Source organism: Anser cygnoides, chromosome 3 (assembly GCF_040182565.1).
Source record: "Anser cygnoides isolate HZ-2024a breed goose chromosome 3, Taihu_goose_T2T_genome, whole genome shotgun sequence".
NCBI lineage: Eukaryota > Metazoa > Chordata > Aves > Anseriformes > Anatidae > Anser > Anser cygnoides.
Genome location: NC_089875.1, coordinates 90,060,336 through 90,182,231, shown reverse-complemented (window position 1 = coordinate 90,182,231; position 121,896 = coordinate 90,060,336). Strand labels below are relative to the sequence as shown.

Below are 121,896 nucleotides of genomic sequence, written 5' to 3'. Positions count from 1 at the left end.
TCCTAATATGCAGAAGTCTGGTCCAAAACAGATTTTCCTCACATGGTGCTCTCAATAAGTTGCTGTGCAGTTCCTTGCTTCCAGTTCTGTGCACAAATTAGTCTCCCAGGTGTTTGTCAGAGCCAGGCATTTAAAACCTCATTTAGCCCCGAGACATTGCCAAATGGTTGCTTCCATAGTCTTGAAAATGATGTGTATTTGGGCTAAGGTATTTTGTTTAGCTGAAGACAGATATCCGAGCAATTTAATAAGAGTAAAGTAATCATTTTTGTCTGCCTGTTCTGAGCAGACTGATTTTTTTTTCAGCTGAGGATGTTTTGTACAGTACCACAGAAGCTGGTGGGGATGCAAAAGCTTTTCAAATCTAGGCATCCCTATGTTTAAATTTGACCAATTTATTGCAAACTCAAGTGCCGCCTGTTTTTGTTTGAGTTACCAGTCTGAGCTAGATCAAACTAAGTAGTGGCATGTAACTGCATAACGAGAGCCTAGTGTACACAGCCGTAAATGGAAACGAGCAGATTAACAGAGTGCAGGGGGATGGGACAGTCCTGTAATCAGTAAGGCTGTGTGATAAATTACGTTTACCTGAAGCACAAGTCAAGACCAGCTGAACACAGAGTTTAATACTTACTGAGCATGAACAGGATACCAGCTCAGCCCAGTGCTCTATAAGTATACTTATTTTCCAATTACTCCGGAGTCATTGTTATTTTTTCTGCTGTTGTCAGTGAGAGAGTGTGTGCAGAGGAAGCCTGAGATACATGTTGTAATTATAGCGTACACTCTCTATAGGGCTGAACGTGGCTTAAAATTTCCTTATTTTATCTTGTATCTGCTCACACTCCACAGTTTCCTATTTACCCATCTACATACTGTGCTGATAGCTATCGGTGGGGTTGCGTGGCATGACTCCACCACAGGGAACTCCAGGTAGGATTAGGATGGGAATTAAGGGGTATGTCCAGGTAAATCAGACCTTCAGAAATCTCCAAGTAGTGGGATGGTCCAGCATTTACTTAACCTCTCTGAGTGCCTGGAAATACCTTTAAGAAATGGAGCTTGACTGTTGTTGCAGGATGGCATCAAACACTTAATTTCTGTTTATCCATATCTTATCGGAGTTAAATTTATTCAGCACAGATGAAGTTGTAAGATTAATAATCCTTTTCTTCTCTTACTTCCTGCTGTAGGATTTCTTTATTAATATTTTAGTAGAATAAGACATCAAATACATTTGCAAAGAGTATATTTAAATAACTAGCCCTTGGGGAAAAAAAATGTGGCTCCACAATACTGTTGCACAACTGGGCAAAATCTGTGTCATTTGCAAGAGTTTTCATTAATGGACTTTCAGGCCACATCCATACTAATGAATCAAACAGTGCCAGCAAATGTTCTTGGGACTGGAAGTTCATTGTCTCAGCCTCAAGCTGTCCTTGGCACGTCTGTGCTCTGGCCAGCCAGTGCTCTCTTGCAAAATTCCTCGTACTGCTGTGGAGTAGCACGGTCCACGGGCCGTCCTTGGAAGGAAGTTTCCATGTGGCCACCCTCTTTTGGAGACTGAGAGAACTACCCAGCATTGGCAGGTGTGGTGGAGTGACGGCTGGTCTTGGTGTCAGAGACTGGCAACGTGCGTGCTGTCAGTGGCTTGACCACCCCAGGCTGCGGTGTTCGGGATGCAGAGCTACTTGTAAGCACTTTTTCCCCTATCTCCACGAAAGGCAGAGTTGGGGACCGTTCCTCTTCCCTGCCTGTTTCTCAGGAGCAGTGAGTTACGGACTGACAAACAACAAGAGCAAACATCTCCCAAACTCTGCCTCGGCATGCACCTTTCCCAGGCGTGGAGCTGCCAAGGCCGACCTCCCCGGCACCAGCCATGCTTGCGGTGCCGCCACCCCTCCGGGGCCTACAGAGGCGGCACCCGTGGAAGCGAACAAAACCAAATGTGAGCGATGAGGGAAGACTGCATGGCTGCCCGAGAGATTGTTTGAGGATGGTGTTTACGTGTGTTCATGGTGTTTGCTGTTCACGTGTCATTTTCGTAAGAACAAAACATCAAGAGAGGTTTCTATCTGGGACTACAGGTGCGGTGCGTGTGACACGGGGAGTGCCAGGCGGCGCTTCTGACGGCTTCTTCTGAATTTCTAAACGCGAAAGGCTCCAGATGAATCATTAGACGTGTCTAGCCCACACAGCTACCGTAACATCCCACGGCAGCTGAGGCTCACCCGAGCTTCTTCTGCGCCCGACAGCGGGTTAAGACCCGACTTTACTTTGCAGCCACCGGGCACAGCACCCCACCGCCCGCCCAGCCCGGGCTCCCCCTTGCCCTGCGCCCCCCGAGCCCCGGTCCCGGCCCCGGGGAGCCGCCGCCGCTCGGGCGGGGGCTGCAGGCGGGGCCGAGCCCTCCGGTGCCGGCCTCGGGACCGCCCCTGCGGCCACTCCTGCGGCTGCCGCCGCCGCCGCCGGGCCGTGCGTCAGGCCGGGGCCGGGCGGCCTCTCCCCGCCCTCCGCGCCCGGCCAGGCGCCTCCCGGGCAGCGCGGACGGAGCGACATGGCGCGGAGCCGCCTCGTCCTCCTCATCTTCCTCCTCTGCAGCTATGCCGAGGCCGGGTACGTGGGGCCGGGGGGGCAGGCAGGGAGCTGGCCGGCGGTGGGGCGCTGCCCCGCGGGCTGCCTGAGCGCGGAGCCCCCGGGGGTGCCCGGGGGGCATCGCTCCCGTCCGCGGCTCGGGAGGGAGGAGGGCTGGAGCGCGAACCGCGCCTCGTTCCTTGCGCTCGGGGTTTTGTTGGGGGTTGCACCGCGCTCCCTGCCCTTTCTCCCTCTGCCCGTTTGGTTTGTCCAAACCAAATGCATTGGGACGGGTTGTCCGGGGAGGTGGTGGAGTCTCCGTCCCTGGGGGTGTTCAAGGAAAGGTTGGACGCGGTGCTTAGGGACATGGTTCAGTGGGTGACATCGGTGGTAGGGGGATGTCTGGACCAGATGATCTTGGAGGTCCTTTCCAACCTTAATGATTCTGTGATTCCAGACCCACGTTCCTGGTGATGGTCCCCTGGAACATCAGGCCCGGAGCAAGCGTGACCATCGGGGTGGCTCTGCTGCCGGGCAGCCCGCCGCAGGTCACCGTGAGGGGAGAGGTGACCAGAGACAACAAGACCATCCTGAGCAGGGAAATGGTCTTTGAGAAAGGTAGGGTAACGGCGTGGATTTAGAGCTGTCCTCTTCCACTTCTTCCACAAAGTATCGCGGCTCCTAAATGGTACTAAAATGCAAACTTTTATGTTACCGAGTGGGGTGCAGTAATGGGAAAGCAGTCGTGTGCGCTGCTGGCTGTGTGTGCAGGTGGATAATGAGAGGTTTGTGTGGGTGTCCTAACTCACTGTAAACCTTAAAAATAGTCAGATGTTGGTGAAGTGTTGTGGGATTTCTGAGGTGCCCGAAGGCACTCTGGTCAGTTTCATCAGACCACCGAAGAAGATGGTGAAGAAGCCGCCTGTCTCACCGAAAGGCTTATTGTTAAGGTGCAAGCTGGGAGCACGTGAGAGGATGGTAAGTGTGGAACAAACAACTTGATAGAGCATCTGGGCACAGCTGCTGCTGGTGCCCTAAGCAAAGGAGAACCCGAATTCAAGAAGAAAGTGGGAGTCACCTTCAAATACTGTCACTTGGAAGCTTCTTGTGTTTGTGGAAGGCTCAAGAGCTGAATTGTGGGTCAGCTTGGGGGACTAAAGCTAAGTAAACCCTAGAGCAACCTGATTTAGTTTATGCCCCCGTGGCGGTGTTAGAGGACATTGTGGCAGGTCTGAGTAGTTGGAGAACTGAGATATCCTGGTCACTGCTGCTTTTTGTAAACTCCTGCTGTGAACAGAAGCATAAAAATGTACCCCCTGAGAACATCCCTCACGGGAAATAAAATCTTTTGTCTGGATAAGCCAGCTTTCAAAGTGCTCTTAGTATGAAGCAATATAAATGACACCCATTTTATTTGCCAAAAGTGGAGTTGGGACAGTATGAGGTCCTAGAAAAATCTACACTGCTATAATGAACTTTCTCCTTGCTGCTGCCAACTAATATTTCAATTAAGAAATTATAGTTAATATAGATGCCTTAATTGTAAGCATCACACATCCATTTCAAAGGCTTCAAAGAGAGCCTACCTCTCTTTACAATCTGTATAGAAGGCTGAAGCTTTCTATATACCTGCTTAGCTTATGGAATGATGCTTGACAACTAAGAGTTGCTGATGTTAGAGGAAATGGTAGATGAACAGTAAGAGGCATGGCACTGTATCAGACAGAGGAAAGAATATATAGAATCATAGAATCATTTAGGTTGGAAAAGACCTCTAAGATCATCAAGTCCAACCGTTAATGTTGCATTGCCAAGTCTACCACGAAGCCTTGTCCCTAAGCACCACAGCTACACGACTTTTGAATACCTCCAGGGAGGGTGACTCACCCACTTCCCTGGGCAGCCTGTTCCAATGCTTCACAACCCTTTCAGTGAAGAAATTTTTCCTAACATCCAACCTAAACCTCCCCTGGAGCAACTTAAGGCCATTTCCTCTTGTCATAACACTTGGTGCTTGGGAGAAGAGGCTGATCCCCACCTCACTACAGCCTCCTTTAAGGTAAATGTAGAGCGCGATAAGGTCTTCCCTGAGCTTCCTTTTCTCCAGGCTAAACAACCCCAGCTCCCTCAGCTGCTCTTTGTAAGACTTGTTCTCTAGACCTTTTACCAGCTTTGTTCGCTTGTTTGGAAACACTCCAGCACCTCAATGTCCTTCTGGTTGACAGGGGCCCAAAACTGAACATTGTATTCAAGGTGTGGCAAGTGTGTTACTTAAAATGTGTATACTGTTTACACTTAATGTTAATCCTCAACATTCTATGTAATTTTTAAATATATATATTTGATTTTTTTTTAATTTGATGAATGGAACAGCAAAAAAAATGGTACTGAGCATACAGTGTATTTCTGCTTGTGAAAAAAAAAATTAATATGTGAACATCCATTCTTTAGAAATCAAGTGATATAATTTGTTAGTCATTTTTTCTCTGTGAACAAGTATGTAAGCAGAAGTGTTAGGGGTCAGGAGTAAGGGAACTGCCCTGTAACAGAGGATGTGGTGTTGAGGGTGTGTATCCTCAGATGCTACAGGATCAATTGTGAATAGAGTTACTCAGAGGGAAGGCATTTTGTCAGAATAAGACTTTAAATGTTTAGCTTGTTTTCTGAAGAATAAAATGGTCTTAAGGTAAAATGTGTAGCAATAGTGCTGTAGTTATGCTAGTCTAAGAATTTAACTGAAGCAAGGCCCGGGGAGGTTTTATTAGGCCAGCTGCTGCAGTTGAAGGCAAAAATCCAAATATCTCCAGGCACACAGAATCTTCTTTAAATGACATCACTGCTGCATATATTAGTGCCCAGAAAATGTTGCTTTATCTGTCATTTGGGCCTGTTAGGTTACACAGAGTGGCTGATACAGAGGTATTAGTATTCCTGTGGTGCACATGAGCTTGGGAAGTGTTTCTACCACGTGTCTGTGCAAAATAAGGATTAAAGGAGGCAGGGTGTACCTGCAGTTCTTGACTGTGGTAAATATCCAGGCAGCTGAGACTGATTGCCTGCCTTGGTTAGAGCACAGCATTCAGTGGCAGTGTTGCCAAAGCTGGCTGAATTGTGCTCTGTATTTTTCCTTGCGGGGCGGCAGCAAAAGCAGGTGGCTTACTGCTTTGAAAAACCTATCTGAAATAGTTTTATTTTGTTGAACACTTTTTTAGGCAGACAGCTTCCCTGGTTTGGCGTGCAAACATTTGTGCTGGTGGAACTGGGATGGTTCAGAGTTGGGAATTAAAGGCCGAGGCTGGAGGACAGGCTGAGGACAACTTTTTTTATTTGTTTAGTCTTGCAGGCTGAGTTCAGCCAAGTACCTAAGCATGAGAGCTTTTAAGTACCTGTCTGACAAAGTGCATCTGTGGTTGCTTAAAAGATGTGCTCTGGTACTCTAGCAGCAGCTCAGCGTGGTGCATGTGATTGTGTTTAAATTTCTGAGTTAGTTCCATAAAACAATCTTGTTGAATGAGAGGCACAGCTATTTTCTTCTTTATATAACGTAACTCTTGCTTTATATTAAAAATAGAGTGCTTACACTGTAATGGTTGATCAAACATTCACTGGTTTAACATTACAAGAAGGGGACTTTTGATTCTGAGCAATTTTTGGAAAACTGACCTTTAGAGAAAGACTGCAGGAATGGAACTTGGTTCATATCCTCTTCCCTGCTTTGCAACTAACTAAGGGAATAGAATTAGTAATTATTACACAACACATAAGTAATTATTAACATATATAGAAAAAATATAATTATTAATTATATTTATTAATAAGTGGCAAGTTTATATTCTTTGGCCTAAGTGAGAATGTGTGTGTGCATGTGCATTTAAACAAGTGCAGATACTTAAAGCTTGGCTCAGCATAGCAGAATCCAAGTATAGCAAGGGAGGTAGCTTGAAGACCAATGTTTTGGTACAGAAATTAAGTTGATTAATTGTAATGAAGAGAGACCCACTGAATGTCTGCAAGCAGTGTGTTACTGCTACAGATAAACTCTGTGTAAACAAATGCAGCAAAAGTTGTCAGTGTGTAACCAGGAGAGAATAGGCTTCCATTATCTACAGTGGACTCAAGGAAAACACAAAAGCAGTAATTAAAGCTGCTTCTGTGTGCCATATCAAGCCTTGACACATTTTCTGTGGGGATGCAATATCAGAAAGATCCTCACGCTGATAGAAAATGACTGCAGAAGAAAACAATGGCTTTCATGCAATCCGAGCTGTTGGGTTTTCTGGGTCAACAAATAAAAATGATGGGAATAACAGACAGGCAAGTTAAATTCTATGCATGAATGGCTTGATTTTCAGTGATTACAGTGAAGGGTGGTTCTTACCAGAACCAGCCTATACCAATACCAGTAATTGATCAGTAAAGATGTAATTTGAATTGGCAAGAAGTGTTGACTTGCCAGATTTGCTACCTAGGCATTGCAGTATGTGTTAGTGTGTGAGAAAACCTTATACCTTAACTGAGAGAGCCTCTGAACAGTCTGCTTTCTTTATGGGTGCTGGAATGATTTGGAAAAATTAAGAAACATACAAGTTGAAAAAACTAATTAAAGAAAGGCTTTCAAGTATAATGAGGTGTCATCATTTACCTAACTTCTTGAACAATTTTAATTCTTAAGAGTAAGGTTTGATTAAAGCTGGTACGTAATGCACTATGCAATGTATTTAAGGCATGGTGAGTGAGAAGTATTCTGAGAACTCTATAATCGGGTTTAAAATAATTTGGGTTCCCTGTAAATTGCTTGTAAATGTTAATTAGTTTGCTCTGTTTTTCTATATTTCTTCTACAGTGCAGTAAACTTGCTTGTTAACAGAGGGAACTCTGAAGTAGAGCGTGGTAAACACTCAGCCAGGATTTACGAAACATGACAGACTTTGGGAGAATGTTTGTCAAGTACGGACATGTAGTGATCATCCATATAGACAATGGAAATTCTGCTTTTACCAGCAGGCATGTTTTGCATGCTTAATAATATGGTTCCGACCATGTTAGTATGTGAAACAGTGAAAAACACAAGGGATAGTAAGTTGTAAAGTAACAGCTAAACGAGAATGAACGGCCTAGGCATGCCAGTCCCTTTTGTTAAGTTGCCTCTGTGCCTTATTTCAGGATGAAATGACTGGCTCATTGGTGACTACAGAATCTGTCCTGAAAATATAGGACTGTGGGGTAAAGGATTTTGCTGAAAGTTCAGTGGGACAACTCCTTTCTTTGTAATTCTGCCTGAAAGCATGAAAAGTGAAACAGCAAGCGAGCAGGAGCACCATGTTTTCACATGCATGCTCTCCACCTCTAAACATTTGTGAAATACTCCACATGAAAAGTAAGTTGTCAAATATTCATCACACACAGGTAACTGATGCAAAATCGGAACAAGGGGGAAGGAGGTGTTGACTGGATGCAGAGGCAAGGGAGCTAGTAGAGAAGAGGGCGCTCTCTTATGGGCTTTCATCTCTCTGGAATACATGCAAGAAAAAACACAGGTTTCCATGGCTGTTGTTGAATCCATCCTAGTTTACTAATAACAAACCCATTAAGTAGATCGCAGAGAAATGGAAGTACCAATCCCATCCAATTCTTGAGCTTTATGTTATTGGTTGTGTGGTGTTTGAGGCTTGAGGGAGAGAGTCCTTCTGTGGCTTTATGTGTTTGCCTGAAGTCATTCTGGTCACCACATCCTTCACTGATACCCAGCCAAGGACAGTGAGGCAGACCAAGTGCTGCAGACTGTTTCATGGGAACTTGGGAACGAAACGGGATGGAATAACTTGGCCATAGCAGGAATGATGGCAGTGGGGCATTTCTTTACAGAGAAGTGAACAGTAACGTGTTAGTGTGGGATTGACCATTGCTTGTGTGAGCTGAAAGGGCTTTACAGCTTTTAGGAAAGGGAGCAAAACAAAACAAAACAAAACAACCAAACAAAACCCACAAAGTAAAGGCTGTGAATTTGGAAAGAAAGGAAAGTGATGCCAGTAAACAATGGAATTTGGGAGGAGAGGTACTACCAGAAACAAGAAGAAATAGGAGAAATCTCTTGAGGGGTTCATATTAAAGGGATGTGTGCACATTACCCTAACACAGCATAAGAATTAGAAATAGAGTAACTAAACACAATCTTCCTACTGACCAAAAAATAGCAGAAAAAAAGGGAAAAAAGTGTGTATAAACTGAAAATGAGATCAGATTACAAAGGCGGAGCATAAATGAGTAGCATGGGTAAGAAGGGACAAAATGGGAAAGGTCAAACCATGAGTAGGAAAGAAAGTGAAGGGTAATAAGGCAGGATTTTTAAATACTGTGTTAGGAAGATTGGCAAAGAGCGTGGCTTGTTCCTGGCTGAGATGAGCAGGGCACTGTTCGGTGATGCTGAGAGGCAGATACACGTTCAGTCTTCGCTAAGAGGATCAGCTGTGAGCCAGCCCATAACACAACGAGCTGCAGTGCACAAGGGCGAGGAAGTAAGGCAGCAAAAGGGACAAACAGGTCAAAGAGCACTTTGGTGAAGTAGGCATTTAGGTCCAATACAACTGTCTGCAGGATGGGGCCATATCTTGACTTTAGAAAGGTTTTTGACACTGTGTGGTGTGACATTTTGGTAAAACGGCTGGGCGGGGCAGGGACAGCATAGAGCTCTGAAAACATGCATTTGTGTCTGATTGAAAAATAGTACTGACAAAGTAGGTCTAAGTGGTTCGCTCTCAAAGTGGAATTAGGTTGGCTTGGAACTGCACTGTTCAATAGTAGTGATACAGGTGACAAAAGGAGGAATGCTTCTTAAGCTGGTGAGGGGGTGGCAGGGGTGCTGGGAAGCAGGATTATACGTCAAACTCATTTTGACAATTTGGGAAATGATTAGTGGAAGAACTAGAATGTGGTTCAGTAGGGCAACTATAGTGTTCTGTCCTTGCTGAGGAGTAAAAGAGTGAGAGTTTACTGATAGGGCAGCAGCAGTCCTGCAGAAGGGGAGTGTGTGTGGGGGGTGGTTTGAAGGGACACTTAGGTGAAAGCTTTCAAGTAATACTGTGGTGCTCAAAAAAAGAAGGCAAGAACTGTACTAAAATGTATAACAGAAATGTTTTCTGTAAGCTATGAGAAAGTATTTTAGTAATCTTCACAGCTCTAATTAGTCACCCTGGGGAATGCTGTGTGGTTTTGGGTGCTCTTAAAGGAGGTACATGAAACAACTGGAGAAATGTTAGGGGAGAGCTGAGAAGATCAGAGATCTCTCAAGGAGACGAGCTCAAAGCATACTGAAGAAGGTGGGCCTTCACACGAGGTGGAAGTAAATTGTGGAGCTCCATGTCCCAGGTGTTGTGGATGGAAAATGTGATTGCACAGATTCATGAGACAAAAGTCGATCAAGGGCTGGTCTGGTATAAAGATATTCATTTTGGCTTTTCAGGTCCTGAGCCTCAAATTACATAGGCTGGCAGAGTACCCAAGGAAGGGTCATCATGTGCTTGTGGTTTTTATTCTTTTCAGATGTCTGTCCTTGTTCATTGATGGAGAATGGACTTTGAGCTAAATAAACTTCTGATTTGACCCTTGGGAGTCTCTTTCATGTTCTGGAAAATGTTTGAGGAGAGATTGGAGTGTCCTACGCATCTGGTTATTAGCCTTCAGGTAGATAGAAGGTAGTCTTAAAGAGAAAGGGGTGGGAGCTGAGAGTAGGTCTTAAAATGGGTCTAGGGTGATGTCCTTAGTGTCTAAGCAGAAAAAAAAAACCAAGCTGAAGTGCTGAGGAGTATAGAAACACCTGCAGAAGTAGGAAACAGTTGGGAAATTCATGGGTTGTACACAGGTGACTTCTCTTTTCAAATGACTCTTGACTGCACTGGCAGTGGTGCTGGTTCCCATGCTGTCCTTGGCTACTTGCTCGTGAAGGCAGAGGTGAGATCCTGCCTGCAGAGTTTGAATAGCTCCTGGGAAGAGATGACACTGGTTCATCCAGATTTACTGCAGTCCAAATAAGTATTTGCACAGAAAATGTGGCCAGAGTGACTGACCCCTTATCCCCAACTTCTCCAGTTTCCTGGAGGTGCAGCTGTGAGGCCCAGCTGTTTGTTTTAAAGGGTAAGGGAATTGTATTGCCTTCATTTATTGATGAAAGAAGTCTCTGGTAATATTTTTATATATCTAAATAATTTCGTGGTCTCAGAAAAATGATGTGGGTTTGTCCTCACAGACTCTGAATGCCTTCCAGAAAATGGAAGAAAACCAATGTAAAAAGAAACCCTCTTCTTTTCACTGCCTCTTAGAGGAAGCTTAAATAGTACTTGAGTGTTTTCTTTTTCACTGAATGAGTTTGAAAGGTGACCTGACTTTGAAATTTTACTCCAGTTGCAGCAATTAATGGCACGAGGGTGGTAGTAATACCACCAAGCCTCTGGCGTAGACAGGCTTGGCCACAGTTTGTCCTGTTATGATTTCCCTCTGTTTTAAATCAGAGTAAGGACTGCAGCTGTTCTAAATTGCAGCAATAGTGGCTTTGTGTTTATTATCCATTGTGGTGTCCATGAAATAATGATGTCCAACAGTGCCTTGAAAGCTGGGCATGCAGACGCCCTTGTGTTTGCATATTTGTGTATAATTGCCAAGGGAAGAGTAAATGAATGAGATTAATTTCCCATTTAGTTGCGTAAAGGCTTGGGTCTGAGATTAATCTGAACTGGCTGCGTGGTTTCATAGACTGGATCTGACATCAACAAAGCTTCCTCTGTAATATTCAAAACTTGTCTTCCTGACTAACAGCTGTAAATAGATAATACCTGGGAATAAAGTTGTTTGGACGTGGTCGGCAGCGACAGGCTCAGATATGGAGCGTGCGTGACAAAAAGTCTGTGGATGGCTCTTACAGGCTCGTCTCGGGAAGGAGTTGGAAGGAGCCTGTACTTGTGTTTCAGTGCCTGGGATGGTAGCTGCTGGGTAGCTGTAAGAAGCCCTTTCACTAAAGAGATGATTTAGTTTTAGAAATATGAAGCTGTTCCCTTTTCCTACCCAGCATGCAGCGTTTCAGATAAACCGCAGAGGGTTTTAAATATTGTGTTCTTGCAACTGGCCTCTCTCTGACCACTCGGCTGAAAGTGATAATAATAGTAGCATCTACAGAGTTGGCTGTTTTACTTCAGAAAACTGAGCAGAGAGTTAAATATCTGAATTAGGCCCTAAGTCTAGAAAGAAATGAGGAGGACCTCTCCGTCTGTCCTGAATGTCTGTCCTGATGTCCACCAGCAATCCATAATGCATCTGTATGAGTGCGGTGTTGTACCTCCATCTAATGTCTGGCCCAAATTTAGCCATAATTTAACAGCAGTGGCTCAGTCTGTGTGTTTTGGGCTGCTTGCGTAACTAACCAGTGATAATTTTGGTGCTAATTTAGGGTAATAGATGAGGTGTGTAACACGTTTAAGGAAACCTGCAAACTCAACAGGTTTGTAGGCCGTCTTTTATGAACTAAAAATATTTTTCACTCCCTGGACAGTTTAGCCCTCGGTATTTATACTTCCTTCTTTTTTCCTTTTTGGAAACCTCAAAAATAGTATATATTTCAGATCGGAAGAAAAATTTGGAAGGACATCGAAGAACATTATTTTTTATTTCTCTGATGTTAAAATGATTTTTTTTTTTAAATAAACTCCTTGGGAGAAAAAAATTCCATTTACCACTGTAAAGAAACTGCTTTTCTGTAAATGTTTCCTAAGCTTGGGTATGTGAACACAGCTGCCAGAAGAAAGCCATGACATCATTTCAGTAAATCAGTGCGGAGTGGTTCCAGTTATATTCCTGCATTCCCTGGCAGGACTAAGAAGAAACGAGGACGTAGGTAGAAAAGGTTAAGTGAAAAGTCTGTTTGCAGCAATAGATACCTGCTAAATAAGCTAGGATGTAGAGTAAAGACCGGAATTTGTGTAAACGAGTTGCTGGCTTAACTGCTGTTGTGCTCATTTATATTGGCACGAGTTGTAGTTGATTATGCCAAGTCATAAAGTCACTTTTCTGGAACCTCGATCCTTTTTTGGGAGTGGAAGCTGAAACAGGAGTGTTTATGTCCGTATAGATATAACTGGGGCCAGGCTGTGTGGCGGAGAGCAGATCGGGAGATCTGTAGGGCACATAGACTCAGACCGCAACCTCTGGCAGGTGATTCAGGGGAAACGCCACGTAGTGCTGAGATTATTTGGAACAAATCACTGAGAACATACATCTGTTATCTTTTGAAAAACCTCTCTGAAGGAACACTTACATCTAGGCCCAGTGCTGGTACGGCCAGCTCAAGAACAGGTAGCATAAGTTTTTTGGGTTTTGATCGGGCCAATCAGATGGGAAGGATGTAAGATGCTGTTGTTTGTGGGGATCAAAGATGATCTAGTCCAAACCGCCTGACCACTTCAGAGCTAACCAGAAGTTAAAGCATATTACTGAGGGTATTGTGAAATGTCTCCTGAAAACTGACAGGCACGGGGCATCAACCACCTCATTAGGAAGCCTGTTCCAGTTTCTGACCCATCCTCATGGTAAAGAAACTTTTCCTAATGTCCAGTCTGAAAATCCCCTGGTGTGACTTTGTGCCATTTCCTCGTGTTCTACCTATCTGCTTTGCTAAAAGGACTATTAGACCTCTAAAAATGTTATGTTGCCTACATATGTTAAAAAGATGATTTCATTTCCCACTGCCATCCATGCTGGTGACATCTCACTACATCTCACTACCCTGCAGCCTTTAGTTCTTCTTCTGCTGGATTGTCCTAAATGCCAAGGGCTTTGAGGAAAAGGAGGCTGGACAATGTGGGTGTTGTTTCCGTAGTATTTGCATATAAATACTTCAGTGCAGTATTTATTGAATGAATATACCACAAGTTTCAGGAATTCTATGTGTCAAGTGATTTTATAGAATCACAGAATCATTAAGGTAGGAAAAGACCTCCAAGATCATCTGATCCAGTTGTCCCCGTACCACCAATGTCACCCACTAAACCATGTCCCTAAGCACCATGTCCAACCTTTCCTTGAACACCCCCAGGGACGGTGACTCCACCACCTCCCTGGGCAACCCGTCCCAATGCCTGAATGCTCCTTCTGAGAAGAAATGTCTCCTCATTTCCAGCCTGAACCTCCCCTGGCATAACTGGCATTCCCTCTAGTCCTGTCACTGGTTATCTGCAAGAAGAGGCCGACCCCCAGCTCCCCACACCTTCCTTTCAGGTAGCTGCAGAGAGCAATAAGGTCTCCCCTGAGCCTCCTCTTCTCCAGACTAAACAACCCCAGTTCCCTCAGCCGCTCCTCACAGGACTTGTGCTCCAGGCCCTTCACCAGCTCCGTAGCCATTTTGTGAGTGATGAGGAAGGACACCTTTTCTTGAAATGTCATATGACCCCCCTCCCCCTCCTTTCCTCAAGATTAGTCTGGAATGGACCACTGAATTTTTCCTGCCTCCCTCTTCATCTAGGGCATGGCTCCCACCTGGGAGTTGTCTTCAGCAAAGCCCACGCAGCAGCAGGGACCTGTGCTTGCTTCAAGTCTTTCTTTCCATGGCATGTGGCAGCAATGCCAGTTAGGGCTCTGCTACAGAGAGCAGAGGTGGGGAGCCAGGAGGAGGTGTCCTCTTCTCTGTGGTGCTTGGTGCAGGTGGAGTAATCGTTGTGGGCTCCTTGCTAAGCCTACTGCACCTGGAGTTAGCCACCTGCAATTGCTGGGAGCTGCATTTAATGCCTGAAGTCAGCCCTCACAGGGATGTGCTGAAGGAGGGAGATAACTGTCCCTGTTTGAGGTACGGTGGACCCGACTGCTGCTGTGTGTAACTCACATGGAGGCACTACATGTTGCATGTGGGTTCAAGTGTCCAGCTGCATGGTGGCAGGGGTTCCAGCAGGGCAAAGCTGCCTGCTGGCGGTTGGGCCGTGGTTAGCTCCTAAAGGGATGGGAATGCTGTACCATTAAATATAACTGTAATTCATCAAGCGGATGGAAAAATGTGGTGCGTTTCAGCAATTCAGCAGTGACATAAAGGAAATGTTTTGCCTGCTGCTCTCGTTTGAGGATGTCTGTAGCCACCTCTGGGCGCAGCTGAGTGGAGCTGCAGGAGGTGGCTCAGAAGCTCTGAGAACATGGGAAAATCTTGCAGGACGGGGAGACTCGCTACAACACCAAAGAGTTCCCGATCTGCCAAGGCTGCTTAGTTCCTAACAAAATAATTACGTAGTGGCATGAACTGGGAGATTACCTAATGCCCCAGAGCCTGTTTTATGATTTTTCACTGGCTGGGAATGAGACAATGCTCTGGGCTTTATCATGGGAGCCAGGCAGCTCCCTAACGCTGCTTTCTACAGGAGGTAAATGCTTTCTGAGTTGCACAGAGGGGAAGGGGCTGTGATTTAACTCTCCCTCCTCCCCGGCTGCTTCCCCATCTACATCATGGCTGTACCTTAGTTGTTATCACGAGATGGATGCCATCTGGTTAGAAAGTTGCCAAGTGCCTTCTCTGTTCAAGGTCAGGTTGCTTTGCACGCTGCGCGATGCTGCGCGGAGCAATGAGCACAGCGCTCTGCCCTTGCAGCACGTGTGTGCTAGTGTGTGCACATTGGTGCAGGTGGCAGTGGAAACAGAAGCCCAGAGGTGTGCACTGTGGCATGAATATCAGATCTGTATTCGGTGCCTCACAACGTACTGAAGCCACTGCTATAGCCACGGCTATAGTTGTGTTGGATAGATTAAAGCTTGTGTAGCAGTACCTGACCATGTGCATACCTGCTCAGACATGTTGTAAGTAAAGCTAAGTTCCTCTCTTGTTGATAACTGATTATCAGTAGCATCAAAGATTATGTTGTTGTCTTCTTTCTTTTTTTTTCTGGTATCACAATGTCCCGGGTTGTGGTTGTACAAAACTCAGCTTTATCACAGCATTATTCATGTAGAGGGATGGGAAATTGAGAAGTGTTAGTCACGCTCTTGTTATACAACTGAGAAAAAGTTCAGGAGGTAGCTTTATACCATCTCTATTATTTCTAGTTATCCTGCATCCAGCCTCCTTTACCAGTGAAATACCATACTCCCTTCAGAAAGGTCACCAACTGCTGACCAATGCCCAGACTGTCCCCAAGCAGCGGTCCCCCCAACCCGGCCAGACCCCCCATATTAATTGTTCAGCGTGATGCCATATCGTATGGGACAACCCTTTGGCCAGTTTGGGTCAACTGTCCTGGGTCTGTCCCCTCCCAGCTCCTGCTGCACCCCCAGCCTGCTCGCTGGCAGGACAGAGCGAGAAGCTGAAAAGTCCTTGGCTTAGTGTAAGCACTGCTCTGCAACAATTAAAACATCAGTGTGTTATCGACACCATTCTCACCCTAAATCCAAAACGCAGCACCACACCAGCCACTAGGAGGAAAATTAACTCTATCCTAGCTGAAACCAGGACACTGGTTAACTAATTCTCATGAGTTAGGATGACACAAGCTTCCTTTAGGTGAAATGTTGTGCCTTCTTAATAGGCACAGAGTTCTTTGGGTAGGTGTTGGGAATAAATGTGTTATTAGGTGAGTGGGATTTACATTACCTGCACATTGGGTATTCTGCAGCACTGTGCAATTCCTCTTCTGCAGCTAGTGGCTCTCCAGCAGCCCCATGTGCCAAGCAAGCTTAGCTGTGTCTGGGGTTCCTTGCCTTTGTGCGGTGGGCCAGAGTGCCCGCTCTGCTTGCTGGTGGGAAAAAACGTGTGTATTTTGCCTGAGACTCCCGGCTGGAAAACCTGGAAGGCCAGTGGGGTTGCTGAGAGTCAACAACTGCATGGGCTGCTTCTCGAGTGAAGAGGACAGAGGGATGGTAGGAAAAAACTGTGGCTTCAACAGTAACATGCTGTGGAAAGAGCCGTGTCGCTTAGGGCCAGATGCCATCCATCCTTGTTAAACCGTTGGATACCAGAATAAAGTACTAAAGTGCGCTACCCACAAACATCATTTGCAGGATGTGAGTCATTTGGTTTAACCCAGGATGTAATTTGGCTAGATGGTACATGCTGAGTGGGACTTTTCCTTTAGCACTCTGACAGCAGCAGGAACATACTGCTTTCAGACCATCTAGACTTCATTCTACTTGCCACTGTCAGAGGAATGGCTTTTTTTTTTAATTAACATTTATTGGAGTTAAAATGTCAAATAATTGCTTCATCTTTGAATGCTTTTATGTTCACGATAAAAATAGGTGTCAGTCTCTCTCTTCATAGGAGTTATAAAAAGGTGTAACTGAGTGGAAATTCCGAAGCAGTTCTGGTGGATACCCATGAAAAGCAAATCCTGCAGGGGCTGCAGTACCCATTTAAATTTTATGGCACTAGTTAGAAAATTGTTAAAGTATGTCTGTGCCTTTAAAACGGTCAAATATGGCTGAATAATAGTGGCTGTAGATTTTATCAGCCACGAGGTGCCACTCTTTTCCAACCTCAGCCAAAAAAGCCTGTAAAGCGCTGGTAATGTTGAGATATGAGAGGTAGTGATACTGAGAGGCAACACCATTAAAATCAGCAAAAGAAAGCACATTACACAATTGAAATAAAAGCTGTGGCACTTAACGGCTCCAGGATGTTATGTTATCTAGGATCTTAACAGCACATTTATTTGGATTGTGAGAAAATTTGAGGCCACATTATCTGAAGTAGTTAAATTTTTAAGTTATATTAACTCATGCACGTTAATATGCTAGTTACTTGTTCCCAAGGTGCTGTAATGGAGCGAGGATGGTTAATTCTTTGTGCTCTGTTGCTTAAGGGTGGTAAATACCGTGCAGGGTTTTGTAAATTTTGACCTTGATCTGATCTGCAGAATCAACAGAAAATAATAACTCGGGTGGAATAGAAGCCTGAATAGATAGCAAAGGTGTTTCAGTGTATGTGAATGTAAAGGGAAAAGTTCAAGTGGAGAGCACGGACGTCTGCTCCCACCAAACAGGGAAGTGCTATTGCTGTAGGACTGCTCTGGAGTTGATCCTTTTGCAAGGCTAAATTGCACATCTTCTGTCAACCATGCAGAGAGGAAAGGGGCAGAAGGGATGTATCTGGCGAAGAGGAGGCTGAGGGCCAGAGCCCAGTGAAGAAGCAGCTTTAGTTGCTGTAGAGGTAGTGGCTCAGCACGGACAAACTGTCACATTGGCTTTCTTTTGTTTTGGCCTCCCCTCCCCTCCCCTCCCCTCCCCTCTCCTCCCCTCCTTTCCCCATAGCACTGAAAACACCAGGGAGGTCATTACCTCTAGAGGGAATGCCCAGGATTAAGGAATTTTTCACTCTTTGCCTTTCATTAATAGCATGCAGTTTAAAGTATTTTTAAAATTAATTTTATTTTTATTTTTCCTTCTGGAAAAGTTGTCTTGATAAAAATGACTATGAAAAGTAGTCAGCTACTTAACTGAAGAAGAGATTAATACAAAATACCCCAGGTTTCTCTTACATGTGAAGGAGCTGCAGAGTCAGCTTCTTTGCAGGAGCAGAGGTATGCTTTGGTCCTGGACCAGCCGTACCCGAGAGGGGATTTGTTTTCAAGGAGAGCGATGCCAAACCATATCCTCTTTGTTCAGGTAGCTCTCAGCTGGGACTCTGTTGGCACCTGCAGACCATTATTTAAGCGGAGCATTGCATTTCAGTTTTTCTGGGCTGTGCTGTTCTGTCTGGTCCTTTTAGCAGTTTTGGGACAGTAGTGATTGTTAGGGAGCTGCTAAATCCAGCAGGCTGGCAGGGGCTCCGTGCCCCAGGTCCAGCCAGTAGTGGGGCTGAGCACATGTTCCCAGTAGGCACACAGACACAGGGGTACGCGTATGTGGTGTGTACATCCAGCAGGTGGTCGCACAGACCAACACAGGCACGCTCAGCATTCACGCAAACAGCCCCAGTCACCTTACCTCTGGCTGATCAGGCTGAAGGATTCTGGTTAGTGGGAATATATATACCCGACCACAGTATGGATCTCTGCAGTAGCAGGGCATAAAGAGTCTGTCCAGTAGCTGGCACTGGATCGTGGTCTCCCCAGTTCCTGGTATCTGGGCGTGTGAAACCCCCTGGCCACAGCCTCGCTCCAGTCGCTGGTGCTTGGACCCCTTTGCACACATCAGCACACACGTGTGCGCTCACTGTGAATCCCACCAGCAAACTGGTCTTCGAAGCCCAGTCTATCCCAGTAGCTGATCCCGGATCCTCGCTTCCCCCAGTTGCTTCCCGCACAGAGAATGAGAAATGTACACCCACATGTACAATGCTGACCAGCGCAGCAGTTGCTCCAGGGTATTTATTTTACAGTTTTCTTTCCAGGTGTTGTTTGGCAGCAGTCAACTGTGTGCTGGCAAGCCCATTGCACCAGTTCATGTTGGTTTACTGGGCTGTCTGCGTGTACCAGGCCCTGGAGGAACCGCATCAAGGGGGTTCTGTTGTCCAATGGGTATTACGGGCAGTGGGGGAACAGGGGAGGAACACTGCTCTGCTAATTAACCTGATAACATGGACATTTTGTTCGTTTTTATAAGCTTTGTGACACTGTCGTATTTCTTTTTCTTTTCATTTAGATTCCTTTGGGACTCTTGTTCTTCCAGTAGTAAGTATTTCTTTCCTTCCCTCCTAAGAAAAATGTTGACTGCCTGTGACTTTTCAGCAGCTAATGTTGATGAGATGATGTATTTTGTATGTGATCTTGGCCATTTTCACTTTCTCAGATGAATGTATTTGCTGACCAATAAGCCAAGGAGTTTTCAAATTAAGTGCTCTGCAGCTTGTTACAAGTAATTACAGGATATGTGAGCTGACTTCCAGCATCAGCACAAACTGTCATAAAACTTGAGCCCAGAACTTGGCTTTGTATGTTTTCTTTTCTTCCTACTGGCTGATACCTACATCCCTACTTCAGACACACTGTGAAGGCTAATTAGAGCTGAATAATTGTGCAAAGTAATAACTGAGAAATAGTAAATTTTATGTAAAAACATCACCTGTATTCATACACTCTCATCTTAAGGATTTGTAAATGCACCTCCAGTGAAAGTACATAATTAATTAGTCAAGAGGAATGTATAATACAGTTGTTTATTGAGCAGGAATTGTCAATTTATAGTCGTGGATGCTTATCTTGAAAATCTGATCTAAAGAATTCCGTACTTCTGTCAGGATTTTTTTTTTAATCAAATTCTTAATTTTTTTAACACCTTTAAGAATCCCTAAATCCAGTGGTTTTAGATTCTGATCTCAAATAAATTTTATATCTGATGAAATAATCTTGAAGTATTTGATAGATGTGTAATCAGTGATGACGAGCATGTCAACATTATGAAGACTACTGGATTGAAACCTATCTGTGCAAACCATAAATTAGGTGGCATAGATAATTCAGTTAAAAACAAAACAAAACAGGTTAAATTAGCAAATTCCTTAATATAATTTGCTCAGTCTTAATGCATCCTTATGTTTCAACAGTCTTCTACAAAATTGAATTCTGTAATCACCTTAACGGTAGTAAGAGACAGATGCTGTGATTACCAAACTGAAAAATTTTTAGAACACTTCAAGCGTGCAATAAATAAAATAGGGAACCATGTACTGAGCTCAATCTAAATTTGCCAACTTGCCTTACCACAGCCCTAAGGAAACAATACATTCCTTGAGGCCCCTTTCTATGTTTCTTGAATGCTTGGGATGTGTCATAGGGGTGGGAGAGGAGTGGTCAGGCACAGTTTGGACCTAACCTGTGGTGTTTTTTTTTGTTCATGTAGTTAGGGTAGACTTATGTACTGCCCGGTGCGTACTTGGCTGGTAGCACAAGGTGGGTAATGAGTAGCTGGTTTCAGCTGTCGTATTTTCCAGAGGAGACAGTAGCTTCCTTGTCTAGGTGCTCGTGAGGGTGGCTGGTGTGGTCAGGAGAAGTGCTTGAGATGGCCTTTTTCTCTCTCATGTTAGGAGTGCCAAAACAAGGATAGTAATACCATTCAGTTGAGGGGTGTATCAGCGAAGATAAAATGTTTTCACGGTAAGTTCCTAATAGGTGCTGTTAAAAGCTGCCTTGCTCATATTTGTATTGAGAAGTGCCCTTTTAGAGAAGGAATTGATGGAACTGAAGTAAATTGTTAGCATTATTTTAGCACTGACCTTCCAGAAACTTTGTGTCAATTCAGTTTTCATTAACATGGATATGTGCACCGGAATTTGGGTTTCGTTACTGCTCAGACATCCTGATGCACTGCCATGGCAGTGTAAACTTTTATTGTCTCTGTCTTTTACATCAAGAAAGATAAAACGGGCAATTTTGTCACCAAGTTACAGAGAGGAAAGATCTTTTGCAATATAAAAACTAGTATATATAAAATAAGATACTATACAAAGTATCAAGGAATTAAAAATCAGGGGAACAGCCCATGTTGCTTTGTTCACGATAGGAAAAAGCTACAGAAAAATAAATGAGATCTGTAAATGGTGATTGCAGACTTGTAAAGAAGAAAACAAAGACAGTCCTCGCAAGTATATTAAAATAATGCTGTAAGAGCACTATTCACTGCTACAATGAGACAAAACAAGCTTATTTTCTCAGCGTCTTGACTTTGAAGATTTATAATGTTTCTGGGAGTTCTTGTAGGGAATCCTGTCTGCTTCTTAGGGAATAAAACTTATTTAATAAGCGGTAATATTCTTAAATGAATTAATTCTGAGGTAATATTTGACAGATGTAGTAACTAAGGCTGTTGCTCCTATTTAATATATTCCAGAATACTTGGCGAGGAAGTCTGAGAGTGTTGAAATATGTGAATCATATGTTCTTGGCAATGTGTATACAAAGACCTGCAGTTGAAGCAAATGCAGAATCGATTTCAATCTAGTGTTTTGTACCTAAAGTTTGGTTATATAAGTCCAGATTTTAATGGGTACCTTTTCTCCCTGTGTCATCACATGCCTGCTCATGGCTGGAAAAAAAAAAAGAGCCTGTTTATTTCCCCTCTCCCTGACTTTTCCTTCTGACTTGTTTTTCAAAAGAGAAAGTCAACAGAGAAGGATGAAATTGTAGTCAGTTCCTGTTTATAGGTAAACACACAGAGAAAGAAATGTATTTGGTACAGACTTTTGCATTTACCTTATTTCTTACTATGTGGTATTTTTCCCCATTTGGGAAAAATTCCATTATCTCACTGTACAGTCTTAAAATGAGTTTTGACAGCAAGACAGTGTTTCATTATAGAGCTTGGTAGGATACTTTTGAAGTGCTGTGCCTGGTGAGTTAACAGATGTAATTTTCATTACCAGTGCAAGAGGAGAGCTTTATTTCCATATGTTATGCTGAAAAATATAAGCCTGTCTGTTTTAGTTGTCTTGACTTCAGAGGCTTTACTCCAGATTTACTGTTCTAACTACAAACAGAAGCATACAACTCTTAAGCTTTTTAGCAGTGCTACTTGTTGGAACCAGCTGTACGTTTTGTTAAACCCTTTCCATCTTCAAAGAGATGCTCCCAAGCAGATGGCAGTACAGAAGCAGGCATCTGGGCTGGGATGCTCCTGGGGTCATTCCTTGCCTGTGCAGGCTCTGCTCAAGGTGAAGTCTCGGTGTCCTGCTGCAGTTCTGCTTTAGATGCTTTAGACCCGCTGTGGGTGGGATTCCTCCCATCTAACTGCAGGAAATGAACTGGTCCATCTAACTTGTGAGCTCCAGATTTCTTCTGGTCACTAGAGAGACACCTGTGCATGGTTACTCTGGTCCCATGTGGTCTAACTTTCCTTGCCAGTGATGTCTGTCTGCGTTCACTGCCAGCACAGAAGGAACTTTCAGTGTCTGTCCTGAATAAAGCATCTCAGCTAACCATATAAAATGTCTCTTCTTTTATTCTTCAATATTTTGTGACGAATAATTATCTTACTAGTTGAGCTGCAATATGTGCTGGAATTATGAATCATTAAATTACTGAGGTGAGACAAAATCAGTCAGTTTCTATTGAAAAACAGTACCTGTCTCCTCAGGAGATTTTTCATTCTGAATTTAATTTTTCTGCCCTAAAAGATGTGAAGGTAAAGCTTGTAAAAAGAAGTGCAGGGTTTTCTTTCTGTCCTGTTCATCTTGCCCACATGTATCTTCTTCAGCTCTTTTATTTCTGGAATATTTATTACGAGAAAATGACAAAGTCTGAAAAAAAAAATTAGCCCCCATAATCAAATGCAGGAAATTTCCCAAAAACTGTAGAAAGAAAAGAGAGCTTAATGCATGCATGTCTATGAATGGTATGTGAGTACATAGATACTTACATTATTGAAAATCTGATTACTAGTAAAAATCATGTAGAAATATTTTGGAAAGATGCTTCTGAGAACACACTTTCATGTAATTATTGTAGTGACAGAGTCCTGAGATCCTCTTCTTCTTTTTGAGTACTTACATAAGCTGACATGCTCAGGAGTATGTCAGAGAACTTAATGGCAAATGTTTTTGGAATAATGATCTCTTCAATTATATCTTGGATAATTAACAATGAGTCACTATTTTCTTTTTAGCTGCCTTTGAACAGTGCTTCTGGTAATTATGAATTACTGGTGGAAGGCCATGCTGATGGCCAGCGCATCTTCTCTAACCGTACCAGCTTGATATACACGGCAAAGAGTATCTCTGTATTCATCCAGACTGATAAATCTACATATAAACCAGGACAGGATGTGATGTTTCGGATTGTCACAGTCTATCCTGATCTCAAACCTTACAAAGCGTCTCTCAATATATATATCCGAGTAAGTATCCACAGGAACCTCAGCATATGTTGAAATTTCTCATGTCTTCCAACACCACATTTCAAATACAGTTCATATGTATTGCTACCTAAATCTTGCTAGCAAGGCCTCGTGCATTTAACATGTAGCCTGACTTTTTTTTTCTAGGACCCTCGGAAGAAGCTGATTCAGCAGTGGTTGCTAGAGGAGGGTGATTTGGGTGTAGTTTCCAAAAAATTTCAGTTATCGACGAACCCTCCACTAGGAGACTGGTCCATAGATGTGGAAGTGAATGTGAGTATTAACATTGCCAACTTACAGAGAGATTTCATTTATCCTGATACGTGTGAATAAAACTGTGTTTACTTTGCTGAAGCAAAACCATAAATAAGCATGGACCGTGAGGAGAAATCCTTCCTTCGTGCCAAACCTGAAGAAACTATGCAAACCTCACAAGTTTTTCAGTACTATATGGTTTTGTAAGGAAATATATTAAAAAGAAAAAATAGATACGTAAAAATACATATTTTATCTTGTGGTCTGGATTGTGATTCTAAAATGTGTTATTTTAAAAGGCAAGGATTTTTAGTGTTAATATCAAAGAAAGAGCTTGTGGAGTACTATTTTTTTTAAAGTGAAACACCCTTATGTTTATTTTGTAAGCGAATATACAGAAATTCATTGTGCCCTGGTGTTCAGCCAGTCAGTGTCTCAAGGGGTGTCGAATCAAAGACTGTCATTTACAAATGTCTGTCTAGTTTTACTGTTTTTTTTTTTTACCAATTCATGGTGACTCAAGAGTTGCTGAGGAAAAAATAACCATGCAAAATAGAAACGGTGAATAATATAGCAAAACTGTTGCATAACAAACCTGGTATAATTTATTTTGTGTGTGTTGCTATTGGTAACAGTCCTATCAGTCCAAATCCTTGAAGATCCTCATACACTGGAAAATACACTGTAGAAATAGCTGGAGGTTTCAAGATTATGTGTGTCAAGTTTATTCCGACTGCTCTAAATGCCTGTAATTTGGGAACTACATTTCCGAACTGGCTTGCAATGACTGTTCAGAGACATTTAGCAAGCACAAACAGGACTGTGCAATGATTCCTAATAAGATGGGGCAGAAGCATTTGACTGTGTATAACTTCAGAATGATATTTGGCAGTAACAGTTATACGCTTTATAGATTTCTGTAGGCAGAGGTACATGAGGTGTTCAAATGAGTATCAGGACTGGATTCTTCAAACACTTTCTCATGCGGGTGTGGATTCGGTACTATTGTCTTTGCTGGGAAAAATGTTTTGAGTTGTTCCTGGGCTTGGCCACTCCTTCCCATCCCTGTGCTGCTGTTCAACAGCTTCTCAGTAGTGCTGATGCATGTGTAATAAGGCTGAGATCTAAAGTACGTCAGGGAAATGACCCAGATTGAAAAGCTTGAAGATTAAAGTTTTGTTTTCCTTTGTTTAACCTAGACCAGCTCCCTGATCTGGTTTGCAACACAGCCCCTCTCACAAATGCGCAGGCACTTTTCAGGAGGAGGAGAAGTGTGGCTCAGACATGGGAACAAAGGCTTGTAATGGTGATGGGCTTCTTCAACAGCTGTTTTGCCAGAGGGAAAAAACATGTTTGTGAAATTTTGTTTGGATTTTCTGCTATGTGATAAATCATCCTGAAGTCAGGAAGACACTGTTAAAGGAATGGCAGCAGCTGGTCTCAGTGAAAGAGTGTCATGCCCTCCTGAAAAACCCCTCCCCATCCTCCAAAAAAGGAAGAAAAAAAAAGTTAAATTGAAAGATTTATCTGGACTGATAAGGCAGCTGAGAAAACAGTCAAGTGAAGTTAGATCTTAGCAGATGATAGGAAATGATGGTACTCTAAATTGTAGCCATCCAGTTTGTACTACAGGTTAATGAATGTCAGTAAGCCAGGAAAACAAGTCTCTCAAGTCATGAGTAATAATGAGGAAAAGATAAATAGGGAACATTTTGTTCACTGTCTCTTCCAATAGATAGCTAGAGGACACCAGGTGAAGGAGATAGAGGACAATTTCAAACCAATTAAGATGGCACAAGTGAACTGTAGAGCTCATCATGAGTGTGTGTTGTGAATGCTGACAATTCACATGGGATCAAAAAAAGTGGCAGGACAAATTCACTGAAGCAAGCCTGTTAAGAACTGTGAACTGAAAAGCTCTGATCCCTGGTTCAGGAGGTCTCCTAGTCTCAGGCTGGCACTGCATTGCTGACTGCTAGCCCTGGTTGGTGTGATGCTCTGGGTGTTGAATCTTGGCTGCTGCCAGACAGGGCTTTGGCCTAGGTTTGTGTTAGATCTGCCAGGTTGTACCCAGGTTGACCTAGACAACCCTAGGTTGTCTTTATCACATTTTAGTAAGAACATCTAATTTTCCCTACTGTTATTTTTTAAGGCTTAGTGTTCTAGCATTGAGTGTGACCTTGAATGCCATGTTTGGGGTCCTTAATAGAGCTCCAAATACTTCAGTGGCATGAAGAATATCCAAGAGCAGGGATAATACCTGTCAAACTAGGGTATCTTTCTCTATTTGACAATTTGAGGTGAAAAATACTGCAAAATGCTTTTGGTACAATTAACAAAATACTCTATTGGGAAAAGATAAACTTGGTCAGGACAGAAACGGGATCCTCCATCAATGAAAATGAAGAAAACAGTACATATTTTAAGAAACATCGCATTTAATAATAAGTGGGAGAAAGAGGGAACTAATAGATAGGTATAAATCTAAATGAGAAAGTCCAAACTCTTGCATATTTGTAGGAAATACAAAGACCCCAGGGGTGGGGTCTTTTGGTGGTTAGTAACAGTATGAAGAAGTTTTTAAAGTTTGCTGGAAACAAATGAAATTCCAGAGGTGGCAGAGTCCAGTAACATGGGGAAACAATGATTATGTGGCAGAGATGGAAGCGTTTAATGTGTGTTGTTACAGTTCTGTGTGGTTTACTGAATATCGCTGTGGGAAACTTTGAGAAGACGAGCAGGAGATGAATATATCCTTAACAGTAAAGAGTAATTGAGGTATTATGGGAAACAATAAACATGTCATCTGTCAAGGTGATTTGGGATTCCACTGACAAAGAATTGAATTCTTTCAGGCTATTATGGATCAGGCTTTTAAGCACCGGAACAGAAAAAAAAAAAAAAAGAAAAAAGAAAAAAAGAGTGAGGGAATCTCTGCTGCTTGATGTTTTAGCATCAAGAGTGATTGCCTCTTTGGAAGATGCATTATGATCGAGCAGACTGCTGGAGTAGCTGAATTCTAGAGTAACCAGACTGTGATAAAAGGAGGCCAGGATAAATGGCTTCTGTCATTAAACTCTATGAAATGAAAATTAAAATAGAGGAAAGAACAGTGTATCCTTATATGGACATAAAAATGTGGTAGGCTTTGGAAGTCCAGAAAAAACTGTCCCTTCTTATGATGCTTAACCCATAGAGAAGAAAAACACACAGGTAGAAGCTTATGTTGTTTCCTTTCAGACTTTTTCCTCCAGCGTTGGCGCCTGCTTTAATCTTCAAATTCTGTGTTAAAAGAATATAATGACAAAGCAATATACATTATTTCCATGTGAGACAATATCTTACGTTGCATGATCCTCTGATGCACAGAGTATATTAAATAACAATTTAGTATTAGTATATTAAATAACAAATAACAATTAAATAATAATTGTAATATTCACATTATTTTACTAAGTCTGTCTGATGAGTTGTTTCACATTTATTTTTCTGACAGCATGTTATGCCATTGGATTGATGAAAACTGCAAGAAACCTTGCAGAATAAAGGAAGAGAAGAATTTAGGTGATGGGAAATTCATTTTGGTTTTAGTTAGAAATGAGCTTATGACCTGAAGTTCAAGGTCACATGGGGTGGGATTCAGTTTGAGGTTTACAGTGTGTAGATGTCTATAGGTAGGTTATTCTGGGCATTGAAGTTCCTTTTGTAGTCAGTGGAAATGGAGTCATTGTTCAGTGAAAGGAGTGAGTGACTCGGATCGCTCCAAGTGGCTGTTTCTGGATAGTCCTTGCTGGGCTGCAGCTGCCATCGAGGGAGGTACAGGTTTTTCTGTGTCATGCATGAAGTTGCACATTCACCAATCCCTTCCTGATAACAGAGGTCACTAAGAACTTGGCTCTACTGCTAAGGAGTACTTAGTATATGTCTGTGCTGCAGGTTGGTGGGGACTGACATTTTTGTAGCTATACTTTACCTGTCCTAACTGGTACTACTAGCCCTGGATTGATAGTATCCATGAGATCCTTCACAGCCTTTGGATCTTCTCATGGCTTTAGGAACATCTTCAGCTGGCAAGCACAGGGTGATCTCTGCATGACTTAGCTTTCCTGATGCCAGGGCCTGAGCTTTCTAGTTAAAAGTGTCAGCTGTCCAACCTTTTTATCTCTGCTTTTCCTCTCATCTTTAAAGTGACGTTAAATCTGTAAGTAGAACTTCCCTTCCAGTGGTTACAGGTCAGTTCCCAAGTGTGCAGAATTTGGGTTCCTGGAAGTATCCTGCCTCTGAATCCTGTTTTAAATCAGGTTCTGGCTGCTTGCTGCTATTAAACATCTTAGTAACAGTTCAGGTGTTCATACAGCTGTTCCAAGAAAACTCAAGACAGAGTAATTACAGTCTGGTTGCCAAGTCTCCACCTTGTATTTTCATTGGATATCTTATATTTCCTGTTATGGAGCCTGTTTTTGAAAGTCTTTTAGTTGCTGAGTTTTTGTAGCAGGCCTTTCCATCTAAAAGTCTTTTTTTATTAGGCCTTTTTGTAATCGATTACAGTTGTTATCTGGAAATTTATGCTACAAAAGAATAGTAATTGGTCAGGAGAAATGAAGACTTTCTAAAATATTTTTGAAGTTTTCTTGTTAAAGCTTCAGATGTAAATCAACTTTCAAATTCATCTGGGGTTGATTATCATAAAATCATGTCCTTTATGGTTTGAATTATTTAACTTCTGAGGTTTTATGAATTTTATAATGTATCCACTGTGAATTCTGTGGTGTTCTACTTCTAGATCACTCATTTATTTCTCATTAGAGCTGATGAGTTTGAGGTTAGATCATTACTTATGACATTACATGCCACTATCTTGCAGAATCAGACTACACATACAGTCTTTGTGATTTGCTGTTTATTCAGTATCTTGTAAATGAGCACTAATACTCAATCAGGATCTTTCGTTGTGAATATTGGTGACACTAGTGGGACTGCCTTGTTTCTGGAGACCATGCTGAGGCATTTGAACAGAATTTTGCGAATTCATACAAAATTTGGGGACATAAAATGTGAAAATCAAGTGGTCGTGAAAAGCCTAGGCTAAGTTAGTTCCTTCTAGGTAATGGCCTGTTCCACTTAGTGGACTATGCAGTGAAAGCTGAGGTGTTCCTGGCCTGGGCAGCCTGGAGCCTGGCCTGACACCGTAGCTGGGGGCCGCATGTCAATGCCACAGCCAGTCATGGTGGACCTAGGTTACGTTCACTTCAGGAACTTCTGGGTGCCAAAGAAGTTAAAATCTGGGGGTGCCAAAGAAGTTAAAACCTGCCTGTGATCTCACTTGCTGGATTAGACCCAAATCACTTCAGACAAGACAATTACTTCAGAGCAAAATCTGGACCTTAGTTGTTCAGTGATTCTGAGATGTCAGGGTCTGCAGCATCTAAGACTCAAATGCAGAAAGGCTTCATTATCTGTATAGTCTCAGAATACTTGCATGGGTCTCTTTTTGGCACGGCTTTTTTAATCTGTAGATATACTTTGGGCAATGTGCACAGAATATTACGGGTCTCTTGTGGTTTAAGAAATGCTGATTTACAGCAAAATGGGAGACCCCCCCAAAAAAAAACCAACTGACCAGAGTAAAGCAGCACATGCGGAATAAGCATCGTGATTGTTTTCCTACCTGAATCAAAAAAAAAAAAAATCTCTTGCTTGGATTGTGTATATAACTAAGCACTTGAAAGCCACCACTCCTGGAAACTAGTTTAACAAAGTACACTTCAAAATATTTGAACGATATTTACCAGAGAGATAGCCCTGCCCTGAAGAACTAAAATGTTTCAAAGTGGTTGAAGTGATGTTACTTGGCCTATTTCAAACCAGTTTGGCTGAAAAGTGTGTGTTAGTGAGACATGTGGCTTGGTGGTCAGATCTAGATGACCTATGAGGGTCTTTTCCTTTCCCTGCAGTATCGATCCGTGTCTTGCTTTCTTAATACCTCTTAGTAGAGGTACTAAGGTACTATAGCAGATTTGGTACTTGTAGGAGTGACATTGTTCTTGGAAATAAGCAATGAAGACTTTGTACGACTTCATAAAACTTCATACTAAGTCTTCGTCTTCAATGAAGACATAATCAGACTTCTGGGCTCCACATCAACGTAATCTCATCAAGTAGTTGAACAGCAGCCAGTGATATTAACCTTGGAAAATAGACAGTCTGTCAGTAGGAGATGGCTGTCTTGATCTTTCCCTATGTCTCAGAAGGGTCTTCAGCGAAGAGGCAAACAAGCTTTCGAAAGGAGCCTCTCCCTTCCTGTCCTTCGGGAAGTGGAGATTCCTTCAGTTTCTCAGCCTGTTCTTCCAGCCCAGCTGAGCTCAGATTTTCCTCTTGGAGGTTTTTATTTTTATGTTTTAGAGAGAAAAAAAAAAAGAAAGGGGATTGAACCCTTTCCTTCTTCTGCTGCTCCTGTGTTGCTTAAGGCTTGGGATTATTTTTGGCTGTTTTTCCACTGTGGCCTGCAGTCCTGCCAGCAGGGAGGAAGCCTTTGTGTTGAAACACCCTGTCCAAGCACAGGAGCTGCTCCAAATGCCCTGTCCGAGCACGGGAGCTCCTCCAAACGCCCCATCCCAACACAGGAGCTCCTCTGGTCATGGGGACAGTTGCTGCCTGCCCTTCCATGCAGGCACCCGAGGGGGCTGCTGGGGAGACCATTCAAGTCGGCTCCTTCCGAACCAGGCAAAAAAATGTTGTCAGCTAACTTGTGAGATTTGTGGACACGGCAAAACAGTGTTCTTGGATTATTATTTTTTAATTACTGTTATTTTAAAGCCAAACTTTTAAAAATATACAAGTATACCAAATCCTTGTATCATTTTACATTTTCAGATGAAGGTTGGCGTGAACGTTTCATAAGTAACATATCAGTGTTTTTTTTTTCCCTCAAATAAAACTCTTGAGAAGTATTTCTGTTCTTATATAATATTTTTTCTGTTGACAACATCATGTGTTTATTGGAACTGAGAATATCAAAAGGTTAGCAAGATATGGGCACAAGATGTATTATGCTAGCAACTCTTTTAGTCTTTGTTTATGTCATTGATACATTGTTTATCACAAAAGAATGTGTTAACGTTTCCCATATGGTGAAGTGAGGCACAGTCTGGTTTATTAGTGATTAAAAAAAGCCTTGTGAGAGTATTTGGTCATTGCTCCAGTGTAATCCTGGTGTCAAGCGGAGCAGCTGAGATTCAGAGCTGCAGTTCCAGGCACTTCATGCCATTCCCTTACTGATGGCAGCTTCTGACATGATGCTGTAAAAAAATTGTGGAATAAGGGTTGTATGTCTGCAGACAAAGGACTTGCGTGCTTGGTCAGAATTACTCACACCCTAGCAGGGAAGAGCAATTGAGTAAGAAAGCAGAAAGCAAAATTAATGTGGCTCAGTACCATGACTTTTTGGGTCAACTGTTGTTGTACCAAAGAACAAAAAAGCTGCTCATATTTTATTTTATTTTATTTTATTTTATTTTATTTTATTTTATTTTATTTTATTTTATTTTATTTTATTTTATTTTATTTTATTTTATTTTATTTTAATGTTAAGAGAGTAGGGGGAGGAAAAAAAACTAAAATTAATTTTCCAAAAATGTGCAATATATGGCCTAAGGTACCAAATCTGAAAAATATGCTGGAGTAGGCTTTCAGGTATTCTGAGGAAAATCAGGAAATAAATAAATAAACAGGAAAATAGAAGAGAACACAAGAAACTTGATATTCTGTACGATTGCTTATTTCTTCCATTGATTTTTAACCAACAAATAAAAGACAGGAAGATAAAACCCAAGGTAATCTCTGCTGAAGTAAGTATACACCGTAGACTATAAACGTTACTAATTCTTGAGTAAATGAAGACCCTTAAGATTATACATGATTTTGAAATGGTGTGGTCCTCTGGATAGACTGCAAGGGCTTCCCTTTTGCACAGACATACCTGAGTTAATTTTGAATGAGCTTGTAGAGATACTGCTGATGCGTTTGTTGTGGTTCATCTTGATTACTGTAAGTACTTACGCTAGGTTGTTCTAAGCTATCTGGCTCAGATATTTGTTTTTTATACAGAAACCAGCCATATGTAGATGTCTACAGACTGGAAGCTCTCTGAGGTCTTCATTATATATACACTTAGAATCTGCTGTATGTGAGCTTCCTGCATCCTTCCGTGGTGCAAATACCTACAACTGGTACTTACAGGAACTCTGTAACAGGAGGTGATGATGGTTGAGCTATAATTTGAAGTTACATCGTTTCAGCAATTGTAATTTAACTTGAATGTGGGGGGGTTGGGACTAAAAGATACATTACATTTGCTAATCTAACCACAATTGTATATATGTTCTTACATTTTTTTTCAATAGGGTCAAGTTCATTATCAGAAATTTAAAGTGATGGAATATGGTAAGTGTTACATAAGGGCGTTAAGTAGTGACCAGAATGGGTAATGGAGTCCCCATTAATTTAGAGTTTGGAGTCTAGCTTCCCTTGGCTAACACAAATCTTTTGAATACTCCTAGAAATTTTACTTTTCAAATCTGCTTCTCTGAGACTGACTGTCTGTCCTGAGAAAAAACATCATCTTATCAGTTGCCCTGTTTATCTCTGCTAGCTATTATGACCTACTGCTGTGGTGTCTGGATGTTATGCAATCTTGAAAATACTTATCTTAAGCCTCTGAGATGCAGTTGTCCTTGTTTTACCAGGATCTTGCAAGCAATGTGTTCATCCCAAAACATCTGTATAATATCTGGTCACAAAGCTTGCTGATTATTCTGTTAAGGCTGAATAGGATGAACGTGTACAGTTTCCCCTACAAGCTTGCTGTGATGAAGGAGAAATGAACATTTTATACTTCAGCCACACAAGTTTGTGCACAGGCTGCTCTTGTGATGCTTGGTGTCCTCCTTTTGACAGAAAGTCTTAGAATGAGGCATGCATCAGTTTGGGATAAAAGTGTATCTTACCTTATATTCCACATGTTCTACCCTTTTTACTTTAAGAAAAAAATAAATATTATTTTTATGTGAATTTAACACTTCTTGTAATTTTCTTTTTAGTTTTACCAAAATTTGATGTTATGATAACAACACCATTATACTACTCTTTGAGAGAAGAAGATATAAGTGGTATTGTCACTGCAAAGTAAGTAAAACATTGTTACCATTGTCACCCACACTGTTGAGATAATTATTGTGTATCTGTAAATTTGAAAGCAAAAACTTATATTTAGAATGCTAACAAATCACCTTCTAATCTAAAGTAGCTGTCTACCTTACATTTTTAGTCACTGTATTTTTGTGTAGCAGTGTTGGATAGATCTTCAGACTCTTAGTTGCACCTTTTTGGTTGGGTGTAGTTATTTCTAGACTACAGCCAAAATATTTTCATCTGCCTTATTCATAAAGTTTCATGAGTCTTCTGCTTATAATGTATGTTCTGAGACTTTTTTGTTGTTAATATGGCTCTTTTATGGTGCTCTCCAACTTAGCACATCAAGGTCTGTACGTAGAGTAACTATGTTTTATTAGACCAATTGGAAAATTATTCAAGCTTCTATTTGAATCTTTCTTGTTCCAGTTTGTCAACATTGTTGATTTGAAGTACAGGCTTCTACCAGCTAACAAAAGACCTATACCTATAAATAGCTGAAGAATTAAAAACTCTTGAGCAGTTCAGAAGAGACTTCACTGTAGACTACTAGACTTCATTGTAAACTGCTGTAAAAATTGTATTTTATTTTTTAATCTTAAAGGGAAATTAGTTTTATTTTGGGAAGATGAGAGCCAAGTAAAGCTATTTGATAAACCCATTCAAGAAGACCTGAAACAAAAGGTCTTTCTGGAGCTATTTAATTCCATAAAAATGCATGCTTTCTAAACAGGTACTTTTAAGTGAAATACAGATATGATTGATTAACAAGCTATTTAGCTGGAACAGTTAAACATTTGGGAAAAAGCTTCCTTTCTGAGAGGCAATGTAACCTGATACTATAAACCATATAGGTTTCTCATAAGGTGATAAGGTGCAATTGAAAAAAAAAAAAAGCGGATCCCCCCATTCTGTGCTACTTTTGGAGTGTAGCATATGCCAATGTGAATTCTGTTTCCTAAGTTGCTTTGGTTTGCCAGAGGATACTTATCTCCTTTGTTAAGCTCTCATAAGATATTTGAAAGTGTACCTATCTGCTGCAATAAGTCCAGACTTGGACACCAGTGAATTGTCTGAGACTGAATCCCAGCAGTGCCAAAGTTTTACTGATATGTCATAATTAATTATAAGGAATGAGTTCATTCCTACTGACTTTTTATAGGCATACTGTCTCTGTATACAAGGACTTTTCATGTCCTTTAAGCTTGTAGATGTCGTAAAATCTTTTTCCCTTCTCGTCTCTGGACTGCTATTAGATTAACTACAGGATGCTACCAAATGACAGTATCATTTCAGGCTTAATGGCAGCTTCTTACTGTAATTAGGTCAGCTCGAAAAGACTGCAGCTCAAGTACAAGACGGTGTGGTCAGCATTTTGCATTTTTCCTGTAACTATACTGTTTGATTATTCTTTTCCTCTGCTTTTCAGCTTTGACATTGCTTAAGTGGCTGCCAATCAAATCCATACTGATTTAAAGTACTTAGTTATCATATCTGAATGTAATAGTTCTGTTGGATTAGAATGATTTTTTTTTCTCCCCTTTGTCTGTTCTGTAAGGTCTGAATGTAATGATTTCTCTTACATATAGCTTAGAAACATTTGAGCAAAATTTTTAGTTTATTACTACTCACAGATTACAGTTTGGTAATGGCATTCTAAGAAGTATGTTACAATTTACAAGTTAGCTACAGCTGCTGATTGTGTTTGCTGACCAGTAATGCCATGATTTTTTTTGCACTGTGATTATTAAATAATTTGAATATAAATATCTTGAAAGCTCTCACTTTGTACAAGCAGCATTTGGGAAACATAACACTTGCACTTCCCACCTCCCATTTTCACTCTACTGCGTGTTATGATGCTACATTGGCATTCTGTTCAGTAACTTGCTTCCAGCTTAGCATAACATGGTTAATTTGCCTGTATTCTAAAGCCCCTAATAATAGTAATAAACTCCTAGAGTTCATGTGCAGGAAAGGGCAGTACTTCTGACTTTTATATATGTTCTCTAGGTTTTGGGCTTCTGACTTTAGTGCCAATAAACTGGTCTCAGTGCTGAAGACTTCATGGTTCAAAGTACGAATACATTCTGGTCATATTCAAAACTGAGGAAAAAATGTTTTAGCTGAACCTTTTGCCTTAAAAGCTCTTCGAGAGCCCAAGCTCTTGAGATGGTGCACTGTTTGACTTTGATTGGTGTGTTTCAGGTATACATATGGAAAGCCAGTGAAGGGAACTGTAACAGTCACCTGCCTGCCTGTCTCTTACTGGAAAAACAAGAGGAACATAACAAAAACATTGGAGGTGAGTTTTTTCTTAGTAGTGTTGCAGACTCTAAGGCTGTGTCTGCTTTTGTAGGTTAAGTATGCTTGGGACCATTCTCAAGTGCTGAGTTCTGCTGGCATAGTCTCTGGAGTGACTTGCATGAGTGGTGTTATACTCTCTTTATTTTCTAGTACAAAGTGGCTACATTCAGACTGCCTGTAGGGAATGATAGTTGGTCACTGTAGTCCCTTGAACTGTGCCTGGAAGTTGTTTTGGAGAGCACTCGCTGGCCCAAGTAGAAGAACATTCCTGAAGCCCTTGTAGCAGTGTAGGTGACAGAAGGCCAGTGCCCAGGAATGTTTTCTGGTGCCACGTGTGCCGTTGCACACTCAACCGTGCATTATAGGGCCAGAAGAGACCACTGCAATTGTCCAGGTGGGACTCTAGTATGGCAGAGACTAAAGCATTTTGCTTACTAATTACCTAGTAATTGTATTGGAGTTGCTGTGCTAGAGATGAGCTGGAGCACGACGTGTAAGGAGATGTACAGTTTTGATATGAAGACTTACAAGTTCTGAGAGATTCACGGCATCCTTCTGCAAAATTTAATTTTAAGCTGTGGAGTATGTTAAAAACAGCTTCAGCTAAATAGTGTCTGTCGTTTCCGGCTCACTTCAGGCCTTCAGCAGCACTTAGCCTACAGAAACTGAGCTCTGGGAATTTGGGTAGAGTATATCCTCCCTCAGGCACCGTCCTGTTCATTGTCTTTTTCTGTAAAGCATAGACACTAGTGCTTTGGCAATGTAGAAGTGTATAATTTTATTTATATGTACACATTTTTTTTCCACACTGTAGATAAATGGATCTGTGAATGTTACTTGTAACAAACTTTTGTTGAAAGACTTGAATGACGATCAGTTGTGGCACCGTGGTGATGACGATTACACAGAGCCAATAGAAATTATCGCTGTGGTCACTGAGACACTCACAGGTATGTTGTTGCATGAGGTCTTCCAAGAGAAATCCAAAGAGCAGATCATGCTGGAAGGGCTTAGTGGTATGCAGAGGGGCTTAGAAGTACTAGCGAAGTATCATGTGCTGAAGGAAATATGAACCTGTCACATCCAAATATATTACTGTTAAAACTGTATAAACTGTTATAAACTGTATAAACTGCTATAAATACTGTATAAACTGTTTCTTGCCTAGATATTAAATAGTTTAACCAGCTGTTAATTCAGTATATAGTTCTGTGCTATATGATTTATTAAGTAACCAAAGGATTTGTTCAAATGGGGGCTTAAAGCCAATGACTGATCACTTTTGATGAGAAGAGCAGGCATTATGGATTACTAGCATTAGGTTGTCTTACAAACTTGAGTTTAGACATAAACTTATGTTACTTGTTTGCTTGTAAACCACATCAGAAGAAAGAGTTCTCTGGCCATGTGTTGCCCACTGTATTTCTAACCCTCTTCTAGAAAGCCTGATTTGCAAACTGAGCTATCTTGTGAGCTCCTGTTATGTTGCACCTTGCATATTAGAAGAAAAAAATTGTAAAAAACTTCCACCTGTTCCAGAAACTCAGTTTTGTTACAGACTTCCAGTAGAAAGCTCAGTAAGGTGATGTTGGCTGATTTGGGATTCTTAAGATCCTTCCTTTTGTCATTCTGAAATAGTATGGATGAATTATGGCATGGCGTGGTATGGCTTATTTATTATCATGGGTGATAGTACCAGTATGTATATCACCTTTGCACTGGTTCTTAGCTGGAAGGATAGAGAGCAGTAAGAGAGGAAACAGTGAAAAAAATGATAGAATTATCTAAATATCATTGACAATAAATGATATTGCTGCTAAAGGAACATGTATGTTATAAACTTGTCTAAATGCATACAATTATTCAACAGGAATCTCCCAAAATTCAAGTACCGTCATATTTCCAAAACAAAGTGACTATTTTATTGAATTTGTGGACTATTCTAGAGTTATTAAACCTTCTCTGAATTTCATCGCTACTGTAAGTTCTTTTGATTCTTTATGATTTGTACATAAACAAGTGTGACTCTTTCTTCTGTATTTTTGCTTAGATACCAAAATTTGCCTCAGACTTTTAAATGTAATTTGCAAATTTGTTCTCAAATTACCTCCTTTTCATGATACATATCAGGAAATACTAAGCTGAGAGGTATTTGCTCTAGCAAAGGATAAAAGAACAGGGAATGAGGTAGTGTTTAGCAGGATATATTTAAATGCAGCTTGTTGGAATTCACAAGAGAAATCTTTTCAGTTTCTAGCTGGTGTTTTCCATTAGTTGACTGTGTTTTAGTAGTTATTCAGTCCCAACTCTCCTAATATTTGTATATAAAATGTATATATATATTTGTAAATGTGAATTATATATACATATATATATTAAAAACCTAACCAGTTGTTACAAAATTAAGTAAAACTTGTAAAACCACATTGCTTTGAAATGAAAGTGCCTCTTCTTTGCATTCTGTTCTGTTTTTTTCACACCATCTACAGTTCTTTCAGAAGCATTTCATATTCTTCATGCTCTCCTGGTCTGCGTTCAGCATTTCTCCATTTAACAGAGGTTGCATATTGCATCACTGTGTTTTGCTTGAAGAGGGGAATAGACTTCATAGTTCTTGAAGACAACCAGAGCCTTTGCTATGTAGAAATCAACCCTAAATACCAATAAAATAGGCTGAATATGCACTTTTTGAAGAGATTGACTCAAGCTGTAACTTTCTGCTGGCTTGGGCCTTTGGTTTTAGTGCTTTTCATTTTCCTTGCCAGCAACCTAATTTGACTTCAGCTCTGACCTGCTTCCTCCTCCTCTGAAGATGAGCTGAGTGAGAGGGAGCTGAGGCATTTAGCAATGCTGCAGCTAGCAGAGGAGATATCAACTATGCTCCCAAAGGAGCATGGAGGAACAGCTGCTGCTGTTACTAAGAGGTGAAGGTCTATGTGCTGTACAGAGTATAGGAAAATACTTGCAGAGGAGGAGAGGTAATGGGGTGACAGACCTTTGAAATGAAAAAGAAAAGGGAAATATTAGTTCAATGTTTTTAAATGTAGAGGTTGAATTTTTGGAGTATAAAATACAGAGAGAGAATGGTTTTACTATGGGTGAGAATCTGCTTGCTCATGGGAATAAGGGTTGATACAAGCTGTAGTGCTGACTGATGGAAGTTGGAGTGAAGAATTTATGGTTTGTGTCAATTTGGGGCCTGTTTTCAGTCTTTTCTTTAATTCTTTTGGCGAATCCATAAAGGCATCTGACTCAGTATCATCTCTGTGTGTCTGATGTGTTCTCCTGCACATGATGTAATATTAGGTTATCCTTTGATAAAATTAAGTATTCAGGTAGTAGGTTAGATATAGATATTTTTCTCTATAGACAAGGACTTTAAGAAGAAGAGTTGTAATTCAGAGAGCTGAAAGGCAAAGCAGGTCACCTTTTCTGTTTCACCTGTGGGTTTGTTTTTTTTTAAAACTCTGTGGAATTATGAATACTTTTGGTTTTGGCTGACTTGCCTACCTGCAGTGTACTCTCAAGGGAGTAAAATAAAGTTGCTGATGTGTGACAAATATGAGAATGCCCTTGGTGGTTTTTTTTTGGATGATGATGTAAGTGCAAATTCATTGTTAGATGTTGCATGTTGTGGATTTTAGTCTTACCCTGTTTGATGGACATTTTTTCTTTTTGTTTTTAGCTAAAGGTGACACGTTCTGATAGCAACCAGCTGACAAGTGAAGAGAGACAAAATCTTGTCACAATCACTGCACAACAGTCAGACTTGTTTTCTCACCATTCTTCACTTTCTCACCTTGAGAACGAGGCAACAGAGGAGAGAAATAAGACAGTCCATGTCCTGAACTACACAGTCCCAGAAAATGGAATTGTTGATATTGAGTTTCCAATCTTATCTAATACAAAAACTCTGAGAGTTCAGGTATTGCTTTGTAATACGATGTTTTGAAATAGCAACACACAGAACTGAGCAGGCTGTGATTACTGGTATGCTGTTCCTGCCATGTGCACCAGCCTGTAAGCCATCTGTTATCATATTCCTTACTTATTCTTGTTAGAGATGGACTCTGTCTAAACGTGATCTAAATAAGTACACCAAGGTAGCAAGGGAAAAAAGAAACGGATACCCAAAGCAAGAAGTGGTCCTGTATTGCCATTACGGGTACCATGCTGTTATAAACAGCAACATATATATGAACATAGAGATTTTGCTGTTATTAAGAGCTTTGTTTTACATTGTTTCACAGGCAGAGTTCCTCAACAGTAGAACTGACATAGGAGTTTATGATGTTTTCAGCTCCCCCACAGAAACTTATCTCCAGGTTAAAACAAAGAGCCAGGATATAAAGGTACAGTCGGAGACAAAACTTTCTAAGATAAAAACAATTCAAGTTACTCATCCTGTTTCCATACTCATCTGTATCAATCACATTCTCTTCCTAGGCTGGGAGACCTTTTGAGCTAAATATTGCAAGCAACAAACCAATAAGAGAATTCCATTATATGGTAAGTTGCTGGTTTTACCTATGTGGACAATCCAAGATGACTTTTACCAGCTTGAGAAACATTTAAGTGGAATGTGATTGAACACTAGAAAGACTCAGCCTTTTTTTTTTTTTTTCAATTGCGCTTTGTGAAAGAGTTGGCCTAAACTTTCCTTGTGCACTGGTATGGCCCTTTTTCAAACGAGAGCCCCATTTTGCTACCTGGCAGAAACGCCTGTGGCTCTCTCTGAGGAGATGCTCTCTGGGAGAAGTGCATCTTTAGCTTGGGTGTTGGGTTATATCTACCTGTGCGTATGTGGGGCAAGGTGGAGCTGTGCAAGTTGTGCTGTCTCTTCCTGTACAGAGAACCTGCGGTGGGAGGAGTAGGGGTGCCTGGGAGAAGCCCAAGCTAGGGCTTGGCAGCACATCCTGTGGATGTAGGGAGAAGCAGGGAGCTTGTTTGCAGGTGTGGAGCTGACAGGGCTCAGCCTGCAGGCACAGGGCCAAGAGAAGACCTGCCTGCTGAGAAATGAGTGGTCCAGTGGGAAGGGTGCAGTGTTAACAAGGGAACTTCACGGAGATGCATAAAAGTAAATGGCTTGGTTAAATGGCTCACCTGCTGTACTATATCTTACAGTATCCAGATGGAAAGGTTAATTACACCATCAGCAGTCTCCCATCCCATCCTTAACACATGCGTGACTTGTGCACAGTTTATGCCTTCATTATTACGATAACTGCAGTTCTTTATTTTTCAGAGACCTTAGTAGCAAGCTGAATAAGGAAAACCTTAAGATAATATGAAATGCAGGCATTCTTTTTTATTTTCTAAAGTAGGAAAGCTCTCTAGAAGATTTTAAAGCATGAAGTTTGGAGGCATACCTTTTGTTTTAGAAATAATATTAATGTCTGATCTGTTACTTGGTTGTCTGAGGCAAGAGATTTGCAAACTTTTTTTAGCTTTTAAATGAAGGTGGTTTTGAGGCATCCCCAGGATAGTTTTCCCAACCAAGTTAAATAGTTAAATAGTGTAAATTAAATAGTTTTTTGAAAACACTAGTCAAAAAGGTAGAAAATTACAACCCTCACCCACATATCAGTGTTTGTGTTCATATATCTGTCTGTAAAATCTATGAATTTATAATTTCTACCACATTTCTGTATACACTTCTATTGTTTGGTTCAAATAATGCCTTTCTTAGTTACATTTTAGTTATTTGTTGTCTCACTATAAAGTTATTTGTTGTCTCACTAGGTAGAACTAGATATGGAGGTGAAAAAGAGCTATTTAAGCTGAAGAAATTTTGTCAGACCAAATAGGCATAAGCTGGCCTTATTAGTTTTTAGCCATTGGAGGGAAGAGGTTACAGTCAATGTGGTTGGGGGGGAAAAATCAATTTGATAAGCCAGGGAAGCAAGGAGGTCCATACAGTCAAAGGCAGGGAACTGCCCTTCATGGCTCTGTCTTCATTGCGAAGTGTTATGGTCTAGTAGGAGCAGGTTTAGAGTGAAAAGCTGAAGCTATGGGCCTGATGTCTGCACTGCAGATGTTCTGAGGTAGGCTGTAAGGTAAACTGAATGCCTGTTCTTGTTTGCAGTATGGTAGTGGGCCTAAATTCACACTCTCCAAGTTAAAATCAAAATGTAGCAAGTAGGGGTTCTTGGGAGATTTGCATCAAAACTATATTCCTGATCCAAACTCAAATGTTGCTGTAGATGACCTACATGATCCAGTTGTATTACTGTTGCAATTTTATTTTCTTGTAGCACATAATATGCTGTGCAGTCACTGTTAGAGTTCACTGTTGTCTGTAGTGATAGGGGAATTAAGGAATGGAAAAAGTTATTTCTAATATTTAAATATTACGTTACCCCCTTATTCCATACCAAGTCTTGTAGAACTAGTCAATCAAGTGTTAGTAAAAATCACAGCTATATACCTCTTCTTTTAACAGCTATTTGTAGAAGGAATTGCAGAGCTTGTGACATACTGAGATGCCAACAGATGAAGTGTTTAATTTTTCACTTTCAGGTGTTATCCAAGGAACAAATTATGGCTTCTGGCACAATGGCTGCAAAAACATTCAGTTTAACAGCAGAAAATTCCTGGGCTCCTTTGGCATGCATACTTGTATTCTATGTTGATGAGCTTGGAGCGGTTGTGAATGATGCTCTTACTATCCCTGTTCAGCCTGTTTTGGACAACAAGGTAAGCTATCCTGAACCTGAGCCTGAGACCATGTTTCTGTCTTTGTTGCATGGTAACCAGTAGTTCAGATCGCAAGATTGTAAATGTGTATCCTCTTTGTGGATCTAATCTGAGGTTTGTGCAAGTGTTTGGAAAGACTTTTAATCATGTCAGTACAGTTAGGGCCCAGCTATAAATGTAGGGCTATTTCGTATCTGTGTAAATTTCTGGTAGCCCTACATGTTCCCCGTAAACAGACAGACATCTCCTCTTGCTTTTAATAGTTTGGCCAATCACTGAGCCAAAGACTGCTCTGGACAATACAGTGGAAAGATACTAACTAAGTCCTTGAAGTGTGGAATTGCAAACATTTACAAAGACCTTCCTCTAGCCAAGTGGTGGTCCCATTGTACATGGTGCAACCACAGGGAGCCATGCACACAGCAGCGTCTTTGAGGAGACCTTGCAGAAGGATCTTCCTTCTGCAAGCTGAGAGTCCTCCTAGTTTTCCTTGTGGAAGCACAGAGGCAGCTTTTTTGGCAGTATCATTAGTGAATGTGGCCAGTGTTTACTGGGACTGTGCATACTTCAACTCAAAAAAGCTTGAAGATTGAGAAAACAATTATAGGCAGAAATGAACTGATTTTCCAGCTTACTTACCAGGATGAGATTTGGTCCTTTGGGCTAATAAAAGCCTCACTGTGACTTTTTACAGGTGAGACCAACCAAGGACTCGCAATGGGTAGAAATTCTTCCTACCCATGGAAATTTAACACTTATAATCATAGATCAGTGGCAACACTGTTCGTCTTATTCTTGTGTGCAAAATGGTTGCCTGTTATATACTCTTCGTAGCTCATCCATGTTTAGGCTCTGACTGTTGTTATCACACAGAATAAGGAGGTGGAGAGGCAAGATAGCAAAGGATCTGCAGACACACACTTGTACATTAAGCTTATTATGCACCAGTGTCCAAAAATGTAAATAAACAGAAAACAGGTAAGATAATTTAGTTGAAACCTGGGAGTTTTAGGGTAGAGACAGGAAGATATTTCTAGTGGGAAAGCATAACTGTTTGGTTCAGCCTTCTGGAAGCAAATAGAAAGCTTCCCACTGATTGCAGCATTCACAAATGATTGCAGTATATTTTGCAGCAATGATGTAAAGCCTGACCTTGAAAATGCCAGTTCAATTAAATGTAGTTTATAGATGAAAAATACTGTCATAGTGTACGTAGAGAGGATGAAAAACTGAGAAGATAAATTACAAGAATTTAGTATTTGCTATGAAGACTAGCTAGTGAAAAATGTCAGACAAGGAAAGAACTGATCTCAAAGGGTTCAAAATTTCAAGTTCTTTCCATTCCTTCGCTGGAGCACTAGCCACTGAAATTAATTTCATATTGTGGAAACTTACTTTCGTTGTAATCTTTGTAGCTATGCCTGGCATCTTGTTTCTGTAAATGAACTGGTAAAGTAAAACACACAGAGCTGCAGTGCCTCAGTGTGCTTTAAGCAGAAGCAAACCATTTTTCTGCATGAATCAGTCGGATGTCCATTTACAGTGCATCACATGCTGCTAATTGCATTTATGTTGCTAGCATTGGCGTGTTTGCTGTTCCTCTGTAATTTTTGTACTGAATGTACACGGAAGATATCTTTGCACAGATTATCAGAGAAAAGATATGACTGGGCTGTAGATTCAGACATCCAAATACGTGTATTTATATGTCGGATCAGGATTCAGTTGCTGAAGTGTAGGCATTTAGTATCCTCCTAAAGGCCACATGGGGTTCAAGATACTCAAATACCTACTGGTCCCAGGCTAATATCCTTGAATACCCAATACCTTGAACACACAGTGTCTTGAACACAGGTCCTGTGGAGACCTATCCCCTTCTGGGGAGGGAGTGAAGGGCCGGACTGTGCTGTGGGACATCTCAAATGGTCATATGAATGACACTTCCTCTCTTCACTACCCCGTAGGAAGGCATACAGATGCTGTGTTAGCCTCTTCATGTCCTCATTCCTTGCACATGCGTCCACTATATAAATCCCTTTTTCCATGTTGATGTCACTGTGGAACACTTCATTGGAATCTTTCAGGGATGGAATTTTTCCCAAAAATACCTTTCCTGAAATGCATTACATGCTGTGTTGTATGTACATTGATAGAAATAGAGAAGTAATTTCATTTACTGCCCTTAGCTGTAGAGACCAGTGTATTGTTGTGGCTCAAGAGATGGCTACTTACGTTCTAAGAGTTGTTTGAAATAACTGTGGATCCTGTCCTGCCCAGGGAAGTGATCAGCTGCAAGATCAAGAGAGCAGAAGGAATGCCGTGGTAGTTTTTCAAAGGTCCTAGGAAATGCAAATCAGCTGTAACTATTAATGATAGACAACTAAGAAAATGCTTCCTTAGAGTTGTTAGCTGACTGTAAATATCAGTTATAATTTAAGCCAGTGTCACTTTATTTTTTTTACTTTTTTTTTTAGATTAAAATTTCGTGGAGCAAAGATAAGGTCAAGCCATCTGAGAAAGTCTCTCTCAAAATCAGTACAACAGACCCAGGATCAGTAATTGGACTTGCAGTTGTTGATAAAAGTACAAAGCTCCTAGGAGAAAGTAGTGACATAACAGAAGATTCCGTGAGTATATGGGGAAAAAAGGTTTTCATAATTGCGTGCGTGAAAGATGTATGTTTTTGTAAATATTACAACTTATATGCCGAATGAGTAATGTTCTGTGGGCATAATTCGTATTTCTTAATTCTGCAATTTTTTTTCCCCCACTTCTGCAAGTAGCTTATCTACATGAGCAGAAAAGACTCTAAGGTAGAAAAGACTCTAAGGCTTACAAGGTAATAAGCCCAGCATTTCTAATTCAAACTAATACTTCATTTGGTTTCCATTCAAGAAACTGCTCAGTTAACACTTGACAGTTTATTCTTTTGGGGAAGACAAAAAAAGTTATAAAAACTCCCCGTGATTTGTGCATTGTGCTCCTTAATAATGTGCAACATAAAATAATAAAAATAATTTTTTGAGGAATGAAATTAATTATTCGTCTGTTTGAATTTCCTTTACTTGCAGAAGCTCTGGTGCACCTACAGGCTGAAAGAGTTCATTTATCATTCCTAAAGTGCCCAGGTGACATATTAGCCTAAGTGCTATAAAGTATCAGTGGGCTGTAGGGTCCTATTATAGGTTTATGTAATCTCAGTCACTCATCTGTTAATTATGTTAATTAATGCAGCCTAATCCCATTCATCTCATCATGGATTCCTTTCTCTTTTATGTGAGACTTAACAGAGCTACTGCTTGAGGTACAGCTCCATAAATTAGCATCTGTAACAGTGAAAATTCTGGAAAAAAATGTGTTTGCATTTACTGTTTGGGTGATTTTTTTTTTTTCGTCCTAGGTGTTTCATGAACTCAATTTATACAACACCGCACAGTATTTCCCCCTGATCAGAGGTTCTTTTGGTGTCTTTCAGGTACCTTTTTCATTTTTTAGATGCTGTTTTTCTGGGTGTGGCAGGGTTCTGCTTTGTGGTTTGGATATCTCTTACGAGAAGAAAAGGCTGTCAATGCCCGTTTTAAAGCTTGGGACTGTAGACAACAGTCTACAGCTTTTGTCGCTTAAACAGATTTTGAATTGTAAATTTATCAACATGTAAATACTATGAATGCAAAGAAATATGTTTATACTTCCATAAATATGGCTTGCCTTATGCTTGATAATGTCTTCCTTTTAAAAAGTTTTCTGTCATTAAGGCAATATTCAGATAGCCTGAGTTTTGTTGGTTCCTGGGCATTACTTGCTTTGGGTCTATAATTGCTTTATTATGGTGACTCTATTTTCTTAAAAAGAAAATAGGACGAGCATTGCTGATGTCCTGAATGTCCTATATTGAGATATATTGTATAAATTTTATCCAGAAATGCAGCCTTTGGGTATCAACTGATGCAATTCTTGAGGAGGATAAAGACCATTTTTTTTGTAAGTAATAAATGTAACCAAATCTAATGCATTGAGTGGGAAAGGAAATTCATGGGTTAGGGCCCCTGTTAGGTTGTCTTACTGTAGTGTACATGCAGGCTGCATCCAGCCTTGCAAACCATTGCTGGTTCAAAACATGCAAAATTCATATAGTTACTATTTTTAGAACTTGGTATTTGCTGCTGTCCTGAGTGATCCTACTCATCAAGGGGCTGAGGGTAAATGGAGTTTTTCATTGTCGTTCCAGTTGATATACATGGCAATGGTTTGTCATTTTATTATATGTAGCCATATTATGTCAGTTGCAGAAGGAGTCTGGAGGGGCCATGTTGAAACTTTATGTTCTTGTGAAACTTATTAAACAAAACTAAATTTAAAAAAAGGCAAAAAAATAGTTCCTGATGTCATGGAGTAGTGTTAACATATGTAATAAAGCTGTAAATTATACTGTGAGCACTTTTTTTTTTTTTTTTTTAAGCATAGACATTTGTAGGTAGGACAATACCTTTTGTTTTGTAGATGATGGAATGATACCCATAGAGGATGGTTTTGGTGATGATATGCCAGTAGCTAGAGATGGACCTCTTGATTTCAGCACTCCCTATGTGAGGACACATTTTCCAGAGACTTGGCTTTGGATCGATACCAAAACTAGGTATAAAATTAGAAGTAAAAGGAAACTTACTTACTCTTGCTGTTGTTATTCTGTAGGTTTTAGTATTTTGCATTGGTGCTTAAAAATATTGCTTAAAATGTGTTATTATTTATATTCTACTACCATCTAGAGGCCACAAGTGAGATTGGAGGCCCACCAAATGAGGCATTTCACAACAGGACAATTCTTGGCAGAATGCCTTGCAGTTTCAATAGAAAGTAGGTGAAAATCCTAGAGACAAAAGGAATTATCTTCCTTTTACAGATGGAGAGCTAACTCACAGGGAGACTCAATGTTCTTCTCTACAGTACATGAGAAGACTGTGACCCAGAAGCTGACATCTGTTCTTGTCTGTACCTAGTTCAAGGAGCAGTTCAAACTATCAAAGGGATGGTGAAATCCGACCTGTGTTGTGAAGCACAAATGTTGTATTCCTTCACGTCTAAGAAGTTAGGGAAACAGCTATCACTGGGGATTGTTGGAGTTGGACTCGATGATCCTTATGGGTCCCTTCCAACTCAGGATATTCTATGATTCTATGATTGTTTTACAAAATCTGTAAAATTTGATTAAACGTAATGTGATTAAATGTAATTCCCTTCAATTTATGAAATTTAAAATAATTTAAATGTTTTAATCATTTTGATCCCATCACAAATATTTCTAAATGATTAGGAAAAGGAAAACAGATAATCAACAGCTTTTCCTGCCAAGGGTTTAGGGTTTATTTTTAATGTTTTTTAAACATTCATGTTTTCTTACTCATGTCTGTAAATGGATGCTTTTGAAAATCAGCTATGTCCTTCTGTCATCAGATCTGACGCGGATACCACAATGGAAGTCACTGTGCCTGATACCATCACGTCCTGGGTAGCCAGTGCTTTTGTGCTTTCTGAAAACAGCGGGCTTGGAGTGACAACTGCTCCAGTAGAGGTACCGCAACACTCAACAGTTCTACTTTAAATGCTGTTAACACTGTAGGTTATTAATTGGAAACTGCGTTTTAGTTCTAACAGCAGCTGTCTCTTTGTACTAAAGAAGTGATTGCATGCGTATTCAAACTGTAAAGAAAACATCATAGTGAAGTCATATACAATCCTCTGTCTGCCTCCCCTTCATGCTCATATGAATAACAGGCATTACACAGATACTTGGGTGCTCATTCTTGTTGGAGTGGTTGTTTTGTTAGAGCACTTTCAGGATGTGTGCGCTTCAGAGCTTTTGTACATGACGTGGTAAGGGGAGAATGACTCCCTGAGGACAGCATATTTCCATTTTCTATAATTTCTCTGCACAGGAATCATGCTACTTCATGCAGGTAAGTTTACACAGACTAGCTGGGAAAAGGTGGCTGGGATAGGAGAGGCTTGTTGTCTGCTGGAAAGATCATGCCACAATTCTTCTATTGTAGAGCTTACCCCAGGAGGGACGACAGGACAATTGCTTAAAGACTAAATTCTGGCATTACTTTCACTTACCTGTCAAAACCAGTCTTGGACTAAACATAGGAACTCCGTTTTTGGGTAACTTAGTGTGAGGAAGAGTGGACATGGAGATCAAGCACCAGGATGAGGTGCTTATTGCTGTCAAGCTCCTCTCTCTTGTGGCTCGTTTTGTACTTCTGAGTGTTCAAGGAGAGTTTAGCAATTTAAGCTAAAGTCAACACTCCTTAATTTAAACCTCTAACCTGAGATTTCCGGTATCAAAATGCAGCAGTCTTAGGCTCACTTTATGCTAACGGAAACAGCTTCCTAGAGAAAGTGGTTTTACCTCTTTAAAATAGGAATTACTTTTTGATACTTCATTTAAGTAGTATTTTGTATGTGCTGAATTCTCTGATTCTCTGAAGGTAGTTATCTCATTCCATTCGTTATGTAAAAATCCTAGAGAAACTGCATTCTTAACTGAGACATCTCCACGTAAGTGCATAAGGTTAGAAGGGTTGAAATTGTGCAGTACTGGGTCATAGATTTCCCACTTGATGCCAGGACTTAGCTTGGAGACAGCCATTTACTCAGTGAAATTCTCATGGCCTCGAATTCCTGGGGAGGGGCATCTTTCAGGATCCAAACCCAGATATAGACCCAGATTTTGTAAATGGCTGCTACACTAGACACAGACCATGTGCTTTGAACATCCTGACCAAAACTCCACTACAAAATTTGGAACCTGATCTGTATTTTGTGGCTGAGGCTCCTTTGAGACTGGAATCATGATTCTTGTTTCTTTCACTCAGCTTGGCAGAGATGGGACAGAAAGAAAGATAGCTTTCTGATTCAAACTGTATGAAAATATATACTTGGCCCCTCACCCTCAAATTTGAGAAAGCTGCAAGTAGAGCAGATGTTGAGATTATTCCTTAACTATAATCACCAACATGCACTGTTCAGTACTTCACCCTTGTTGGGATGTTTAGATTGTGCTTGGAGTTCCATATGGCTGAAACATGTTAATCAGTACCATACAGAGAGGCAAATAAAAGAAATGCATGAAAACTGTGATGGGGAAATAAATAATTCTGTGTGCTTAATGTCATTTCCGGCTTTACATCTTGTTTTTATATGACTTCTACTACATGGAGTGTTGATAATTTTATCCTATTGCATTTTATTGTAAGATACTGGGATATTTCAGGGTGTTAAAACAGTATTGCAAGAGGTTTAAAGGAAAAAACCAAACCAAAACAAAATCAAAGGAAATATGTACCTAGTGAAAACATTGAGTAAGAACTAAACAAAAATTCTTCATCAAAACTTTTCTAATTGTGAAAGACATTTTTGATACTGAAAGCTTTAGTAAACAACTTCAAAATATTTTTGGAATATTTGCTAGATAGAAAGAAGTCTGAGGGTTTTCTGGATCTGAAATTCAAAACACTTAGAAGAATTTTTTTTAATGAAAACCAAATTAAAACCATTTTTAGTTGACATTTCACTAATAAAAGATATCATGCCTCAGCCATTCCTATTGTACAGATGTTCATAAACAGTGAAATTTTGATCCCGTTCAGCTCGATGAGAACTTACCACCGCCTTCTTAGAGCCAAGACTTCATCCAAAAGCCTCTGTTAACAGATAAAAGCAACTGCTTGCTGGTAGATTTCTGCAGTTTTTCTTTTAATTAATAAAAGATGTATTTTTAGAAATATAATTTAGAACTCAGGCCAAGATTAATCTTACAAAATAACGTATTATACTAAGGCGTTGGTGAATTACAGAAGTTGGGAGAATTAGTTATCTTGTGTTCCAACATGTATTTCTGTATTGACACGGACAAGGTGTGTCTGTCAGAATTTGCCCTGTCAAAGCTGCCAGGAGTACAGCAGCTCTCATCTGAATGGCATTGCAGAGTTCCAACAAAGGTGGCTATGAGCAGAAGCATCTTTGGCTTCTGCTTTAGCCCTGTGCTAATACATTTTGTTAATTGTAGAGTATGAGTAAACATACTCTCATGTATTTAAAGATGAGACATTCTAATTAGAAGACATACTAAACAGTCATTTTCTCACTGGTATCCGATTGTAGGGACTCACTGTTTTGTGCTGATCTTGTTTTGCAGCTAGAAGCTTTTCAACCTTTCTTCGTTTTCCTAAACCTTCCATACTCTGTCATCAGAGGAGAGCAGTTCATTTTGGAAGTGAATATCTTTAATTATTTGAAAGAAGAAGCTGAGGTAAAATAAGTCTTTCTGTATTTGAATGTTACCAGACACTGAGGGGTGGTGGAGATCACATCTTTCTCTTTTGAGATCCTTAATGTTTTCTTCAGTAATCAGATTGTAAAGCTATTTCTCTATTTACCCCAAAAGAGGAGGCTTATGAAAGCAGTTCTTCAAAATTAACACCTGTTATTGCAAATGTTATTGTATTTTACAGGTTAATGTGATCCTGGATGTGAGTGATGCTTTTGATATTATTTTAACATCCAATGAAGTAAATGCTACAGGAAATCAACAGTCTGTATTTGTACCAAGTGAAGATGGGAAAACTGTTCAATTCCCAATCAAGCCGAAACAGCTGGGAGAGATTCCCATCAAAGTGACAGCGATATCATCTGCTGCTTCTGATGCTATCATCCAGAAAGTTTTAGTAAAGGTAAACAGTTGTCAGCATGGCTTGTTCCAAGGATAAATTACTCCCTAAATAGATAACGGAGCGTTGCAAAAAGGCAAACTGATTTACTTCTCTGCCTCTCATTTTTTAAGGTTGGTTTCAGGTCAGGTGGATTTAAGTTAAAAGCACTTCTTTTAAAAAAATTCCTCCTTTAAAAATCTTCAGAACCTCTTTCAGGAATGAAAACATAGATCTTGTTCTACAACTGATCATGCGTCCAGTCCTTCTGAAAGCAAAGCAAAACCTGTTTTCACGTTAGTGAATTCGTGATGCTACAGTTAGCTTCATAACCTGTTGTGGACCAAGTGGTCCAAGAGTGGACCAAGTAACTGTATTATGGATAAATGCAATGAATTTCTTAGTGCACCTGGCTTCGTTCAAAGCCTGTTTTTTATGAACATTTCTGTATTGTGGTAGTGGTGGAAATTTAGCACCCAGATTTTCTGATAAACCAGAAGCTTTTGGATGAGACTTGCCTAACTTCTGACGTCTAACCATTTGAGTCATGTTAGTCTCCATTTCAGGAGAAGGCAAGAGACACTTGTAATCTCATCCTAAATTAGCTACTAAAGATTATAGAATCACAGAAGTGTTGAGTTTAGAAAGGACTTCTGGAGGTCAGGTAGTTCATCCTTCCTGCTCAGAGCAGGATTGACTACAGCAGCATGTTCAGGACCCTGTCAGTCAGGTTTTGAACATACCCAAGGATGGAGACTTCTCAGCCTGTCTGAGCAACTTGTTCTAGTGTTTGAGTACCCTTACAATGTTTTTTAAAAAATATTTTTTTATATTTGAATGGAATTTCCCTAATTTCAATTGTACCCATTGCCTCCTGTTCTGCCAGTGGGCATCACTGAGAAGAGTCTGTCTCTGTTTCTGAGAAGAGCCTGGCTCCATCTTCTTTGCTCCCTCCAATCAGGTGTTTATATACATTGTTGAGATTCTTCTTGAACATTCTCCTCCAGACCAAGCAGTCCTAGCTCTCTCTGCCTCTCCTTGTATGACAGATGCTCTAAGCATTTAATTGTTTTTGTGGCTCTTGGCTGGACTCACTCCAGTCTGTCCATGTTTCTTGTATTGGTGAGCCCACAACTAGACCCAGTACTCCAGATGTCTCACCAGCGCTGAGTGGAGGATCACCTTCCTCAACCTGCTGGCAATGCTTTCCCTGATGCATCACAGGATGCAGTTGGCTACCTTTGCCACAAGGTCCGTTTGCCAGGTCGTGTTCAAGACTGCTTCTGGCCTTGTAATATGCTTGGTCATGGAGCTCCGTGCTTGGCATTGAGCTCACTGGAATCAAAGATGCTTTCATTGATTTTGTAGGTGTATTGTTATAATTAACATGTGGTCTCTAGAAGCAAATAGTGGAGGCAAGTCTTTATTATAATAAATTTTCTGTTTCAGTTCAGATGGGCCAATAGCTCAGGTTCTTGACAGGTTAGGAAGCAGTGCAAAATATCTGACAGAGCTTTAGATGTCTCAGCACAGTAAGCATATAGTCCCAATCCAAAAAGCAGCAAACTGCTGGAAATTACAATAATCCTCTCTGTTTTTTTCGATAGGCTGAAGGATTGGAACAGACATATTCTCAGACACTCCTTTTGGATTTAACTGGGAGTAAACCACGAGCGGTGTCAAATACTTTGGATTTCACTTTTCCTTCTGATGTTGTAAGTGGCAGTGAGAGAGTGCAGGTCACTGCTGTTGGTAAGGATTATTTTGTTTTATTTCCATCTTTATTATTTGTTGGTCAGCTGTTTTTTGTTGTTGTTTTAAGAATAGTTTGTTGCCTGCTGGGCTTTTGCTGAACTCAGCTAGTACCTAAGATAGAGCATGGAGGTACAGCATGCCACTACCACTGCTTTTGAAAGTCTAGGGTATCTGTATTGCATATAGTTGTGGAAGGACTGGTCTTCATTAGCAGTGTTTGGCATATGTAGTATCCTCTTGCAAGTTATGGCATGGTCACCAAATTTAACATGTGTCCATAATCCAGGTGCTGGTATCTCCTGCACTGCAGTCATAGGTGCTTTATAAAGAATGAGGCAGTTGCCAGTAGTTACTGGAAGCAGTAAACTCTGTCAAGTAGACCAGGGAGGTTGATGTGTAATATTCTGAGCTACCACAGCAGGATTTTCCAGAGCTTTTCTCAGATCTCCTACTAAACGATCTCCTTCTATAAGACTTTTCTCTGTATCATTGTTGCTTTATAGGTTTTTCAGGAACTGTATTAATTTTGATTTAACTGCTATGGGCTGAATCATTAGTTCAAAATCATTTTTCATCGTGCATCGGATGAAGCATAGAAAGACTGTATAGATGGAGTGTGTTATTCATTTTGTTTATTTCATTTACAATGTTATGATATTGACTGTCCTTTTTCAGAGTTAGAGAGGGAGTCAGATTTTAATAATGAAGGTCCTGCAGTTTGCTAGGTTTGTGTTTAAATTCTGCTTATCTGTAGAATACAACCTAAAACTCAGCTGATAGTTGGTCCTTGTGACTCCTAGGCTTTGATAACTCTGGGTGAGAATAGAAATACAGGAAATTCGAAATAAGTGCAATTACTGTAACACTATCCTAGAGAAAATAACTTTTGGCTTTTTAAAATGGTGTCTATTTGAAATTATCCTGTCAGGAAGGTCAGGAAAGCTCTGAGGGGAGATTGGTCAGTGGGCAAAAAGCTGATAAGACTGTGCATGGTTAATGAAGTTTTCTGCCTGATTAGTGGTGTTTAGTACATACATTTCTAATGTATCATATTTATCCCAGCTTAGCTGATACCACCCTTTATGTGTTATGCATACATTTATTTGCATTAAGGTTAAGTTTATTTGCATTAAACTTTAATTTTATCTTTCAGGTGATTTACTTGGACCTTCTATCAATGGTTTGTCATCATTAATTAAGATGCCTTATGGCTGTGGTGAACAGAATATGATCAATTTTGCTCCAAATGTATATATTTTGCAATACCTCACTAAAACCGGGCAGCTGAGAGAGGATATTAAATCAAAAGCTGTATCATTTATGAGAAAAGGTGTGTATGCTTAACAAAAAAAGATGTTATCTTTTGCTAGTAAGAATTCTTAAAAATCTATATGTGACTTTGCATTTGGTATTTGAAATCCTGTTCTATTGTGTTGTGTGAACTGGAAGAAGAACTTAGCTTTTTCTTTCTTTTCCTTTTTCTTCTGAGATGATAGAATTAAAGAGCAAATAATTTTATTTACAAGGGCAAGTTTGCTCTGAAAAAACATGTCATTTTTATATAGTTACTTTTCAGAGGGAAACTTCATTTTAGAAGGCAATTCATGTAGCTTTCCTTGGGGGTTGCTATCTCTCCTTTAATAAAACCATGCATGAGCAAACATTTCTGATCTCTGCTTGAGGCACAGAAGGTGAAAACTAGTCAGGGGTCAGCAAGGACCATAGCCATCCCATGTTTATATCTGTCCTCAGTGACAGCATGCACATCCTGCCATGTCCTTGCAGACCTCAAGGAATGATGCTTGCTCGGGTGACTGGTGTTTGCCCATCCAAGTTTTAGGCTTGGTCAGAATTGAACTCTGTGCTGCAAATTGAAAACTGGAAAACTGTAGTTGGAAATGGTTTTATATTTTAACCTGGAAATACTTCAGGGCATCATCAAGTGTGGAGAGCATAATTGCACAAAGAAGCATGCTTCCTTTTGCCTTCTGGGTAAGGTGGAATATGTGATGTACCACAATCACCATGTGGCACCCCACGTGCTGAGTGTGGTTCACAGAGAGGAATGAGACGATCCTCATCTGAGCTACACCCCTACTAAGGCAGAATGATGACATTTTCAGATTTTTTTTTACTCTCTGTAAGTATGATTTTTTTTTGGTGTTTTGTTTTTTTGTCTTTTTTTTAAAAAAAAAGATGTTGAAATTTTCCTTGGAGAAAACACATTTCAAAATAAATTTTCCTTTCGTCAAGAACCCAATTTTGTGTCAAAACTAGTCAAATGCACTTTTTAAACCCTTCCTACTACACTGTTTAGTAGAAAAGTAAGAAAAAAGATGTTATGTAAACAGCTACACTGAAGTGTGTAAGCAATCTACCACTCTTTGAAGATTGAGTTGTACTACCGTAATTTCCTGAAATTTTCCAGTAAGTGATTTATAAAAGTTATTTTAAAGCAAGTGAAGACTATAGGATTAAATGTCACTCATATACAAAGCATTATGTTACTCAGCTTTTTCCCAGGCTTTTGAATTTAGGTACATGTTCTTAACACTGTGGTAGCCAAAGCAAAATATGAAGAAATATTTGTAATCTTAAGATAAAAAAGAACCATGATCTAAACGTCATTTTTTCTTCATCTTTACAACTGATTTCAGTTGTTGCACTGTTTCACTTAAATGCAATCGTAAAGGAGAAGTTTATCTTTAGGTTGAGTTGCAACTTTTCATAATCTCCATTTTTGAAAGTATTGTCGTGTAGTTTAATTTAAAACAGACTTTATTTTATATGTCAAAATCCACTAAATATTTGAAAGAGTGACCTCATAATCTGAAGTAAGTGTACTAATTTAAAGACTAAATGTTAGTTGGGGGAAGGAAGCATAGCTAGAAGTAGTTACTTTTCTTTTACCAGATTTTATTTACCTAGAGCAAAGGCAATGCAAAATAGCTGTCTTTAAAAAAAATAAAAAATATTTCAGTTGTGGAAATTACAGATCCTGTCTTGAAATCACTTTGGAATTAAAAAAAAAACAAACTGGTTGGTCTGAAAACTTTGGTGCTAGACACAGGCAAGCACAGAGTTGGAACAATATTTTCAAACTGTTTGAAATGTAAGACCTTTTAGTCCTTCGCATATTTCTGAAGTCCTTTCCATCCTGATGTACTCTTCTTTTAGCCTGGCTCCGCTAGTCTCCTACATCTTTTGGGTTTCAGCCAGTCCTCTGGGAGTATTAGAGTACATCTTCATAATAGGATCCTTCTTTTCCTTGCCTTTCCAGTTGTATGTGTTGACATTTGAAGTGTCATTTTTCACGTCTGATTGAGTGTCCATTGGAACAAACATGGGGGTTCACAGCCCTCAGATCTATTGTTTCAGCATTTCTGCAGACATCCCTGTGTTAGATACTCTCGTGTTTGAAGATTTTTGCGTGACTGCAAGGGGCTTGGCGTTAAGAAGAAAGCAAAGGGAGTGTAGGAAATAGCTGTCCTTCCTCTGGTTCTGCTCATCTTTCCATTCCTTCTCAATCCTAGTAAATTCTGAGATAAATTTATTTTTGTGCAGTGGCTGCTCAGAAGTCTTTGTAAGCTGCTGGTCTTAGTTCGGTGCTTTTACACTACTGGTGGAGGGTGGCTATAATCCTTATTTCTGTGTATTGCCTGTTCTGTGAAGAAACAGAAGACCTCACCTTTTGGGCCTTACAGTCAGGTATTTTTGAAGAGGAAGTAATCTGTATGTATGCATATATTTGCGTTCCTCATGGCACATTATTTTGAGGTTAAAACTTGGACAGCAACTTTTGCCACTTAATTCCTTTTTCCTCCTACTTAAGAATTCTTGACTTCTCAAGATTGTTAACTGAGATGACAGATTCGTCTGCCTGGGAAGGATTCACCCGTTTTAATGATGTAATTAACCACTGTTGTTGTGCTAAATACATTTAAAAAATGTTTAAGTGGGAAGTTGTAATGATAAGCACTTCTAAGGAGACAAAAACTAAACTTGATACCACTGGGGTAATAGTTTATAGGGAAAGCCATACTGGTATAATGTAGCAGTTTAGGCTCATATATTTATATTTCTTCTGTTATAGAGAGACCCTGGGTAGGAGTTCATCTTATGTCATAACAAAGATTGAGGGACCAGGGCATTTGTTCCTCAGTAATTACGGCTGTGGTTCACACAATGTCTGTATTCAGGGTAGTATGTAAGCAAGTGATAAATCCTTTTGTCAATAAAAACAAGGAAAATGTTGTAGGTAATGGTTTTAGTTGGATGGGTCTTATGGGGCCTGTTTGTAAAGATAACCAGTATTTGCTCTCCTTCCTTTCTGTAGGACTTAATGATGCAAATGCCTTTATAAAACCTTGCTTGAGGCTTTTCCTTCTGCCTGACTGGTTTGGTATTCTGTCTATATGAATGTCAGATGTTAGACTAACGAATATTGTGTCTTAATTATAATAACTGAAATAGTGCAGCCATGAAATAAAAAGAGGGTGGGAGGGAGACAAAAAGGTGTCTCGTGAAACACTATTAATAGATATGGTTGTTCTCAATACACAAATGGCAAGCAAAATGTAGGGTAAGGAAGGTTTTACGAATCAGAGACTACAGTGAGTAGCATATTTTAGGGAACTCTTTCTTTGGAACATTAACAAATGCTGGTTCTGCACTGAAGTCAGCTGTTGAGTAAGGACACTGATGCTAGTCATGAGCACCTAGTAAACCTTTGTGGCCCTTCTACTATAGATGTTCAACAGTCAGGAGAAAGCTACACTTGGTCTGGATACTGAGGAATATTTGAATGCTGCTTAACCAGGTTCCTTCCAGGAAGCCCTTTTGGTTACTGCTGAGATGTTTCACTCTTTTTCAGAACAGCCTCTTCCAGTATGCTTCTTTGATAGATTTGGCCAAAGCAAGTTACTGAAAGGGTCTGTTTTTCAGCAGCATTTGTAGCTGTGCCCATGCCTTTCCAGTTGGAAAATACTTAATTTTTGCTTCTCTATTTTGCTGGGGAAAAAAGAACATCTCTTTAGGTGCATGATTTCAGTGCTTCAGCACTTCAGTGAGCTGAGCTCTATAGGTGCCGCTCTGGGCTGCGTTCACTGCTGTCCTGCTGGAGCCACTGAGTTACGTGGGAACGGGTCTCTACCCTGCACTGTCCTGTCTGGGTGGCAGATCAGTGGTAATGAGAGCCATCTAGGTCTGTTTTTGTAGGTAGATCCTTCGTGTTACTGTGACCCACTTTCTTGTAGTCTTCTGCACTGTTCTGTGTGTTTCTGTGTATTTGGGAGATATTTTATGGAATATTTATTCAAGCTCTGCTCTTCACAGCCTTAGAAAATGCCTTGCTTCATGTGAGCAGGAGGTTTGTACAGGAACCCATGTGTTCAATACCCGTCTCTGCTCTTTCACTGCAGGTTACCAAAGAGAGCTGCTTTTCCAGAGGGAAGATGGCTCTTTTAGTGCCTTTGGAAATGAAGATCCCTCTGGGAGCACATGGTAAGTAGTTCTGCCAGATTCACTTTGGAATTTGAGTATTTGAGATATTTTCCCTAAGACTAAATTTTTTTGTGAGGCTGGTAAAAGTTTCCAGCTGTATTAGCCTTCTGCCTGGTTTTCATTAGGTGTTTAGGCCAACTCTAAGGTCATTTCACTGAATAGCATGCTGTCAAGGCCATTATTAGGGCAAGGCTTTTTAATTTTGCAAAAGACAAACGATGAATTATTTTAGCCATGGGAATAGCTGAATGAAATGCTTTGAGATGTTCTGTTGAAGAGGATAGCTTACCAGCAAGGAGAAAACTTAAAACTGCTTTGGAAAAAAAGTGAATTAAGGCTACTCAGGGCTTGGCTTCTTGCTACAACAAAGAGTGAAATGTGGTTAACTGTGCAAAAGCAGAATGGTGATTGGATGTTTAAATCACCACTGCAGGCTTTCTGCAATCCAGAGCTGTTAAGTGGTTGAAACACACTCCAGTTTTATTCTCTAGTGCGACATATTTACTAGTATGTTAAGAAAGTGCCCAGGCATATTCCTGTACCCAGGAATGTAATTCCCGTTACCATTTAATTATTAGCATAGTCCCTGTCAGCCTTCCAGACCCTGACACCCTCTTAACAACTTTTCAGTTATTCCTGCACCTGGTTCAGGAGTTAATGCACTGCAAGGTCCATGCCCATGCAGCATTTGCATTCAGCAACCCTGGTTTGGAAAGTAGCGGGGTTCACTGGTCTAGATACAACTTGATTGGCATTAGATGTCTTCAGCAGCCAGAAGCAAATTCTGAGGATGTCTGATTTACTAATCTGTCTAATCTGTCCAATTGCTGTAAGGTTTTTGAACATCAGAGCAGGCTGATTCTGCCTGCTTAAGAACCAGTACCTAGGAGATTCTTCCCCAGCAGGCAAGAGTGTCATAGACTCACTGTTAGTCCTCTAGTAATGTATAAAGATGTAAGAAAGTGGGACTGCTTTAGGTGTTGTATATGCAAAGGTGACTCCATAGAGAACACAGAGCTTGGTCTGAAAGTTTTTTCTGTTGCTTTCCTTGAAGGACGAATGACAATAATGACATAGGTTATTCTTGCAGTTGACTGAAACCATTTAGGGCTCTGTCATCTTCATTGCTTCAAATAGATTTTTAGTTTTCTCTGTACTGGAGGCTGAGGACTCTGTGAGGCATTCCCTGTGGGGTGAACAGAGCTACTGATGGAAAAAAAAATAATAAAAAATTGTCCCACTTGCATCTTAATGCACCTCCTTTTTTGAGACTGTAAAATCCTCTTCAGTGCTGAATTTCACCTTAAGAAACACACATAGTAAGCATAGCAGTGGAAGCTAGCTAGATAAACAGATAGAGACAAGTTCCAGCACTTTGTTTAGCTAATCCACATTTGGTTAGTTTAAATGTACTTACGTGCTTCAGCCAACTTCAAATAGAACCGTTCCAATTACTCTGTCACTGATCCAGTCCCTCATTCTGGAGTCAGTGAGCATCTTTCGTTGACTTCGCTGGGATTTGCCTTAGACTAGGTACTGATGGACTGCAAAATGAAGATAATTTATCTGCATTGGCAACCCTGGTACTTATATGGTGCGGTGACAGGTTACATGAATAAACATTTAGCAAAGAAAGGAGTCAAAGCAGAACTTCAGATTATTGATGAATTAAACAAGGGTTGTTTCGATGATGTCATTGCAGGGATAATTGTGATAACTACCATCACACTTATAACTGCATTACTGTTAACTATGCTTTTGCCACTTAAGTCTTGCAACAGAAGGCAGGAGGGCAACATTTGAATAAAGTTAAACAAACGCTGGAAGAGACTTGGATAAACAAAGATAAACAAAGTCTTGGAGCCTATAGTCTGTACTTATTTTTGAAACATAACAGCTGCAAAAGGGATTATCTTTAGGAACAAGGAAATAGCTTCATTTTTTGTGGATTAAACTTAGTCTACTTTCTTGTCTGGTTGAAGCATGTATTTTCCTCCATGCTTAAAGGTGTGTGTAGAATACCTTATACGTCACTATATTCTTACATCGTGTTAAGCAGAAGCTGTAAGATGTTGCTAATTTTGTCCTATTTAATTAACCTTTTCCCCAAGGTTATCAGCATTTGTATTAAGATGTTTTCTTCAAGCTCGTCCATTCATAGATATTGACCAAGATGTACTCATGGATACAGCTAAATGGATTGTCCGGCATCAGAAATTAAATGGAGAATTTCAGGAGCCTGGCAAAGTGTTACACAGTGACCTCCGAGGAGGCACCAATAATCCAGTCACTCTCACAGCGTACATCATTTCATCCCTCCTAGGGTTCCCAGATAAACAGGTATTGGAATTCATAAATGGAATTTGTAGTTACTGGAATACTTCATAAACTGTCATACTACCTGGCAAACACCTGGTAGTGTAAAGAAATAGAGGAACATCTCAATAGAGACAAAACTTAACATGATTTGGTAAAACTTGCCTGTACTTTGGTTTACTTCTTAAGACAATATGAAGTTGTGCCGTGAGGCCATCCAATTTTGTGTACTTTGCAAAATCTAAAGACAATTACTTTTAGCAAGAATATTGTCATGTCTTCAGTCCAAGAATTTAAAAAGCAATTTACAGGGGGAACTATCCTTAGAGATGTTAAGTCATTCAGTTGATTTAATTGAGATTACTCATGTTCATAAAAGTACCAGTTCGAAAGGTTTGCCTCTGAGGTTCATGTCTGTGACTGTGAAAGAGATTTTCAGTACCTGGTTGTTTGAAGATAGTAATGTTTCTATTCCTGTACAAGTTTTCCTTTTATATTGTAATAATATGTATTTTATTCATTGTATATTCTTCAATGTGATCTTCATTTTCAGCATGCATATGTTATCAAGAGTGCTACAAACTATCTAGAAGATAAATTACAAGAAGGCATTTCGGATAATTATACTTTGGCACTTGTGACATATGCATTGTCATGGGCCAAAAGTACAAAAGCCAAGGAAGCCCTGAGTATACTGAATGAGAGAGCAGAACACCAAGGTATTGCACAATAGTCCTCAACATTTGTATAGATGGATGTTCTTCAATTTGAAAAATATCTGTCATATATTTACAGCTGTATAAATAAATAAAGAGGATCTTCTGAATTCAGATGTGTTTTGAGCTTGGCATATATAACAGGCTAGGAACTTCTAGAAAGCTTTAATGAAAAGTGTCCATAAATGGATTGCAATTCACAGCAAAGTTAGGCCTTCCAGTTTTAAGTACAGCAGCCTTGATGAGAGTACAGTGATGCTGTCAAAGAACATTACTTGTCAGTTGTAAGATCAGTGTGGGTGGTTAGCTGAAATCAGTATTGCAATGAAGAGATGAAGGATTGGATTTACTGTGAGCTGGTACAGAGGTGTATTGCACTTTCTGTAGTGACCAGCCATCTCATCATGTTTAGCCTCTTCTGAGTTCAGCATCACTGAGTTTTGTTTCCTGTTTCGATGGAAGAACAGACTATATGGAGCATAAGATATCGAAGTTTTGGGTTAAAAATAGTAATTGTCCTCTTGAAAAACCTGAAGGAATTCATGTTCTAGACTAGAAACTGAGCCTCTAGAGTGTCCTTCCATCTTTACTGCATTAGGCTTTTCAGTCAGTCACTTTTGGGAAGGGGAAATTTGCGCTTCACTCAAGGACGAGTCCTAGTGGGCAGCCATGATGTTTGAAGTTCCTTCTCTAGTGAGTACCCCAGCAACGAGGTGGCTTTTCTACAAGGGCTCATTTACTTCAGGCTGACAATAGGAAGGGTCAATGTAAAGTTCACTGAAATCAATGGGAGTGACTATTTGGACTCTAGCTTTCCTTGGACCTATATTCAGCAGCTCCTGAGGAAGTGCTTAAATTAATCCTTTACTGGACATGCAATTCAGTTAATTCACTTAATTTTAAAGAAATCCAGTACATTAGCAGAAGTTAACTCTTAAATAAGTCTTTCCCAGAAGTCCAAAGACTTCAGAATGTGAATCTGAGGTTATTTTGGTTTATTTTTCAGGGGAATTTCGTTTCTGGATAACACCTGCTTCTGAAATGTCTGATTCATGGCAGCCACGGTCCATTGATATTGAACTTGCAGCATATGCTCTGCTGTCACACTTTCATCAAGACAGGTTAGAAGAGGGGATCCCTGTTATGAAGTGGTTAAGTCAGCAAAGAAATCACCTGGGAGGATTTTCATCTACTCAGGTAATATCTTACAAACTATACCTTTTCTTTTTTTTTTTTTTTTAATAGTGATTACTGAGTTTTGTTTTGCTGTAACAGTGTTGGTTACATGCATATTTGCATTCTTTGCAGGATTGGCATCTTAAACCTAGACTACCAACTTTAGTAATTTGGCAAGTATAATAATAAAAAAACACAACAGAATTAAAGGGTCACCTTGATTGTTTAAAATACTAAAACCCAAAGATGTTAAGTTAAGAAGTGATGCCTGTGGAAAAAGAGTTGATCAGACTTTCCAAGCAAGTGTGATAAATATCTGTGCTTATGTTTCTTCCAAGGAGAGAAACATCTTTCTATTCTTTCCATATGTGGGTCTACAAACTCCTGAAAGGCTATTAGCTAAGATAAGAAAGGGGAATAGGTTTTAGAGGAACAGCCTAACCTAGTGCCTTTGTTGGCAGTTGGTCCGAACTTCATAATATGCTGTGTCCTCATTATTACACAGAATTTTGATGGGCCATGAAATTTGGAAGATCTTCGTTATCTCTGGGAGGTTTCTATGTTATTGAAACCACATCTTGTAAGCTGTGCTGGCATCCAGAAAATTTATATTACTTTGGATCGCATTACTTTAAACTTGCTTTTAAATTAACTACAAATGCTGGTCACAATAAAATGTCACACATCATCATACTGCTTGGTACTATTCTGTACAGGCTATTCTTCCTTATTTTCATATGTCAGTATTAATCTGAAAGAAAATAGTTCTATTAAATAAAATGTAATTTAGGAACCAGCCTGGCTCCCCTGAGGTTCTAGTATTTTCCTAATGTGTTAATTGTTGCTTATTATTTGAAGAGACTGATTGAAACACTGAATTGTTGGAAAAGCTTTCTTTTAATTCTCCAGAAATTGTTTTTACTTGAAAGTTTGAAACTCTAGCAGTGTATCATTTGCCCCTGAGGGTGAAATTAAAAAATGAATTTAATTATTTTGTTTTTCTATAATCTAAACTATTTTGATTTCAAAATTACTCCAAATGTCTCTGTGGATGCCTTATTTAATTTATGGAAATGACCCCGTACTTTTTTTTTATAACTTCTAAGATTGTTTTAAAAAATGTTTGGAGTGTTTTCTTGCATGGGTTTATTATATTAGAAACTTAATATATTGTTAAACAATAAGGAAGAAAGTAATCAATTGCATGTGTGATACATTGTAAGTTAGGGTATCATAACACACTGTAATTTGTTTACCCGGTATAGCGTACCATGAATTTGCCATCGAGATATTTTGCTTTATAATGCTTTCAATGTTGGGACATGAAATTATGTATATTTCATGTATATACAGGAATACAATCCATACAACAAATATATATGTGAAAACAAACATATATGTGAATGCAGATATGAGCAAATTTTGTAAAGCCTTATGTTGTTGAGCAAGAGGGTCCTGTGCGCCTGGCCTGAGACCATATTTCCTAACTTTTATGTTACGAGTTTTATGTCAACATCTTGAACGCTAACTGAATTAAAGGAAAGAAATGTAAATGTGACAAATATAATTATAAGGACTTGGAAAGGGAACTTCAAGGTATTCTTTGATCTCCACAACTTAGGTAGGGGTAGGCATATTGCTACTTTCAGATGTTTAAAATGGGATTCTCCAACAAGATCTTACAGCTCCTAAGATCTATGAGATTGATCAGATATGTAAATCTGATAGGTTGCTGTAACTTCATTCAGTCCAGTATGAAAGTACACAAGCTGCAAAAATCTCAGAGAAGCATTAGAAATGCATAGCTTATTTTTGTATTTTTTTCTTCAGAAAATATCATGTTAAATACCATGATGTTAAAATTCTCATCCACTAAGCCATGCTGAACCAATTGCTTAAAAACTGACTCTTGTGTTCAAAACCTGGAGAATTAAGACTGCAATCATACATAAAGATAAATAAAAGAGAATTATATATACATATATAGGTTTATAAACATATTCTCCTTTTTAAAATAAATATTGGTAGTTTTTCATATGTATAGCTTTTGCTTCAGTCATCAAGGTACCCTGAAAAATTGCTGCGAAGTGCTGGATATTTAATGCTTCATCATTGCATACATCTTTAAAACAGCAGAATCATTACTTCCTTCATTGGCTTTCTCCTCAGTGTCTGGATGGCGCGAGATTCTGACTGTTACATCTAACAGGGAGTTGGGTCTTCCATATAGCTTGCACAGAGCTCCCTTCACTGGCTCTCACCACATTCTCCATTGCAAGTCACGGTATCTAATCACTGCCCTGTGTTGTTGTCCCTCTTCTGCACTGGGATCCTTCACACTAGTGGAATCCCAATGGGGATGTGGATGTAGGTGTATGAAGACCCCAGCATAGTCAACAAAAGGGGCAATACAGAAAGCGTGAACTCTCACAGGCATGGCCCATACAGTTCACCATGCAGAGCTCTGTTTAACACAGAAATATTTATTTCTCTCAACAGGACACTGTAGTGGCTCTGCAAGCCCTGAGTCTATTTGCAGCTCTCACCACTGCACACAAAACAGAAATGGATGTAACAGTGACAGCGCCTTCTTTGAAAACTCCAGAAATATTTTCAATTGGTACTCAAAACCGCTTCCTGCTTCAGACCAAGGAGGTACTGTAGAAAGTGAGGAATGCCTTTGTAAAGCCTGCTGCCTGAAAGTGTCCTGAAAATACTGTTTTGCTCATCTGTCTTTCTTTTAGATTCCCCCTGTGCAACCAATGACAGTTACAGTTTCAGCGGAGGGAAGCGGGTTTGCTGTCTGTCAGGTACGCAATGCAGTTATTTTATCTAAAGATATGCTCTCTAAAAAGAAGAGATCTTCCATCTATTTTGGAAGCCTTATTAAACATATCAGTAAGAACAATCTTCTGAAATGTCTTAAACCAATACCAAAGCACTTTACTACTTGAAAAATACTGTGAACCTAATATTATGTGAATGTGCGTATTCATGTGATAGTGTATGTTGAATGGCAGGTCCTTTTAAGTGCTGTTGGATGACTGACAGTTTTGGAGCACTTTGTGGATCAGAGTCATATCAAAATGACTCCGTCTTCCTGCAGAAGTGCAGTGGTACTTTGGCAGTCACAAAGGCCACAGTAAAAAAGGCCCATGGACGAGGCAGCCTGTGGTAAACCATGGCAAAGCACAGTTCAGTAGACAGCATAAGTATACTATTAGCTATTAGAATTATTTTGATGTTATTGAAGTAGAATACAACAATAGTGGAAAAGCTAAAAATAAAAAAAAGGTATTATATCCAGGTTTGCCAGCAATTTTTATGCTGCTCTGAAATAGTATAAAAGAATCTAAGGATCCTGCAAACTGCCAACAGTACGTGCTTAGCATCAGCCAAAATGGCAGGACATCAGGAGGACATGGCAAAGAGTAGAAGGAGGTATAAGGATCCCCTCTCTGCCAATGCTGCAGAAGGCTGTGTTTTAGTGGTATAACTTCAAACATCTTTACTTATATTTAAACAAATTAAGCTGGGGTCAGCACATACTGTATTTTAAAATTAGCAAACCCTAAATAGGCGTTTTATGCATTTCAGCTGCTTGCTCTTTCCACATAACAGAGATTATGTTCTGAAGAAATTCTGCCTTCGAATTTTGCCCTAACCTAATGAGAAATATCATAAGAGAAGAAGGCTGTATTGGATCTGACTTGATCTGACTAATGGGTCTCTTTTCCCCGTTGTATGATCTGTGATGATGGCTTAGAACCACACAGGTGAAAGAGAAGACCTTCAAAAAACTACAGATAGTGCACAAATGTTAGTCTCTGAGCATGAGAGAATTGTTCTATTACAAGTAAACAGATAAAGTTATAGTTGCTGAGTCTGTCACAAAACTGGGCAGAGTTCCTACTGGACTCCTTCTATTCATACCTGGGAAAGCTGAACATAGGTCACCTTTAATGGTCTCAAGGTTTTGTGCCTGGTTAGATTCCATCTTGAGTTCTTTCCTGTCCAACTTTCACTTCAGTGTTCTTATGCATCTGGAAAACAAAAAGGCATACTGATGGTTGGTAAATATGCTTTGGATAAAAGACATTCATCAAGAAACCATCAATGACTACCTATCAGCAATGGCCAGCAGCTAGAGCTATACCTTTTTCATTCTGCACCGTTCTGCAAAAGCCACAGCACCAAAAACCTGTACCGATGTTTATTCATTCTCAGAAGTGCAAATGATGCGTACAGAAGAGTTCAAAAGTTTCAGAAGGTAGTTTAGGTTCAGACCATCAGGCCAAGATAGGAATGAACATCTCAGCAGACAGCATTTACACATCTGTCATTTTAAATTGCGTGTGTGTAAAATGTAACTGAGCGGGGCTCCAGAACAGCTAAGATTACTTAACCTTAATGACTGTTGAGAAATACTCCCTGATATTAGTTTTGTCATAAGAGCTGATCAGATGCTTTTCAGTGAATTGTTTCTTGCTGGAAAATACTAGTTTGTTGAAATGTGTGCCTTTTGTGGAAGTATTGGTTCCAGTTAAGTTCTTGTCAGGAGGTGGATTACACATCCAAATCAGCATGTCTGATAAAGACCAAGCTGAGCTCTTCCACCTACAATAGTTGGTGGTTAACCCAGTGGTTAGTGGGCTCCTTGAGGGCGTATAGCACCATGGTTTAAGTTTCTAGTTTGTTGCATGAGCATGCAAACATGATCCCAAATAACTGGTATTCAGGACCCAGCACCAGGTTACCATCTTCATTCAGGTCACTGTGCCTCTTTTGCTTTGTAGCTTTGGGTCAGAAATAGTGTGACTTGATTCAAAATACTGTACTTAACATGCTGGAGTAGTTTCTCCAAAAACTTTTCTTAGCTGGGACCAATTCTTTCCTTCTGCTTCCTTTGGCAGGTCTGGTATTCTAAAAAAAAAAAAGTACACTGATGCCATTTGAATGAGATTTCTCCTTTTCCCAGACACAAGCTAGATCTGGGTCTCATTTAATAAATCAGATAGCATATGACATTGTGATCGCATTTCTTCAGCTGGGTTTCATTGTCTCAGGCCCGCCAAAGTACAGTGGTGAGATTCACTGTTCTGGGATTTGACTTGCTGGCCAAATGTAGCATGTCAAAACAGTAATTTATTTAAATATCAGAAAACACAAGAGTTGGTCCATTAATGGAAAAGGCTGCTTTCCCAACAGAATGGTTTCTTAGGAAAAAAAACACAAAAAAACCCCTTTGTCTGGGTATATGAGTTGGCAGTGCCTTCACTCTTGACCCTGCAGGATCTCATAAAATGTATTTTTAAAAGTGCAACTGCAAAAGCAGACACTTTACTTATAGTTTTGTGGTCCTGTTGTCAACAGAATCTCCTAGCTTATCCCTTCATTATGTGAGTATAAACTGGGGATGTCCTAAGACACTTACTCTTCTTCTGTAAGGGAAAGGAGAAGATGATTGTAGGGTTAGGGTATGTGCAAGGGTCCTAAAAAGAAAGGAGTCAAAGAAGTGATCTTCACCAGGTGCTCTGCTGAAAGTCTTGGAAGAAACGTCTCTTCGCTGTCTGGAGCCACTGTGCTCTGAGCTTGGCAAATGCCTCAAAAATGTGGCATGGCCCATGCCTTCTGGGACGAAGGAGGTTGCCACTGAAATCCAGGACTAGCATCAAGGGCAGGGCTGGCAGGCTCGAGAAGGATGGATATGGACAAAGTGGGCAAGATCTCCTTGATCTCCTGGTCAGATAGAGATAGCAGTCTGGAGAGGATCTTACCTCTCACTCTGCTCCATGGCAGGAACTGTTGGCTGGCATCACTCCTCTCGTCCATCCTTTTTCAGAATAAACCTGGACTCACATGTATGAGAGCTAAACCAGTAGTTCTCACATGGCAGAGGGTGGACATAGTCTGTATCTTTGGGAGAGGAAGGGAGTGACAAGAAAACTGAGGATCACCTGTTACTCGTTACTGAAAAGCACTGACTGTTTTTTCCACTCACCATATTTTTACTAGGCTTAGGCAAAGGACTAGATGTTATTCAAAGAAGATACACTGTGAACTAACCAGTCAAAAAGGGATAGGAAAATAACTGGAGACAATTTTGTTGAATTCATACCCTGTCAAGCACATTTATGAAGCTAGTTGAACAAAAAGGAGAGGGAAAGAGACATTGATTAGAGTAATAAAAATGATTAATGTTTTTTGAAACCTAATGCTGTTGCTTGGACCAGATACTGTTAGAAGCATTTCTTTCATGCAGAAGATTTCAAATGTCTTTTCTTGGCCCCCTCACCAGGTTGCAGAGTGACAAGAGTGGATCAATTCTGCATTTAGCTTTGGCAGTCCTTTTTTAAAAGGGGTTAAGATGAAATGCAGTTGCTTGTTTTGTTGATTTAACGCTAGTTTCTGTTTAATAGCCTTCTGTCCCCAAAATAACAGTGTATAAAGGAGGAGGCTTTAATTAAACTCTGTTGTGAAAAACATTTTCCCTTCATTGTCATGAGAAGTCAGGAAAAGAAAGTCAGCCCGTAACAGCAATAACTCACTCCAAAAAAATACTAGCTGATTGACCTGTTCAGTATGTAGTTTCAGACATCCTGCTTTGGCAGTAAGTTCCCATTCATTAGCTTTTTCTGGCAAAAGTTAAAACAACTTTGTTTCTGTGATGACAAATCGCTGAGGTGCTGCCAGCTTGTCTTTTTACCAAATTTTCTGCATGCCTTTAACTGGCAAGCTTCTAGGCTGGCTTTCTCCTTGGTAGTGTCTTCTTCTGCAGAGCAGTTGTATAGATAAATCTTCGCTGTTACACCACTGCTGTTCTGAGTGTCTGTACAGAATTGTCTCTACACTCACACAGCGTGATAAATTCAGGAATGCTGGGCAGGTTGACAGGAATATGCATAGACTGAAAGAAAGAACATAACTTTCATATCAAGGAGTGAGGGACGTAGTAACAAAAACAAAGATGAGAAATTAAAACTCATCCATTTGCACTGAGTTTCTATCCTATAACTTGGACAACCCTCATCATACCTTTAAATTTGGACTGACAGTTTTCCTTTTGCTGCCAGAAACTGTTCTAAAGGGAATATAATTTTCCAGAAGCCCTCTTCATTCCCTTTTCTTTAGCCAAGCAAAGTGCATACTGGGGTCTTGCAAGGGGAATTATTTGAGCCATTCTCTGGTTGTTTTTGTACAAAAACAAAGTAAGTTCCCTCTGCCATCTTGATGACTGAGGGAACATGTAATGATTATTTATCTGTGAAAACTGTATGAAAACTTTCATCATTGTTGAAAATCACAATTCTGTCAAATAAATGCCAACTAATCTTTGATAGTAAATATTTTCATAGTTTCTTATATTTGATTTTGTCATTCTAGGGTTTTGAAAGTTGAGCTTTCTGATTCATCTCAATGAAGTTCTGAGTCACCAACCTTTCTTTTGTCCTCTGTCAGAGGCGATGTCCTGTGTGTACCGCAGCAAAGGGATACTGCAGTTACCATCAACATCACGTTGGGTGTTAATCAGTCTAAAGCACCTTAGAATGTTTCTCAAAGATAAATTTAATTTCTGGTGTCTTTTTTTTTGGCTATAAAACATGAGTATGTTAGAGCAGATATGCTGGGACAGCTGATACTGTTCATTATTCTTTATCCCACAGTGACCAATGAAGGCTACTAGAACAGGGCAAATGTGGAGTGATATTTCACTGGTATACCCTTCTGTCCTTCACCAGTCTGTGACATGGGGCCTTCCCAATCCACAGGTCATCTCTTTGTGCCATCTCTGGCTTGGTAGATTTTTCTTCAATAGATTTTTCTTCCATAAATGCATTACTTTTTGAATCTTTCTAAGTTTTTAACAACCACAGCTTTTTGTAGCAAGTAGTTGTACAGCTAACGGTGTATTGCATGAAGTGCTACCTTTTTCTCCTCTTGAATCTGCTCCCAATAGTTCATTTATTTGGAGAGCAGGTATTAGAGGAACTGTACTGGGTCAGAGCAAAGCTCAGTCCAGCCCAGTGTCTTGTTTTCCACAATAGCCAGAGATGGATGCTTAGGAGGGAGTGTAAGAACAAGATAATTACATATGTTACCTGACTGTCTAGTTTCTTTAGGCATAGAAAATCTCAGTGGACTTCGGTGAAGTTATCTGTTTTGCCCTTGAACTCTTGTACAGTTTAACATTTACTGCATCCTGTGGGAAGGAATTCCACAATTTAATCTTGCGTTGCATGAAAAAACTGTTTCCTGTTCATCTTTCCCATGATGGTCACTATTCTGTAGACTCTTAACTGTGTCCTTCCAAATTATGGCTCGAGAGTCGTCATCTGTTTTACCATCTCTTAAATTGAAGTTATTTTCTGCCTTTGATCAGCCTGGTCAAATTTCTCTGTGCCTTTTGAAATTATACCATACCTTTCTTGGAGGACAGAAGCTTCAGCTTGGCTTTACAGTGTATCGTTATGATGTTCCTAGCCTTTGTTTATTTCTTTTTCATCATTTTATTTGATATTTATGATCACTGCTGACCACTGAGATGATATTTTCACAGATCAACAAGTAGCTCTGGTAGTAATTGGTTCAAAACCGATTATTATGTACATAAAAATTCTTTTATTCTGCAACTCTTTGCAGTAATTCTTATTGTTGTTGCCTCGAATTAGCATGATCAGCAAACTTTACCACATCAACATTCACCTTGTTTTCTAGATCAATTATAGATGTTTAACAGTGGTCACCCATCACAGATTGCTTTAGGACATCACTCCTTTCATGTATTCCTACCCTCTGTTCATGTCTTTTAACAACATTTTATCCCTTGGCATCTTCTTTTGTTTTGGTATCTTTGATTAGTTATCTTCCTAACCAGCTACATGCCTGTGTAATATCCAGGAACCTTATATTAGGCAGAGCTCTGTTGTCCATGTTTTTTTGCTTAATTAGGGTAACTGATGGCAACAGGTATTCTTAAAAGTGTCATATTTACTCATGTAATTTCCACTGTGTTTTCTGGTACAGATACTGAGTTTACTTAAAATCTGTAGTTCTCTAGACCCCCAGTACTCTTTTAAGAATTGCTGTCACATTTTCCATCTTCCAGTGTAGTACCAAGGCAGTTTTAAAGAACCACTGCAAGTAATAATTCAACTGTTTCTTTACCTCATCAGGTTCAATTCTGTAGGCAGTACAGCCTGTTTTCTTCTTCTTCTTTCTTTTTTTTTTTTTAATACATAATTTTCTGTCATAGCTGATAACGTGAGAGTTATTGGTTCTTCAATTTCAGCTCCAGCATTTCTGCTTTGGCTGTTGGCAGTGGTAATTTTATAGGTTGTTGTGATAATCAGGCTGTTCCCCAGTTATTCACGCCACCTTTAACAGTTTTTGGTTTTACCAGTCTTCTACCACTGCTTCAAGCATTTTATGCACAATCTACACTACAAGAAATGGAAACTCTTCAAACTGTGCTTAATAGATGAACTTATTTTATATTGTTACTGTCCTCTCTTAGACATCCTGTCATACTTTCTTACTTGGCTCACTTAACAGAGCTTGGCACCGTTGAGCAGAAAGGGTGAGAGCTCTGTCTTTGAAGCAGAGTGAGGACTGTAGCTTTGTCTTTCCACAGATGAAACAGGTGATGAAAATACTTAGTGCATAAAAACTGCATTATTTCAAGTGTGGAGTGACGTGCTATTTCTCATCTGTTTTGAGTGTATGAATGCTGTGACATGAAAACTGAAGACAAATTCTGTACATATGCTATGTATTTGCTCTTGCTCTTTTATTTCCAACCTTTTCTTTTTTTAACCCAGTGGGTGTCAGCCTCTGAAGTTTGCCTTCATTCATCCCATTTCGTACTGTTAGGAAGTAGCTGCACACGTTATAAACCAGCGGAAAGCAAGTAGGAAGAAAATTGCTCATGTTCCTAGAGCTCCTTTGTGTCTGACTTAGATGTGTCCAGCTAATTGCATTGGTTTGGGCTGCATAACAAAATGTTCAGAAAATATATCTGTCAGAGATTGCCCTAGGGATCTCATGTGTCCAACTGTGAGATATAAGGTCATGTATCCTGTCTCATATGATCACACCTCTGGTGCTCTACCGTTAGTGTCTTAACCCCATAGATTTGCTTTACATATGTCCTCTAATGTCTCTATGTTCAATCCACAGCTCAATGTTATTTACAACACAAAATACGCCAATCAGAAGCTCAGATCTGTGCGAAAACAAGAAGCTTTTGACTTGAAAGTTGATGTAAAGGATGACAAAGATGATATGAACCATTTGACCTTGAATGTGTGCACAAGGTAGGTAATTCAGTTGGAGCATCTCATGTACCTCTTTGTCTACACAACAGCTGTGTTGCTTAAAATAAGGTAAACTTTCCATATGTTTACATGGATTTACTAGTGTGTGGGATATAAACATACAATTAAGAGAGCAAAAGAATTACTTTGTAAAAACGTTAGTAATTAAACTAAGAAGCAATTTGTAAGTCAGTAAATCTAGTGACAGCTGATGGATACGAATAGGTCCTTTGTGCAAAATGGTTGCTGGCCAGATCATATGAGATTTTTTTACTGGCATGCATAAATACGGCGTTTCCCTGCATGTTAGAGGTATATGGAAGAGTTTGTGTGAAATAAAAGAAAAAACTCAAAAGCTTCTTTGGTGCAAGTGCTTCTTAGCTATACTGAGAACCCTGGACAAACTTGAAAATTGAACTGCTGTCTTCAGTGTTCTAGTAACAGACTGCAGGAACAGTCCCATAACTTTTACCCTTCATGAACAGAACGCTTTGCTTTTGATATAGAAGTAGATACCTCCTTTTATAAAAAGAGAAACAAGTTTCTGAAGCGTTAAAAAACATCATGAAATAGAAGTAATCATTCTTTGTTCATCTCTGTTAATAAACTTAGCTTGGAACAGTTTTGACAAGAGTCAAAATCCATGTCTATGTAATGTTAGCTTCAGCTGCAGTTTTGTCTTACTGTGCAAGTATTTTTGTGGTCTTTCATTTACCTGTGTCATATCTTTATGATTTCAGTAATGTAACATAATGGAAACATCGTTCTGGAGTTGAAAGAGGTGGCGATTTTTCTGTACAATGTCATTTTATTCTTTCCCCTAAATAAGGGTTGGGGGATGCATCTGGGATGATGCTTCTTGTTCAGTAAACATCTACTAGGAACTGAGTTGAGACTGCTGAAGTATCATCTCAGAGACCATAGAACAGTCACTAGATGTATTGTACACTGCTAGAAATTCAATCAGCTGAGAATGGGTGACACTGAATAGTCATATTGCATATTCCTAGGTCAGCCAGTCATTAAACTAGGTTGTTTCTTTGACTGCTTTGCTGCTTCCTTTCTACTTGCTGTAAAAGTGTCTATGCATGTATCTGAAACAAGCATATGAAGATCTCATGATTTTCTCAGTAGACACATCTTTCTGTGGTTAAAGAGCATTTGAGTATTTCAAAGAAAACTCGAGGACACTGTATCTCTTTTTATATATGTATTTACGTTTTAAAATCTTCTATTTCTTATTATCTACAAGGATGTTGAGGTGACTACGCTTTTTGTATTGAAGGAAATAATCTGCTTCTTGTCAATACTTCTTGAAACACTGTTTACTTCTTGTGATATTATAATGGGTTCCTTGTAAACGCAGGATTTGCAAAGTATCACCTTATCCACCATGTTCACTCTTGCATTCCTTTCTTCTGTGTCCGCTTTGTTATTTATTTAAATTTTAAACTCCTTACGACTAGGACTATTATTTTTATGCTCTGCACAGGGGAGCTGTGACTGGAGATGGTGCCTCTAGGTGACACCATCACACAAATAATAGCTATAGTGAACATGATGTCAGTGTGGAGAGGACTGATTTAATTTGGGAAATATCCAGCAGGCGCAAAGCCAGATCCGCGTTTTCATGTGTTTCTGTTAACCAATTCAGGGATACAGATGGTCGTCAGGACGCTAGAATATATGAGAGCTCTTGAAATAGAATGGGCTTTTTCCTCTTAGTTTTCTCTGAAGTATCAACAGCTTTTTAAAGTCTAGCACCAACTCCTGACATGTAAAGGCTTACATGATGGGTCTGGGGTAAACCTTGGATGATATTCTGATATTCTAGCTCAGCACTTTGTCTCAGGAATACGGACAGGAAGAGACTTACCTCTCTGGAAGGCTGTAGGATGAAGTTTTAATTGCAAAGCATTCAAAGGATATTGGGAAGATCTAACAGCATTGTAAAACTACTCCAGGTGAATACTTGGAACATTAAGATCCATCAGCTCTGTCATGGAAAGTGAAACAGTTTAAGTTCTAGTATTCTGTGTTTCTGTTCTTTAAGCTGAGACTTCATCTCTGGTTGCTTGGCTTGATTCACTAGTCCTCCTCTTCTCCTCAGCCGCTTACATAGTATATGCACTACCTATGTTAAATTCATGAATTAGCTTAGAGCTGGTCCACTTACAATCTTTACAATGCAACATGGCTTTTTGGTAAAGAAACCAAAGCAGGTAAATGCAAAGACTGCTGAAATCTCAACCAGCTTAGCCAGCTGTGGGTATGCATAATCAAGTAATGGAGGCTGCAGCTCTGCAGGTTTTTTTTCTCTCCAGTCTGCAGACTATCTCACCTTTTCTCCCTCCCACTCACCCCGCTCTAAGTAAGTGAGCCAGACCTTTATAACTTCTAGGGATGTATCATATTCACTTCTTGGCAATACCATGCTAGTTGGGTTACCTGGTGGTATTTTGGTGGCACCCCAGGTTACCTAAACAGGTTGAGTATTTTTGTCTTCTCTCATTGGTAATTAAGCAGAAATAGTTATATCCAGTTCCAATTCGGTTATTTGTTTTCAATAGCAGCTACTTTGGTGTAGCCCATCATCCAACAGATGGTTTCATTTGTTTCTAATCTCATGAGCCAACTGAAGTCAGCAGTTATGCTGTATTTCTTTCAAAATCATATCTGTGTTCAATCAGCTATACTGCCAGGCTTAACAGCATTGCTTTGAAAGAAAGTCTTCCCTTTTTTTAAACCATCCAGCTCTACAAAGAAATAGTTTTATTCAATTATTTTCAACTACTGTCAGGCCTTCAAAATGAGGGTTGGAGACACTTCTATTCTAGTACAACAATAGTCATTTACCTTTCATGACAAGGGAGGAGGGGGAGTTCTTCTGCCACCTACTTTATTTAAAGCCGTACAATCTTTTGTAGGTCACGTAAGTGTCACTTATAGCACAGAACACCATAAATATGTTTTGATAGTTCTGGTGATAGCACCATGGTGTATGTGGTTTGTTCAATAGAGCAAAGCTTTTAAGTCCAGTATCTGATTCTCAGATTGGAAGAAAATGTAATAAGCATTATTCATGAAAAAAGAAGGAACTCAATTTATTAAATTTTCTTTTTTTCACAAACTGGATGAATAACACAGCTATATGTTTTAAAACTGGAGTTTTGAGGAACAATCTGATGATGATTTTGTTAATGGAACCATCAGTCTATATCAAGGGCATATGGGAATGTTTGGGAGACTTTTTAGAGACATTTATCTCACCCTCCAAAAACGAATAAAAGTAAAGCAATGCATCCTTGAGTGGAAATATGAATATTTCAGTGCAAGTGCTCCTGCAGTGGTTTCTTAATTACCTCCTTTTCAAACATATGTTTAATCACATTATTTCGTATGTATGTGTCATGTAAACAAGCACTTCAAGATGCCAGTGCCGTCAGTGTTGTCCTAGTGTTGTCTCTCATATCATTTATATACTGTAGTTTTGTCCGTGCTAAGCCTATTTTTTCGTATGTGGTTGAAATTAGGCAGAAAAACAGAGAAATCCATTCTTATCTCTTTATTGTTAAATATTTTTTTTCTTGTTGGCATTTTGTTCGATTTGTTTCTTAAGTATTCTTGAGCATTATTTCTTCCATAGTTGAGATGTAATAATTAAACAATTTATATGGAGAATTTGCTATTGTGTTTCTACTAAAATTTTCTTTGCCTCTGTATTTTGAAAAGGTACTTGGGTTCTGGTGCAGCTCCCAGTAGTGGTATGGTCCTCATGGAGGTTGGCTTACTCAGTGGTTTCTCTGTGTCACCGGATTTCATTCCATTAGACAATACAATTAAGAAGATGGAAGAGGAAAATGGAAAAGTAAACCTATACTTAGACACTGTAAGTTGAAAATAACAGAGAAATGCATTTGCAGTGATGCTAATCTTGACTGCCAATGTTAGATTTTAAAGTCGGAAAGATAGTATGATTGTATTCTTTGGGGAAATCAACAATTGCTATCAACGTTGAATGATGAGTTCCATTTTTAAAAAAGAGACTGATGGGATAGGTGCAACACCACTGTAAGGGGTTTCTAGACTGCAAAAATCTTGTAAAATCATTTATACGTAGGCAGATTTTTTAAGAAGTCTGTGTTTTGGCCAAAGTAACAACAAGTGAAATAAGCATTTTTATGTGCATCCTCTCTCCAAGTCTTTATAAATGAAGAGAACTGCCAATGAGTTAGAAGTTCTTATCTCTTCCATGAACCACCATCAGCAGGGTTCTCAGGATGTTTCTCTTCTGTTTTTCTAGCTAAATGAAACACAGGTTTGTGTGGATATTCCGGCTGTGAGAGACTTCAAAGTGGCAAATATCCAAGATGCTTCAGTGACTATAATGGATTACTATGAACCTAGTAAGTGTCAGTCATTCCAAATGGATCTTGGTGATTCAGAAGCTAAAAATATAAAGTTTCTTTTCATGGAAATGGGACAAATTTTAGTGAATAGAAAGCCACATTGCACTGAAATTTACGTTTTCCATTGAACTGCAACCTTTTTGACGTTGACACACCAAGTTTTCTAACAAACAGTTGTGTTTTCCTGTATACATTTTGCTGTCCTCATGGGTTGGTTCCTTAGATGGTGTGAATTGTCATAACTTAATTGTCAGCTGGTATAAATTGGTTTCAGTATGGCTCTCAATGTGTTCCGCAAACTACCAAAATGAAGCAGGAACTTCACTGCGGTTCACTTACTAAGTTAATGATTATCTTTCAAGTAGCTTTTGCATCTGTTTCTTGTTTAATCAGAGAGTCCTTCACTGGAGAAAAAGTCAGTGTTTTGTTTTCTATAGTTATGTAAAAAAGATGTACATGGGAAAAACAATTTGTGTTTTTTTTTTTTAAATGGCATGTGTTTTAGAGAAAGGCAGATACGTACAAAGCTCTGCTTGGGCAAAGTGAGAAGCAAAGAAAGATTATAGGCTGCTAGAGAAGATATTAGAGAGGCTTTCATTATACCAGCCAGCTGAAACATTATTAAGGATTTGGGCTTGGTTTGAGATAAGGAATTAAAAAGTTGTATAAGCAATTTTCTTCATGTTGATTTTTTTTAGTGTAGGACAAAAGACAACCAAATACAAACGTGTACTGCTTTAGCTGAGTAAAAATCACATTTCTTCTATTTAGGCTGAAATGTTTATTCAATCCCAAATGTTTAAACTAAAATAGAAATTTAACGGATGTAGCTAAAATACTCACTAACCTAGAGCATGTTTTAAGTCCTAGTGGCTTAACAACTTGGAGCAATTTTTATTTAAGGCAAACACATAACACTTGGAATCTGTGGCCAAAACAAATTTCCACATGCTTCAGTGATTGGGAGAAGAGCTGAGGACCTACTCTTTTATAAGAGTACTGTTAGATAGGCTAATGAATATGCGTACAGAAAGTGTGTATAAATGCATATGTATAAATACTGTTATTCTATTTAAATATATTTAGAATCCATAACTTCTCAATGAATAAATAAATATTCATTTAAAGATAAGAATGAATATCCTTAAGGACTAAAATTTATATAACAATCAGTGCTGCAGTAGAAGGTTTTAACTACAAGGAAAAGATTGCTTCAGATATTATTTTACAAGATTTCACTCCTATTACCATGTAGCATAGGCATATTTTTGGTCAACATGTATACACATATGCCACGAGTCCGATTTCTTCTGAGAGAATTCCATCCCATCTAATACAAGAGTGTGCTTTTATTTTATTCTGTTAATTTCCGTCAGTTCTGTAGTTGGTGAACCATGCTGCAGGTGTGTATTTTATGTGATGGTTACAGTCAGAGTCATGTCTGATTTCATTGCCTCATATTCAGAGCTAGGAGGTATCTAAAAAGTCCATATGCTCTGGCATTTATCAAAAAAGGCATGTCTCTGTGGTAGACATTACAACCAGCATAGGTATGAGAACTGGCTTGGATGCCAGTGTAGTGGTGCCAGCAAGGAGCTCTGCCAGGGTTAATATGCACAGCTATTCAGCACATTCAAATGACTGTGCTACTTCTTTTACCTGATTTTGTTCAGAGCTTGTTGGGTGTCACTGTTTAGTAAGATATCCCTTTAAGGATATCTTTTATTTTTTACTATCTGATGCTTGAAACTGATTATTGTCTCATTAAAAAAAATAAAAATGCAGTGTCTCTAGTTGGAATGAAAACCTTCAAACCACAAGCAAATGAAACTTTGGAAAAGCTTGTTCTGTAAGCAATTAACATGCACTGATGTTTTTGAAATGAGCATGGCTTTCCAGGCTTCTAGTCTGTTTGGCTCTGTGGCAACCCTTCAGGAAACTGGGGAGCAAAATGCAGGAGCAAGAGCTAGGTGAGGAAGGCAGTCCCAGAGTCAGGAAGCTGAAGCTCTCAGACATAATAGTGAGAAAAAGACTCAGTTATGAGAGACCAATATCTTACGTGTCAGAGCCAGTAACCTGCCAGGTAAAACATCAGAATTCCTTTATTATGGGGATTCTTGAGCCGGTAGGGGCAAAATTTCCTCTAAAACATTTGATCAGGTTTTCTGAATAGATTGGGACTCACTGTTGAGATTGAGTCTATGACTGCATGCCTTTCACTTGAGTGTTTCTCAGTATACTTGTCTGAGTGTATTGAAGATATTTGCTTTGTGAAAGGAACAGAGATTAATTTCTTGGCTTAAACACCCACTTTGAGAAATATTTTGTAGTTTATGACAAGGTCAGCATTAGAGTTTAGTGCATCCTTTAAAAAGGCTTTCTTTGTGAAGCTAATCTGATAAAAATCTTTCCAAGATAAATGGATGTAAGTTACTGTGTGTGTGTATATATATATATATTTAAATCAAGATCTACACCCTGAATGTGGGCAATGTTTGAAGACATAGTTCTCTTTCTACAGAGGGGACTCTATTAGAAACCATGTAGCATTTCAGAAGTTTGGTTCATTATGAGTATTTATTTCAGGAAGGATGAGCAGTCTGTCTCAAACTCCTTTTAATCTACATTGTGAGTTTCCATTTGTTGGACAGTTCAGAAGTTCATTAACTTATGTTAACTATCCTTTCTAAACAGGGAGAAGAGCAGTGAGAAGCTACAATTCAGAAGTAATGCAACGTATAACCCCTTGTGACTTGTGTGAAAGTGACTGCAGCCTTTGCCACCAATCTGGTTCTCCAGCCTTGCTTCAGCACTCTTCCTTGGCTTCCTTGTTCTGTGTGCTGTTTGTCCTTCATGTAAACTTGCTGTGCAGTTGGGTGCTCTAAGAAGAAACAGATTGTTTCACATGTAACATTTCCATAAATTAGCCAAAGAAAATTTTATGTTCAGATACCAGCCCATCTTCAGTGATTAGTGACCTAACTCCTGCTGTGTTCAGGGAGAGCAGGGCTGGCCCATATGGTAAGTTTCTGGCTGTGCCAGAAAATTTCTTTAAGCGTCTGCTGGAAAAACTTTCCAAGTGTTAGTTTCATACTGAAGTTATTTTCTGAAGAAGCACAGAGTTACCAAGAAAGCAGTCTGAGAAAATGCAAACCTTGCTCCACGTTCCTGCTCCCTTTCACCTTAGCTTTCATTTTTGCATATTTTTTAGGGATGTATGTTAGTTTACAGTGCTTTTCTGAAAAACTGTCTCCTCTTCCTTTACAATGTTGGTAAGCAGAGTGCTGGGAGCTTGCATTGTTCTGTTCTGCAGACATGACACTTAACACTAATACTGAGTTTCTCTATGCTCTCATGGGGAATAATATGAAAAATAAAAGGAGCTTGCTTCAGAGCAGATTCAAGAGCCAAAAAATGCTGCATTTACAAACTGCTGAACACTCCAGAAAATTGTCAGTCTTTTTTTAATCATTGCAAAGAAGCCAGGTGGATTTTTTGCCAATTCATAAGTTAATCATGTTTGAAAATAATGCCTCCGGATGTTTTCATGGATTTTGCTCTGAAAGTCTTTTACTGTAAATGCATTGAAGATGGAATATAAGTTTGAGGCAGTTTTTTTTTTTCCAGGGTTATTTAGAAACAAACCTAATTCTCTTTCCATGTGAGAATACTGATGTCCCCTAGTATATTTATTGCGAGTGGGATGACAGTTGCCTTGATCCTTGTCTGGTTCTAAGATTTTTTCTAGAAATGTCACTCTGGGAGATCTTGCATTTTGCCTTGTCATCTTGTTAACAACTTAAGTGCCATAGCTCTTGAAGAGCTGTTCAGTGTTCTTTGTGCCATATCAACTCATTGCCATCTGTAGGTGCAAGTCCTGGTTTTGCTGGCAGCGAGGCTTTTAGTAGCTGTGGGCTCCACACACCTTCTGTGTTCAGCAAAACACATAATACACTTGTTTAAGCATATCCTTGTATGTTTAAGTGCCTTGTTAGAGTGGGAGGGAGGAAGAGGGATGATGAGGTCTTCCTGGAGCAGCAGACACTTACACCCCAACTGGCTGTTTGCATGTGGGGAAAATTAAATGTCTCTATGAATGTGGAAATATGTAAGCTTGGGAGCTCTTCCCTCCTGCACCAGCATTTTCCTGAGTGAACCTCTTCACTGTCGAGCAGCCCATATATCCTTCTTGAACACTGCTTGTGATATTTAATGCTTACTTCTTTTTGATAAGGAAGCTGATAACATTCTGACTTATTAAAATGAAATTAATTGTTGTTATGCTGACTAACAGAAAATTTGAGGCTATTGATTCCCTTCCTTTCGTACCTTTTTGAGACGGAATGTGTACATGTACACATTGAATTACGTGTCAGTCACTTTCCTTGAGCAATTTCTAATTTTTATTCATTTTTTGCTACTGCTTAAAATGTATATTTTTGTATTTTATGCTTATGTGTATTTTTGTTCAGAAAAGGAAATTAGTTCATGGTAGCATGGAAAGAGGGCAGAATTTCTTGAACTGGGTGCTTTTTTAATATGAGATATTGGTTTTTAACTACAAAACTAGTTTAGGTGGAGTTATTTGTTTTACTTTACCTGTATTTAGAATTTACAATATTTTTCAGAAACTTGGGATTCTGTTCAGTCTCTCTGGCAGAGCTGAGGCCTGATTCTTTGTAGCCAATTTGTGCTTTTCACTTGTCTTTGGTGCACATTGGATCTAGCCCTTCGAGTGGCTGTTTAGTGCCTTAACATGGGTTCCCATGCTGCTGTGACCCACGCGAAGTGATATTGTATGTATTGAAATCCAAAGCACTACTTAGTCAGTAGGTTGCAGAATGTGACCCTCTGTAAGTCATGCCCTTGGTTATAGGGGTCCAAAGCTAATAGAAACCAAGATGCAAAAATGAAATATATCCTTGTGTCTCAAATCCTTTACTCATAGATGGGAGCACAGATTGAATAGTGCAAAGTGTAATTTATCAAAAAACATTCACACTCTAAACTGGGATTGTTTTGCTGTAGGTTTTATTTCTTGATGAACTATAAAAGCAGATCTTTTGCCTTTGGGGACAGCAGCCTTGACATGTCATTTGCCTCCATTTGCTGTCATTTCAAGAACATGAAGCTCATGTACTTTCAGCTCTGCTATATGTAGAGTTTCAAAGAGGGACATTCGTGTCTGATTAATGTTGATTAATGTTGTGATAGAGGTTTATTTTCTACTGGAGATGTACCAGAGATAACCCACTCCTTTGCAGTAGATAGTAGGAATAAAATCATAGTTTTATTTTGCAGGCAGTCCCAGTTTCCCAAATACCCTGTGGAGAAATGGACTCAAACTGCTCAGCCTAATTTCAGACAGAGCAGCTTTTATAAGTATTCCCTTACATTTGTTTTTGAGACAAACAACACATGTTTTTAAATGGCTCTTGGCTGCCTTGCATACCCTACTAAGAAGCATCAGTCATAATGCACCATGTCACGGAAATTGTCAGTCAGTGAACAAACATCCTTTTTTATTTTGTTTTCTCTGCTGTAGTATATCATTACAGACATCCAAATGCCTCTGTTCTTAAGTTATTTTAAAGGTACCATGTACAGCATATGACTTTAAACAAATGTTTACATCAGGTGCCTTAACTTCCCAACACTGTTGCCTTGAAAGATGCCTTCAGTCACTTTGTAGCAATGACTATTGCCTTGAATGAGTTGCAGAGGATTTTGTATTGTGTATTGTGAATTGGCAGGGAACAGAACAGAGTAAAAGTAATACCATGTTGCACAGTGACTCTTTTGTTTTCCTTATTGTTGTGTAGGAACCTGTTCACAAATGTTCAGCATATGTATTTATTCCATTACTCTGTAAAGCGAGTTCTTGATGTTAGAGGGACCATGCTCCCACTGAAGTTACTGGGAAATCTTTTAGCAAAAAATCTTTCGGAAATCTTTGAACAAGGTCTTTAAGAAGCTTTATAGTGGTGCTAAAAGCAGTCAGGAAAAGGTATTTTGTGATGGAGTCTTCCTGTTGCATTGCATGAACATTCTTGTGTGGTTGCTCTTTGAAGTCCGAGTATTCTCTGGTACTTCCAGTGTCCTTTTCAGCTCCATGCTATCAACAGATAGTCTGTGGAGGTTCATTAACATCTTATTAAATCACTGAGAAATAATCATTTATTTGGGACTGGCCTTAAAACAAAACCTTAATGCATTTTAAAGGTTTTTAAAGGTTTTTAAATGTTCCTACTCCACGTTCTACCTTCACTGTCATCCATGATCTTAGCTAAACTTTCTCTACAGATTTCTTTATGTGTGTCATCTAGAAACCTGTGCTGAACGCTGCTGTACGTAACAGGAAGAGCTCATGCTGTGATGAGTGCTGCTTAAAACAGGTTTACAGCACCTTAGAGTTTGCAGTTTTCATGCTGGGCCAGCTCGACGTCTGTTCAGGTTCCTGGCATGGCTCCTTCATTTACTTCAAAACCGAGAGCTTGCTAGCTTGTGCACATCAGTGGCATATGATAAAAGAGAAAATTGGCCAGACTGGTGCAGAAAAAATTGAAGAGCCAAAGTCCAACATTACTTGCCTCTCTTTTGTCTTGAAAGTCACTTTTGAAAATCAGACTTGGGATTCTAAAATTGTTTTTAGTAAGTTTTCAGAATAATATCCTAGCAATATTTCTCCAAATGTGTTCAAGTTGGTGTGAATCTTGACAGTACTTGGTTCAAGCAGATTTATGTAGAAAGCATATGTATATACATGTCCATTATACCGGCTCTGATGTACTACAGTGTGCAATGTATGTGCAATTAAAAGCATACAAGATTTTCAAGAAGTGCCCAATAATGTATGATGTTCTGTGTTTTAGGGAAAGATTATATTTGGAAAGCAACTGGTGCCTAATGGAATCATTTTGATATCTCAAACACTAACCAAAGAGAAAAAAATCACCCACTTTATTCAATTTTATTTGTAATGGTCAATATTTTTCTGTTTTTCTGTTACAGCCTTCTTCTCCCATAAATTTTAATGCAGTGAACCATCTTTATCTGTTTAGTGCTGTAAATACCTAGGAGACTTTAAATTTTATCACTAGTAATTTATAGATAAAACTATAACAGCAATTTTGTGATCAGGCCTTTTGAGTTTTTATTAGATTCCCCTTTCCCCATGTCAAAATAAATTTGACTTCACTATTGTTTCTTATTTGATTTATTATATTTTTGTGTGCCACTTGAAAATATCATTGCACTAATGCTATTTTGTGCAATAAAGTCTGACATTGTGCTGTATTAGATCAACCCAGTGTTTATTTTTCCTAATGGGTAGCTCTTTCTTTTCAGATGCGTATGAACGTCACTTGTATATGGGCTACATTTCAGTCACCAGAACTCCATGGCTAAGATTTCTCATTAGTTTCATACAATTCATTTTATTTCTGTATTTTGTAGCGGTTACCCCAAAGCTTCATCAGCTTTGCTTGGATCTTAAGGTGTTATATTTAATTTTCTTCCTTTTTTTGGGTGATTTTTAGTATTGTTAGGTCGGATGGGATACTAATATAAGGAAGACAATATAAAAATGCTGGCTCATATAAGCAGATGTAATGGACCATACATTAGTTGGGTATTGCATCTCTTGTTTTTTTCATGTCAGGCCTTAAGCAATTTGAACTAAACTTCTTCTCTGCCTTGAGGTGGTCAGAAACACACTTAGATCTAGATTAGGATCATCATACATATTTTCACTTTTGATCAAGTCATAAATGGTAGGAAGAGTGCTTTCATGAGCTGTTGTGATCAAGTGGCTGTGAACTAACATGCTGGCTGTGCAAATTGCTTCTGTCTTTTTAAATAATAGAACAAGTATTATGGAACTAGACTGATTCACAGGATCTTGAAAAATTGTCATTGGTTTATTTTTTTTCAAATAAAGTTTGCAATAGCTATTTTAAAATTTTATTAAAGATGAATTTTAGTAATAATGTCTAGTGTTTCCTTGTTTAATGATTCAGTCACCTGTAGGAGAGGGCAGTTTCTGTACTCTGTACGACTGCCCATCCTTAGCACTTCTTACATGCTGCCTCACCTGTATTTTAATACTTGCATTAATGCTTGTAATGTGAAGTGCTGCAGTGGTGATTTCCATGGTCAGGCTGCTAAACATGACCTTGGAGATCATTGTTTGGGACTTTTCATGCTGAGGCACTGTGTTATCATAACACGTTTTATTCAGCATGGAGTCATCGTGACACCTCAGTTATTTCTCAGTGGTCTTCATAATCTGGAGAGGTCGCAGTTGTCTGGAAGCTGGCAAATGTCAGAGTTTTCAAGAATAGGGAAAAAAAAAAGGAAAAAAAAAAAGACACTGGCAATTAAGGGCTTGTCAGTCTCACTTCAGTGCCTGGTAAAATTGTGGAGAAGGCCAGCTGCATCCTGGGCTGCATCAACAGAGGGGTGGCCAGCAAGTCCAGGGAGGGGATTGTCCCCCTCTGCTCTGCCCTCGTGAGGCCCCACCTGGAGTGCTGCGTCCAGGTTTGGGGTCCCCAGCACAAGAAGGATGTGGGGCTGTTAGAGCAGGTCCAGAGGAGGACCATGAAGATGATGAGTGCTGGAACACCTCTCCTGTGAAGAAAGGCTGAGAGAGATGAAGATGTTCAGCCTGAGGAAGAGAAGCCCTTGAGCCCTTTTCATCATATTTTCTTCCACCTTTCCCTTTGAGGAGGGGGAAGGAGAGAGCGGTTGTGACGGAGCTCGGTTGTCCACCTGAGTAAAACCACCACAGTTACCCACCTAGTTAACAGAGGAAAGCCAGTTGATGTAATCTTTTTGATTTGAGAAAAGCTTTCAATACTGTTTCTCACAGTATCCTGGACAAAATGTCCAGCGTACAGCTAGAGAAACACATAATATGATGGGTGAACAAGTCGCTGATGGGTTAAGCTGAAATGCTTATAGGAAATAGGTTTACATCAGGCTGGCAGCCAGTCTATAGTGGGGTTCTGCAAGGACTCCATTTTAGGTCCAGTTCTCTTTAATGTTTTCATAAGTTATTTGGATGCAGAAGGTATACTAAGTTTGTGGACATTAAATTGTTAACTCCACCAAGGGTAGAGATTTCTTGCAGAGAGATCTTGACAAGTTAGAAGGCTGGGCAATCACCAGCCACGTGAAATTTAACAAGAGCAAGTGTTGGATTCTGCACCTGCGATGTAGCAACCCTGAATATATGTATTGGCTGGGAGACAAGAGGCTAGAGAACAGCCCCGTGGAAATGGATCTGGGGGTTTTGGTTGATGGCAAATTGAATTTAAGTCAGCAATGTACCCTGGCAGCAAAAAGGGTCAACAGTACCCTGTAGTGTATCAAGCACAGCATTGCGAGCTGGTCGGGGGAAGGGATTATCCTCATCTGCTGGTGTGGCCTCACCTTGAGTACTGTGTGCAGTTTTGGGTGCCACAATATAAGGACATAAAAACTACTAGAGAGTGTCCACAAGAGGGCTACAAACATGGTGAAGGGTATAAAGGGCAAGACATAGGAGAAGCGGCTGAGGTCCCTTGGTTTGTTCAGCCCCGAGCAGAGCAGGCTGAGGGGAGGCCTCATGGCGGCCTGCAGCTCCCTCACGAGGGGAGCGGAGGGGCAGGCGCTGAGCTCTGCTCTCTGGGGACAGCGACAGGACCCGAGGGAACGGCATGGAGCTGGGACAGGGGAGGGTCAGGCTGGGTGTTAGGGAAAGGTTCTGCACCCAGAGAGTGGTGGGGCACTGGGACAGGCTCCCCAGGGCAGTGCTGATGGCACCAAGCCTGCTGGAGTTCAAGAAGCGTTTGGACAACGCTCTCAGACATATGGTCTGATTTTTGGGTGGTCCTGTGCAGAGCCAGGAGTTGGACTCGATGATCCTTGTGGGTCCCTTCCAACTCAGGATATTCTACGATTCTGTGATTCTAAGTTAGTGGGAGCTTGTCATTAACTTCAGCAGAAGTAGTATACATAACATGATGTGATGAACTCAATTCTGGCAGGCCTCTTGTGCTCATGGAGAACCTCGGGGACTGTGTTGTTTCCTGTAACAGGAGCAATCCTTTCAGGTATAGAGCTTATTGCTGCTCAGGGACTGAAGTGGCAGTTAAAAGATCTCCAAGAAGTCTTTATGCCAAAATGCTTCATAAAAATACTAATTGAATTAATGTTCAGATTATTTTTCACATGAATTGCTATTTTAGTTGTCATTCTTGATGCTTTAGAAGTTTAGTGTCCATAACTCTTTGTTTTCCTAATTCTCCTCATAGTTTTCTCACTGTTCCTTCAGCCTGCCCTTGGAAGAGCTTCATGGTCCATTTCAGCTTCTAGTTCAGGTTCTGCTCAGCCTTGCTCATCTCTTTTACCCTGACCTCTAACTGTTTTGCACATGAGCTCAGCAACCCTTCCTCTGCTGAAGTCTCGCAATCAGAAATCGGAATCTACTCTTTCCTTCAGAGCTGTTTTTGCCTGTCAAGACTAAAATCTTTTTCAGTGTCATTTATGGATGAATAGCTGGAGTCCAGCTGGAGACCAGTCACTAGTGATGTATCTCAGGGCTCAATACTGTGGCAAGTACTTTTTAACTTCTTAACTAATAACCTAGATGATGAGACCGAGTACACCTTCACCAAGGCTGCAGATGACAGAAAAGTTGAAGTAGTATTTGCTAGACCACATGGGTGTGCTACAGTTCAGAGGACCTGAAAAGGCTGAAGAAACGTGCAGAGGAACCCTATGAAGTTCAACAAAGTGCCAAGCCCTGCCATAGGGGAGGAATAACCCCAGCACCAGTAAGCAACTGGCTTGAAAGTCGCTTGGCAGAAAAGGTCCTTGTTCTTGTTCTGTCCCAGCTTGTCTTGGTGGGCAAGTTTAATATAAGCCGATAACTCACCCTTGAAGCAAAGAAGACCAATGATGTCCTAGGCTGTGTGAGGAAGAGTGTTGCCAGCAGCTCAAGGTAGGTGATCCTTGCCCTCTTCTCACCACTGGTGAGATGCACCTGGAATGCTGGGTCCAGTCAGTCCATGAACATACTGGAGCGAATCCAGCCAAGGCTCACAAAGATGACAAAAGGATATGGGTGTCTAACACAAGGGAGGCTGAGAAAACTGGAACTAAAGAAGAGAGGCTTGGGGATAATCTGGTCAATGTGTATACCCGATGGGAGGGAGTAAAGAGGCTGGAGCCAGACTCTTCTCAGGGTTGCCCAGAGGCAGGACAGAAGGCAATGTGCAAAAAGTGAGAGAGTGGTCTCAACTGGAACAAGTTGCCTTGAGAGATTGTGGGTCTCCGTCCTTGGAAATACTCAAAACAGGACTGGACATTGCCCTGAGGATCCCGCTGCAAGTGACCCTAATTGAGCAGAGGGATTGGGATAGACAATTGGAAGTCCCTTCCAACCTCAACCATTCTTTGAAAAGACCACTTAATTTGATAAAGCACTCCACTATATTTTTTCTGTGTGACTGAGGATCTTATCACAATCCTGGATGTCACATAGGTCTCTAACCTGTGCATTGCATTTGTGTTGGGATTCTGTAGGTTTCTACACACAGTTATTTTAATGTTCTGCAATCTTGCTCTCAAATGTCTGTCTTTTCTGTCTTCATAGCTGTGTCTTTCCTTCTCTCATTAGTAACATTTTTAACTGGCTTTAACAAATAGAGCATATACTATGTATATTCTTCTACAATGCTGTCACATGCAACAGTTCACTTTGAGCATCAGCCCTCTTTCTGCATCCCATTCATCTCCCTTTGTTGCATCACACACATGCTGCCCAGCATCTCTTACTCCCACCCAAGAATAAGTGCATGACTTACCTCCACCTTGTTGATCAAACCCTATTAGTATGATGACTCATACCTGTGATTGCCTCTTGCTGCTTTCTAACTTTTCAAGCAAGTGCCATGCATGTAAAGCATGCATGTAAAGCTTGTGCTTTCATATGTCCTTATTAAGCTGTATCCCTGCTTTCCTGCTGTGGTGGGTTGACATCTGCCAGAAACTAAGCCACTCGGTCACTCCCTACATCAAGAGGGATGGGGAAGAGAATGGGCATGGTAATTTATTTTGATAGAATTTGAAATACCTCGGTTGTAAAGATCAAGAATCCACTGAATTAATATTACTGTATTAACTTTGGAGAAAAATTAAATTCTATCGTTTGTTTGCTCACCTAGAGCACTCCATACAGTCCCCAGACCTTGCAGAAAATACACGTATTTCCAGATGGCAGCAGATGATAAAAGATATGGAGTGTTCAGTCTTGTTCCTTGCTTTTTCCTCCCATATGTGTAACTGCTTTAAGAGCTGCAGGTTTGTGGGTTTATGTGTTTTGCCCAATGTGAGAAGATAATAAAGCAATAAAAATACTCTGCTTAATCTTATTGCCATGTGTTTTAGTTGTGTGTTCTTATCCTTAACTCATAACTTATGCTGATGTTTCTTCCCACAGTGGAAGATGCTTTCATGGTTTTTCTGTTTTCTAAAAATATTTTCCCTTAGACTCAAGAGAACATTTGTCTTTACAATATTTTTCTAGAATTTCAGTGCCAAATGTCTGCCATTTGTGCTTGTTCCCTTTCTGCCTCCTTTCCCCTCCATTACAGGACTGAGGGGTGGTAATCTTTAATGGCAAGGAGAACTGCAGCAGACAGCGACTGTTGAATGTAGGTAATGTACGTTTTCTAATGCTATAAAATGATGGATGCTGTTTGCAGGTTTGCTTGCTCTGCAAATGTTCCTTTTCTTGTTTTCCCTTTGATTCCTTTCATTTTGAGTTTACTCCTTGTCACTAGCATACTGCTGCCATTCCAGTAAACACAAGATGGTTGCAAGGGGGGACAGGACTGTGAGCTTAGGAGGCTAAATGAGGAGGCAAATCTTCCTGTACCATCTAAGTAAATGATGGAAGGAGACGGTCTTCTTAAAGCGGTTAGTCAGCGCACCTGCATCATCACCTGTTTGGATCATGCTCCCAAAAGCTTTATTTATTTATTTATTTACTTATTTATTTAATACTTCTGCTACAGAGGGACCCTAAGGAGATCAGCATCCTAGTGAAAGTGTCTTAGTCATCAGGCTCAAGTTAGTGAGAGAGTTGAGATGTACCTGTAAGGGGAAGAAAGGGTCAGTTAAGGAGAAGTTCATACCTCATGCATCAGAGTGTAAGCTAGCTTGAACTATAAAAGATGAGGAATAAATTTGGTACAGGGTAGACTATTATGCATCTAGATTTTCATACCTTTCTTTGGAAGCGTCCTCTGCAGGTTTCTCTAACTGGGCTGGATGTGTTTCTGCTGTTATCCACTACAAAGCAAACCCTACACCCTTCTGATGCAAAGACATCCAGGTGGAACTGGCACTTGTTTATCATGCTCTTCTGGGCTTTGAAAGCCTTAAAAAATGTGACAGTGGATGAAGTATTATGAAGGCCTGGGAGGGCTTTTGAAATCCCGGAGGGAAAGTTATATTAAGTCCTAAGTTTCACAGAGTCCTACTTGAAAAGCTGGAAAGCAGCCTTATTATATTCACATGCATCAATAGCCTGGGAGAGACTACCAGCACTCCAGAAGGCAGCATTCAAGTTGACTTTGACAAAATGCAGAAATCCTACCTAAAATCAAAGATAAGAATAAAGATCTGTCCTCAGGAAAGATGGAATTCAGCTGCACAGATCCAGACTGGGGAATGACTAATGAGGTAGATATTCAACAGAAGAAAAGCCAGGATGCAAAGGGATCATCCACTGAAAATAGGCCAAGCTATTGTGTTTGACAGTATTTGTCAAGCTATTGCACAAGAAGCAAACATGCTGAGTGGTGTCAACAGGAGTGTTGTCTGTAAAGCCATGCTTTCTGCAGCCAGAGAGTCTGCCCTTGCCTCGGCACAGTACTCTGCTAACAAGGGGATGCTCATGAGAAAGGCAGACGGACTGGTCAGGGACCTTGTAGATGAAAGGGTTAAAGAAAGCAGTGGTTTAACCTCCAGAAGAGATAGTGGAGGTTAATATGAAAAGTTTTCAAATATGGAGAAGGCTGCTGGAAAGAAGTCGTGTTTCATTCCCACTGTAATAGTAAAAGTAGTAAGGAGATTTAAATGGCAGCAGGGAGCTTTTAGCATGAATGTTGATAAAAAAGATTCAAAGCATGTTGAAGACTTAAGTTTTTGAAAATAGCTTGTAGGCTCAAAAATAATATAACAGGAACTGAAAATATGAAATCTAACAGTTATAGCTAAACAACTGAGAGAATTCAAAGCCTGGTAAAGCAGTTAGGTACAAATGACCTAGAAACGCAAATAACGAACCAGGAGAATAACAAAGGCATATGTGAGACGATGTGGGGGTTCACAGAGGAGCTGTTGTAAATCCTGCCTGGGGCATGGGCATGGTTTCCCCATGTCCCCGACACAATTATTTATGTGGGTTAAGAAACATATCGCTGACTCTACTTCCATAAGGCCCTAGCAAGCACTTGAGTAAACAGTTGCAGAGCAGAACAGGCTTATTTAGATACAAAACTTGCTTTTTGTTTATATTCCTACTGGCAATTTACATTTTAGTTTTTGCCTTGTATTTTATGTACTGTTTGTTGCATTTGGAATCCTTTTTTATTTTCTTCATTTGCCTCCAATTTAAGTCTTTGATGAAATCCATACAGCCGATTCCTTTCAAGCTAACTACAAGCATTGCTTTGTAGTTTTATGTTATATATTTTATATAGTTTTATGCACATAATCTCCCAGCTGATATATGAAAGGGTTAATACACATAGAAGTGTATCTTCTGGGCCGACACTTTTATTATGGCCATTGAGAACACGATAAAACTGATTCACTATTCATCAGAGCATGTAAGAAAAGGGGAACCCACTGAGTTTATTACAATGCATTTCATTATTAGAAGAAATTCATATACTGTTACATTTCCAGATGGTTTAAAATTTGCAGGGTGGCAGATACCTGGAAGCTGATTTTGTAGCCTGACTGGAGGTATATCCTGGCGTGGTCTCCATTCCGAGCCACTTGTATGGAAATTTTAATTTTGGTTCAATCAATAATTGTTTTATTTCAAAATACTTTTGTATTAAATATAAATTTAAAAAAAAAGATTGTATAAATGTAACATGAGATGACATCTTATATAAATTTTGGGCATGAATCAAAGCATTAGAATTAACATTTTTGGTTTCAGTATTGATATTACCCCTAAATAGAGCAAGTTGGGAAGAAGAGGCATGTAGACTATGTGTGAATTCCTAGAAAGGTGGCTTTGGTGAAGGCTGTAAGAGAAAATGTAGAAGCAACCAGAGTATGTCAGATTAAACATTGGGAAACCTGAGTTTAAGTGTAAATATTTTTGCGAACATATCAAGCAGTCCTGGAAGTGTCAGGCAGATGTATGCGTAAGTGGAACAGCAGTGTTAACTTCTTGCTTTTTTTTTCCAACCCATGGGCACCTTTAAAATATCTGTTACTGCCTGCAGAGGAATGAAACTTGGTGATGCTGGCATTCAGACCTCAGTATCCTGCTCCCTTTGCAGTGGTAGCACATATCTCTCTGACACTAGCAGGCTGTTCATGTCTTGAAACCAGACTTTAGGCACTGCTACTTAGGCAAGAGAGTATTTTAATATGGCTGGAGTGAGGAAAGAGAAATCATATTCTTAATAAAGAAGAATGAAATGATACAAAAAGAAGAGCCCCTTAATCTGATTCACAACAGCCCCCTACCCTTCTCTGGCCACGCTTCTGGCTCACATTGGTGGACTGTGCTGAATGACATTTTAAGTAAGCAGATAGACATTTCTTTATTCTTTATTTTTCGTTTTTTTTAACACATGATAAATGTGTTTTAAATTGCTGGATCAAGGGGCAGGGATAGTAATATATGCACATGTGGAAATAATGTACTGAGAAAGCTCTGTGGTTTCATATGGAGGAAAAAGATAGCAGCCAATTCTAGCTCAGTGGACAAGTCATTATCCAGCAATCTCTCCGTACATAGTATTCTAAATTCAGTGCAAGAACATGCATCAGTAAGGTGCCATATGATTTTTCCTTTATAATCTGCAGTTTGATTTCAGGAATGACCTAAGCGTCATCACCACAGTGATAATTTAAAGATGAATGAGTTTGCTGAATGTTAAAATTAACGTCTTGTTCCTGTGCATGATCATTATCCTAGGCCAAATGTTCACAGGAAGCTTAGGGCTGTTGTTTATCCCTACTTGGTTTTAATTGCATTTTACCTCCACTTAGAATAATAAAAATATGACAATTTTTTTATCTCTAATATTAAATAATATTAAGACACTTGTAAGGAATAAGCTTGCCACTGTTCCATATTCTGCTTTCTTCATTTAAAATGGGATGCTACTGTGTTCACAGTTCCTTCCCCTGCCCCATCCACCATGTTTCCAATACACAGACCAACCACAGTCTAGAAGATTTTTATTATAAAATAGAGGAGAAGCAAACCAAAAAAATGGTGTGAATTCTTCATGAGGAAGCACAGTGCATGGTCTCAAAATAGTACTTCTCACTGAAGAAGTATGAGACCATTAACAGTGCAATATAAAGAAAACAAAGCCTAAAGTTACCTATCCATCTATTCCCTGCTGTCTACTTTCATTCTTTTTTTTTTTTTTTTCACTTATAATGACTTTATTCCTTTACCCTTGCAATAACTAGGACCGTGATAATGCTGTGCCATCCCTGCTTCATCTTTTGTCTGTCACCCAAATGGTTTCAGCTTTCTTTTTGCATTTGGCAGCATCAGTGAGGTCTAAATTTCCTAGCAATGCTGACTGACATGATTCAGCCTTAAAAAAATTCATACATTATTTTCTCTGGATTCATTTTGAGTATATATTTGTTTATCTTCTCCGGATTCATTTTTAGTATATATTTGTTGAAGACTGACGTCAAGAACTATGTGGATGTAAATGATCAGCTTGATTTTTCCTTATCTTCCTGAACTGCTCACCTTGCCTGACGCAAATCACTTCCCTCCACCTGCTTCCTACTTTTCTACACAGGGCATTGCAGTCTGCTAATGTCTACATCCCTCGTGGTGTGAATGCAAATAAAGTTTAAACTGCTTGATACTTTATTCAGGCATTGACATGGGGCAAGTTCATCTTATTAAGAGCAATATGGCAAACTACTGGTGGCTGAGGTCTCACAGTGCCCAGCTGCAGTTAGTCCCAGTTCTCAGGTGGGTACCATTTCTTACATCCTAGAAAGATTAAGGCTGTGAGGGAAGTGAAGGTTTTACAATGGCTGTGTTGAATCCCTTTCCTCAGTGTAAAGATGGGGTAGAACTGGTTGCAATAACAATCTAGATGGAGGAAAGGAAGAGCAGGGTTGCAAATTGCTCCTACATCGCATGAGCAAGATGATCATGTATAGGAGAAAGGAATAACAACATGGGAGAACTGGAAGCATGAGGAAGTTAAATGATTTTCATGAGGTAAAATATATGTGCTCTCTCAAACACAAAATAAAACAAAGACCTCTAGATTAGCAGCCTTCGCCTGACAGCTGGTGGGACAGGGCTGGCTTGCAGAAGGTTTGTGGCGGCCCTTTTCCCCAGAGGCAATGGAAAACAAGTTGTGTGAACTGCAAGCAAAGCCAAATGCCACCTTGTGCTCCCCAAGTGGTGCAGCGTGACAAGAAGAGGGGCTAGGTCAATGTGTAGGTCAGTATTGACTCTGTGCTACTGGCAGCAAAGCCGCCTCTTCAAGCTGACATGGCATGACCTGCTTTTCAGGTTGGAAAACATATTCCCTGTATTCAAGATGCATTTAATTGGCCTGAACGTGAATCTCTTGCTCTGCATCACGTGCAGTCTACGTGCAATGTGGATCACTCCGTGAAGGATGTCAAGGAACAGGACATACGAACATAAACAAGACCAGCAAGAGTCAACAACGTCAAGCTGCAGTGGAAAAAGGCAAACAACAGACTCTGATGTATAAACAAGAGTACATCTTGGGAGAAGTATGACGCCCTTCCACTTCTTAGCTACTGGGAACGCCATGGCCTTGTTTTGTTTAGGTCTGCACGAGGAAATCAGTGGTCTGGCTGGTGAGCTCCCAGGGGCAGACAACAAGGACTGTCTGGAACATGGGGAGGTTAAATGAACTAGGGTTGCTCGGAGCCCTTGGAGGCAGGGCTGTGGGACAAGATGTTTCTCTATCAGCTATGTCTAACTATGTCAAGAACTCTTGAAGAGTTGAGGGGAATGATTTGTGTGCTGTTGCCATGAGAAGTAAGATTAGAAGCAGACGAGTCAACAGCAGCAAGTTTCAGTGTAAATGTCAGGGAGAACCTCCCTAACAGGACAGACTGGGGGACAGGCTGCTGTGGGAGGCAACAATGCTGAAAAAACTGCTTTGAAACCATGGGAGTTACAGTGAGGTTATGTGGTGTAAATGAGAATCCAGCCCCTGATTCCCTCCATAAGCCAATGCTGGTCCTAAAAAGTGTAGCAGGACCACTGTGGCAACAGTCTTCTGCTTTACAAAAGCACTCACAGAATTTGCAGAATGATACGGTTGTTTTTGGAAAATGCCTCATTGGAAAGTATAGGATCAGACATCCTGTGAGAAAGGGCATCAGATACAATGATCTGAACTTCTGAATCCTTCAGTGGGTGCCTACACCTGGTAGATATGAGCAGGCGCCCTAACTACAGATTGAAACTGCATAAGTGAATATGAGGTACCATTTTCCCAGGTTGCTCCTATGGTGAGGCCAAATCATATAATAGGTCTTATACGTTCCAAAGCTCATTATCATTATCATTAAAGGTTTAAATGATATCTTTGTGACTGTGCTGCTTACAGCTGTGCTGTTGGACTACCTCATGCAGATTCAGCTTTACAGAGTACGAGCAAGCTACCCAGGGAGTGTTTTCATTAGTAGCTACAACTCTGTGCCAAGCTTTGTCTTTCATATCATATTTCTGCTGAGCTTTCCTGCTTCTCCACCGTTTTCTTCCCCAAGGATATAATCAGAGGTTACAAAACCAGAAAAATGATACTGAATGTGCAGCGGGCACATAATAATGCACAGAGAAAGCAAGATTGTGATAACCGAGATAACCAGAACACTTTTGATTTCTAGTTATGTGTTTCTATGAAAGCAGAGCTCATTTTTGCTTGTCCAAACAGATGTTGAACAAATGAACTATTTATCACTGAGTAAATTGTGTGCTGAAGGCAGGCTGTTAGGCAGAAGTACAGCTCTACACCCAGTACCTTTATAACCCATCTGTAGATTAAGCTGGCATCGTCCCAATACCTCCTTTACTTGCTGTACTTATAGCTTTGTCATGTCTTGACTGCTATGCCTGGCTCTGCAAGGGCCTTGGGAGTGCAGGACTAGGATGGTACATAACACCCCAAGAGGTTGTGCTGAAGATTAAACTTTGATGGGGTCAACTGCAACAGACTACTGCAGAGCATCCAACCATAACACCTCCCAAACAGGTGGTGTGGTGTCCGCTTACTCTATAATCTAGGTAGGGGACACTCGCTGCAGGCTGTGACTGTTACCAACGACAGCTGACAACTGTTGGCCTGATTATTTGGAACAGAAATACCCACTGTTCTTTGGGAAGCTGACATAACTGCAAGATGGAGGTTGATGACATGGATAATAAATAGGGGATTTCTGTAGTCCTTGGTAAGAAGACTTGTTACCTTCACACAGGCATCTCAGAGAGAGAAGGAGCAAGGATATATAGATGTCTCCACATCTTTAAACTTTCAGCTCTTGAAATTTTTTTGGCTCTGCTTCATCTCTTCAAATATCCCATTAACAGTTATAGAAAGAGGTCTATTTCGGATGTTCAGAAACACTGCATGCTGCTAGTCACCGCTTTAAGTGACTGTGAGAATGACAGAGACTGTACCTGGTACTCCACATGTTTGTTGAGCAGAAATACAACCCAGCCTTACCTGCACGATTACGTGGAAACAGTGGTAAGTATAGGGAGAGTTACCAGTTTTGCATATCCACATCTGTATGTCTTGAATGAAAGCACAGCAGTTTGTTATTTTGTGTTCTACAGCTTGCAGCTGCGTGTATAAACACTTTACATTTGAAATCCTCCCAGATCTGTGCGGGTGATGTGAAATCCCCAATGATGTAGGTCATATATCCTGGCACGGGTTCAACTCAGCATCTCCAAATGAGTGTTGATGAGGTATGCAGACTCATCAGATGCTGTCTGTATTTCCATTCTTCTGGGGTGCAGATGCCCATGAAAGAAGCCACAGTGCTGGGCCAGAGCAAGTACTAGAACTGCTGCCCTTGAGCCATTTTAGTTTTACCATCTGGGAAACAATGGATTGCATCCACTTTAAAAAAACAAGCCCTGCATTATTAGTTTCCTATTTATTTATTTATTTATTTATTTATTCCTAGGTGAAAACAGTGATTTAAAAATTAGCAAAAACTGGTGCATGCCTTGCGGCGCTTAGAGCCAGGTGTGGAATTTTCCTTGGGGGCCACCGATGGCTTTTGGCTGAGGCATCTTCCCAAAGTGAGGATGCAATGCTCAGCTGCCAACTGCACATACTTTGACTTGTTAGGCCATCTTCAAGCACTTATGCGGAATACTTTAGAATCAGAAATGGAGATGAATTTCCATTCTTGCTTTCTGAAAATCCCAGAGTCCCAGAGAGCTGTAAATAATCTGTTCCTTTCAAAATGCACTCACTGCTGTCTGGTGAGCTAATTGTGATTGTAAGAGCTTACTGGTAGGTTCAAACTGGAAAAAATATTACCAATAGTCAAAATGAAAAAAATTCTGCAGATACAGTATGGGTGTAACTTGGGCAATGCCTAGAGAGCCTGGCAGGTCTGAGAACCAGATTAAATTATTATTTTTTTTTAATCCTCTTTTTCCTTGTGCCAAAAAACAAGAGCGTAACTCTAGTCCTACTCCTCAGCAAGCTGTATTGGACTTTATCTGTTTTTATTAGAGTGGTCAGTTTTTGTGCTAGTCTTTCCATACATGAAATTAAGTGCAGAAAATAAAGGAGGTAGAAAGATCAAATGACTGTGCTGTTACATTATTTTTTCTTTTATTACTTCCAGCAGAGTATATAAAGTTTATGTACTATCATGTTTTATGAGGGAGGCAGATGCTCAAATGGAAGAGGTTCATATATAATTTGTGATTGAAAATCCCACTTTTTTAGTTTTCTTGGGAAATACCACTAGTTTAGAGAAAACGCACATTCAGTCACAATTCGTTTTCACTGATGGTTCCCAAACAGAGTTCCTATTGCAGAGTCCCAAAGCCACAGGAATGTATCAAGTTTCCTTTCAAGCTTCCAGATGATCTACAAGCATTTCAGTAAGCCCTGGGTAGACTCCTGATACAAAAGTAGATAAATTAGATCCCTTTATTAATGAAAGAACTTGCAGTCCCGTACCCAAAGATCTTTTTAATGGGATTTTATTTAAATATAATTATAGAAAGAATTTATTGCTTTTATAAAAGTTTATCAGGTAAAGTAATACAGATATGTTTGCTAAAAGATTTTGCAAACAAAGATTTTCAAAGGCTCAAAAAGCAGTTTAGTCCCCAGCTGCCATGAGCAGCAAATTCCCATTTTGAAAAATCTCCTGTAACTGATTGTAACTGATGCACTGATTTTCTAAACAGATTTTCTGAAACTAGATTCTGCTTCATATCAACCCTCTAGACAGCCTTTCAGGTGCTAAACTAATGGGATATGGTGTGCAGCTTCAGCTGAGTGTAATGTAACTGAAAACTTGTCAACTGAAAATGTTCTGGTTAGATCATTAAACTGCTTCATGTTGTGTTTTCCTTGGGGTATGTGAAACTTCATGCATACACACACAATATCCAATTTTAAATGGTTTAGTGGAGGAGCAGCTGTCAATTCAGCATGCTCAGGTAGGTCAGGACTTGGTGTACACTACTGCTAAGTGGGCCAACTGCAGCATCCTTCTCAGTGGCCATAGCCCATCTGTGACAGGCATTATATAAACATGGAGCAAAAAGTTCCTGCTGCAGAAGGCTCACATGAAACAAGGAGGGCACAAAAAGGTGCAGAGAGATGAAGAAGCATAAGAAAACAGTGAGACAACAACAAAGCAGCAGGAACATGAATCTCAGTTCATAGCATGTATCTGCTAGAGCCCAGGTGTAGATGAGAATATGGGACCAGGTGTTCTCATCTCCTCTTTGTATCTCATTAAAGCTACCAAACATCAACAGGTATTAACTTACTATAACTGTGTATTAAGATTGGGATAATGGTACTTTACATGATTTGTACATTAAGACTGCTTTGAGTAGGACCCTTAGTGTCATAATGTGTTTTAAGGTTCAGAGGAAGAACGATGACAACTTGAGTCAGATAGAAACATCAGAAGTAATTGCAAATTTGAGGGTGACAGATTGCTACTTGGTTACAAATATGAAAAAAACAACCAACCAACCCCTCAAAAAACACACACACACAAAAGCAGCCTTTGGTTTTATTACTCACCTACGTAATTAGCTATTCTGGAAATATTATTAAAATGGCTTAAAAAGAAATGTTAGCCATAAGAGAAGTTTAATCATTGCATTCAATTTTCTTTGTGGAAAATCATAGGTTTTTAATGTAATTGAATGTAAGAGTTCTGCAGATGTAATTGTTGTGCCTTTTAAAAGAAAAAATTAAATAGATGTGACACTCTCCTGATTAGGTCATTTTCCTCTTGCACACCGACTCACCTCTGTGTGCAGAACTGGTGAGTAGAAAAATCACACAAGAAAATAAGAAAATAAGAAATGAAAGAAATTAAAAACACCCGCAAATTTCAGTCTTCATTTCCTGTCAGCAAATACTGTGTTCACAAATAGAATGGCTGACCACTGTATTCTGGCACTGCCTTGCCATGCAGAAGGTAATTCAGAAACAGAGGAGGTCCGGAAGAATGATGAGGGTGGTGAGAATATATAGAGAGGATTCCAGACCTAGCAACTTCGGAAAATTTGAATCAAACTTGATCTTCATTAAAGTTTCTGAGTTTCTTTCCTGAATTTTGGAAATATCAATGCTGTACAATTTCTCCCACGGCTTAATACTTTATTTTTTGCAGCCTTGGGGAGAGATGCTAAATCAGTTTGATTCAGAGTTAGCTCTAGAGAGCAACTTCATCTCAGGCACAGATGCTGCTGAGTACTGTAATAAAGCCAACAGTTTTGCGCCTCTGAGAGATTGACCTCATTGCAAAGGCTTAAGAGGCAAAGCAGTTTAGTGCTGGGAAAATTGTTGTCAGCCAACTGTATTGGGAAATATTTGGGTCTGAGTGAAGGGTAGCACACATTCTTGTGTAGATGAAGAAAGATGTATGTTCATCTGGCTGTACTTCAGAGCACTGTATGTACTTCTCTGTATCTAGTATATGATGTGTACAAATGTCTGGAACTGGCAGATACTATCTTTTGATAAACGTTTGGTGCTACCTACAATCATTTCATGTTTTATCACAAACCTAGAGATCTAATAGAAGGTCTGATAAAGGCTGAACATTTGTTTGCAAGGGTCAAATTACGAAACAACAGGAAAATAAACAGGAAGTAGATGCAGGTCTTCTGATGTAAATACTCAGAAGACATGTTTTACCTGCTAAACCGAGGCAGAAGAACAAGGGCCTTCTGAGTGCCCAGTTTTGAGGGTTCAAGATGGCTCAACTTGCTAATTTGGCCCAAGGTTCATTATTGAGTATTGGGATAAAAGAAGGAGTATTGATCATCTTGGTGTAATTCCAGAAGATTCCTGCAGAAATTTCTCAGAATTTCCTGTTTTTCTCTTTCTCTTCCTTTCAGTTTTGATGCTGAATGTGAACTTTCAAACCAAAATATTCTTGAAAGATTTGTATTCTGAGAATGTTTCATGAGTTTCATGAGTGCGTTACATACCTTTGCAGTGTCATCATCCATTTATGGCAATGATTTCATTCTGTAAAAATTGTAATTCACTATAAAGTTAGGGAAAATACCATAAAACATTGCTGGAATTGCAGAAAAAAAATGCTAAGTCTAACTCACCTACCAGAAGCTTGAGCATTTCAGTAAGCTGACATTCAAATTTGATTCACATATTCCAGATTCACTGAATTGTGATAGTTTTCCTCAAATGATCTTCCTGACCTCATTTAATAAAATTAAATTCAAGAATTATTTAATCTCTGATGTTTCAGAGACTTGATGGGAGGTGGGTGGGGCACTTGCATTTCTCCGAACCCTTTTGTTAATATTGAAAAATATAATATTTGATGTTTTTGTCACAGTATTGTCTAGGACAGTCCAGTTATGGTAGTGTCTATTGCTTAAAAACCTGAAAGAAATCAAGTGAAAGACTGTATCAAAGTAGTAAGATGACCGGAGAAGGTGGCATTAAAATTCAAACACAGCTTTGGATTCTGGTGAGAGGCAATATTAAGATAGTTGTTTCAGAAGAAACAGCTTCTGAAAAACAAACAAACAAACAAAGAAAAAAAAAAGAAAAAAACCCAAGCCCAAAACCTCCCAAGGAGGAACAGCTGTTTTTGACCTACTATGTGTTTATCAGTTCATGACATTCCATTTTCATGGCCCCAAACTCATAAAACAATGAAGAATATCTTTAATACTAGCACATGAAAACATTTTTTTCAATAGGCAACTCCAGTTAGGCTACCAATGAACTGTATGTTAGACATTGGTTTCAATTCCTTTGTTGTATCAACGCCACATAATGTCATGATCTGCTTTCCCAAGAGCGTGAATGAGGTAGTGTTAAATTAGTTTGTAGCCCAAGTTAGTTGCCAGTCCCTGAACAACAATGTTTCCATCCGTGTTAGGAATCATATGGATCACGTTTCAGGAAAATCCCTATGGATTAAGCTAAAGAATTAGAGCTCCAAACTGTATTTCTTTGGGCAAAGAAGATTTTCTCACCAATTCCTGCAATATGAATATACTTAATATGTGCTGAAACTGTGCTTGGCACTGTGTATACTGTCTTGTAAAACAGTCCCTCCCTTCAGCTGTCTATAGACTGAAAAACAGACCAGGAAAAGGCTAGTTACTGAGAAGGCAGACAGCAAAAGAAATTCACACACGTTAGAAAAAACTTAGCTGCAAGTCCTGAAATGAATGACGACTACTTCATTTGAAGAGTTTCTATATCTATTGAGTCATTACATAGAACTGAGAAACTGAGTTTGTAGACTGGTGTTATGGCATTTCTTTCTTCCTTTCTGAACTCATCTGAAGTCTCACCCCTCACCTTGAAAAAGTGTCTTTACCTCGGAAGATATTGAATAACTGAGCCTATTAATTTTTTTTTCCAAATTTTTAAAGAATGCCTGGCAATAAAACTTGTTTAACACATTTAGTGGTCCCAGGGAGCCAAGTATGAGACTTCCTGCCTTTGCCATTCAATGTGAAGAATGGTATGTTCTCCAGATGACAATAGATCAAATTGTCATGGTACTTAGAGATTCACCCAGAGATGCTGGGCAGCCTTAAATCCCAGGCATATCAAAGGAGTTTAGGAGCACTCAGAAACTTTGGAGGCTTCTAGATGTGCCACTGGCCTAGTGCATGCTCGGACTGATGAGCTCTGTTCACGGGCTCAGTTCTGTTCTGGGGTGGTAAGACCTGACATCTAGCTCATGAATCATAGCTTTTCCTTGTCTCCTGGGCAAAGTGCTGACATTTAAAATTCCAGGACAATAAAAAGCTTGGTCTTTTAGTAAAATAAAATAAAAATTAGTGTTTTCAGCTTGCAAGGTCAACAGTGTGTTCTTCCCTGAACCGGTCATGTTCCAACGCAACCTGAGGCTACCAGGAGAAAACACTGGCCTGGAAGTCTGGTATGGAACCAAAGGGAGTGACTCTTTTGTCTCCCTCATTGCCCTTAATTGATTAAGTGTTGGTAGAGATGCCTTGAAAAATTTTCAAAACTGAAGGTTCACAAAGTCTGCATTGTGGTCCACAGGGTGGGCGACAATATTTTGGCCTGCCACCTATCCCCATGAAAATCTCGTACAGTTCAAGTTAAGCAGCCTAAACTGAAGGACAGCAGACAACCTTCCCTGCATGTCACCATAATAAAGCTGCTACTGCCATCTAACCTGGACTAATCTCTAGAAAGCATGGATGCAAGTAAGGTAGAAGGAACGGCATACTCAATTTCTTTTCTGTGGAAACAACAAAATTTAGGACTTTGGAGCAGACCCTGAGGTGAGAACCTGCTACATACACAGTGGTGCACGGTTTTATGAAACCTACAAGACCTCTGATGGAAAATTCATGGCTATTGGTGCTACTGAGCCTCAATTCTATGAGCAGTCAGTAAAGAGTACGTAGCTTGGAGTAGTTGTTTCACATCAGCTAAGCATGATTGAGTGAGTTCTTTAATACTTTATGAAGCTTCATGACATTAGTTATGTTGATTTCTTTGTAAAAGCCAAACACTTCATGAAACCAATCGGGTAGTATGGTAGCAGTTCAATTGATTTTCTTCTTCTAGCAGCTGATTTCTTTGGTTTTTAACCCTTCTTCATCTTACATTCAGATATTACGCTTAAATTAGATATTTTCTCCTGAAATTACGGTAGTGGTAGTCTGTGATGTGGCTTAAGCACTACTCAACTATTTTTTGAAACAATTTTATTCAGAAGAAAGTGAATATGCTTTAAAAGGAAGATAACTTTTTTTATTATTGCAAAGAAAATTGCAAGCAATTTCAGTTATTTCTGCTATAAAATTTTTAAAGACACTGGAAATTATTTTAGAAATGAATGTTCATGGGACATAGTTCATACTATTTCCGGATGAACTTTTTATAAAAACAAAGCTTTCCACCTATCTTTTTCCAGTAATGTCCAACACAGAATTGGAGTGTTTTGTGTGTGTGTTCAGCTATGGATAAGATTATTATTATTTTTTTTTTTATATTTGACTAAAGACTTTTAGAATATATAAAATAAGATTTGTCTGCTTGAAAAATTAGAATGGGTCATGCTACTTGTTATTACAAGAAGGATACAAAACTATTAGAAACTGTCCAAAGGAGGGCTACGAAGATTGTGAAGGATTTGGAGAGCAAGACCTATGAGCAGCAGCTGAGGTCCCTTGGTTTGTTCAGAGCAGAGCAGGCTGAGGGGAGGCCTCATGGCGGCCTGCAGCTCCCTCACAAGGGGAGCGGAGGGGCAGGCGCTGAGCTCTGCTCTCTGGGGACAGCGACAGGACCCGAGGGAACGGCATGGGGCTGGGACAGGGGAGGGTCAGGCTGGGGGTTAGGGAAAGGTTCTGCACCCAGAGGGTGGTCGGGCACTGGGACAGGCTCCCCTAGGGCAGTGGTCACAGCACTGAGCCTGGCAGAATTCAAGAGGCATTTACACAATGCTCTCAGACATATGGTCTGATTTTTGGGTGGTCCTGTGCAGAGCCAGGAGTTGGACTCGATGATCCTTGTGGGTCCCTTCCAACTCAGGATATTCTACAATTCTTTCCTTATAGACATTTTCCCACCCAGATCTTTGCCTACTCAACAGCTGTTCTCTGCCAGGCTTTTCCATATCTCTTCCCACCTTGTAGCAGCTCTCAGGTTGCCCTGAGGACTCCTGTGCAGATTTCCTTCTCCTTTTCCTCTGCCTAATTTTTACTGCCTTCAGTGTTGGGGCTTCTGCATCCTAATCTCCGTAACCATCTAGAAATTACCTCTGCTAGGAAATTATTATTTTCCTTAAAGGAATGTATTCTTAAAAATAAAACTACATTCAGGGTAGACTCAAGAAATGAGTAATATTTTGGCGCACCACCAGCGGTTCATATTCTCTCCTTCTCTTCTCTCTTTCCATTCAGTTCCATTAGGTAGATTTTCTACTCACTTTAAAACATAATTGGAAATCATATCTTTGTTTACCCTTTCACTCCACTTCTCCCCCCCCCCACAAAAAAAACCCCACAAAACAGAACAAAACAAAACAAAACAAACAAACAAACAAACAAACAAAACCTCATCTTGCTACTCTGGAAATATGAAGTACTCTAAACAAATTATTATGGGTAACCAGTGCTTTGATGACCATTGTCCTTATTTTCACTATGTTCTCTCAGATATAGCTTTTGTCTTCCTCAGTTTTTGCCACCTGTGGTAAAGACAACAGAATCCTTGCATTGTGCAGTAGACACCTGAAATAATTTAATTCTGCATTTTCCTTCCCTTTTATGTACAGCAATTGAGCTCAGTTTATCCTGTTCATATTTAAAGGTTTTGGAAACAATAAAGTTCTTTTTCTATTGTCTGGCTGTTTTTTTTTTTTTTATCCTCTTCCCTCATCCTCCCCCCCCCCCCCCCTTTTATTTTTCTCAAGAAAAGGACCAAATGGTTACTGTGCTGTCACCAGCAACCTCTGCTCAGTTGCTTAATTGCCAACTTGAAAAGCCTCCTGGATTCTTCTCCTTCCCAGCACACGCTTGTCAGCTATACGTAGCTTTTTTCTTTAATGCTAATCAGCTTGGAGAACCCATGAGGATGACAAATATTAGTCCATTTCCAAGGAAGAAGTAATCAGAACAATTCAACCTTCTCACCTGTTGGCTTCCAGAGCAGTTGAAGTCACAAAGGAGACTTCAAGGCAGGTTTCTAGCAGTGCTGAATCACTCCAGCTCCTGCTGCTCTCGGTTGGAGGTAGGAGGAGGTGACAGCCCGGTGCATGTCTGCCTGGGGAGGGGCACACGGAGCTTTGTGGAAGTGTGAAGACTCCCTGACATCCTGCTGAGTCCAAGAAGGTGCTGGCAACACAACTGCAGAGGAGGATTTCCAGATCATGACCTGAGGCCTGAATTAACCCAGGCGGATGCATTAAATGATCCCTTCTGGTTGCTGACTAGCGTCCTCGAAGAACAGTCTGGGAGTCCACTTTATTTGCCCTCCTTTTAGTTTTTGTTGGGAAATTCCTCTGCATCCACATTGCTCTGCTTGTTAGAAACCTTCTCCTAACATACAGCCTAAAATTATCATTTATGCTTGCAGACTGGAACACTAATGTGTTGCTGGGCTGCAGAAAACAGCCAGGAGAGACACTTCCAAGAAGAGGTCATCAATAACTGAACTGTGTGTTTCACTAGCTTTTAAAATGCATCTTGGATGCTCATTTTTTTCTAAACAGTTAAATAATGCTGTCTGTTGTGACCACTTTTCTTCTTTTGATTTACAACCCAAAGTGAATCTTCTCAGGATGCCACTTTATCCTGTCTATTCAGCTCAGTGCTATCACTGGATGAATGAATTTCAATGCACTTTCTGTGGGACAGCTATCTTTGGGGCCATGGGAGCATGCTGACTACTGAAAGTGTCTCAAAGACAGAGACACACTTGTAACATGGAGACTCTACCAGTTAGCTTTAGAGAAAGCAGTGGGGTAATGAATTAGCTCCAGCATAGTTCAGGAAGCTTGGAGTGATTCAGTGAGCCTACCTGAAATACCATTGTCTCATTTGTTGCCATGCTGGTGGAGGTATGAGCAATGAAGGCAGTTTGATAGGAACCAAGGGAATCAAGGGAAACCAGCTGATGTGATCTTTTTGGACTTCAGCAAAGCTTTTGACACGGTTTCCCATAGGATCCTACTGGACAAAATGTCCAGCATACAGCTAAACAAAAACATCATACGATGGGTGAGCAATTGGCTGACAGGCAGGGCTCAAAGGGTTGTGGTAAATGGGGCCACATCTGGCTGGCTGATGGTCACTAGTGGGGTCCCTCAAGGCTCCATTTTAGGGCCAGTCCTCTTCAATGTTTTTATAAATGATTTGGATGTAGGACTAGAAGGTATTTTGAGCAAATTTGCCGATGACATCAAACTTGGAGGAGTTGTGGACTCAGATGAGGGTGGAAAGGCCTTGCAGAGAGATCTGGACAGATTGGAGAGCTGGGTGATCACCAACCACATGAAGTTTAACAAAAGTAAGTGCTGGGTCCTGCACCTGGGACGGGGCAACCCTGGCTGTAAGTACAGACTGGGCGATGAGACGCTGGAGAGCAGCCCCACAGAGAGGGATCTGGGGGTTGCGGTTGACAGCAAGCTGAATATGAGCCAGCAGTGTGCCCTGGCAGCCAGGAGGGCCAACCGTATCCTGGGTTGCATCAAGCACGGCATTGCTCGTCAGTCGAGGGAAGTGATTGTCCCGCTCTACTCTGCGCTGGTGCGGCCTCACCTCGAGTACTGTGTGCAGTTCTGGGCACCACAGTACAAAAGGGCATTAAACTGTTGGAGAGTGTCCAGAGGAGGGTGACAAAGATGGTGAAGGGCCTAGAGGGGAAGACATATGAGGAGCGGCTGAGGGCACTTGGCCTGTTCAGCCTGGAGAAGAGGAGGCCGAGGGGGGACCTCATCGCAGTCTACAATTTCCTCGCGAGGGGGAGTGGAGAGGCAGGTAACCTCTTCTCCGTTATCACCAGTGACAGGACCCACGGGAACGGTGTTAAGCTGAGGCAGGGGAAGTTTAGGCTGGACATCAGGAAGAGGTTCTTCACCAAGAGGGTTGTTGCACATTGGAACAGGCTCCCCAGTGAAGCAGTCACTGCACCAAGCCTGTCTGAATTTTAGAAGAGATTGGATTGTGCACTTAGTCACATGGTCTAAACTTTTGGGCAGACCTGTGCGGTGCCAGGAGTTGGACTTGATGATCCTTATGGGTCCCTTCCAACTTGGGATATTCTATGATTCTATGATAACCCAGTGGAAATAAAAAGGAAGGGCTTTTTCCACAAGGATCCTTCGGCAGTGTCATTCCCCACTGTAGTCCAGGATGAGTGAGGACAGACCTTCAGGGCAGTCAGCGTGTCCTGCAACTTTTAAAAAGGATCTGAAGTGAGCTGTCCTGTTTGCTCTTCACCTGTTGTGCATGCCTTTCTGTTTAACTCATTTTCCTTTTCCTCAGTCTGATGTAATTTTTACAGATGAGACATAAATGGAAAGATTCCAGCAGAACTCTAGTAGCTTTTTCCATTGACATAATGCTTTATGCTTTTAGAACTGTTTCAAGTAAATATGATAATTAATAGAGATAGTCAACAAATTAGGAACATAAGGCATTTTTGGAGGATGAGCAAAGACCACCCAGCATATTACATATTTCCTTTACACACATATATTCCCTGCCTTATTCTAGCCAGTTGCTACACAAACAGCTCTAATATTACAGTCCTGTTTTATCAATTATGTCTAGATTTGCCACAGTCATAATTAAAAAGCATGCTATATACTTGGTCAAAGAATCACAGAAATAATAGAAGAGGGCTGCTAGTAGCTGATTATTATTTCTATTGCTTTCATGACCACTTGTTATACCTGACATATTTTTCTAACCAGTTCTTAAAAGGTTCACATTAGCCATTGTGCTTCTTTAGTCTCATAGTTAAACCAGCATCAAAATTAAATAACCAATCCTTACCACTCGTATTCCCTAACAAATAAAGGTCTTATTCCTCGAGATTCTCATCCTGTGCCCCTCTTGAAACCAATGAAGGGATGACAGTTCAAACTGGGGATAGGTTTTAATGTTCCTGGGTAAAAAAAATCTCATTCCTGGGTAAAAATATCTCTGGAATGTTTAATTCCACAAATTCTGCTGGCACAAGTGAGAGCTGCAAATTCTTACCTGGGCATTAAGCATCATGGAAAGTTTTTTTTTCTTTTTTTTTTTTTTTTTTCTTTCTAACTGCAATAGCACCCAGAGAAGAAACCTTTCTTTTCAAAAGTCTTGAGAATCTACTCCTCCTTTTCTTTCATGCATGACTTTTCATTTATGTAGATCCTCATAAAACATAGCCCTTCCAATGCTCTGGCACCTTTGGCAGACTTTGAAGTATAGAAAGACGATCATTTTGCATTTCCTTGAGCTTAGCCACAAAATACAGCAAGACCAGAAGGAAGGAAATGAGTTCAACCCTCTGCCATCCGCAGGGCTTATGTCCCTCTGTCGCCCACCCACCTCCTCACAGGAGGGGAACATGATTCCCTCTCAGAGACAAATGACTGCATGTGGCTCCGGGTGAAAATAATTTCCAAGACATTGAGCCCTAATAAAGAATTTCCAGCTCTGCCTCTGCTCTTAGGACAGTGGGGCTCAGCAGCAGCACATTGCTAAAACAGCCTGGTGGGCTGCCTCGGGGAAAAGAGGAGATCTCTTAGGGAAGGCCTGACTTTCTGAGGCTGGTTTTAAAAACTGGGCCTAACAGACAGCCTGTTGTCAGCGCAAATCCACGGAGAGCCCACATTTGGTGTGTTAGTGGAGGGAAATGCCTGGTCAGAAGTGGGGGGCTGAGCTGATTAGCTGCAGTCTCCAAACAGACCTTAACTACGGCCCTGTGTCAGCACAGCACAGTCACCTAATCTCCAGCTGACACAAGCTCAAGAGACGGATGCAAAATTCGTATCCAAAAGAAATGGGCACGATCCTTTAGCAATCCGGTAAGCGGAAAAAAAGCAACCTTTGCTATAGTGCTTGCTAATCTTCGTCTGGGAGCTGGGATGCTAACCAGACACCCCGATTACAAAACCAAACAGGAAAGGCCGGCGCACACCTGTCAGGAAACGAGCAGAAAGCCTGGCTCTTCCCATTGCTGGACGCCACCAGCCAGTACTGCCCGACTGGAGCCAGCTCTGCCGTGACCCAAAATGTTGCATAAGGCAACTGACAGCTTTGGGTGCGCTGAGACAGCAAATATAACAGTCTGCGCTAGCGTTTTGTTCTTTCAACGTCCCACTGCCCTCACTGCTGCAGCTTGGAGGCCTTCAGAGTTGTGGATATTCCGCACACCTGAAAATAATGATGAAAAGACAACATCTCAGCCCCCTTTTATGAGTATCCCACCTTCATCAAGAGGACAGTGCAGTGGGAGGGGAGCAGGGGAGGTAAATGGTTTTCATTTCTCCTATATCTGCAGAAGAGTAGAGGTAAAAGGAGCAAATGAGTGACCCCTTGCTCCTTCTTAAGAAAGAAATATGTAATCTCCTATCTTCAGAGATCTGGATTATGACTCTTGTGTGGATGGATAAGAATGGCAAAAATCAAGGTGTAGTACCAGAGGAAATGGAGAAGGAACAGAAGGCCCTGTCCTGGAAGCACTGGTGAGATTTGGTGTTTTCCTACTCAGTGCTGTTTGTTTTTTTGGTTTTGATGCTCCTGTGCTGAGGTACCTAGCTCGCATCATGCATTGTGCAGTGATGTCTAGCAGCTAGATCTTGTGAGACTCAGAGCACCCAAAACCCTTTCTGGACTTGGTCTTAAAGTGTATCCAGTTCATGTCTGATGTGTGTGTACACTGCCTTGCTTGGGAGCCAATGCCATCTGCAGTCCATGACATCAATAAGAAATCAATGCTGGGCTGGTTCCAGTCAACGGCACCCACAGCCCAGGCTGTCCTCAGTCCTCTGAGTGACAGGTCTGCCTTCAAGCAGGGCTGGCAGATGTGAGCTCTGGGCTCTCCTTGTCTTTCTTTGCCAATCAGGGTGCAATTCAAGATGATAGCTGAGCTTGGTGAAGCCCCTTGAGGCTGGGCCTAGGTGCACCCAGCGGCTGCTGCTGCCTCCAGCGCCCACGGGGCTGGAGCTGGCTGTCCCACAACCGTGTGCCAGGGGCTGGTGCTGGCCTGTGTCCCTCTGAGCTTCATCCTCTGGAATATTGGCCCAGGGAAGGGCTCTGCAGAGATGAAGCACATCTGCTTAGCCTGCATTTTTAATCAGGAGGGATTGTTTTCCATGGTGAGGGCTGCATGTGTGCAGGCGAAGGAGAGAAGGAGATGTCCGGCTGGGTTGGAAAAAGTAGGCGCCTGATTTCACAGCTTGGACAGAGTTTTTTTTTTTCTCATTTATTTATTTATTTATTATTTATTTATTTTTTAATCAGTATTTAGATGCGCTTCAGGAAAAAAAAGCAAGGCAAATCCTCTAAATATGTTTTTTCAGATTTTTGCTTCTTATAATTATCTCCAGACAGGGACCCTATATGTAGCATTTTACAGTTATGGAGGATGGAGCAACAGTGCAAAAACTGGCATTATGTTCCCTTGATTTCCCATCTGTTTCCATGGGGATTTAGAGAGGAACTGCACCAGACACAACATTTGGCAGGTTTTGGTCATTATTATTATTATTTTTTTTCTGTTTCTGTTTGATCCTGATGAGGCCGGTGTTGAGGAATTTGCCACCATTGAAAGGTCCGCTGAGCTTTTAGGGAGGATGAGACCACAAACGTTTTGTGTTTCTCCTGGATGAGAAAGGCAAACAGCATCCACAGTAGCCTTATTTAACCTATGCACTGCCCCTCAGACAGCCTGAAATCAGGCCTGCCAAGATGGCAAAATTGCGCTGCTCTGAGTCTGCAAAAATAATTAGGATATTCCGCTGCTGCAGGGACTGGGTCCAAGAGAAGACAATCTGCCTTTGAACGCAATCAAACATGAGCTTCTGCTCCAGAGGCTGGGGGGGAATGACAGGAGGACAATTTGAGTGCTGGTGGGATGTCTGGTGACCCCGGGGCCAGGCAGTGTGCCAGGCTGCACTGACCTGCTCGGCCACCGCTGCTGCCTCTGTCCCTGAAAATGCCAGGACATTTTGAGGTTTCTCACTGGGACTTTTGGTTTTTCAGTATTTAAAACATGCCCAAACTGTTATCTTGGCTACTGTTACCAACATTAATAACCATTTCTAAGGAATATAATCATTTACCTTGAATTATGACAACAAATTTGCAATGGGAAAATGGCGATGTTCCAGTATCATCATATTTGTTTGTTGTTTAAAACACATTAGGACAGATCCTGTCAGTTTCTTTCCTGGGTTGAAGAAAAGAAAGTTTACAAATACTGTGGCTGAGCAGCTGCTAGACCTCTTGTCAGTATCTGTCCAAGCTTGGATCTAACAGCTTTTCACTGTCAAGGTGAAATTCTCAGCGCCAACAGTGCTGGAAATTTGCTCCTCATTCATTTTTTCCTCTAGGTCCAGGAATGAAATAACATTATAAAAAATGCATCTAAACAAGCCTGGAAAAATATTTGCTGTAGTACAGAAAGCAGCAGACAAGAACGCTTGCAAACCACAACAATTTCTGTGCATATGTACTCAAATCAAATCATATTTGATTGGCAATGTATATATTTCCTCCAGGCTCATTCCTCTACAGCAGTCGAAGTACCACATCATTACAGTATAATGCTTGTGTGCTTTTTTTTCCTAAGACAGGTCTTGTTTTTTCTCTTCTCTAAATCAGGGAGCAGGAACTCTTACTTGTGATTTATTGTCCCAGCTGCTCTTAAAAAATGCAGGCTTACAGTCAGGTCAGTTTGCTGAGTTAAATTATTGGTTGAATAAATCTGAAGAATGAAAGAAACTGAGTGAAAAATCTTACCAATAGTTCAGTGTCCTATCTGAATAAAGCTCAGACTTTGTGAACAGCTGAGTCCATAGAGCACATATTTCACAACCCTGGCATTAAATATATTATTTCCTTGAAGCAGAGATTCTGATGAAGCAAAAGCAATTGGATTGCTTATAACCAAGTTAGGAGCCACCACCACAGCTGGGTATCATTGCCAGTTGCATTTTCTTGGTATCTGAGGTATTTGCTACCTTGCCAATCATTTAGGAATGAGTATTTTTACTCTGTTCTTCTGTCAAGCCCCAAGATATCTCACCAGCCCAGCAGATTGAGCTAAAAGATAGCTGGCAGTCAGCTACCTATAGTTCCCATTTTATTGCTGAGGATGGAGACAAGAAGGGCTTTCCTGCCATCCCTTGATGAATACTCTCCCATGGCTTCTTGCAGACCTCCTGGCCCCTTACCTTGCTGCCCTGGTGACTCGTCTCTTGATCCCTCATGGTTTAACACAGCAACATGCTCGCAAGAAAGCAACAAACCCCAAACCACTCCTGTTTGCAGATGTCAGGGAAGCCGGGCCAGCATCCAGCAGGCAATGACCAAGTGTTAACAAGCTTATAATTTGCAGAGGCCCTTTGATGTCTCTGAGAGGGAGGCTGGAGCTCCCCATCCCCATGCCCCACTGGGAGGGTTCCTGGATTATTCTTTGGATTAGTCACATTGGAAGTGTCAGAAGAGCAGAACAAAGGGAAGAGCTGGCTTTGATTATGAAAGGATGGTGCCTAAATCATCACTTGGAGAGAAACCCATCACCTTGAGCGGCAGAGGGCAACAGAGACTTTAATCTCCATGTGTTATACTTGGGCCACAATGCAGAGATCACACAGAGGGTTACTGCAGGAAAGGCCAGCTGCTGATAAATTAGCTTCATAGCCTTGCAAGGACTTCTTCCTGGGGATGAAGCTTGACCCTGTTCTAGTGTCTGGGCTGGCAGTTGTGCCCTTGGCCCAAGACTAGAGGATATTAACCATGACTGGCTGTGGGTGTAAGCAACTTGTAGAATGGTGATTCCTCCGTACTGTTTTCTTGACTTGTCAGGGCAGCAAGGAGGATTTAGACAGAACAACAATGGATGTTTCACAGGGATGGAAATCAGGGATGTGGCTGCTTGGAAAATTTCAGCGTGAAACTGAAAAAATAAAATTAAAATTTCCTCCAAAGGAAAAAAGGAAAAGTGCAGATTAGGTTTCAGCCAGCAATGTCAAATGTTGGGGGGAATTGCTTCAAGAAGGCAAGTGATGAAAGAATCGTGGTTTTCTATGAAAAAGGAAAGAGAAAAATTTCCAAGAAAAATTTTTCCTAGTAAAAAATGTACTTTTCCATTAAAAATGAGGAAAAAGATTAGATCAGTCAATTCCTCCCTAGTCCTGGTTAGGCCTAGTATTCCTGAGAGGACCTTATCCACTAGGTGTCAGTCTATTGCCATACAATAAAAACAAAGGAACCAGAAAAGTCATCAGGAGTTTTTTCAGGATGAGAATATTTCCACTGAGCTGTCTCCTGTTAAAAATGTTGCCAATAACTCCTTAATTTCTATAAAATTCCTCAGCTTTAGATTTCCAGAGTTTTTCAAAGTGATTGCAACACATTCCACGTACAATGCCAGCCGGGTATTTTTCCACTACCACATCTAACCCCCGACTGACCTTTGGTTCACCAGACCTTTAAAAAGTTTTAAGCAATGTCTGAAGCATACAAGAAGGTTTTAGAAGCCCCTCCAGCCCCACGTTCAGTTCATGTTCTTATTGCTTTTCTAGTGACAGAGGAACAAACCCTTATTTAATTGAGCTATGAGTGCACAGCAAAAATTTCTTTCTCAATATTTTATACAGCCAAAGTAAACATCTTTCTCCCTCAAACCTACACATAAAGACAAATGGGTTGTATTCCATGAGGTATGGCATTTAAAAATTATCTATGATTCTCCTGCTCTCAGCAATCATTCTTTTTGCAGCACCTGCAGGTGTTGCAGGCAAATGCCAAAAATAAGTCATTGTAGATAATGCCTACTGAAAAGGGTGTTCTTCCCACTGCACTTGTGGCAAATGCTGTGTTGACTTTCATTCCTGGATTGACTTCTGTGGAATTTATGGCATTTATATCACAAGAAAATGTGGCCATCGATTTCTAAACATTGTGGTCTGGGTGGTAGGCTGTTTAAGCATATAATGCTGCTCATGTCTGCATCAGCATTGTTTGTGCCTGCTTCACTATCACTTGTCTTCCGAGAAAAATTAGTAAGATTTACCTCTGACAGTAAATGCAATGGGAAAAATTATTTAGACCCCAGGTCAGAACTGTACTCTCTTTCCTAACTGCAAAACCAAATTTTTTGGCAGGCTTGTTCACATATTTCCCATACTGAATTAGAAGCTGAATTTTTAAAAGATAAAAACTCTCTTCCACACGCATATATGGTAATAGCAACATGGACAGTTCAGATTTTCTGTGTTTTGTATATGGCAAATCAGCTTTTCTCAATAGCACACAGAAGAAACTGGTTAATATTTGAATTACAAAATCTGCTTGGACATCCAGGTTCAAGCTTTTTCTTGATGTCTTGATGCTCAGTTGAGACTCCTCCATGGACAGAAGAAATTTTGTGTGTTAAGAAATGCCATAAAATGTTTCTGGAAAAGCCTTTTTTTTTTTTTAACAATTAATATGTACCCAATATTTGCAGCTGAATTTCATAGGCTTGCATAACTCTAGCACGCTTTTATAATGGATTATGAAGAAAAAGATTCTTACTTTTGAATTTTCAAAAGTAACAATGTGCTTATCAGATTTGTGTTTGCAGATTGAACAAGCCAAGAAAGAAAAAAACAGATCAGTCCATCATAAAACTTCAAAGCCTCACCTTCCTTACAGAAAACATGAGTGAAAAATGAGAAATGTATCTATTTGTATTAAATAACTTCCTGTTCTGCTGGGTGGTGGACGTCAAGCCATGCTTCACAGTGATGGTCTCTGGAGAGACCAAAGGACAGTTTTGGGTGGCTATTGGCCTTCTGCTGGTAATGAATAGAACATATTTGATTACAAATATTGAAGCCTTATCTTCCTCCAACAGGTCACTGTGACTCAGCTGTAGAAATTAAGCTTTTTGATTGCCAAGAGAAGTACTTGGCATAACAGAGAGATGTAAAAACGTAGCTAGTAAATTGAGTATCTTGGTGTTAACTGGAGTTCAGTGCCAAGAAAATTGTCAGTAACGTGTCCTAAGAAGCTGTACACACGTAACTTGCTCAAAGGAAGCCTAGAAAAATGAGGAACAAAAGTCTGGAAGAAAGCACTAGCGAAATACATGTTCTGACTTACGAGCAATATTTCCAGCCACATTTGGCTTTCATTTACAAGTCGTGCTTTCCACATGGGGTCTGTCTCACAGGTGTAGTGTGTTCCAGACAGCAGAGATCAAACAAAATTGAATAAATCTGCCTATTGAGACTTAACATATGATGTATGCTGGAAGATATGATACAACACCTTTGGTCCTCTGTAGTTATTCATACATTGGAACATACTTGTATTTAAAGAGGTTCACTGGAAAACTGTTGTTTAATTTGCTTTAACCTAACACCTACCTTCAAACCATTGGTGGCATTTTCCCTGCAACTGCTCCAGTTTATATGAGCTACAGCCTCTCAGGTGGGGCTTCTTTGTTTTGCAGCTGGTCCAGGGCCATTGACTGGCTGTTGGTGACAGTAATTTCTCCTAGGCCTTTGGGAACACACAATAAACAAACAGTTAAAACAACAGGGGAGGCAACCCAACCCTGCTCTTTCCCTGCACTGTTTCACTCTTGCATGAGCCCTAGCTTAGAGGGTCAACAGAAACTCCTCTCCCAAAATTGTCAAGGTCCTTCTAGTACCGGGAAATTAATAGTGTTTTTGGCTTCAAAGTTTGTTGAACATGCTGCAAAGCCCTTTTTTAGCTAGCCAATGAGGTTAGACTTTGCTTGTGAAATCATCTGGGAGCAGAATTTATCAATACAAATACTTTGAACTCTTCCATTGACAAAAAAAATGGGTTGGCCAAATGCATTCTTCTAAGTAACTTTCATTTAGATTTGGCTTTGGGGCTAAGCAGTACAGAAAAGATTATTTCCAGAGGTGCTTGATAGACTAATGCTGCAAAAAGCTCCTGTCCGAGGTTAGAGAAATCCCATGTACCTGCAAGCAGACACTGTGATACTGCAGGCAGTAAAGACAGAAAAGAGAGGCAGGGGAGTGGAGCGGAACATTTTATGCAAAGCTGTAATACTCTGCTAAGATATTAATTACAAAAAAAAACCCCACCTTTGAATCAATTTACTGACAAAAGGAAGTAAAAGTATCTGGATAGATGTTTAAGAATGAAACAAGTTTATCTGCCGGTATGATCTGCCTTTAGATAGTTGGAAAGGAACATGAAAGGGTCTGACTAGCAGTAACGTTTTGTTGAAGTCAGGCTGAGAGGGAAAGCTATTGTGTCTGAACACCAAAGATATGCAAGAGATGTAAGACAAAGTAGAGATATTTTACAAACATTGTTCTTGCCCTAAGCAATATTTGGCAGACTAAATAAGATTCTTCATCAAGACGTGAATTTAAGCTATCCTTCAGATCCAAAATATGGCCTGAAATGAGATGTGTAGTATCCCTATTACTGATTCCTCATATTAATTATATTCAATAAGGGTATATTATCATTTGATTGTAGTCTGGTGCAACAAAGAGTTTGAGGATGAGTTTTCCACTGCCAGGGCAATGCTTAGCAAGGTTGTTTTTTATGAACAATAACACAGGAAACAATATTCCTCCTGAGATTTTTCAGAATGGGAGACTATGACACAAGTTCTAAGAATGTCACAAAAAGAAATGAATAGGTTTTCTTGGCCCATATAAGAACAACAGAGGATTGCCAAAATTCCTCATTATTGGCAGCCTCAGGGCAAACTGGTGCAAGTCAGGGTTGCTGGGACAGTGCAGGGAAGTTTGGATAATGACTGCTTGCACTTTGTCAAGTTCTCATCATTGGTTATTCATTTCTCACTTTCCAAAATATTAAAGACAACATTTTTCCTGTTTGGATGGCAAAGTCTATTTGAGTTAATTAAATCAGAGGTGAGCGGGATACCAAGTGATTTCACAGAGTATGTCAGTTGTGTCTTTTTTGCAGGGGACTTTCTCAGTACAGTCTGCTTGGAACGTGGAAGAGAATTGAAAATGCTGTTGCTTCCCCCCTCATTTTTGGCATGTGGGATGAGTAAGGCCCTTCTGACTGTGTCATCTTTGTCAGGACAGGTGTGGCAGCTGCTCGCAAGCCTGACTAGGTAGGTCAGAGAAAAGCAGCCTTAGGGTTCAGACAAACAACCAAATTGGTGGAGTTTGACAAGTTACTTCATGTCAGCTGAGCCACAATAATTCTGTGGGTGTGCTTGACGCATGTTCCAGATCTAAGTTATTACAGTTCAGCTTAACCCTATTTCACTACAGGCTAAGATACCTGCAGCATCTGAATTAATACTTCTTCCACACTTCAGAAGAAGTTTGAATTTATCTTCAATACTTACTTTGCAGGGAGAGTTATAATACAAAGATAATGGGAATTTTGTATTGACATTATAGCTATGATATCATAGGGTTATGAAACATGCCTTCCACTGTTCAAGACTAAATAGTATGTCAAACTTCACCATCAGAATATTTCTACCTTTATTTTCCCGGAGAACTTAACAACCCAGTTTTCACCCCTAAGCAGTCCTCCTCTCCAATTCTGCTTGGTGTGGTTGCTTTCTTCTCTCACACCTGCATATAACATTGCTTATTCAGCCTTCAGATTTGATTATTTGAGGATGGACAGCAGCTGGTAAATAACCGAGATAAAGTTTTTTGTAGCAGGGATGTTATCTGGTGCAAAGGTGGTTTGTTTCACAGACTATTAAGAAAGGATGAGTTTGGTTGCTTTGTATGAGGATAGCAGGGTATGAGCCCTTTAAACTTAAATTTGTTCTGCTTTTGTTGGTTTGTATTTGCTAACAGCTTTTTCTTGTCAGGTGTTTACATTTCAAAGTCACATTATTTAGTACATCTTATTGCATAAGAATTGAAAACTACACTAGATAGGGAGACGCACAGTTTTGCAAAATTTAAATTTGATTTTATTTCTGTTAAGGCACATAATGCAGTTATTTCAACCATCTGTGATCACATTTTTTTTTCATATAATTATTCATCAACAAGTGTATAGCACAAGCCATTTCCATTAAGAATAGCAAAGTTAAAATTTTAGGCTTTCATAACATGACTTCATGAGAATCCAGTGAGGTCAAAACATCGTAAGCAGCTAGCTGGTTCCCTCAGGTAACATTAATGGAGAGGAAACTGAACTGCCCACATGCGTAAGACAGCTTTCCGCAGATTTTCCATTAAATGTTCTGTCAATTTGCTGAAGTTTTCTTTACTTGTTGAAAGCAGCCAAACTAATGTTACAGCAAAGAAGAATTAGTTAGGGGTGAGAGAGTAATACCCTGGAAGTTTCCTTCGGACTTAGGAGTTTCTCCTTGACTTTTTTTTTTCCAATATCTCAGCCAACCACAAGATAAACTGATACCTGCTTTAGTGCTATATGCAGTGTTGTAATGTCCTGCAGTACCAAGAGATTTTATTATTATTACAGTTATTTTTTAAATGCTGAAAAACTCTTCTACCTTTTTGTTTTAAATCTGTATTCTAAATATTGCTGGAGGAATGAAGCTAGCTTAGAGGATGGTTGCTACTGGTGTAAACACAAAACATGAAAAAAAGAGTGAGAATGGGTGGGTATGTCTGAAAACACAGAAAGGAAATCTTAGAATATGCACAGCAGCTATTTTTAAAGTACACTTTAAACTGTAGTCACTTGGGGATGCTCTTGAGTTGTATTTCAGCTTTGGAACAGATAATTGGCAGAAGGGAACATATTACTTAATTGTTCTTCCAGTTTCACTCCTCTCTCAGCTGAATTCCGAATTTCAGATAGTGTCCCATCATACATCTCTCCTGGGTCTCTCCCGCATAGACTCAGTGAACAAGGATAGACTCACTGCGAGTTCTTCTGTGCCAGAAATGATCAACTCTGGAGGTGGGATTCATCTCACTGTTTCCAGCCATCTAAAAATATCCAATGAAAATTAGTTATTCAGACTTTTTTCATTGTTGCTAGACAGAGGCCTTTCCAGAGAGTACTTCATCTCAACCCACTCTAAAGCAGGTAGCCTCCTATACTTTGACCACTAGATGAGTATTTTATACTGAATTCTCTCTTTTTTTTTTTTTTTTTTTTTTGGCCCTAAGTTTCTTTTCGCTTTTCTGGCCATGTGGGCTAATCCAGCTCTATGTTGCATGTATGGTACAACAAAGCCAGGATCTACCTAAGATACTGGTAGAGAGGATATCTCCTCACCTGGAATACTGCATCCAGTTCTGGGATCCCCAGTACAAAAAAGACAGGGATCTCCTGGAAAGAGTCCAGCGGAGGGCCATAAAGATGATACAGGGCCTGAAGCATCTTCCCTATGAGGAAAGGCTGAGAGACCTGGGTCTGTTCAGCCTTGAGGAAAGAAGACTGAGAGGGGATCATATCAATGTTTACAAATATCTTAAGTGTGGGATACAGAGGGATTTGGCCAACCTCTTTTCAGTGGTTTGTGGGGATAGGACGAGGGGCAATGGCCAAAAAATGAAGCACAGGAAGTTCCGCACCAACATGCGAAAGAACTTCTTCACGGTGAGGGTGACGGAGCACTGGAACAGGCTGCCCAGGGAGGTCGTGGAGTCTCCTTCTCTGGAGATATTCAAGGCCCGTCTGGATGCCTACCTGGGCAGCTGCTCTAGTGAACTCTTGAGGTCCCTTCCAACCCCTACAATGATGTGATTCTGTGATCCTTTCAAAACAAGAATGAAGAATATGACCAAATGTTCAGATATTTCTGCAGTATCTCAGCTGTAACAGGAATCTAAGGAGCTAAGCCATATTTTGAAACTATGCTAAAAATGGCTCTGTCAGATCTGCCCTCGTGTTTTCAAAGCTCCTCTTCACACTAGGCACCCATGGATGTTCCAAGGTCCCAAAATTTCTGAAATGATAACTGCTAAGATCTGTTCCAACACATTGCTGCTCACCTGAAATGGTTAAAAATGAATTATTGTATTGATTAAAAAATCTAGTAAATTCTGCTTTGTATACAAGGCGAGGGAATCCAGTCACATTTCATTTTTCAGCATATAGACCCTTCCGTAGCACCTTTTTTTTTTTTTCTCAGATGGGTATGATCTTCAGTACATTGACCCTTTGGATGAAGCAAATATATTTATAAAGAATAAACACTTACATGTGCACTTTATGTTACATGTTTTAACTGTGTAACAGAAGAAGCTACCTTTGTGATGCCAGAAAATATGCCTTCAATAAATGGTGTTTATAAGAAAATAGCTGCAGGTTACACAACTGATGATTTTGTATTTATGGGAACTCAGTGGGAGGCTAGTGACTTTTAAACCAGACTCAGATATGGAGGTCTTTTTATTGGCAATGTCTTGTCCTTGCAAAACGTATGCTTGAAAGCTGCAATCTGGACCTTACTTGTTTCTTTGGCTTCATGTTCTGACTAATCAGACAGCCTTAGGATTGGCAGAAGTTGAATCAGCACCAGTTTTCCTTAAATTCTGAGTATGTTGATGCACCTTTTGTCTAGGCATGATTTCTCAGAGTTTGTTCTTGTTCAACAACAATTTGAATGTGAGTCAGCAGACCCCGTCTGAACCGATTGCTGCAGTTATATTGCTGTAAGATTCTCAAGTAAATGGTTTTGAAAAGTTTAATTATCTGCTGGGAGCAGTGTAAATATCATTAAGCAAAGTCAATTAATGTCAAACATTATTTTCACACTGTCATATCGTGAGAGTTTGTTAGACTTGGTGTATTGCATGGGGTTGTAAGGGAAACAGAGGGCAGTAATGAAGTCAAAAACATTGAAAATGTTGTTTTTGACCTCATCAACTGCTTCTGAGGAATTTCAATCTTACAGGCAAAAAAGGTAGTCTGAGGGCAACTTGTGAACTTGCCAAATACAGCCTCCTGTGGCTCAGGGTGTAGATGGCTGAGCCACTCCTGTCATTGAACTGTCACTGGGGCTAACCTGAACCCTTTTTTCAGCTTATTTTTTATTTTTTTATTTGCAGTCTGCTGTGCGTTGATTAGTATTGCTGGCACATAATGCCACTGCAATATTTTCCATTCCTAGTGCCTGCAGGCCCCTCTCTGGCTTATGTAGAATAGATTGTCCTGTCATTGAAATGAAAGGGCCATGGCAGTTTTATCCCTCATTCTAGGCAAAGAAAGGAAAATGATGAATCCAGCTAGAAATGTTCCTAAGCTTTCGAAAACAAAATGCGCATGGGTCTGAGTCTTCGGTCTGTGTGCTCCTTGTATGGAAAGAAATAATTGATTGCTGAATCAGTGAATTCCTCTCCAGCATATTTCTCAAGCTCTATAAAAGAGTCTGATGCATTGAATGAGATGTCTGTGTCAAAGAGTTGGAGAAATGCTTACTCCTATGTTGTCTCAATCTGGTTTTTTTTTTTTCCGTTATTTTTCAAGAACAAAACATTCTTGGTAGACATCTCCCTAATATCTATAAAACATTCTATTACTTTTTCTGAATGACCACAG

General features: G+C 40.1%; 1 protein-coding gene across 1 annotated transcript; it reads left to right on the top strand.

Moving 5' to 3' along the window:
• Positions 1–2,296: 2,296 nt before the first annotated feature.
• On the top strand, positions 2,297–83,987 carry CD109 (CD109 molecule). The gene is made up of 33 exons (XM_048077452.2): positions 2,297–2,616; positions 3,032–3,192; positions 19,168–19,196; positions 23,122–23,352; positions 23,500–23,625; positions 32,010–32,049; positions 32,706–32,790; positions 35,005–35,101; positions 35,918–36,053; positions 36,974–37,083; positions 38,789–39,028; positions 39,354–39,455; positions 39,550–39,612; positions 41,623–41,799; positions 44,274–44,426; positions 45,200–45,274; positions 45,720–45,780; positions 46,300–46,435; positions 47,251–47,368; positions 49,994–50,107; positions 50,310–50,528; positions 52,112–52,256; positions 53,413–53,589; positions 57,680–57,761; positions 59,873–60,101; positions 60,631–60,796; positions 61,800–61,990; positions 64,469–64,624; positions 64,714–64,779; positions 72,146–72,282; positions 76,015–76,171; positions 76,586–76,688; positions 79,386–83,987. The coding sequence occupies exons 1-33, from the start codon at positions 2,558–2,560 to the stop codon at positions 79,574–79,576; spliced, it is 4,332 nt and encodes a 1,443-aa protein (XP_047933409.2). The 5' UTR covers positions 2,297–2,557; the 3' UTR covers positions 79,577–83,987.
• The last annotated feature ends 37,909 nt before the right edge of the window (positions 83,988–121,896 follow it).

What these genes read in the sequence shown, in the direction of transcription:
- CD109 (XM_048077452.2), top strand. Translation starts at nt 2,558, where the DNA reads ATGGCGCGGAGCCGCCTCGTCCTCCTCATCTTCCTCCTCTGCAGCTAT. An exon ending in ATTTAAAGTGATGGAATATG is followed by an intron (nt 32,050 to 32,705) that starts GTAAGTGTTACA and finishes TTTTCTTTTTAG; the next exon opens with TTTTACCAAAATTTGATGTT. An exon ending in AGTGCAGGTCACTGCTGTTG is followed by an intron (nt 52,257 to 53,412) that starts GTAAGGATTATT and finishes TTTATCTTTCAG; the next exon opens with GTGATTTACTTGGACCTTCT.